General features: G+C 37.5%; 1 protein-coding gene across 1 annotated transcript; it reads right to left on the reverse strand.

Annotated features, from left to right (window-relative positions):
• Nucleotides 1-135,665: 135,665 nt before the first annotated feature.
• Nucleotides 135,666-136,376, reverse strand: LOC145669743 (tRNA (uracil-5-)-methyltransferase homolog B-like). Its single transcript, XM_081738076.1, has one exon. The coding sequence runs from the start codon at nucleotides 136,374-136,376 to the stop codon at nucleotides 135,666-135,668; it is 711 nt and encodes a 236-aa protein (XP_081594202.1).
• Nucleotides 136,377-144,179: the final 7,803 nt, after the last annotated feature.

Consider the following 144,179-nt stretch of genomic DNA (forward strand, 5'->3'; position numbering starts at 1 on the left):
CGATCTGGCACATTGTATTTACAATTGGTTGGCAACACTGACCAAATGGGTATGTCGCTGTGCAAAGCGATATTATCAAACCCTTGCCCAAGTTACGTTCTAGCATGAGCAAAACAGAACATGATGGACTCAGACGCTTACGCGTGATGCATCGTAACATTCATTTTTACTTCTGTCGTATATGCAATACATAGGGTCACAAACACCAACAAACTGGCCCCTTATAGGATCAGGTTGCGGGTTTGCCTGTGATTTGAAAACGGTTTCGTACATCTGTTGGCAAGAGCTTTCAAACGATATATAGGTTTTCTCCAGGTACTTGGTCCCGGAATGGAATCATCCTTAGTTAGTCCTGTATATGTCTACCAAGGTTTATGTTGATCCTCGCGTTCGATTCCGAAAGATGTCCCTTGTGAGTGAATCTGTTTTTTGATTCCGCCGAAGAAAAGTTGATTCATTTCAGTTAGAGATTCGTTCCCTTCATTCTGCTAAAGAATACGTTCTTTTGGAACGAATCGTTCCGGAATTCCCACTCACTATTCTAGAGAAACCTCGCGTTCTGTGCATTTCTCGCTGTGTCTTAGCTTTTTTGCTCTGGTATGTGTCAACCAGAAAGACGAATAGATAAACAGAAACGTTCTATAAGACATACATACGCAGGGCTGGATCTACCATATGTGCAACCACGTGCATTTGCACGGGGCGGTAAAATCTGACATAACTAAATTATTTAAAATAAATATATCTCGTTGCAAACAGAATTCATGATGTTGGTAGTTAAATTTATTAAGTTGACCTATTTCAGGCACGTAGCCAGGGAGGTCCGGGAGGTCCGGACCCCCTTCGAGACCAGAAACGAAAAAAAAAAAATAAGGAAGGATTCAACAAAATGAAATGAGAAAAAGAAGGATCAACGTTAAAAAAAAAAAAACTACAGGAAGCTTTTGGTTACTCTTTCTTATGAGAAGATTTGTATTATTTGCAATACATGGTGGCGAGGTAAGCGAGATATCCTGGAAGAGTCATTGAATTTGAAATTTCTAGAAAAGTTACGGAATTTTCAGAATTTCTGCTACTAGTCAGGGAGATTTCAAGCTTCCGAAAGCATAGTGCCGTTGTGTAACAGCGTGGACATTTTTTATAGTATTTTTTTGTCATCCCATCTTTGCAGTATCAAACATGTTATTTCAAAAATAATTATCTACTGCTCCTTTAACCTGTCATTTTGAACAGACAGTAGTTGACGGAATAATAATAATAATAATAAAACAAAAAACGAAAAAAATATGTGGAAAGAAAGTTCTGTTAACATTTGATTCAATAGGGAAAGGAACGCAGATATTGTAAAATAGTTTACAAGACATTATTGAGTATGTACTCTCTATAATAGTGAATATGTACTTTTTTTTTTAAATAATAGTTGAGGTCATAATGAAAGGAAATTTGTTATATTTGAATGAACTGAGGAAGGACGTAAATATTGTAAAGTCTTCTTCAATACGTGTTATTATTATTATTATTATTATTATTATTATTATTATTATTATTATTATTATTATTATTATTATTATTATTATTATTATTATTATTATTATTTTACTCGAGATTTCCTCATAGTTTGTTATTAAAATACTTGCCAACATATCTTCATTTTATTGTCCTAACAAGCCAATATATTTTGATAGCAAAGTAGTTTAGATTGACCAAACTCCTGGGCCTTCAGGATTTCATATCACGCCTCCCTCCCCCGTTACGAAATCCTGACTAAACGAACCAATATATGTTCCAGTAAAATAGTTTAGAATGATCGGGCCCCTGGTATGTTGACCATAGTATTTCATGTTACGGACCTCCCCCCCCCCCTTCACGAAATCCTGGCTACATGCCTACCTATTTGAATACTACATTTATAAATGATGTTTAAGCTCACACGGACGGTGCTAAAGCAAATGGTCAAACAAATCCCAGCATGAATTGCTTAAATGTTGTCAAATACAAGAACTCAATTTTCGAACAGTAGCGAACATCTGTTCCATTTAGTTTGTTATCACAGTTTTGATATGAAAATCAGTTTTGTCTTTGCCACAAAGAAGTTCCTTATCATTCAAGGTGGAAGCAAGTTTTTAAAATATTTTTTAAACAGATGTAGAAGGAAAATCAAGAAATAAATATAAAAGAGCTAGTTGCACTGGAATTGCAAACTGATATATTGAGATTAAAGTTCGATATTGAATTCTATAAAAAAGGATTACCATCTTCCTTCGGTATGGAGGTATGTTTGCTTTAGCCTATTTTTCATTAACATAATAGATTCTTATTTAAACAAACAAACAAACAAACAAAAGTCAATGAGATTGTAGTGTTTAAGCCTTTCTGAATGCGAATGCCCTTTCCCTCCCCTTCGTTGTTCATAATGGGATACTTAAAATCGTGACTTTTAAGATTTGCTCTTTGTGGAGAAAGGAGGCAGACAAACAATACCATTGCACTGGGAGGCAAATTGCCAAGGGCCGGCCCTGTACGTACGCATACCTTAGTTTGAAACTCGAATAACAACACAACGTGTTGGTCAACAGGATATTTTGTGATATTCGTACTACAAAGAATGCTCTAACAGAAATTAGCCTTTATTTGTTTTCTGAGAAATCAATTAGTCACTGATAAATCATTTTGTTCATCCATTTGATATTCACGCAACATTCCAACTGAATTTTAAACAATTTAGTCTATTCTCGTGAATTTTGCAGCCACAAGAGAGACAGAGAGAAAGAAAACAAAGTGAAATATTTGTGAGAAGCTCTCGTTGCAACAGCACCACATGATATTTATCAATTACGTCAGAGCAGCAGTACTTGGCTGTTTCTTCGAATTGACACGTTTATTTCGCAGAAACTGTTGCCAAGTCATGTTTCTCTTTTACCGCTCTGGCTCCTTTTTCCAACAGAAAACAGCTTGTCACTTTCCATAGTGAAAATATGCCTCTCATGTTTAAATTTCAGTTCCTGCTATTTTTTCTCTCCCTCGTCATCTTCTCAGAACTAATTTATCTTGATTATCTTCTGAGCCTTGGATTTTCCATAAGCAGAAAAAAAAAGATAGAAGAACAGGATGGATTCCTCCTGCTATTCACTATAGACTATATCCTATTTTGAAATAATTAAATTGAAAACCATGTAGTTTTTTAGTTGTAATCTGTAGTTGTATAGCTGCAAATTACTTGCACGCTAGTGACATCTGTTGGATTCAGCCAGGTAAGCAACGCACATAGAGACCTCTATAATCATGATTGTTTACTATTAGAAATCTCGTTACGCAGTGATTGGTGTGTTCTGTTACTATAAATATAATAATACGAGGGTGATTCAAAAAGTAGTGCCTCCAAGCCCACTATTATTTGGCCAATAGTACTGCAAACTGTTGTCATTAATGCACTGATGTTTAAGCTATAGACTGTCACTTGTTTCAAGCTCCTGTCTCTTGTCGTTTCAAAGTAATCGAGCAAGGCATGCAGTGGTGACGTCCGGTTGAAACAGCGGGATATCATTGAATTTCTGACTGCGAAAGGTTGTGCGCCCAAGAACAATTCATGGCTGGCGACGAGTCGTTGATACACCATTACGATCCGAAAACGATCGTCAGTTGATGGAGTACCGCCACATGTGCTCTCCTCCGTCCAAAAAAACCGTCAAAAAGTTCTCACATCTGCCGGGAGAGTGTTGTTGACATTCTGCCTCATCCTACCTATAATCCGGATCTTGCAACTTTTGGTTCTTCCCCAAACTTAAAGATCATCTTAAGGACCAACGCTACAGTTGTGACGTGGAGGTGGAAGCAGCAGTTCGGCAAAAAGTGTCTCCATCAGCCACCACAATTCTCCGACGGCATGCACAACCTTGTTTCACGTTGATAAATGATGCCATCATTTGTAGCTGACGTTGCAACCTTTTCACTGACAGCACCTTGGAGGCATTACTTTCTGAATCACCCTCGTATTATTATTATTATTATTATTATTATTATTATTATTATTATTATTATTATTATTATTATTATTAATATTACAAGAAGTATGTCAGTGTTAAAAGAACTGAAACAAAAGTAGATACAATACGTTGCTCAGCGATGCATACTTATTTCACGTAAATAAATAATATATTCTTGGGGAATAAAAAGTATCAACTGTATGAAATTGGCAACAAACACCATACTTAACGCCATACAAAATTTACTTTTCTGGATTTTCTCTAAAACTAAGCATTACAATTTACATGAGAATAAAAAGTGTCAACTATATCAAATGAGGAAGACCGTGGTATAGTAATTAGAATGTTGGACTTACGTCCGCGTGGTCCCGGGTTCGATTCTTGGCCAGTGCTTCGCGGTCCACTCAGCGTTGTGAGGGAAACTGAGGAGTCACCCTGAATAAATAAATAAATAAATAAATAAATAAATAAATAAAACGTGACGGCCTTTAGGTGTGGAAAGCTTCCGATACGCCTGTTAGTCTTAGGCTATTTGAGAAAGCGTTACCCCCAGTAGCGAACGCGGCCAAAATGGCTGTTGAGTAATTTTACTTTCACCAGAAGTGTAAATCATACTGTGAGCCAGTCAGGGTTTCCAGGTCTTTTTGCCAGGTCCAGATGTGTAATAGCAGAGTTCCAATACTCTGCACAAACCATCTTCCAAGCAGCTGTTTCTTGCTACAATCCCTTTGCTTGGCAACACGTCTTTTCTTTTTTTTCCTTCCTTTTGAAATCTTTTAAACAGCAGGCGGTCTATTATTCCGACCCGCACCAAATACGCTCGAGCTGACGTTTTCTCAGCGATTTTTATTGCTTTCGCGTTTATGATTAGCCATCTACATTTAAATACATGGTCAGCGTATTCCAAGAGTACGCATGAGCAATAAATACGCTTTGCGATCGCCTCAAATAGCCGGGTACTTAGAGACAGGGCGACGTAGTGCGTTGACCGCGTGTTCGTCGCTAGGCAAGACATGGTTCAGCCAGTCGGTAACAGATGCTAACAAACGCTTTAGAGGGTCTCAAGCCCATAAGGTCTGACATGTCAGTGGTTAAGTTTTTAACTAGGGATGGGCAAAACAGGTTTTTATAAAAATCGGAAACCTGTTGCAAGAAAAACCGAAATCCAAAAAACCGACATTTTGTTTTTCCACCAAACCGGTTCGGTTTTTCACCGAAACCGGTTTCGGTTTTCTCCAAAAACCGGTTCGGTTTTTCGCCAAAACTGGTTTCGGCTTTCTCCAAAGCCGGTTCGGTTTCTTCACCGAAACCAGTTTCAGTTTTCTCTAAAACTGGTTTTGGTGAAAACTTTTAGAAAACAAAACTATTCCTGTGTAAACGAAATCGAACACAACTCTATTCAGCTCAGAAATAGAAATAATCTTGAAAAAAAACTGGAACCGGTTTTGAAGAAAACCGAAACCGGATCCGGTGAAAATCCGAACCAGTTTTGGAGAAAGTCGATAACCGGTTTCGGTGAAGAAACCGGTTTTTTTGGAATTAAAAGAACAGTTTTGGTTTTCCTAAAAACCGAAAACCGAATATCCGATTTTTATGCTCACCACTATTTTTAACTGTATCAACTTGGCAACAATCTCCATAGTTTTTAGCGTCACAAAAATTTTTCTTTCTTACATTTTTCGAAAACCGCGCATCAGAATTTACATTTAAGAATGCCATTTTGTTCAGTTCCATCTGATTTAACAACTGACAACATGTGTTACACTTGGACAACATTTTAGTTAAATAAAAACAAAAAATTAAAAATTTAAGAGTTTATAATAATTTTAAGCTATATGGGATGACAGACGGACTATGCCCGTCCTGGAACTAATGGCCAGTAGAACGATCAACGGGATTAGATTGGCCTTTGCTTCCTTACTTTCGGGGCAGGTACTGTAGTTCAGTAGTACAGGGCGAGTCTCCCAGCTGCGTCGAATCTCTGGTTCTATTCCCGGTCAAGCAAGTTTGTGGTGGACAACATCACACCCGAGCGAAGTAGCTCAAGGTAGAGCGTTGGCTTGTCATTCGGGAGGTCGTGGGTTCGATTCCCGTTGCCGACCATTCCGACTGGGGTTTCCCAGGGTTTTCCTGTCCTACACCGAGAAAAAAAGGACTAGGATTTCCGTGTGAATACATCGTATTTACGCGGGTACGCTCCTTAAGTAATGTAATTTCATGTATAAAAGTACAGCAGGTGGGAACACCATGCCAAGTCTGGAGTTCGGCGTTGAACTAGACTCGCTGTGATTGGATAATTTTATTCACATGATTGATTTCGTGTTATAAACTATTACTCTCGTAAGGTAGGGAGTCACAGATTTAGAAAGAACCAAGAGGGGACACTCGTAGGAAGGTAGTAACAACATTACATATCTAAGTTACCACCGTCGGAATGGGTATGGCGTTAATTCTAGATTTGAAATGGTGGTCCCACAATACAAAATTTTCGCTGGACGGTGGTGTAGATCGTACTAGTGATGAAACAACATTACTTAATATGGTGACGCGCGTAACCTGGTAAAAACAGCATTTACATGCCGACTGGATTATGAATTTTTCTCCGTGTACCAGGCAAATGCCGGGATGGTACCTACTAAACAGGCCCTGGCCGATACCTTCTCAAATCCTTTCCATTGTTGTTGTTGTTGTTATATGTCCAGTATAAAATGGCATCTAAGCTGCATATGGTGATTGTTAAGTAAATAAATAAATAAATCTTGTCCGTGGGTTTTCTCGAGGTCCTCCCGCTTTCTCATTCCCCCAAATCTTGCATCATTTTTCACTTGCCTTAATCATCTGTCTCCCTTAACTTAAAGGGCATTACGTGGGACGTTAAACTGAAATATTTCATTTTTTGTTTCTTTTTTTTTTTTAATTGCAACTGAACCAGGCCCGCAACCTTCCAAGGAAATTTGGGGAGGGGTGCTGAAATAGATCAGGAGGCAAAGTTGTTAAAAATTGCAAATCTCTGTATATCAATAGTTATTCAGACCTTATATAAGTGGTAACTTCAATTCTCAATATCCTTACATTAGTGATGACCAAATGCAAGACCAAGACCAAGACTCGGGTGGTCTTGGTCTTGCACATCCAGTCTCGATCTTGCACTGGAAGCCTTGGTCTTTGTCTTGGTCTTTGGTGTTGCTTCCAAGAGTCTTGCAAGTCTCGCTTTTAAGAAATCTTATGCTTTTCATAGGTAAATTTTACTTTGGATATGAGGGATAATAAAATTCTACAACGCGGTAATAGTAACAGAAATACAATGTATGTTTCTAAATGTAAGATACCTTCGTGTAAGTATGGTAATAGTGTACAATATAGGCGATGACCTTGCCTTTTATTTCAATGTATACCCACGCTTCACAGCTTATAAGATAAATCACAATGTTTCGTAATATTTTCATATTTTTTTAAAACAGATTCAATACTCGAGCTGTTTGAAATAGCACCATATACAAATGTGCACCAATGTAAAATGCATTATTATCACTAAACATAACATTGATGTGTAGTGGTACAGTGTTGCACACTGTTGGAGCTACGTGTGCTGGAAATGTGCAATGGAGAAGTCTGATATGTGGCAATAGAGGGTAAGCATTAGAAAAGGTAAGGGATCTGCATTACACTTCCGTAGCCCCGTTGAATAAGCATACAACTCGCGAAAATAAAATGTTGCACGCAAGGGAAGAAACCCGTGTTTTCTAATTCTGTAAACTGATTTTCCAGATTATTTTATCCAGAATTGGTAGAGTACTTTCTTCGTTTATGTCTTTCGTGTTCAGTGGCATATTCTTTTACATGCTTTCCTACATCATATGAGGCGCTTAGTATCAAACAGAGATGGAGTGGGTCAGTGGGTCAAGTGGGTCAAGTTTTATGAGTGGGTCAGTGGGTTGTGGGACAACAGCATGACCCACTGTGACCCACCACCCACCGTGACCCACTCTGACCCACCACCCACCATGACCCACTGTGACCCACCACCCACCATGACCCATTGTGATCCACCACCCACTATGACCCACTGTGACCCACCACCCAGCGTGACCCACTGCGACCCACCGACTCAGTATGATCTATCGACCCTCTCTGCTCACTGCATTGTAGAGAGTATCTTCTGAAGACTGGTAAATTTGTCCCCGTTTTACTTTCAAGACCTTCATTTCCCTTCCTTTTCCACTTGTTTCTGTCTACTTACCTGAGGTGAGTGCATCTAACCAAGTGAAAAAAGAACTTCAGGCACTTTTGGATATTGATGTTTTTAATAGTAATAATAACAATAGGACTTACACTACAACTTGGCTTTCGAGACCCGTGGGTTTTTAGAGATAACCACTGGAAAAAATACATTTTTGAATCACTGTAATATATAAATTATTTATAAAAAATTGAATGTAACTATGTGTGCCTGATCATCACGGTAAAATTGCAAAGTCAAATGAAATTACTTTTGGTATATAGTTAGGCCTTAATCCAAATTGGGATGTTATATTGCTTTTATTATAATGCATAGTATCCTAAGGAGGTAGTGAGGATCCGAATTTTTGCGAAAAAAGAAATGAGTATCTCGCAAGCCGTTAAACTTACGGAGCTGAAATTCAGTGTATTAACTGTTTATTGAAAATAAACAGAATGTGTCCTAGCATTTTTAAAATTCTCCTTTATGTGTATGTGTATGTGTGTGTGTGTGGGGGGGGGGCACTTTCTATATATGGAAAATTGATAGTGAGTTGGTTTGTAAAAATGATCGAAAACGATCGATGTTATTTAAGAAAAAAAAAATCAGAAAAAAAAATACAGTGCTTGGTTCCATATATCCATTGCTTTCTGCTATAATAATTGCTGAAGCTTATGTTTATTATATGGAGCGCTCACAGCACAGGGCAATCAACCCATAAAGTTGTGAGAAAATAGGCATAAAATTTGTACTGTAAGCTTAATTACACGGAAATTTGAAGTTTGGATTGCACGCATAATTGTATGGAAAATTTTACACTTTTTTCCCTTTACGTTGGTCTACTTACTTTGATTTGGAACTTTGAAATTTCATCCTTTTTTCCACTGAAAAGTATTGATAATTCAACAAGGAAATAATTATACTATGATAATTTAATTGAAATTCATCGTAATTTGGCACATGGCAAACAGCAGTGTGGTAATTGAAGTTGAAGAAGGAGGGAAATTCCCATTCACCTCTGAATACTTTCCAGAAACCTCCTTCGCTTTCGCTTTCTAGACGGGGGAGGGAACTTGGTAATGGTATCAAACCTTCATGTGTAATTAGAAAAATTAAATGTATAAACAAATAAGAAATAATCAGTTTATCAGGCTTTAATTGATAATTTATTCACAAGATTCCCTATCAAAGGCGTGGTAGATGAAGTTTCTGTTCTACATGGGTCGACATTGCCAACTGACATGGTCGATATGGAAAAGATGTTGTATGGTGATAGAGAGATGATACTTCTTGCTGAGTATTTCAAAACTGACCAAGAAAAATCGTTATCAGACTTAAGTCTAACAAGTAGTTTGTCGATGAGAAGTTGCAGAAATCGGGTAGAAGTATTATCAATTTCCACGACAGAGTACGAACGGGGATTTCCCCTTATGAATTTACAGATGACTGATATTAGAAATAGATTAAGTGCTCAAACATTGTCTAACTTGTTGTTCATCAATGTTAATGGCCCACTGCTAGACAAGCTCAAAGTAGACGAGCTATTTATTTCTTGGCTGAAGGATGGACATCATTCCACTGTGGATGATTTACCGCCAAAAAGTTACCAACAGGAAATAAATCCGATTTCAGATTTGTTTTAAGATGGAAAATTACGAGTTACGGAAAATGTATACTTGTATTACTAATGGCTTATTTCTGTTATTCAACTTTTTACTTAATTTTTAGTAGTCTCTTCTTTGCTTTAGGTAAACTACTTTGAACAAATATTCATAATAATTGCAATTATGCATATTTGTAACTTAAATTTAACGTGGTGTTTTAGTGATTACACAAATTACAATTATGAGCATACTTTATGGAGATGCTCTCACATAGGGTACCCGAGCACCTTTATACCCTATGAACAACTGATTTTTCAAGTTTTTTGTGAGAAAAATACTGTGAACTGAGAAACCATAACCTTTTCCATATTATACAGGGGTATTTTCCTGCGAATAGAAGTTTCTTGTGGAATGCGTTCAGAAATTAACACTTGCAAGAATACTCTCTTAGTACAAGTATATTTTAGGCACACACTAATTTCCCCCCACCTCGAACTGTTTCAATTTCCTCACTGACAAACACTTTACCATTTTATATCGTAAAGATCAGATCCACCGTTATTGTAACAGAGTGGTGCTTGAGCGATTAACTAGAAATCCAAACTCCGATTAGTGACAATTTCACAATCTTGTTTAATTACAAGTGTAAACTCTTTAGTCAGTTCAGAAGAGGCCGTGGATCGTGTTCAGAGTTGATGACGATGGATTTTGGTGAGTCAGAGTAGGTCAAAGTGGATGAGAGTGGGTCGCCGTGGGTGGTGGGTCACGGTGGGTGGTGGGTCAGAGTGGGTGGTGGGTCATGGTGGGTCACCGTGTGTCGTGGGTCACGGTGGGTGGTGGGTCAGTGGGTCGTGGGTCACGTTTTCATTGACCCACGCCAACTCTGGTATCACAGGTAGCCAAATCCATTTTTTAATACCGAAATTGAGTTATATATCGTTTGTTATATGTTTGATTTAAAGGAATTGCATTGAAACAGAATTTTGTTCAAAAGCTTAATATTTCATACTAAGAAACTAATTCAAATATGGGACTTTGTACTTGTGTATATGGAGCTTCACTGCACGTTTTGCGAGATTACTCGAAACTAAGCGAAATAGATGTGGCAGATTTCGATACTAAGCGTCTCATATGATTATGTTATTGTACACTGTACTATTACCATATTCACAGAGGAAGTATAATTATTTTATTACTATCTCATTTCGTTTGTAGTCAGCCCGGATAGACGTGTGATCTAGAAGGCTAAGTCACCGACTTACTAGGGATCGCGGGTACCAATCCTGCCTCGAACATTGAGGTTTTTATTTTTATTGTACACTTTTCACCTTGCATTTCATTGTCATCTTTTGTCTTGGATCCCACTTTAAGCTGTAGGTCCTGTCTTATATAGCTTCGGTTCTGACACAGAACATAAAAATGACATCACTCAATTTTGTTTTCCTTGTGCATCAATCTTTTGTTACACTGCTGACATTTGCTATGCTATACTATCGGTGTTATTGTGCATTTGAAGTAAATTGATAATATGAGACCCGCATTCCTTTATTATCTTTTGTTGACATACCAGACTTCTCCATTGTACATTTTTAGTACACACAGCTCCAACAGTGTGCAACACTGTACCTCTAAACTTCGCTGTTATGTTTAGCGATAATAGTACATATTTAAATCTGTACACACTTGTATATAGTGTTATTTCAAACAAAATATTTTATGCTGAGTTGGTAACATTATTTCACTTATGGCAACACTGTTTGCAATTTTCGATAGAGTATGTTGTTCTCATTATACTGTGCAATTTTGGTTTTGATTGCTTTAACGGTTTTCAATATATTTACTTTAAACTTACTTAATTCCGTGATATAATTGTTTGAATATTCAAATTTTGAAGCCGCGTAGCTACTATCCTTCTGGTCCATAGCATCTTAAATTTTGCTAATTTTCATTTCTCATAATGCTTCATCAGATGTGCTATGTGACAATCAGATTTAAGCGACAACTTGTGGGACCTTCCCTTGTAAGTTGGAGCAAGTGACTTAACAATAATGGCAGAATAATTGTAATGATGACGATGATATGTTTAGCAATATTGGCCAAAAATGAGAGGGATAAAATTAAACATTTTCCAAATATTAATGTCAAAAAATCCCACAAAATGGGATTTTCCCCATGGGTTGGAATCACTGCTGTGAACATAATTCAGCTCGCTCTTCTACTAATTTTCGAAAATCTCCGCACCACGTCGCTACCTGCTCTCCCTCTTCATGACGTTGTAACAAACTAATTCAACCAGCCAAGTACCATCATTTCTGCATAATAACCACACGAGACCTTACTGTTCTTTCTCGAAAACCCTGTATTATCTTCTGACGGAAATGGACCACTGGGCCATATCTTCACTTAGTCCCCTAGTAGCAAAATCGGTTAGCCCAACGTTGGGAAAATGGTGGCGATGATACATATCAACGGTAACCCATCGTCAGGTTTGGCCACTTTGGCAACCATTTCGCACCAAAACCATTCCCCACCCATTTTCCAACCAAAATAGCGGTTCCCCAACATTTAGCCAACGCTAAAGTAACGTATTTTTTGGTTGAGAAAACAATTACTTCTAGTATCGTTGCGTGAAGGTCGGGAGAATAGTTGGTTGAGCAAGCATACATTTAACCAACGTTGGTCCAACGTACGTGTCTTTGCTATAGGATCGCACCGACTATCACCCACCGTTTTGACCAAATCCCACTCAATCCCCCACGGTGGGCCAACCAACCTTGCTAATAGGGTCGCTGCATAAAGTGCCCCTTTATTTCTCTTTGGAAAGGTGGCAATCTTACAGAAAGTGTTGAACAATATTAAAATATTTATAGAAATAGATATAATAGTTAAAAAAAAAAAAAAAAAAAAACCTAAATCAAAATACAGACAAATTAGTTTCGTATCCAGGGTAAGCTTATTAAGCTAACTCGTCCAGTATACTTTTGTTATGGAAAGAAAAGTAAAAGAAAAAGAAAGTTTTATGCTTTAAAATTAAAGTCGCTTCCTCCAGATACATCGTACTTATCCCCCCCTCAAAAAAAAATACCATCTACCTGTTAGTAGACATTCTTGGCTCGCAGCGAGTGAGTGTGAGAATACAAGTTTCATTATAAGGCGAAAGGAGGTGTTTTTCCGTCTCTAATGACAAAATCAATCTTGATATTATGAGCGTCACGGGAAAAATAGAAAGAAGGGAAAATTGGGGTATAAAAACGAGTTAGATTCTTTTCCATTCTGCCTTCTTTTTCTTCCTCGTCTCCCTCTTTCTTGCTTTGTTTGTTAGAAAATGAAGCTTATATAATTTTTCTTAGCTTGATGTTAAACCTTATTTCTTTTCGCTGCAAGATAAGTAGTTTCTTTTTCTTTTTCTTTTTTTTTGATTTTTTAAAAATAAAAATGATTTTAATATTAATTTTTCTCACGTACTTTTCTCAACTGAAGTATTCTCATTTCAATGTTTAATCAGACCTTCAGCTATTTTGCTTCTTAATTGAGTTTTTGCACTTGTATTTTTCTTTTTGCTTAAAAACAAAAGAAAAGTTTTAAAAATCATTTTTCTTTTTTCTTTTTTGTTTAAACGAATAAGCTTCAAATTCTAACGTAAGATATTTGTCATCTTGTTTATTGTATGTAAGTTAACAATAGTTGTCAAGAACAATTACGTTATTCTGGTTTAAAAAAAAAAAAACTGTTGTTGCCATAGTGAACATTAACTTAGGTTTCAAAACACAAATACGGGCCGGAAATTTAACCCGGGCCCGGCCTAGCCCGGGAATTTATAATGTGAGGCCCGACCTGAGTCCGAAATATGTTTTAGCATTTAGGTCCGAGCTCGTGTGATAATCAAATGAACCCGAAATAAGCCCGAACGCGAAACTGCATTTTTATTTAGAGTAATTACAGATTTCATTTTACAAATCTGTAATGTAAAGTTACAGGTAAGATAAGTTTTACGTCACACGGTTATGTTGGGTAGGCTAAAGGAGACGGTGATGATGAGAGATGATTGAAATGGTGGAATGAAGAAAGTGGGAGGAAACGGGAGAACCCCAAGAAAACCCACGAGCACGGTGTTTGTCTACCAGATTTCATTTTACAGTTGTGGTTTAAAAGTTCTCCAGGAAGAACAATCCGATAAATATCATTGTACAGTATATTTAAAAAGTTAGGCCCGAAAAGGTCCGGAAATATGGTTGTCTATTTAAAAATTTACGGCCCATGCCCAGCCCGAGCCCGAAGAGATCTATGCTTTGTAGGCCCGAGCCCGTGCAGACCTCTAGCAGGATAGCTCGTAAATAGATTCACAAAATGGAGTACAGTGGATCCTCGGATCTCGATTGTAATCTATTCCGTAACGCTGCTTGTAAACCGGTATAATTTTTTCCAGCATTGAAATTAATGTAAATACAATCAATCCGTTCTAGCAACAGAACCTAAGGGACTAAGGGTTAGATTTCTGGGCTTTTGGCATCCATGACCATGTTAACCGGTCACATATATGACGCATGACGTCCCTCAGCGATCACACTGTCCGGCGAATTGAAAAGGAATAAATGAATGGGGAAGGAAGGAAGGGGCCTGGAACTATTATATTAGGTACCATCCCGGCATTTGCCTGGTGTGAATCTGGAAAAACCTCACTCAGAATGGCTGGCCTAAAAAAGCTGCTACACCTTTTCGACCGAGTGTCCCCATCGGGAATCGGACCCAGGACCGCTCGCTGAGTGCATATGGGTTCGGATTGTCAGTGCTCCAGGCAAGCAAAGAGAGATTGGTGTCCCGCAAAGCTCCAGGCAAACTTGGCAGGAAGTGAACCACAAAGCTCTACGCGCAGGGTAGGTGGTGTGCAGTTAGGAACCTGTCAGAGCTTTATGCAAGCTATGAGAGAAATTGAGTTCCCACAAATCTCCTGAATGGGCTGGAGAGCTCAGAGCTCCAGGCAAGCAATGAGAGCTCAGTGTTCAACAGAACTCCAGACAAGCTAAGCGGGTACGAAAACTACAAAGCTCCACGCAAACTAAGTGGTTACAGTTAGATTTCTCTCAGAGCTCCACGCAAGCTAAGAGAGAGGGTAAGTTACCACAAAGTTGCAGGCAAGCTAGGTGGGCTGGAGACTCAGAGCTCCAGGAAAGCTAAGTGGAAGTGGTGCTCCAGGGAAGCAAAAAGAGGTTGATGTCCCGCAAAACTTCAGGTGAGCTAAGCGGGCAGGAAAACTACAAAGCTCCACGCAAACTAAGTGGTTGCAGTTAGGATTCTCTCAGAGCTCCAGGAAAGCTAAGAGAGTGGAGTTGACCAGCCGAAAGTGATGTCGATTCTGGCGATACATGGAGATTTATACTTTCTTCTGACCAGCAGTGGCGCTAGTGTTCTTCTGGTATCACATGAACAAGTGGTTACGATTATTCCTGTCGTCTGCTTCATGTAATAGCTTGTAGAAGAGGAGCATATAGATTTGTTCATAAATAAAAGCACATGTTGATGCTTACAAATGTAAACCACGTGTAGGATATTACAATATATATATACTAATTGAAACCAGCTCCATATTAACCAGCTTTGCTTATTTATCGACATAAATTTGATTAAGTACTAGCTGAACAAAACAATATTTTTTATTTAAAAACTCATAGCGTGTAACCGTTTCGGCAACTATCGACTTTGGTTTCCTCAGACACTATCAGAACATAGTGTCTGATTAAGCCAGAGAGGATGGTTGGCGAAATGATTACATATTATTAGTTTCTTTTTTTTTTAATTAGAAAAAGTATAGTTTTGCTCAGCGAGTATTAAATCAAACTTAATTGCGTTACTGAAGCAGAAACAAACGGGAAACGAAGCTTCGATGGGCCATGCTTTTAGCAGAACATGGTGGAAGATTTCAGAAATAGAGGTGGAAATAATAGAACAATCAGATTCGTATTTTGAAATGTAGATTCGGTAATGAAGAGATTGCTCTGATGTAGTATTTGGATGCTGTTCCTTATTGTATTTTTATGGAAGATAAAGGGTGAAATGTATCTCGGATACATGTTTTGAACTTCTTGTACTTATTTTGTTATGAATGAACAAACAAATCATACTGACCATGAGTCTATGAATGTACTTGAAGCCTACCAAAATAAATTCGTAAGATGAAACGGGAAAATGGGAAACGAGATTTCCCATTATGCATTACATCAAGATGGAAAGTGATAACAGGTTCTAAATCAGAATTTGGAGGTATGGTGGCTCAGTGGTAGAGCGCTTACCTCTGGTGTGTGAGGTCGCTGCTTCGATCCCCGGCCAAGTAAGTTTGTGGTGGACAACATCGTATCCGCGGGTTCTCTCGTGGTAGTCCCGTTTCCTCCCGCTTTCTCATTCCACCAATTCTTCAGTCATTCTTCACTTGCTTTATTCAACATCTTCCTTAACCGAAAGGGCATAAACGTGGGACGTTAAACTGAAATATTTCATTTCCTAATCAGAATTTCATTGCTGGTCATCGTAAGGCGAAACGGGAAAGGCTAATAGTATAGGAACCAACTAGATCCGTAGCCAGAATTATTTTATTGAAGCGGGAGGGCCTCCAAATTTATTTTCGTGGTATAGATATATATATATAAAAGAGAGAGAGAGAGAGAGAGCAGACGATCTACCGACGAACAAAGAGCGAGAATATAATGTTAACCACATTACCTTAAAGGTGTTCACTACAGCGAAATTAAACTACCGCTAATTTTAGAGTTTTTCTGCAATATCTCCAAAACAAGTAAAAATATTCGAAAAGCAGAAACGTAGTAAACTAGATAATACGATTTTGCATGTGATACCGTTATCACAACTCATCTATCTGCTTTCGATTTGCAACTGTAGATAGATTTAGCATTTTTTTTTTTTTTTTTAACGAGTTTTGTAAATAGCGGCACAGCAAAAGCAGATAGGTGAATTGTGGTAAAGGTATCAGATGCAAAATCGTATTGTTTAGTTCACTACGTTTCTGTTTTTCGAATATTTTTTATTTGTTTTGAAGATATTACAGAAAAAACTCTAAAATTAACGATAGTTTAATTTCGATGTAGTGAAAACCCTTAATGCAGGAACAAATGTGAAGTATCGCCTTGAAATTGAAATAAGAAATTGTCACTGGTCTAAACATGAATCCAAGTATCGTTTTAAGAGTGGTTATAAAATACTGTATTTTGTTTACTAATATGATCACTCCCTCCAAAATAGATTGTACATGTTGAATTAATCTAGCGACATTTAAAAAGACAGCTGAAAAAAATATACACAATGATTTAATTCAGAATAAATATTTTTCTGATTAATACCCCATGGAAATTAATTTAAAAACTTTTGTCAGACAAACCATGCCTAGTGTAAATATCAGTGATTAGTGAACAAGGCCGTAACTTGTGGAGGGTGGGCAGGAGGGACAACTGCCCCCTTTCCAGGGCAGCCCCCGGCCGTTGGAGGAGGCCCCACTTTAAGACAAAATTTTCTTACTCCATATACAATACGAACATGAAATTATAAATGAAGCATCAAACAAGTTCACTACCAGTGATGAAAATTTTCCGGAAAATTTTCCGATTCATAAAAACATTCTCCACTTATTCCTACATCGTTGTTTAGCCGTGATGTGAGGTGGAGAATTTTCTTCTATATTTTTCCGGAAAATTTTCCATTCTTAATCAATGTGTGATCAAATGACAATTCCTCAGTATTCATAAAATTGATTGAATTCATGTGTAGAAATGTTAAAAAGTGAAAGATCGTTTAAAGAATCTGAAAATTTTCATGGCTCAGACAATTTTCAGTACTATGTAGAAACAAGTGAAACATTTTTTCATGAATTGAAGTATTTTCTGTTTTCTATGGAAAAATTGAAGAACTTTTTATGAGTCGGAAAATTTTCGTCATTTTGAAGCAGAAAGTAAAACAACTTTTTATGAATCGGAAAGTTTTATTGCTCTGTAGAAATAAGTGAAAGGAATTTTCATGAATCGGAAAATTTTCATCACGCTTTAGAAACAAGTGAAAAAACTTTTCGTAATCCGGACAATTTTGGATATTATGTATAGTGATGTTTGGTGGAAAATTTTCCACTATATTTAACTGCACATTCAGCTATAAAATTCAATTCCTGTAGAGGAAAGTTAGACAGCAACAAATTATCATTTTTCGAATTAGTTTTCGGAAACCAGAAAATTTTCTAATATTTCAGGTTGGGAAGTAAAAATATACAGTGTTTCTCTCTCTCTCTCTCTCTCTCTCTCTGTGTGTGTGTGTGTGCGTGTGTAAAGTGCAGGGAACATACATCGAGTTCGTAGAGAACAAATATCCCATTCCAATATTTAAAATGTAACAAGAAATTGAAAAGAAACCTTTGTGAATTTATCAATTTCAGAAACAGAAAATTCCACTATTTCTTCACATGTAGGACTGCCTATGTAATGAAATAATTACATAAAAGTTCCTTATGAAGATTATTTTTGTAACAGAAAATAAGAAAAATGATTTTTATTGTGTTTAACACTCGTAAATCATAATTTCAATATTGGAATTTTGTATAATCAATTTTGTATACAAAACATATTTTGTATAAAGTTATATGTTTTTTATTTTGTAAATTAAAATGAAATTACTTGTTGCTTTTAGATCGCAGCGCTAATAGTTCAGCTTTTTATGTTTCTTTATTGTTTTATTGGAAGAACAACTACACAAATCAGCTTCCTTATTAGCTTTATTAGTATAAATAAATAAATATAATATATTTCACTTTCTCTTCTGAATGAATATATGAATAAATAAATGTTCACACTGTCCAAGGAAAGAGAAGGACGAAAGAGTTGGGGAAGAAAGGAAGCCTGGGACCTGTATGTTAGGTACCATTCCGGAATTTGCCTGGTGTGAATGAGGAAAACCCAGGAAAACCTCACTGAGGTTAGTTGCCCTGAAAAGCTTTTTACATTTTTTTTCGACTGAGTGCCCCCACCGGGAATCGAAACAGGCATGACTTCAGGTTTCGAGGTGGTGGAGGAGGTATTAACTTCACGAACAGAAGTTTCGTTACTGCAATTCCATTATTCGATATTGTCTCCTTATGGATACGTACCTGTCTTTACATTTATTTATTTATCTTATATCAGTAACGAATTTGAAAGAAATTCTTTATTATTATTATTATTATTATTATTATTATTATTATTATTATTATTATTATTATTATTATTATTATTATTATTATTATTATTAATCTCGGAATTGGAAGGGGGATCTTTGAGATTTTAAGCATAGGTATTATTAACACTAGCTTCTCTTTTCCTTTAGAAATTTCAGAAGGACTTCAGTCCGAAAGGTCCCTCCCCATAACCTCGACTACCTTATATAACAATAAGCTACAGTATAATTTTCAAATAAATATGAATAACTTATCTGACATTCCCATTTGAGTTGCTATTTTCTTCCATTCTCTATTTAAAACGTGCCTATTATGATGTTGTTTATGCTTCTTATCCCTTATTGCTGGAATATTCCTCACTACTTCTAGTAATATGTATTTCATAATCAAGTTTTAACAGTGTAGCAAAACCTCTCGATCATGGACACACACACAGTTCTCTGCAGACGAATTTCTACCACGAATGAAGACTTTATTCCGTTCAGCGCTTCAGGGAGAACCAATGAGAACACCAGCCACAGCGGTGTTTACGCTGAACATGGATGTCGGTTGAGGTCCTTCGTGGCAAAGCGGTTAGCGTACGCGCCTTTGGCCTTTGAGACCCGAGTTCGCATAGCGTCGCTGCTGAAAGGGACGTTAAAATCAACTCAACAAACTCGGATGTTTATCATCACGACCACTAATTCACCATCGCGGTTGACTTCTAGGTCCCGATGTAATGTATATGTCTAGTTTGCACTTATACATTTGAATCCATGGGTTTGTGCCATCATCGAGGCAGCGACCGCGAGGTATCTTCGGTATGTCTTTACCCTTAAGACTTCAAACATGTACCAAGGGTGGATGTGAAGCTTTATAAATTATAACGTGAGTAGTTAATTGTAATTGCTTCTGTGTGGTAAAAGTTATTCTACAAAATGACTAAGTTTTCTCTCTCTCTCTCTCTCTCTCTCTCTTTATCTCTATTTTCTTTCTCTATTTCTGTTCTCTCTTTCTTTTTCTTTTACAACAAAAAGTTTGCGTCGGTTTTTACTTGTAGTTAATGTGCATCAACGCTTTTTTATACTCAGTACAGGAAATGTATCTAGTTTCACGAGGAAAACTATACAAGAGGAATTGTGCACAAACGCCCCCTCCCCCACTAAATCTCTTCCCCCTTTTCCTCCCTCCGCTTTCATTTAGCTTCAGGAAAAGTTTCCAACCAGTAAAACTAAAACAACACTCGAATAATACGATATGCACACATAAACACACACACAGAGAAGATTATTACATTCAAAACTTTGCAAAACTCAAATTTAATGCTCAAAACTCAATTGTGTTGATCATATTCTCCCATAAGTAGAACGCATTATGAGATGGGAAGTAGCTGCTGAAGTGATTATATATATATATATATATATATATATATATATATATATATATATATGTGTGTGTGTGTGTGTGTGTGTGTGTGTAGTTCCTATAAATCCTGTTCTTAATAATGTATGCCCACTTTCTTCTCTTTGATATCTAACATTAATTCACTCCGGAAGTTTTAATTATTAATTTTGATCTGTTGCTAAAAACCTTCCTTTTATTTTAATTTTGATTTATGTACTTGAAGCTTTCCTGTGTTACACAAAATACGAGGTGAGACAAATTAATTCCGTGAATGTATGCAGCTTAGCAGGGCCGGCGCGAGGGGGGGTGTCGAGCCGTTCCATCGCCCAGGGCGGCACATTTGATGGGCGGCAAAGTTTCAAAAAGGACAGATTACAGGTGCGGCAAAATTTGAGAAAGAAAATAATAAAGGGGCGGCATGTGAAAGTACCGCCCAGGGCGGCAAAACTTCTAGCGCCTGCCTTGCAGTTTAGCTTTCCATACTCCAGCACGGGTTATCTATACTTCGGTGCGGATTAGCCATCAATATTTAGTGCACGGCTTTTCGATGAGTTCGCAACGCGTTTTTATGGCTCATGTATACGCTTGGAATACGCTGATCATGTACAGTATTTAAATGTGGATGGCTAATCACAATGAGCTGCAAATGCGAAAGCAATAAAAACGCACAGAATACGTTGGCTCGAGCGTATTTCGTGCGTTTCGGAACAACAGACCGCCTGCTGTTTCGGAATCAGTAAAATATGTCTAAAGGAAAAAAAAAAAGACTTGTTGCTAGGCAAGAGTATTTTAGCAAGAAACAGCTGCTTAGGAGATGCTTTGTGCAGAGTATTGGAATTCTGCTATTATGAAGTATGTGCGTGTATAACAAAAGAAAATTCACAAAAATACAAGGAAATTCCGAAAAATTAGATAAAAACAGGAAAATCTATGTAAAACAATAGGTTATTTCTCGTGAATGAGAATAAGGGTGTGGCAGTAAGGCCTGGAAACCCTGACTGGCTCACAGTATGATTTATAACTCTGGCGAAAGTAAAATTACCGAGTAGCCACCTAGGTCGCTTTCGCTGCGGGGCGTGACGCATCGGAAACGCATCTTCGACTAGCCATACACTTAGAGGCGTGGCTTAACCATCATATATGGACGTGACTTAGCTATAAATAATCGAGCGCGACTTAACCATCCCTTTTGGAGCGCTGTTTAACTATCTATAATTATAAGGGGTAATTGTGGATCCGAAAAGGTAGGGGGGATGTATGACGTCACGCCGTCTCCCGTGCCTATCTTTGCCTATTGTAATTTCTTTAGAAAGTGGAGGGACGCCATAGATATTTTTTTGGAAGCGCGGGAACGATATCAGCTTGGCCTTCCGCCACACTTTTATTCCCCTAATTATAATGCTTATCCTAAGGGGAGAAGGCATTCAAATACTTTCCAGAAATATATTTTCTGCGTTTAAAGAAGGGGCGTTACAGCTGGTAGAAAACATAAAATGAAAATATTGTTCTAAAGATTAACTTCCATAGTCAATTATTTCCTATGAAGGAAATAAATATGTTAATACAACTAATAATAACAACAATAATAAACTACTTACCACGGACAGTTTATCGCCACTGTATGATAAATTGAGCAAGTACATATATCTGTAAATTCCTCTGCTCGCCAACATCAATCTAAGAGAACTTTCTGCATCTCAGCTTTCGTAATAAATCGTTCTCGCTGGGTGGTGCAGTTGAGATCTTATACCTCTAAACGCTATTGCTGCAAAACATAAATCAAATCCGAGAATCTTGCCCGTTTCACTTTATACTACCTTCTCAATCGTTTCTGTTGGCTAGAACAGTGTTGAGATTCTATGTTTCAGAATTTTTCATCATTCAATTATTTATCTATTTATGTCCGAGAACAATATGAAAAGCTTGCGTCAACACAATAATAATTTTAAAAAAAGTATTGAAAATTTATCTTACTTTAAAACGATATATAAGGGTGAATTGGAAAGTTCGTGGCTTGACCTACAAAATTAGAAAATATTCGGGTAAGTTCTGGTTTATTTTTCCACGTAATCCCCCCTTGACCGAGATATATTTAAGCCACCTCTCCGGTAACGCCTCTATACCTCTTTTAAGAAATGATTCTCGAGCCCTACAGAATATCCCTATAAAGCACTTTTCACCTCTGCATCCGAAGAAAATCACCAATTCCCTAAAACTTTTCCAGCTTTCTAAACAAGTGAAAGTCCGAGGGGACCAGATCAGGCGAGTAGGGCGGGTGTGATAACAGTTTGAACCCACAGGAATGAATTTCTGCCATGGATGCAAGGGACGTGTGAAAGTGCGCATAGTTCTGGTGAAACATGTTTCTTCGCAGCATTCCTGGCCTTTCAATTTTGATTTCCTCACTCAAACATCTCAGAAGGGTGCAGTGGTGTTCGGAATTGACAGTCTTTTCCTTTTCCAAGAAATCAACCAGGATAATGCTCCTAGCGTCTCTCTAAAAAATGATGCCATAACTTTGCCGACAATACTTGTTTGGGTTGAGACAGGAGATCCAGGTCGTTTCCATTGCTTTGATTGTTGTTTTGATTCCGGTGTATGATGGTGTACCCATGTCTCATCCATAGTCACAAATCTGCCAAAAGAAACTCCTCCGGAATTCTTTCAACTAGTTTCAAACAATCACGGAAAAGGGTGAATTGGCTGCACTTGTGTTCAACTGAAAGGAACTTGGGTATCCATTTCGCGGAGTCCTTAGAAAACCCTTATTCGTTTACAATAATGTTTTGTGCTTGCTCATAGGAAATACCCACAGTCTCAGCTATCTCTCCGATTTTGATTCTACGATCATTCAAAATCAGGTCACAAATTTTAGTAACATTTTCTGTAGTGGCAAGGCTGTAGTCGAGGGTGCACGGCGGTACACGCCGTATACCCTCTGCTTAATCTTAGTGATGAGAGTGTATCTTCTGCTTCAAAGTATATAGTTTCGTTTATATTTATTTATTTATTTATTTAATCGGGTCATGACTCCAATGATCAAGTGACTATATCACTTTTTTTTTACTCTTATATTCTTAGCAAATGTTCAAACATAGAATCATGAAAAAAAAACCTACGCGATTTTTTAATGTTCCTTCTCGGAGTGAGTTGATTTTTTCTCCATACCTACATTCACATATATTATTAATGCTGCGATTTATGTAAGGAATGCCATCAAGAAAATACAGTAGAGCGTCGATTATCCGAAGTAATTGGGGGACATGGGTGTTCGGAAAACTGGTTTGTTCGGATAATCGAACTGTACTGTACTGGACTGTACTTCTACAGCTAGTGCCAAACCGACAGAAGTGTGCTGATTGTTGAAACACAGCGACTGGCGGCTTGGCCGGTCAGCAGCGCCTTATGAAGGCCTCATTAGAAGCAATGTTCCGCCAGCGGTGGCTCAGTGCGGCGACTACTGTGGGAAACTTGGTTTGGGAGTGAGGGGGATGATGGACGGTAGGGTGGGAGAGTAACAGGTGCGAGCGAGTACACAGTTCGGTTAAGCGGTCGTTCGGTTGACCGACGTTTGGATAATCGACGCTCTACTGTAGCATGAAATGCTCTTAGACTATAAAACAGTAACGTATTCTTTATATTGAATTAATTAATAAATCATACGATTTACGTTGTTCATTTAAAGTGCCTTCAATGTCTCTTATGACAATGATAGATGATCTCAAATCAGCGTGTACCCTCTGAAAATTTTAGGACTACAATACTGTGTAGTGGTCGACGTTGAAGACCTACCATTGCCTTGTATTCCATTCAAATAGTTTCTGCCACGCTTAAATCCAGCTATCCACTTTTTTCACCATGAAATACGAGGTCGTGGAGTCTTCTAGTGTCTCTACCATGCCCATATGAATTTACTGTGGTGATACGCCCTTTTTATGCAGGTACCGTACTTAATGACAGTTCGTTGCTCGATTTTTCTCCATGTCACAAATTTCTGTCATGTCCGCCGACTTAGCGCCTTGTAAACTCCTCACCTGAAACAATATAGAAATGAAATTTTACACAGTGACTACTAACGGATATAGCTACGCAGCTAATGCATACAAACATAAAATAATTGATTCCTTCTTACTCAGGCCACGAATTTTTCAATCCACTCTCGTATTTTACAATATTATACTGTGTAACGAAGAAAAGGTTCATAAATAAGACATGTACAGTACTATTCGATAGATTGTTATTGCTGGTGAGAAAAATAATAGAATTTAGTGGTCGGTTTTCGAGAAAGAAGATCTTTTAAAAAAAAGAAAGGGGGTAAATCTACGGTTGCCATATTTCAAAAATGAAAATCCACGACGCTACTAAATTATGAGAATCTTTGATGTTCTTAAAATGAAAAGAAGTATTACATACTAATTTAATTTCTCCCATTAGAGTTGTTCAAGTATTACGTAATCACATTTTTAGTAATTTTAGTAGACCTTCTCATCCCTAGTTAAGCAAACGTAAGCAGATTATTTATCTTCACCTCCTGGTAAGCAAAATTATTTTTCTTTAATTTCTCAGGATCTGTTATGTTTCGTGGCTTTCAGAGTCTGTTTTTAGATCATTCAAGGTATGGTAATGATGATGATGATTCCCATTGTTGTCTGTTCAGCTTTATTAATTAAAACAATTATAGGCTATTTTAGTTCTTGAATGGTCAGTGGAAAATTACCAAAAGTATCGGTCATGGATTATTGATTAAAATATTTCAGAAGCAAGATGCAGATTGAAACAGAGTACTCAAGATAACACAAAAATTGAGCAGTAAAACCTTTCGTCCCTGGCCCAATGAAACGAATGCTTCGTTCAATGTCAAAGTAGTTAAATCGTGAATTTAATTAAATCCATGTTTTATGTATTCAAGTTTTTTTTTCAACTTTTGAATTGCCATACACAGAAGTTGGAGAGAATGATAATAGACCTAATCCTGTAATAATAATAATAATAATAATAATAATAATAATAATAATAATAATCCCTTCCAAGAGCTTCCATCAGGGGGGCAAGGTGGGGGCACTCGCCCCCTAGAGGAAATTGTACTTCAGAATATCGAAAATCCAATAGAATTTTTACATTAGTTACAGCAAAATTTGAAACTATTTTTGAAACGTTGCTTATTCTTGCCCTTCCCTTTTGGAAACCACAACATGGGCGCCCTTGTTCCCTTCGTTTCTTCTTCGCTGAAATCCGGGACATTTAAGCGTCCCGAGAAATATTTTCGGGACGCAGATTTCGATTCCGTGACGATCCCGGATTTTCCGGGACGAACAGAAATCCTAAATAAATCCTAAAGCTTGATACAGTATGATAATCACGTGATCTAATAAGATGAAACTCAAGTATACCCTCATTTGGCTTCCCATTGTGACGCTAACAAGAGATATACCCCAAAATGGCATGGTTAAAGATATACCCCAAAATTATACTCTTAAAGTTTAATTATTTGTTTAATTACAGGGTTTGTACGGAAAGTAGTAGGACTGAATTTTTAAAAATAAAATTATTCATAATCTTGACACTTTGACTTACTACAATGAACATCGATTTTTTCTGCTGCATCAGATTATTTATGTATATATGTACTGCAAACGTAAGACATCCTTTCGTAATTTATACATTGTATCAATATTGTTATTGTTGTTTTCAAAATAGGCCCCTTCTGCATCAATTCAGCGTTTCCAGCGACAATGCGAATCACTGAAGGCTCGCTGGAACGCAGAAACTGGAATGCTCTTCAGTTCCCTCCTTACAGCCTCTTGAATGGCCCGGACGAGTCGTGGGGGTCGTCCTTTCATGATCTTCTTTAGTCGCGGGGGAAAAGGAGCGACATCTGGGTTGTAGGGTGGCTGGGGAAGCTGTGTGATGCCATGTTGGGTCAGGAAGTCCATGACAGCAAAGGCGGTGTGGCGCGGCGCATTGTCGTGATGAAGCTTCCATGATCCAGCGATTACTGGACGTACGCGGGCGACTCGTTTCCTGTGTCTTTCAAGTACTTCCACATATAATTCACAGTCTTATCAGGGGCGGCACAAACTCTCTGTGTACCACTCCTCTGCAGTCAAAGAAAATGATTATCAACATCCATTTCATTTTCGACTTGCTCATGCGTTTTTTTTTTTTTTTTTTTGTTTTTGTTTTTGTGCTAAGTTAGGCCGAGATGTGCCATGATCTCATGTCATGGGCCTCACTCGCAGTTTTAAACAGTTTGACACAAAACTTCAACGCGTAATGCTGCTCTAGCAAACGATTCATTGTCGAGATAATAAAGCACCTTGAAAGGGGTTCACCCTAAACTCTGTCTACACTCCGTGAAGGCTTGGAAACGACTGGCGACTGGCGCTGGTAGCTAAGACCCACTACTACCCAACCAACGCAGTAACATTCGCCCCCTTCACCACGTTTAGGCGAGAAAAAATCAGTTCTATTATTTCCCGGAAAAACTGTGTATATCATTTATTGAAAGACGAGATATACGTATCCATCAATAGATGACATTTATTTTAACAAAACGAGATGCTTGAAGGTAAATCGAGTAGAGTTGAGTTGAATTGATTTTGAATTTTTAGCGTTCCTTTCAGTAACGAGGCTATATGAGACGTGGACCTACTGATTAACGTCCGAACATGAGCTCCCGCCGGGGATTGAACCCAGGTTTTCCACGACAAAGGCGCGTACGTTAATCGCTTTGCCATGAAGGAGCTCTTGCAGGTAAATTTTGATAGGTAGTATTCGAGAAAATTATATTTTAATGGAACTAAAAACATTTATGATGTTCGCTTTTATTCTCCTACAATAAATTCTTTATTCATATATGTACTGTATACGTAAGACATTCTCTTGTAATTAATACAGGTATTAATATTGTTGTTGTTGTTGTTCTCGTAACAGTGCCATGGATACTCCATGGGCGTGCCAGTCGGGAGGATGAGGGGGACGCGTCCCCCCAGAAATTTTATAGGAAAGGATTGTCCCCTCCCAGAAAATTGTATAGCAGGAATTCTTCCCCAAATATCTCGGCAAAAATGATGAAATACTGGAATGGGAACGTTGATTGTCAATGAATAATTCCTGGAATTGAAAGGAATTACAGTTTTATTCTAGAAAATTCTGTAACAATTACCAGGGAATATAAATGAAGTATAGAATGTAGCGACACTGTATTAGCTACGTCGAAAACTACCAAAAACCGTGCACACATTCATTTGCAGCAAAAATAAAATTTCGAAATATCTATATATTAAAACGCTACGTTTATATGTTTGTGGTCAAGAAACGTTTATATGTTTGTGGCAAATTCTTTTAACGATGATATCTCGGAAACTACAAGCTCTGAAAAGATGCCGTTTTCACTGACCGATTGCAAATTTTGTGAAGATTGTTCAGTTATAATTGAATATTTTTTTAAATGGACGTTATTTCTTTATTACATTTTTTAGGAGTACGCGGAAGTATTGGAAATTTAAAAAGTAAAGCATCATATCTCAACGAGTTATACATCCCAACACCACACATTTGTATACGAGGTTAGTATATCTCTCCGGCATTTGTTTTATGGTCAAATGATGAAACATAACTATTTCTCCAGTGTAAGATGAATCTTTATTGTTTGTAGTGTTTGGCCCAATGAACACCATATAGCCTATCACTGACATTATAATTAATTGTGTGTGTGTGAGCTAGTATCTTTATGAAAATAGTAGATTCTAATTGAAAGTACGCGCAATTCTTAGTGTGTCTTTTCATTTTGAACAGCTACAGCTTTGTGAAAGATTTACAACTTGGTTCCAAGGCAAAAATATTTCGAATTTGATTTAGTACTTATCAAAAGTTTCATGCTCAGTTTCAGATATTTCTGCCTTGAGATTTTATCTTTAGTCCTCCAAGAAAGCGGTAGCGGCAAGAAAAAAATGTTGCTTTCTAAGTGTCTAAAGAGATTCCTTTCCCGCTACACTTACAGCATTACAAAGAGAAAAGAGAAAATGTGGAATGATCTTTTTTTATTTAATATACCGACTCTTGCTGTACCGGCTTCGTGTAAAAATACCACCATTATTGTGCCAACCTCGACAATCGATGGAAGACTTACAACACTGTTTAGCTTCGGAAATACAACTCAAAACCTGCCTAAAAAGATCTTTTTCTTCGTGTGCGGGTAACGTTGGTCTCTTTGCATGTTCTTTCTAATGTATTGTTCAACTTCGTCAACTGGGCTGTTCGCAAGTGCACCACTGTTTTTGAAAGGTCATGTTTTGCAGCGTGTGAAAGGACTGTTGGACAGTACCGTTATTTAGACAGCTGTGTTTATGTGTGTTACTGTGAATATAACGTTGATATGAAGTTTCTCATCTCTTGTTTGTGTTTAGTGTTGTTTTATTGTTTAAAATGGATCGATTTGTCATAATAAAAAGAAAAGAAGACAGCACGTGGGCCAAAGCAGTGCTATTGTTGAAGAAAAGAAGAGAAAAATTAATTCAAATTGTAGTTCAGCTGATGGATAACAACCTGAAACTGACAATGGAAATTCAAATCTTGTATTGGTCACCATCAGCATTAGTGTCTATAGAAAAAAAAAAACTCTCAATCTCCACGTCTAGCAAGAGGTTCAAATTCTCCCCACCCTTCGAAACTTTTAAAGCCCAATTAGATTTTAGCGTTACCTACAAATTTTCCACAACAGTCCCTGAAAGGTCGAACATTGAAATTTGTGCCAACTTGGTTCCTTCCGTGGCTGCACGTCTATCCAAAATTAACGTTATTTTCTGCTTTTACTGTATGGACATCTTGAAAAACATTAAAAAAAAAAGTTCTTTCTAAAACCATGCAAGACGATTTCTCTACTGTAGGATTTTGCAACTGGAAGAAAGCTAAAGAGAAATTAAGTATACATGAAACTTCAGAATGCCATAAACTGGCTGTACTGCGCTACGCGCAGAGAAAGAAATCCGATAGAAAACCAATTAAACAGAAAAATTTTAGATGAACAACTGAAAACCAGGAAATTACTGGAAAAATGTAATCTCAAGTATATGTTATCTTGCAAGACAAGGACTCGCATTTAGAGAACATGACTCCCGGTTCAGGAATTTATTTCAGTTGATGAGCCTTTGGTCTGAAGATTTTCCACAATTGAAGAGCCGGATAAAGGGAAACATGAAGATATGTAATTTCATGGATGTTAAAATCCAGAACGAAATCTCGAAACCATAAGCCAAGAAATTGCTTTTCATATATGTAACAAAATCAAATCTCAAAACCCTCCTCTGTTCTCTACCGCGTCTGATGGTTCCCGTGATGTGAATGGCGAAGAACAATTAAGTATTCGTACCAGGTAAGTTGATGAAAATCTATGTTCTCATGAAAGTTTTCTTGTGTTCTACAGTATATCAAAAAACTACTGGTGAGTTTATAGCTTCAGTTATTCTGGATGAGATAGTGAGACTCCAGCTTTCAATTGCTCAACTCAGTGGACAAATTTATGATGGCTCTGGAAATACGAGTGATGGCTCTGGAATTAGTGTCCCATCTATTATATGTAAACAGCAACTTCTTGCTTTGTACGTACATTGTGGAGCTCACAGTACTATTCTTGTGATTAAGGGTGTCTGTAGTGCATGAGAAGTAGTGAGAAACTCTGCAGTTCGTGCACGAACTATGAGTACTGTTTTCGCAGTAACTTTCAGCGAGGTCACGATTTTCTGCTCTAATCGAGGCTCATGCTTGTGATCTCATCTTAAACATTGTAAACATTAAATCCTTGTGTCCCACTAGGTGAATTTGTAGACTTAGTCTAATAACGGGAGTTGTTTAACATTATGAAGAAATTCTCTCTACGTTGAAAAAGATGAAGACTGACGGAATTGTCAACACATCTTCAGGATCAGCAGCTGGGGTTTTGCGGCTTTTTGAAGAAGGATCTACGTTTCTTGGGCTCATATGGCTAGAGATATTATCAGAGGTTGGAGCTTTTTAACAGGACACTTAAAGACCCAATTTCAGTGTCAAAATGGGAAACAATACAAATCATAAATGGAAACATGAACTTGAATAATATGCTTAGTCACTGATCATAAGTTCATTGTACTATTATGAAACCTACAAATTAATATCATCGCCCTGGAAATCCCATTAATTATAATAAATATTGTCAATAGTACCATCAATAGGATTGTTTGTGTCACTGGAGTAGAACCTGTTATCACCATTGATAGGATTTATCTATCCTAAATTGCAGCACTTTAATTCATGTTATGTGACATTTTGAAAATGAAGGGAGGGGTGCAATGACATCAGCCTTTCTTTAAATTTGACCCACAATATTGAGTGAAGGGTGCTGTCCCTCTAGAAAATTTTTGGTGGGCATGCCTATGGATACTCCTAAGAGTGACACACATGCACTTAACTGTGACTCGATACTCCTTATAGTAACAGAATACTCTAACAGTAGCACATAAACTTTTACCTGTGACACATCACTTCTAATCTCGTACCGTAAACGTCGCCAACAATTAGTGGCCCACTTGCCGGTAAATGTCAATCATCGATATAGCGACGCGTCGAAGGATTGCCGCTAGTGTACCACTGGCGGCAGGTTTTCGTCGAGTCGAAACAGCTATCTAGAGTCGAGGTGTTCAAGTTACCACCGCGTAGCAGCGAGGGCCTCATTTTGGTCCGCGCTTCTTCAATTCGTCGCGGAGAATCGCGAAGGGACCAAGACGATCTATCGCTAATCATGTGCATGCGGTTATTATTATATACTATTATTTTCTTCCTGACGAATTATTCCTAAAGTGAGCTCCGGGGGTCAAGAGTAATTGCTGCCTCTACATAATGAAGTTAAATATCTTGAGATGAATGCGTATAATTGTATGAATTTAGGTGGCAACTGTCGCCGATCATTTGAAAGTGAATATGGGAGAACCATTGTCATTTTGTTATAAAATTATATGGCGGGTGGATTTTATCTGATCCGAAACGGTTGTCATTGAATATACACGGTTACAGGAGCACTATGATTAGCGAAATTGAAAAGATCTCAACGATTTTTCCTCTACAAGCGACATTTTTTTATCGCCACCGTGGCCAAGTCGGAAGACCACGCGCTTAGTATTCAAAAGTTTGGTGGTTCGCGCTCACCCCTGGGTACTTTCTTTTTACTTTTTTAGCAGTGGTTTTTAGACTCACTTTAATGTAAACAAATTACACATATAGGCGATTTAACATATTTTAGGAGAGTAATTTTGTTATTCATTGGCGGTTCGTCACGTCTCTGCCGCTGATGGTATAATTTTCAAAACGGAATGGAGCCACCGCGAATCGTCGCTGCGAGACGTCACTAGTTGTCCATCGGTAGTCCACCGACGCTTACGGCATGGGGAACAATGACACAATATTCGGAACAATGACACAATATTGGGAACAGTGACAATATACTTTTAACAGTGATTAACTACTTCTTACAGTGACAGAATACTCATAACATTAATACATATGGTTCTAAGTGTGACACATTAGTCCTGACAGTGACAAACAATAAAAGTATGACATTTCTAACAGTGACACAACTATCCTAAAAGTGACATATATTTCTAACAGTGAATCAGTAGTTCTGACAAACATACTCCTGCGAGTGAAGTATATATTATTTGTACGTAATGTATATCATCAATATGTGTTTACACTTTATATGCATCAGTGTATTATGTTTTATAGTATACCATACTATAGTAGTATATATACAGTGAAACCTTTCTAAGTTGGACACCTGCGGTTCCTTCGAAAACTGTCCAAGATAAAGGGGCAGAGGTTTGTATCACGACCATGTTACGTAGAAAAGCATCCTACATTATTGCATGCATCAATATGCTATATTGTAAGCAGAACAGTACATACACATCATGTTGGTATTGTTGAATACTCTTACAGCATCTTTATGTAAAAACACATCTTGAATTGAACTGTGCAATACAATTCAGGCCACAATGCAGGTACGTACATATCTTAGTAATTCACTATGATGTTCCACTTGCAGAGATATTTTTTGCGACAAAGACGAAAAAAAAGTGATCACCATATCATTCATTTCTTCGTGTAGTGTTTCGTGTGATGTACCCATTTCCGTCGAGCGCTACAAGTTTGTTCCCAATGATTTTACAATAACCTTTTTAATTCTATTAATGTTCGATATTGTCGATTTTGAAACCCGAAATTTATCTGCTAATTTCCTACAGCTGTCACCATTCTTCAAGCAATCGATTTGCTTCTAACGTCAGTTGGTTCAACTTCCGCGTACTCATTTTTACAACTTCAAACGTCTTATGACGTCACAGATAAAACTGTAATGTTTAGTTTGTACGGAATAAAGAGTGCATTACTGGCCTCTCTACTTGTCACCCTCCATCTGTTCTCGAAATTTTATTGTTTTCTCATGAAAGTAGGTCATCTGTTCTTCTCCCTCACCCACGATCTATTCTCGAGTTCATTTTTTATTCTCCTTTACCTGTGTGGTGTATCTTTTACAAGGATGTTATAAAATAGAGGATCTGCCCATACGTATCTTCAACATATAAACTCAATGAAGCTAAACAACAACCGTGCATCGTCTGAGCCGGCACGTCTGATTGGCTACTCTCATATCCGACATGATTGTTACCTCGAAACTATGCGATCTTAGTGGTGCGGAGTGGGTGTGGCGAAGCTGTGACGTATGGCTTCACGATTTGGTAGTATGGGCAGATCCTCTATTTTATAACATCCTTGATCTTTTAGGTGTCCAACTTAGTTTCTAATGTGTGTGTCCAAGATGCAAGATAGAAGGATGTCCAGGTTATAAGGGTTTCTAATACACAGAAATCAATAGGAAGTTTTCTGGTTCCGAAGAAAAATGTCCAAGTTAGAGGGGTGTCCAAGTTGAGGGGTTCCACTGTACTATATACTATATATATTTAGTATACTATACTATATAGTGTATGATTTATAGCAGTGGTTTTCAATCTAATTCCTATCACGACCCCCATTTTATCACATCCTCTTGCTGGCGACCCCTTTATAATTTCTGGTTTATAACAAGCTTGTGTAGGATTTTTAATATACCTATTGCGAAGATCTCACGATATCCGTTTACGTATTTCTATAATAGTAGAATCCATTTCTTGTATATAGTAGATACAGCAACTTCCCTAAAAGTGAATGTATTAAAACCAAATTTGGTCAGTTCATTCATCTTCCGCTTATCTTCGCGACCCCGACGAAACCCTCTCGTGACCCCCAGGTTGAGAAACTATTTTATAGTATGATATACCTACTTAAGAAGCTAGGATACATAAGCGAGCTCGATGTTTGGATTCCTCATGAACTGGAAGCATTTCTCATGACAGTTCCAAGTTCAATAAGGAATCGAACTCAGGAATTCACATAACAAAGAAACGCAGACTATAATAATAATAATAATAATAATAATAATAATAATAATAATAATAATAATAATAATAATAATAATAATAATAATAATAATAATAATGTTCATGCAGTTAATGTAAACATTCTCAATGCTACAAATAACTTTGTTTGCACATTTCTGTCATGTATGACTTTCCTTTTTGTTGAATTAAAATTTGCTGACCTTTTAAATCTCTTTTTGTATCATTTATTGTAAAAATAGAATAACCTTTGTACATCATAAAAGTTCTTCGGTTGGTGGTGTTATAATGGCAAATTTTTGTTCTCTTATTTCTAATTGCATGAGCTGTTAAAAGAGACCACAAACTATTTTAATTGCATGTCTTTTTACGACCTGTCCTTATGTTCTGTATTAACATTCACTTGTGCATGGTTTCACACACTTGTTCATTTTGTTGCGAGAGAGGGCTTTCAAAAGGAGAATCTTGATAGGATGACAAAATTAAAATTAAATTTAGTGTGATGCTAAAAAGAAAGAAAGAAAAGAAAAACCTGCTTAAATCTGTAAAATGAAATAGGTTTGTTTTGGCTTACCGAAACAGCTTACGGAAATTATGTTTGCTGTAACAGTAAAGTAATAGTTCCGGACCTTGAATATTCAGCATCTCCCTTCGTGAACCCAGCATAATTCATGCCCCCTCGTTGTCGTGTGTTGGTTTGACGCCTTTCGTAATTGCATCATTAAATTCTCAAATTTTCAATAATAATAATAATAATAATAATAATAATAATAATAATAATAATAATAATAATAATAATAATAATAATAATAATAATAATAATAATAAACTACTTAAATCTGTAAAATGAAATAGGTTTCTTTTGGCTTAACGTAAAAGCTTACGGAAATTATCTCTGCTGTAACAGTAAAGTAATAGTTCCGGACCTTGAATATTCAGCATCTCCCTTCGTGAACCCAGCATAATTCACGCCCCCTCCTTGTCGTTTGTTGGTTTGACGCCTTTTGTAATTGCATCATTAAATTCTCAAATTTTCAATAGTAATAATAATAATAATAATAAGAAGAAGAAGAAGAAGAATAAGAAGAATAAGAATAAGAATAAGAATAAGAATAAGAATAAGAATAATAAGAATAAGAATAAACTACTTAAATCTGTAAAATGAAATAGGTTTGTTTTGGCTTAACGTAAAAGCTTACGGAAATTATCTCTGCTGTAATAGTAAAGTAATAGTTCCGGACCTTGAATATTCAGCATCTCCCTTCGTGAACCCAGCATAATTCACGCCCCCTCCTTGTCGTTTGTTGGTTTGACGCCTTTTGTAATTGCAGCATTAAATTCTCAAATTTTCAATAATAATAATAATAATAATAATAATAATAATAATAATAATAATAATAATAATAATAATTATTATTATTATTATTATTATTATTATTATTATTATTATTATTATTATTATTATTATTATTATTATTATTAGGTATTACTTTTATGCATGCAGGCAGGGCACCAAAGGTATGCAGAGTAGGCGATTGCCCACCTGGTGGATAGGGTTGCCAACTTTTGAAAAATGGGCATACCGGACACTCTCCTGGAGTACATATACTCTTAAGATTGTGACATAATTGCTCGTGAAAAATGTGAACAACTTTTTTCACGAGATTACTTCACATAAAATTGAGCGATTTGGAGTTTGAATTTGATAACGTTAGTTACTTTTGAAGTATTTTTTATAGCTTACTTATTCAAGTTTTGGTCGAGTTGGCACATGTAATGTTCGTAAAGTCTTTCTAGCCTTAGAACAAAGTAGATGTAAACAAAGTGAAATGTATTACTCCGCGGCTCACACGTACTTCGGCAGCGAGAGACGTGAACAAGATCTTCTGCTAGCTTATTGTCGTCGCATAGTTTCCAAAGTGTAAGGCTCTGTTGGTTGGTATATAATTAACGCACTGACACTGACTACTATCATGTTGGAAATACATATTTTCTTAAATCGTTATATAAACGAGATTGTTTCTGTTCCTGACGTTCTCTTTTGTGATTTATAACACGAGAGGAAGGTGGATTATTGTAACACTTTTTCGCCATGGAACTCTCTGCATTCTACAATTTCAAATGAGTGGGGTTGGCGCGCGAACGCATACGCATGCGCAGTAAGTACTATATGTCCAAGGACGGGTGAGGTTGAAATAAAGCTACGTCTGTTGTTAAATATTATATATATTACGTTTATTATCACAAAATACAGGATAAATTCGGATATTTTTATTTGAAATTATTATTTTAGTATGGATTATATTGCGGTAGGATATTAGTGCAGTGAGACCAATAACCAATCACTGGTCATCGATCCACTGCTAGCCAGGTGGGTTTGTTTACATCTACTTTTTTCTAAGGCTGGAAAGAGATTAGTTTACCATCAATAATACATTGTATTTAAAACAGAAAAGCAAATATAATTGGAAATATCTGGTGTTCTAAAAAATGGTGCCCACGGACTACAGAGCATTATTCTACTAGTCAAAATAAAGCTATATATATATATATACCTTTCGAGTTATCGTGTGGAGACACAAATTGAATTATGTGGCAACGTTGCAAATAAAGAATCATAGATTTGATTTACCAATCTATCAAATAGTTTTATCTATTCTTTCCAGATGGCAGCTAAAATCGATATTGATCGACACTAGCATCACTTATTAGTATAGCAATCGATTCAACTGCTTGTTATATTCGTAATGCTAATGACTCTAAGTTAATCTGCGATGTTGCCACATTGGGAAATTTTGACTCCCCATAGCGGTTGAAAGAGGCCCTGGAGGGATACCATCATATAACGTTTTCGTTTTATTTTGGTCTGTAGAACAGTGCTCTGTGATCTGTAAGCGTCATTTTTACAACACCCGATATACTTATGGCACGCACAAAATATAGACCCTACCAAGGGCGCCCATCAGGGGGAAAGGTGGGTCGCCTGCCCCCCTAAGAGGAAATTGTACTTGGGAATATCGAAAACCCAATAGAATTTTTACATTAGTTACAGCAAAATTTGAAACTATATTTGAAACGTTGCTTATATTTGCCCCCCTTGGAAACCACAACATGGGCGCCCTTGGACCCTACTTAAAATGTAAGTCTGACCAGCTTTGCTGGGGCTGGTAATGTCTAATAATGCCTACATAGTTTTAACGGATCTGGATGCATTCTTTAATTGGAAGATGTAGTTGAGGATGAAGCAGTGTTAGCTGCGCTCTTAAAAATGTACTTTTGTTGACCTTTAGCAGTTTGGATAACTTCAGTAAATTTTCCTATCTTCAACTCTTCAGAAAATTTCGCACACGACAGGTCGATATCAAAGCGAATTATAAGCTCTGGTTTAACCATGTTCTTCAACAAACTATCTTTTCGTCACTCCAAAATAATCTGAATAGAACAGAGAATAGGACTAGTATAAGAGGAAAAGCTACTGGACATTTAACGTCCGATTTTGAGGTAATATCGGATACCGAACAAGGAGATCAAAAACCGAACTGTCCGGTAAAATAGTTATACTACCTTACTGTGCCTATACTATACCTAAAATAGTATACTGGTGGATACCCTAGCCCACCCTAACAGAATTAGATCAATTTGTCCAATGCCCTATACTTCAAAATGATTAATTTGTAATTTCAATTGTAATGCAATTCGATGATTCTATCACTCTCTTTAAGAGGCTTCATCCCGGCGAAATTAAAACACCGCTAATTTTACAGTAATTATGTGATATCTTCAAATAGATAAAACATAATCCAAATGTGGAACAAGAGCGCCCTAGACAATATCATTTTACATGAGATATCGTTATCACGACCCACTTATCTGCTTTCGACTTCTGGCCATTTTGAAACTCGGCATTTATTTTCGCGTTTGTAAACGGCTGAAAACGGAAAGCCACTAGGTGACTTGTGATAACGGTACCTTACACAAAATAATATTGTCTAGCAAATTCTTGTTCCACATTTCAATTATCTTTTATCTATTTGAAGATATCACATAATTACTGTAAAATTAGTGGTATTTTAATTTTGCCGGGATGAGGCATCTTAACTCTTAATAACAATGTTTTTAAGTCGAATCTTTGTGCTAATGATGCGATGCGAATAATTGTAATAACAAGTGAATAAACTTTCTTTATTTTTGTTACAAAAAAGTGTTATTGGGAACTTATATGTTGCACTGAAGGAAATGATCTTACTTTCCAAGAAGCCGATTGAACAATAGACAACGACGAGAGGTATTATCTCATTTTAATAAGAGAAGGAGCGAAATAATCAGTGATGCCAACCTGTGGAGAAAATCCCGTTTCGTGGTATTTTCTGATTTTATTGATTTTAGAAAAGGGAAATAGGCAATAAATATGGGATTTTACATATATAGTGTGTTTCAAAACAACACCGACAACGTTTGGGAGGTGATTCCTAACACCAAGATAAGACAAAAAGTATAGACCAACCTGGGTGCACAAATGCTTCCTTTCGGAGTTATAGGCTGCCAAAAACATGAAAAAATAAACTTTAAAGGTCCACAGCTCCAATACTATGGGACCTACCGTAGGCAGGTCAAGACTTCACTTAGGGACTAATATGTGCGCTATCCAAAAATACATATTTCAGAATCCTATGGTACTCACATAACCAATTTTTATAGAGTGCGTTTGGCTCGAATTTCTTTTGTTCATTATTTCGAAAAGTGCATGCTAGTGCGCAAGTGATTTGTGAAGTGACTTATTAATGTGTAATACTAGAAAATCAAGAGGCAAAGAACACAAATTGAGCTCTCATTTTTGAAAGAAAAACAAAATAAATTAATAAATATATTAATTAAAGAAATAAACAAAATAAAATAGTAAACCAGAAGCAATCAACTCTTGTAATACTCCATAAGAAGTTTATGGAGAACAAACATTTTCAAGTATCGTTACGCTCATTACGTCGTATGAGAACCAGGATAACGTAACTCCATTTTCGTAGGTTTACAGGAGAGATGGGAAAAAGTTTCTTTTTTTTTCCAAACAAATGTTTTAATAAGATGGTAAACACATGTTTGCATAGCAGACAAGTCAATGACATTCAAATAACTCCAAATGGGGCTTTTGAGAACTATGTTCATAATCCAAGCAAACAAAAATTCCAAAAATTCTTAGATTTACGTTCCTTTGGTTGTCGTTATGACGATTAGAAGGTGATAGCACAAAGACGTGTTGTAGATAATGCATTTCTGACAACGTAATATGTTTGTTCTCGATTGACGAACACACTTTATACATAAACTATTTTCTAAAAATGGAAAATCACAATTTAAGGATAATTCATACAGATATTGGAGTACTTTAACTGTGTGTGTTTTTTTTTACATTTTATAATTTTTGTAATTAGTACTACGTGGGAATTTCAATAGCAAAATGGGAATTTTTGTCTCTTGAGATTAAATTTTATGATGTTTTAGGTTGGCAGCACTGAGAATAATACTCTATGTCGGCAATAGCTTTCTTGAAAAAAGGTTACACAATTGTTTACAATAAACCACCGCATGTCTTATCTGAGTAGGCAACAAATTTAACTGCAAACAAATTTGTTTGAAAAATCTTCATTGTAGCGTTGTGGAGTTGAATTTGATTTCGCTCAGGAATCTGTGTTTGAGTTCGAGGAAATATGGCGTCAGGGTATAAAGAACTGTCTCGAGCTCCTGTTTAATACAATGTTTTATTTAATGCAAGTGCTGTTTTAAGATTCTTTTATTTTGGTTACAAACTTTAAAGTGTGCGGACATCTCTGGCGTCACTGCTTTTCTTATTTACAATAATTTCACTGTATAACAACATTGTTTAACAGGGGAGAATTCTGGTTATATGCATGCACCATTTTGGTTACGGCTTCAGTCGTAACTACATCTTTTAGTCCAAACCAATTATTATTTTATACAATTTCATTACCTTACAACAATTTCTAATGCGGTATTTGACATGACTAATAGCTGCGACTTATCTTTTAAAACCACAACTGTTGTTATAAGTCAAGACAAGGCAAGTTCTGTGCAAGGAACTCTCGATTCAGCGTTCTGCTCTCATTTTTCCCAGGATACTTTGCGGTCAGTGACGTCACGTGGAAGTTTCGCCAAGGATGCTATAAAATAGAGGACCTGCCCATACTACAAAAGCGTGAACCCATACGTCACAGCCAAACGTATCCTATGATTGGTGATTTTCTTACCTGTGTAAGGTTAATTCCGGATAATTTCTTCTCTCTCCATACGTGCAGCATGTAACCATTATATAATATAAATCTGAAGTAAGGAATTTAATAAAAAATAAATAAATAAATGACAGACACACTATATGTCTACATATGATGAAGATCGCAGTGTTTTGAGCCAACATATATGGCGGAAACGAGAGTAGCCAATCAGACGTGTCAATGCTAGTTTTTTTTTAAGCTTCATTCAGTTAATAGGATAAAGGTACATATAGGCAGATCCTCTATTTTATAACATCCTTGGGCATCGCAAGGTATCGTTCAAGAGAACAATTGACATAAACAATTACGGGGCAATGTCCCTCCACATAACGTCACTCACAGGGAGCCAATCAGAACGCTAAACGCGAACTGAGGCTCCTGTTATTTTATATACCTTGTCTCTGTGCTTGTTCATCTGAAATGTGTCCAAGGGTACATATCAGTGATTTCTTTTTTGTGCCTTTCTCATGTCGAGAGAAGAACCAGTATACCCATTTGTTTTAGGCTGCAACTCATGTGAGTATGAAGACGACATTGAGGTCAATTATTGCAACAATTGCTGAGATGTGAAATGAGAATTGCAGAAGATCTGAAGCAAAACGTCTATTGAGTGAAGTGAATTTTCAGTGTCTGTACCATGTCAACTTAATTATTTGCAGTTTTTTTTGAAAAGTTGAAAAGATCTCAGATTACCTACAAAATAAAGAGAACACATTGACTGATTCTGTTTTATTTAGAAAAGATACTGAATTGTTTTGGTGATATTCAAAACACAGCTGACGGATTGCAAATAATTTGGGATAAATCTTTGACTATTGAAGAAAATAATGGAATAACTCTACGATGTAGAATGTCCCGAGCACGATCATTGCTCTATCACTTAAGTCAGCATATCATGATGGAGCAAATGTCTATTGGAGGAAGAAGACATCACATCCCAATATCTGAATATCTCACTTAAAATATTTCTTCCTGTAGTTGACAGAATTAATAGCAAAAATGAAAAAGGCGTTTTACACAGACTTGCTAGATTTCTGAAGCTCCAAATCGGGACATTATTAATGTCAATCTTTTACCAAAAATTCTCGTGATAAATTGTCAACTTAGCAAGACATGTGCATAATGAAATTCTTGGTGTTCAGCTCATCACTAAACGCAAACGATCTTTTAGGTATTGTGAACCATCTGAAACACACCTCTATTAGTAATACTCTATTACATACACTACAACATGACGACTCGATATACGACCGTAGATGACATCTAGTAGAACTTTCAGTCAAGCAGCTACTGCATCATTACTATACATCCTAGAATCATTGTTTATATCTCATTCTCTTCAGAATAAAACAACCTTCCAAACGGTACTATTCGCATGTCCGTATCATATACCTGGAAAGGAAAATTCGAGGAAAATGGAGATTTTTCTGAAAAAATCTTTTTCAAAAGTTTAAGCCCCTCTGAACCGGCCCTATGTTAACGCACAGATCTCCAAATCACTTTTAAAAAAATATAAATGGTGTACGCAATGCATGTGCAAAATATCAATTGGATATCTTGAAAACTAAGGAGGGAAAAAATATTTACCAATGTATAATGAACATCCAAAAATAACCCAGAAGTCTCCAAAAAATAGAACGTAATGTAAAAATTTCCTAACCCAAAAGTTTCCAAAAAATAGAACGTAATGTAAAAATTTCCTAACACATTACTATTTATCCTAGGATTTTGTTTCGTACTTCATTCTCTTCAAAATAAAGCAACATTCCAAACGGTACCACTCGCATGCCCGTATATCTGGAAAGGGGAATTCGAGGAAAATGAGGATTTTTTAAAATAAAAAATCCCTTTTTCAAAAGTTTAGGCTCCTCTGGACCTGCCCTGTGTTAACTTAAAGATCCCAAAATCACTTGAAAACTACTGTGTGTCATAACACGTAACCACATCTGTCTGATGGTCATGTCGGTGTTCTTGGGTCCCCAAAAACCTTTTAGACAGCACTTGGGAGATAATAAAATAAGTCTTTTGCGTTGTACTTTTGAAGGTCAAACAGATAACATCATGGCCCCCACCAACTTGACGAGCTCATTCTCAAAACACGTATGACCTGTTTCACAATGCATGCAGGACAATCAGCAAAGGCTTGTGGCCTCCTCGGTCACCAGACTTGTCCACGTGTGACTTTTACTTATGGGGACTGTTAAAGGGAAGAGTATACGAAACAAATCCACACACAATTGAAGAACTCAAGACCAGGATCCAGGATGTCACTAATAGCAATACAACACAAGAACTGACAAGGGTATATATGAATCTCCTCAATCGTGCTCACATGTGTGTTGAAGTGGGCGGAGGACACTTTCAGCACCTGCTGTGAAGGCTGCTGTGAAGGTGAGTAGTCATATTCAATACATTACATTTCATTTATGTGTTGTAGTTAATCATATTCAATATATTACATTTCATTTTATGTGTTCACTTTACGGGCCGGTTTTACGTGCCGCACCCTGTATATATCGGGTGTTCTAAAAATGGCGCACACGAACCACAGAGTACTAGTCTACAAGTCATAAGAACGCAAAAAAATATGTGTGTGCGTATACTTTTCGGGTCCTTCTTTGGAGACACGAATTGCAACGTCGCAAATAAAGAACGGTACAGTAGATCTACTAATTTATCAAATAATTGCATCAATCCTTTCCAGATAACAGCTAAAGTCGATGTAGATTGTTACTAGCATCAGTTATTAAAGTGTAGCAATCGATTTAATTGCTTGATGTGTTTCTAGAGTGATGTTAATGGCTCCAAATTAATGTGCGACGTTGCCACATTATGAAATTTTGATTCGCAATAGCGGCTGAAGGAGGCCCCGGAGAGAGAAATATTAACATTTTTTCTTTTATTACAAAAAATGGGCCGCAAATCAGAGCTGAGTGTTCAAACACGTGCTCTTATTGTTGCACTACATAAGGAAAGCTATTCGACTCGACAAATTGCGTCTAAAACTAAGGCATCTCAGACGGCTGTTGTAACAACTTTAAAATGACAGAGAGACACTGGGCAATATACAAGCTGCCAGCTATCTGGAAGACTTAGAGTAACGTCCAAATGTGAGGACAAGTTCATATATGTTGAAAGTAGGCACCAGAGGACTCGCACAGCTCCAGAAATTTGCGAGGAACTAAATGCCATTAGAGAGTAGCCTGTGTTTGTGAGTACTGTGTAACGCCCACTTCGTGAATCTGGGTTAAAAGGTCGAGTAGCTGCTAAAAAACCCCTACAAAGAAACAAAACAAAGAGAAAGTATTCCAATAAGCGAAATACACAAAAACTGGTCTCTGGAACAATAGTAAAAAGTGTTGTTCAGTGACAAGTCAAAATTTGAATTGTGGAGGAATACATTTAGGCAGTGTGTTTGTCGTTTGGTTGGTGAATGCATGGTGCCGCAATGCTTTATACCCACTGTGAAGCATGGGGTAGGTTCCGTTATGGTTTAGGGTTGTTTTGCCGGCGATACAGTTGGATATCTCGTACGAATTGAGGGAGTGATGAATAAAAAAAACGTTATCAGAGAATTTTGGAGCGTCATGCTATTAGATCGTGGCAGCAGATCGTGCATTCTGGATTTCTTATCCAGCATGATAATGATCCAAAGCATACAACAAAATTGTGTAGAATATCCATTGCGACGTAAGAAAGCGAAAAGCTATTGCAATGCATGGACTGGCTCCCTCAATCTCCTGACCTCAACCCTATCGAAATGTTATGGGATGAATTGGACCCAAATGTTCGAAAAATGCGGTGTACTAATAAGGATCAACTGTGGGAAGCTTTACAAACTCGCTGGACAAACATTGACCCAGAACTTTAAAGAACTTAATAGCAAGAACGCCAAGAATGTGTGCTGCTGGGAACCAGGCAAAAGAAGGATATTTCGAAGAATCAAAAATTGGCAATAAAAACGCATAACCTATATATGTTACATCTGTTACGGTGAAAGTGTAGTTTTCTTTTTCAATATAACTTTGTTTTAATGGTATTTGCAACATAACAATTGTGTTATTTATTCATTTGTACCAAATCCAAGAGTGAGTTTAAACTTTTGACCGGTACTATATATATATATATATGGCATATGTAGATTTTGGAATGGAGTATTTCCAGCTACCCTGTACAACATTTCAAAAACATGAATTCAACGCAAACTATGTACAAAATAAAAAGTATCAAAGTTAACTGATTTTACTGTAATTATAGCGACTAACTTTGGCCACGTTTCCCATCAAAATTCTGCAATCGTTACTCCAAAGTTTCTTTGTAATATTTCTTGTAGTACGGATTGTAGCAGTAACCTTCTACTAATTAACCTGACATTTAGACAGGTGTGATTTCTCCTTTTCTTTAGTTGACAAGAACTAATTGTGTCTGAAGACACCTGTGTACCTTTTCATTTAACTTCAATAATGGTGGGAGGAGACCAAGGAGACAAGAAGGTATGTGAATTTCTCTTCGAGTGTTAGCGGGGCGGAAGGCGGGAGAACAGGGAGAGATATTTTGTAGTCATTTGCAATGTCAGCTTTTATAGCCTAATCGATTCGGATCGTTAACAAGGACCCAGCTGCCTCTGTGATCATTGAACTTCGCTCGTTCCTTATCGAACCAGCCACAAGCATCAATGGTGGAGGAGAGAATCTCTTAAGAAAAAAAAAAAAAACGGTGACGGCACATTAAAAGCATAGCTTTTGTCGTTTATACTAGATATCTGCCCCCTCTCCAAACCTCATCTTAGCTATCCGTATTAAACAACCACCAACCAACACAATGAGGTAATGTTTTAGTCAACAACCAAGTGCTTCTTTTTCTCTTTGCCTTTGTCATAATCGAAAATTTACGAAAAGAAGCTCCTAAACCGCAACAATTAACACGTTTACCACAATAAAGTTAAATACTAACATAATGCCGCATCGGGTTAAACAGTATTTAAGTGGGCCACGTTTTTATCATATTTCAATCCTGTATAGAAGAACAAGAAATCCTACCTGTGCTTATTCAACCGAGGAGTGTTGTTGGTAGCAATCAGATAAGAAATTTGACAGATGTCCACTCAGCACAGTTCGTTATCTTTCGATCAGCGTTATTGCTTCTACTACCACTATAAACATTCTCCTTATTTGTCACGTATTAAACATATTAAACACATTAAACGTATTAAACATAATTATAAATCAGTAACTAGTTCTTTTGGATCAAAAGATCCAATATGTTTCAATCAATAACTTTCTTGTACGCTTTATATCCTTAGAACTAAATATAGTGTAGACAAACCCAAATTATCACTTAAAGAGCCTGCCTTACAAAAAAAATACGAAATTTACCATTTTTCTTTTGCTTGATTATTCATCAGTGAAAGGAGATAATGAAAAGCAAGTCACCACAATCATAGATAATCCTATTCTACAACAGAAAATATGAACCTGAAGAATGTTCAGTGTTGCAAACCACAGAAATTACAGTGTTGCCAGAAAAAAACAATTTCCCTAAAATCTAAGTATATACTTATGGTACTTTTTAATTAACATTATTATTTAGTTTTAATAACTGTATGTTAAAACTATTTTGTTTATTACAAACTAAATACAACTATTATTTAAAAAGTAGTTCACAGGAAACCAAAACAATATGATACGTAACCAAATGCAGTTGAGTTTGTTCCTCTACTCGCTGCTTTAACTTAGATTTTAGGGAAATTGTTTTTCTGGCAACACTGTAATTTTGTGGATTGCAACACTGAATATTCTTCAGGTTCATATTTTCTGTAACTCAATTTAGGTGCCGTCCAAAAATTTTGTGGCCCCTGATCCGAAAACTAATTTCTGGCCAAGGTCACAATCTTTTGATCCATTTTTTTTATCATTCCTAAAATTATTGTTTAAAAATATTGATTGCATTTCACAGGCGGCAATGTATGTATATGCCACATATTTATGCACACACACAATACTATTATTATATACATATTCAATAGTGACTTCGTTGAAGAATGTTTATTTGATGAAAAATGTTGATCCAAAGATAACGAGATGTGCTGGGTCAACGGCTGAATGAATGTCTACCATTTTTTTTTATCTGATTGCTTCGAATGACATTGCTTGGTTGAATGAGCACGGGTAAGATTACTTGGTCTCTTATTAAAGATTGAAATATATAATAAAATATGACCCACTGAATTAGCATTTAACCCAAATACTGGTAAATACCATAATGAAACAAAAGATCATAATGTCGTCATGATGCTTCCATCGTAACAATGGTATGTCACTATAATACCATAATACCGCTGTATACCATAATAATGTTTTATAAAATTTACCATAATAGTTATAATCTTAAATACCATATTCCTGATAGCACTGTACTATAATTCCATACCGGGAGTCGTGGTGACGAAATTGTAGAGCGCTCACCTATCGTGCGAGAGGACCCAGGATTGATCCCAAACCATGCGATTTGCAGTGGACACCATCGTGTCCGGAGGACACTCCGAGGGCTTGGATTTAATTTCTTCAAAATTTACCATTCTGCCCCAAATTTACCATTCTTCACCCAAGTCTATCATTCTCCCTCCAAAATATACCATTTCTCTCACCAAACTTACCGTTCTCACCCAAGGTTACCATTTTCCCCTTAATTTACAATTTTCCCCAATTTACCATTCTTACATCAAAACTTACCGTTTTCCCACAAATTACTATTCGTCCCCTCACATGCGCTATTTCTCCCAACAATTATCATTCTTCCTCCAATTTTTCCATTCTCCCCAAAATTAGCATTCTTCCCCTCAAATTTGCCATTTCCCCCACAATTACCATTCTTTCTCCAAATTTATCATTCTTTCAAGATTACCATTCTTCCCCATAATTTACCATCCTACAATACAATTATCATTTCCCCGAAAACTACCATTCTTATCTCAAATTTAATATTCTTGTGCCAAATTTACCATTCTTCCTTAAAATTACCGTCTTTCCCCCTACCATTCCCCCATATTTACCATTTTCTCAAAATACCATTCTTTCTCCAAATTTACTATTCTCTCCCACAATTATCATCCTTACCTGAAATTTACCACTCTTTCTTCAAATAACCATTTTCCTCCCAAATTTATCGTTCTTCCTCATAATTTACAATCCTACAAGATAATTATCATTTCCCCCAAAACTACCATTCTTATCTCAAATTTAATATTCTTCTGCCAAACTTACCATTCATCCTTAAAATTACCATCTTTCCCCCTACCATTCCCCCATATTTACCATTTTCTCAAAATACCATTCTTTCTCCAAATTTACTATTCTCTCCCACAATTATCATCCTTACCTGAAATTTACCATTCTTTTTTCAAATAACCTTTTTCTTCCCATATTTATCGTTCTTCCCCAAATTTACCATTCTGTCTCTGGCAATGTACCATTGTCTCCAGTTTGATTGTATTATTTTCGATGAAAAGTTATCTCCCCCAGACATCCTTATAGTCTCACCCTGCACCTTAATACCCGCCCGTGGGTATCTCCGATCATCACTGTGGGCTGCTGAGGTTCTTCCGTTTCCTCCCAATTCACACTTTATCAATTCTTTCAGAACCATTCAATAATCATGTCTCCTTTAAGCTAAAAGGCATAAGTGCTTCACACAAAACTAGGTTTTCTCATTTTATTTACTATTTTCTACAATAATACAAGATACCAAAATACCGTGAATAGCATTGCTAACACTATGTGTACTATTATAGCTGCTACAATGGATATTTGCACTAAAATTCTTTATTGCACTAAAATACTTCAGAGCTACCTGATTACGGACAACACTTCCTTTCGCTCATGCATTTATTCTAAGTAGTCGAAATTTGTGATTGAATTTTGTTTGGTCTGTTACTCGTACGCTTATAACAATGACCGCCATATTTATACGTCATCGGTCGGTTGAGTGGAAACTGTCTGCCCCGCTGCTCAATAAGGAAACGGCTTAGAGAAAGATACGATGCATGTTTTTCAAGTGTGTACGACGTTGTTAATAAAACACAGAATAAAAAAAGTAACAAAATTTAAGGTGTCTTAAATTAAATTTAAAATTTAAGGTGTCCTAACCATCTGTGTCACTAGGCTGTCTTTGTTTTCAACCATATAGCTTTCTTCAGCAACAAACCATAACAGTGATTACGAATGCAGGGACCCGATATATGACGTCAGACATCAAACAGCCTGTTTCTGTTGCCGTGATGTAAGAAGCGTATTTTTTGTATTCTTTTAAGCTTTGTATCTACACAACCAAGAAATATTTTTCTGAGATTTTTGCTACATTGAAGACTAGTTCTACATTATGGAACCATTAAATTAAAACTTTTGATCAGAAAATATCCATTAATAGTATTTAACAGCAGAATACTGATAAATAACACAACACCGTCATGACGCTACCACAATACTATAAAAATGATGTAATCATAAAACCAGGCCCGTATCCACGGGGGGGGACTAGGGTGGGCCGGCCCCCCCTAAATTTTCACTGCCCCCCCAAATCTTCACGGTAGGCTTGCAAATGAACTATAATATGGTGATGAACTATAATATTGTTGGGTCGGGCCCTCCTAACTTCTACCGGGCCCCCTCTACATTTTTTGGGCTGGCTACCGGCCTGCATAAAACCATAATTGCACTGTATACCACAATAATATTAAATACTATAATACATTTTATTTACTGGAATAATGTTAAATGCCATAAAACCACATTACTCTGAGCATTGTAGTATAACTAATTGTAAATATTAAAAATGCATATAAATATTGTCATGGTGCCACCCAACTTCTGTAATTACGGTATGCTATCATAATGGGAATTGGGAATTTCAAGGTTGCAGGACAGATCATTAATGAGATCAGGTATGCAGATGATATGGTTATTATAGCTAGAACCGAAAGACTACAGGAGATTATTGACAAAGTAATTGACGCTGGAAAACTATATGAAATGGAAATCAACATTGAAAAATCGAAAGTCATGAGAGTATCCCGTGGAAACACGCCCTTATAGATTAGAGTAGAATAGACTGAAATAGTAATGTCGTCATTTCCTCCTCGTTACCATGGTGATCGCCATGTTTTTTTCTAAACAAATGCATGAATCCAAAAGAATACTGTTAAGTCTGCTGTTAATAATGACAGACAGTTAATTAGACAATTGTATAATATTTTGAAGATAAAGTAAGGTACAGATTAAGAATATGGGGCCACTATTTAGAAAATTTACGAGTGAAATCCAGTAATTCATGAAGTAACATCTAAGGAACCTTTTTCTACAAGGACCACATCTCTACGTAAAGTGATACGATAGAAATTCCATAAGAAATGACAGCGCCATTACCATGTAATGCATAATGAACAAAAGCAATTATACGCAGTGTAAAAACTCCGGTTTGTAAAAGCAAAGATACAGACTGACGAGCTGTCGGCACAATGAAAATAGAATAAATATACTATTTATCTACAAGGAAAAATCACTGTCCAGTTTGAAAATAATGTTAATTATGTTGGCGCATTCAGATTTCTTACACCCACGCTTTCAAATATGAGTGCATAGTTACATTGGATACAAAATAAAGAAACAAACAATCAGAACAAGAAAGGGTACTAAGCTTGTAGTCATATGCGTCCTAAGAATTTTCAATCTGGACCAATTTCTGATCGGTTAAGTTTTAAACACTAATTCTGTAGGTCTACACATATGCAATGTAATGTGTGATACTGATGGTACTAAATAAAGATTTCCCAGAATTATTTAAAGTTAAAATCCAAAAATAACCAACAAATACACAAAATCTGCGATATCAGGGGAAACATTTCGGTTTCAACGCTTGTCATATTTTATCACATTATTTACCAAATTGCTTGCTTTTCCTATCTTTTTGTAGCTTCATTCATTGGATTTTTTTTACTTGTATATATGTTTCTTTTAATCTAATGTTTGTAATCTGGAAGTTAATACGTCACTGTTTTCGCTTTGTACTTAGGTTCTTAGGCCATGTTTAGAAAATAAAACTGCGACCACCATAGCAACGAGAAGGATATGACGTCACACTATTTCAGTCTATAAAGAGAACTCGAAGAGGTCGATAATTTCAAATATCTGGGAAGTATTTTGACGAGAGTCGCTTACTGCACCAAAGAGATCAGGTCAAGAATTGCCATAGCCAAAGAAGCATTCAACAAGAAAAGATTACTCCTGACTAGCAGACTTAATATTGACTAAGGAGGAACTTGGTTTGTTATATACAGATGGTGATCAGAAAAATGGAAACACCTGTAGTTGGCAACACGTCAAATGTATGGGTTGGCAGTGGTGTCGTGGAGCCCGCAGCGCCGGACCGCTGGTGGTGATGTGTTAGGTCGGTCTCCATACTACGTCAGGCGCAGTGGAACAGCAGTGTCCAGTGGCTGCAGCAGACGGAGGTAGTGTAAAATGGGAGACCTCTCAGATTTTCAAAGAGGGCAAATTGTTGGTGCGCGGTTATGTGGAGTGAATGTGACGGCAGTGGCTGCTGTGTTGGGTGTGTTGCGTGGGACAGTGTCGAAGGCGATGACGGCCTACACAACACACAGGAAAACCACATCGGGGAAGCGGAACAGTGGGCGGGAAAAAATCATGAGTGACAGGTCACGCCGGGTATTAAAGCGCATTGTCACGCAGAACGGTCGTGCCACTGCGGAGCAAGTGACGGAGGAACTCAATCAGCACCTCCCCCACCCTGTTCCGACAATCACAGTCCGCCGCGAATTACATGACATGAACTTACGGGGTCGTGTTGCACGGGCCAAACCGCTCATCAGGGGCCATAACGCTTTCGCATGCCGCAAATGGTGCCGCGACCATGCAACTTGGACCGTTGAGGACTGGAAACGTGTGATGTGGTCGGATGAGTCATCCTTCACCCTATTCCCAACCACGGGCCGTGTTTATGTGTGGAGAAAGCCCAAAGAAGCTTATGATCTGCAGTGTCTCCGCCCAACTGTGAAACATGGCGGCGGCTCGGTGATGCTGTGGGCCGCCATATCATGGTTTTCACTATTGGGTCCTGTGGTCACACTTAGCGGGCGAATCAGTGCCAACGATTATGTCGCAATTTTAGGAGACCACTTGCATCCTATGGTCCGGATGTTGTTCCCAGACAATGACGCCATTTTCCAGGATGATAATGCACCCATTCACACAACTGGCGTTGTTGCAGCGTGGTTTGAGGAACATCGGGATGAAGTTCAATACCTCCCCTAGCCCGCCCAATCCCCAGATCTCAGCATAATTGAACATCTGTGGTCCGTCTTGGAAACACGACTCCGGCGACGATTTCCACCTCCATCCTCTTTCACAGAATTGGCCGATGCCCTGCACGAGGAATGGTGTAAAATTCCACTTGCTACCATTCACGACCTCTATGCCTCCATCCCACGTCGCATCAACGCTGTTCTGAAGGCGATAGGTGGCCCGACACCATATTAATCTGGCAAGTTGCAACTTCGTTCAGGTGTTTCCATTTTTCTGATCACCATCTGTATATGGAGTATTGGACTGTGGGGTTCAGAGACTTCTACATTACGGAAATTAGAGAAGACATTTTTAGAGAACTAAGAAATGTGGTATTGGAGGAAAATGAAGAAGATAAAATGGAGAGAGAGAGAGCAACAAACCAAGATGTTTCAAAACGGATAAGATAGAAGAGGACGTTTTTAGCCATCATCATTCGTAGGAAGACCAGTTGGATTTGACATATTTTGCGAAGAAATTGTCTTCTTCATTCCGCTATTAAAGGAAAGATGGAAAGAGAGCGAGGAATAGGAAGAAGAAGAACATAACTGGTCAATCATTTGAAAAATAGAAGAAAATATTGGGAATTAAAAGAGGAGGCTGAAGATCGAGAAACGTGGAAGAAATATTTCCAGGCCCAAATCTTCAAAAGAAAAATCCTCATTAGTCTCAGAACCTGCCAAAAGGCAGTATACTTAATAATAATAATAATAATAATAATAATAATAATAATAATAATAATAATAATAATAATAATAATAATAATAATAATAATAATAATAATAATAATAATAATCCGCTGAACTTTAAAGCTATTGGGTAGATATACGCTGTTTATTCTAGTACGTGTCCCATTCCATCCATGGTCGAAGGTATCATAACTTGTTAAGTTCCCTTGCTCGTAAAAAAGAATCGATCTCTTCTAGGTGTATGACACCACTGATTTCAATCGCAGAGATGGCAACTCTGCTGAAACTTTTGGAATTTCTAATAACAAACTTCTTTCCTATATTGATGTCTGACTGTCCCCCTTATCATGTAAGAAAGACAAAACAAAAAAGAAACAACCACAATTTCCTCTCCTTTATATTGATCAAATCATTTGCTAGAGAATTGTAAATTATTAAAACTGTTGTTAACTCGGGGAGAGAATGCAGATAATGGTTCTAAATAACCTTTTAGTCTTCTGAGTTTCTATACATGGTTATAGCATATAATGTGTACTTTGGTATTCTACTTTTTGGTTTATGCTTTTAACGTGTTTTCACACCAATACTGTAATTTTATGCGACATAACAATAATGAAAAAACAGAACAACGCTTATATGCAGGAAGAAAATTTTCTCCATCATCGTAAACAGGGGAAGAAAAAAATATTCCAGCAGAACTGAACTGTAATTTCCTTTGTATCGACCAGGCAAAACGACTATTGACTCGTGGGTCGTATGTTTTAACAGTCCAGACACTTTTCTGAGTGTAATAAAAGTTATACGAGGGAACAGCACAATAGCGTTATGATGCCTTTAATATTCTACACTGTATTTTAAATTATTTTCTTCTGAAATACCACAAAAATTTAAAAAAATAATTGATAAAGATATCTCAAGTCGAGACGTGATTCAGATGTTGAGCAAGCTCAGAGCACTTCTCTTGAACCTAGGGTAAGGCTATCATCTTTCTACACTAATGTGCCCAACGTGATAGAGCCTAGAGTAGGGCTCTAACTTCCTAGATTTAAGTGCCCAATGTGATGGAGCCTAGGGTAGGGCTCTCATTTTTCTAGACTACGGTGTCCAACTTATTAGAGCCTAGGATATGGCTCTCATCTTTCCAAACTAAGGTACCTAACGTAATAGAGCCTGGGGTAGGGCTATCATCTTTCTAAATTAAGGTACCCAACGTGATACAACCTAGGCTAGGGTTCGTAGATGTCCCGATTTAACTTCAACAGTCCCAGATTTACATAATCTGTTCACCTCATTTATTAGTTATCGATAATCAACTGATGTGTATGATTTCCTCTCTCTTACTCACTTTTGGTGTGTGTTGACTTTTTATTTAACTAATTCTGTCGAGATAGCATCGGACTTACACCATCTGTCTCCCAGGAATTACTCGGAACTCGAATATTTCAGTAACAAGCAAGTGCGTAACTATGGATAGGTTGTAAATTTTCACAGGGTGTCCTAGTTTTTTAGTTTAGAAAGGTGGGAGCTCACTCTATCACGTTGAGCACCTTAGTCTAGAAAGATGGGAGTCCTAGGCTAGGCTCTACCATGTTGGGCACCTTAGTCTAGAAAGAGGGAAACCCTACTCTAGGTTCTATCACTTTGGGCATCTCACTCTAGAAAGACGAAGGCCCTACTCTAGGCTATATCACGTTTAACACCTTTCACTAGAAAGATGGGAGTCCGACCCTAATCTCTATCACTTTGGGCACCTAGTATAGAAAGATGGGAGCCCTACCCTGGGCTCTACCACGTTGGGCATCTTAGTCTAGAAAGATGGAGGCCCTACCACATTCTCTATAATGTTTGACAACTTAGTCTAGAAAGATGGAAGTCCTACTTTAGGCTCTATCATGTTAGACATCTTAGTCTAAAAAGATAGGAGCCCTACCGTAGCTTCTATCGCGTTGGAAATCTTAATCTAGAAAGATGGAAACTTTACCCTAGGCTGTATTATGTTGGGCACCTTAGTCTAGAAAGATGAGAACCCTATTCTAGGCTCTATCACGTTGGACACCTTTGTCTAGAAAGATGGCGGCACTACCACATTATCTATAATGTTCTACACCTTAGTCTAGGAAGAGTTCCTACGTGGCTAAGCGGTTAGCATACACGCCTTTGGCGTGGGAGACCCAGGTTCGATTCCCGGCAGGAGCTCATGTGGTTCGGATTCCACGTTAATCAGTAGCTCCACGTCTCATATAGCCTCGCTGCTGAATGGGACGTTAAATTCAACACCTTAGTCTAGAAAGATGAAAATCCTACCTTAGTCTCTATCATGTTGGACACCTTAGTCTAAAAAGATAGAAGCCCTACCGTAGTCTCTATCACGTTGGACATCTTAGTCTAGAAAGATGGAAACTTTACCCTAGACTGTATTAAGTTGGGCACCTTAGTCTAGAAAGATGAGAGCTCTACCTAGGTATAACGTTCGGCACCTTCGTCTAGGAAGATGGGAGTCTTCCTCTGGGCTTTATTAAGTTAGGCATCTTAGTCTAGGAAAATGAAAGCTGTACCCTAATTATATCACGTTGGGCACCTTAATCTAGAACGATGGGAGCCGTACCCGAGCTCTATCACGTTGGGCATCTTAGTCTAGAAAAATGAAAGCTGTACCCTAGCTATATCACGTTGGGTACCTTAATCTAGAACGATGGGAGTCGTACCCAAGCTGTTCTATCACGTTGGGTATCTTAGTCTAGAGAAATGAAAGCTGTACCCTTGCTATGTCACGTTGGGCACCTTAATCTAGAACGATTGAAGCCGTACCCGAGCTCTATTACGTTGGGCATCTTAATCTAGAAAAATGAAAGCTGTACCCTAGCTATATTACGTTGGGCACCTTAATGTAGAAAGAGGGGAGCCCTACCATAGTTAGCTATTTAAAAAGAACATAATTCAAAAATCGCTTCCGTTCAAGAGTTATCATGTAGTCTAACGGACGGTCGGACATGCAAGTCACCGTTATCCGTTAAGATATTAATGGATTAACTCCGTTAACGAAGCTGGTCGAAATAATCGCTCTATTTATTTATTTATTAAGGAAGAACAGAATTCAAAAATTCGCATTCGTTAAAGAAGTTGAGTAAGGGAAGTATTCTAATAACATTATAAGTCTGCCTTGGGTAACCTTCTTAATACATTGTTAAAACTTTAAGTTTGTTTGGTGGTATTTAAATTTGATACACATTTGTTCTCTTTGACGGCATTAACCTTTAAATCCGTTTATTATTATTATTTTCTTTCCGTTGTGCGTTGCTGTTAGTGATTTGGATCAAAATGTCGTTGGAATCACAGCACAGCGGCTTAATGGAAAGAGCTAAAAAGAGATTTCGTGTCCAGTCATTATGTTTGAGGTCACTGCAGCGGGAGTGAAAGGCTGATAGTTCGTTTCCCTCCTGCGGTGCCATCAAATGCACTCGAAATCAACTCAAAAGCGAACAGCAAACAAAAAGAGGATACAGGCGAATCTGGTCGGCTAAATGAAACACTGGGATTTGTTATTATTTTCTGTGTGAAAGATAGATACACAGAAATACACACACACACACACACACACACACACACACACACACACACACACACACACACACACACACACACACACACACACACACACACACACACTTACAGACCTTAAGAGTCTTCATCCCGGCGAAATTAAAATATGGCTAATTTTACAGTAATTATGTGATATTTTCAAATAGATAAAAGATAATCGAAATGTGGAACAAGAGCGCCCTAGACAATATTATTTTACATGAGAAACCGTTATCACGACTAACTTATCTGCTTTTGATTTCGAGCCATTTTGAAAATCGGCATTTATTTTCGCGTTTCTAAACAGCTGAAAACGGAAAACCACTAGGTGACCTGTGATAACGGTACCTGACGCAAAATAATATTGTCTAGGGCGCTCTTGTTCCATATTTCAATTATATTTTATCTATTTGAAGATATCACATAATGACTGTAAAATTAGCGGTATTTTAATTTCGCCGGGATGAAGACTCTTAAGGAAAGAACAGAAATGGCCTCATTCGAGTCTTGGATGCTGTCATGATTTTTACAAGGATTTAGCAAATAGTGACACGAAGGAAACAGTGCTGCTTAGGTAGTATGGATTCTTTAACCCTTTTAGGATTTCCACTTTTTGAGGTAAATTTTAGACTTTCACTTAAACAGCTACTGCTTCCTTACTATTTATAATAGGATCATGGTTCGTACCTTGTTTTTGTCAGGATAGATCATACTTTCCAACGGTACCTCTCTATTTTCTGTATTATACACCAGAAACAAGAAAATTAAAAAAAGAAGAATTCTCGAAAAATAAAAATTGTGTCACAGTGACTCGAGCCTGGATTCACGTAGGGATCCGATTTTTTTTTTTTAAATACACTGTCATGTACGCAATACGTGTGCAAAATTTCGTTCTTGTATCTTGAAAACTAAGGTCGGGAGAAATTTTTGAAAGTCTAAAGGTGACCCTTTTTTTTCATATATGCATATATATATATATATATATATATATATATATATATATATATATATATATATATATATATATATATATATATATATATAATACTTCAAAAATGTAGTGCTTCATTCCTGCTTGATCTACAGTCATGATTCAAACGCCATTTTCTTCAGTATAATAAGTCTTTTTCAACGGCATCACTCACATGACCGTATCGTACACCTGAACCGGGAAATTAGGGAAAACCCCGGAAGTATTTTTGAAAATTCACCCAAAATATTTTGCCCCTCTGGCCTAGGCCTGGGTTGACGTAAAGGCCTGAATTTTATTCTAAATATACGTTGTTATATTCATAATACGTGTAAAAAATTACAACCTGATATCTTGGAAACAAAGGGTACCAATAAAAAATGTTGAAAATCTGAATTTAGGCTTTCTCTATATATACAAACCTATATATGCATATTATAAAACTCTACTGCGTCATTACTATTTGGCCTAGAGTCATGATTCAAACGTTATTTTCTTTAGTATAACAAACCCTTTCCAACAGTATCAATTACATGTACATATCATATACCTGAACCGGAAAAATCGGGAAAAACCGGAAATTTTTCTAAAAAAAAAAATCACCTCGGAACACTTGCAATCCTCATGCCCAAAACCGGTTTCACATAGGGATCTAAGAAAAAAATTGAAAAATACCCGAAGGTACATACAATTCGTCTGCAAAGTTCCAATCTGATATCGTGAAAACTAAAGGCATGAAAATTTTTTGAAATTTGCCTTAAGAGTCTTCATCCCGGCGAAATACCGCTAATTTTACAGTAATTATGTGATATCTTCAAATAGATAAAAGGTAATTGAAATATGGAACAAGAGCGCCCTAGACAATATTATTTTGCGTGAGGTACCGTTATCACAAGTCACCTAGCGGTTTTCCGTTTTCAGCTGTTTAGAAACGCGAAAATAAATGCCGATTTTCAAAATGGCTCGAAATCGAAAGCAGATAAGTGAGTCGTGATAACGGTTTCTCATGTAAAATAATATTGTGTAGGGCGCTCTTGTTCCACATTTCGATTATCTTTTATCTATTTGAAGATATCACATAATTACTGTAAAATTAGCGGTATTTTAATTTCGCCGGGATAAGGCATCTTAAGAAAAAAGTTAAAAAAAAGTCACGCCTTTCCGTCCCCACTTGGCGCTGCCAAGTTGACCATCTGGTTCCGAAACGCATCTGGGCTATTCTTTAGTCTATCCTTAACTTGACTAATAAAAAAAAATCTTGAATACCTGTTATAGAACCTAAATAAGCGGTCAAAGACGATACTACGCCATGGTAACGTTAATTCTTTTGTCAGCTACGTTACATATTCCCTGATTCTAAATGTTTATGCAATGCACAAGATAATCTTGAATAACTCAACACAGTTATGCACTTCAACTATATATTATTATGTCTCAACTTATATCTCGTTCGCCACATTAAAATATTATACATTCAGATTACACAAGATGGTTCTTCGTTACATCTATGTTCTTTTTTAGTTACCATAGCAATGACGTCAAACAGATAAACAAATCGTCATAGCAGCGACAACAAGAAAAATCTCAATACAAAATATTTAAATTATTTCTTTATGTAACTTCTTCTTCTTGTTACCCGTAAATAAAACGATACTTAAAAGTACATAAGAAATATACATTATTGTTGTAATAATAGAAGTTACCAAAAATCCTTATAAAAGGTTAAACAAAGGGTAGCGGCCTTCTCTCTCTACTTCCCATCAATTTTCTGAATTTTAGTGAGAAATTTGACAGTAAAATTCTTAAAAAGGAGATGAACACAGGCATCAGATTTTAAAACTCAATGAGGGTGCTCTAATCCCCAAATTTGTGACATTATTCTTGGGTACTCAAATTTATGAGAGCTCACTCCAAGTGAATCTTTGTGGTGGACAAACACCGTGTGCGTAGGTTTTCTCGGAGTTCTCCCATGCAAGTGACACTTTTGGATCACTTGCTGTTTTTTATGTTTAAATAATGCTTTTAAATTTATATATTGTTTTATATCTGTATATTAGTGATGAGCAAATGCAAGACCAAAACCAAGACTGGGGTGGTCTTGGTCTTGGTCTTGGTCTTGGTCTTGCACTGGAACCTTCGGTCTTGGTCTTGGTCTTGGTCTTGCACACCCAGTCTTGGTCTTGGTCTTGGTCTTGCACACCCAGTCTTGGTCTTGCGTGCAAGAGTCTTGCAAGTATTGCTCTTAAGAAATCTTATGTTTTTCATAGGTAAATTTTATTCTGGATATAAGGGATAATAAATTCTACGCTCCAATAGTAACGGAAATACATATATGTTTCTAAATGTAACATAGTTTATCTTCGTGTAAGTATGATAATAGTGTACAACACAACATTAAGTGATGACCTTTATTTTTTTATTGGGTGCCCACGCTTCGCTACTTATAGGATAAATCACGACGTTTCGTAATCTTTTTATATTTTTTAACAGATCCAACACTCCACAGGTTCCGAAACTGGGGAGGCTACCCCTTAGACGAATGAAAGAAAATCAAAACGGTACAGATAATTGAAATACCATGAAATGCAAAATTATTTTTACACTCTAAAGGCGTCATATTTTTCTTTTCAATCACATTAGCTAATCTTTGTGTTAAACAAACTTATAATTAAATACTGAGATTTTGCTTTACTGATTCAAATGGGGCAGAAACATGGACATTACGCAAAAGCGATGGAAAAAATTACAGACTTTCGAAACCTGGGCATGGAGAAAAATGGAGTGAATTATAGTGCGTCCAGTAAGAGAACGTCTCTGACAGCTCGCAGTGACATTGCCACTACCCGCGTGTCAAGGTTTTTTTCGGTGCAACTATAGTGGCAATTTAATTAATGGTATAAGACTGAGTGATCGTGGTTGGTAACACTGGTATTAAAGTAGGGGCTGCAATGTCCCACCGCATGTGGTAAGAAACGTCAGAGACCATCTCTTGTTGGCCGTGCTATAGCTGTGTTGAACGGAAAACGAATGAGAAGGTATTAGAAATATTAGCAGTAGGAGAAAAAAGAAGAATTTTAGATATTGATAAGAGGAGAAAGAGGAACTGGTTGGGATATTGGCTGTGGAGGACGTGCTAGAGGGTATGGTGAAAGGAAAGAGAGAGAGGGAGCAAAGGAAATTGTAGTTGAAGGAAGATATTAAGAAAATTGCTACATTAAGACGAAGAGACTAGCTGAGGACCACCGTACATCGAGGTTTGATGATGATTATGATGATATGTTTAGCATATCGAAAAAAAAGAGAAAAAATAAATAATTATTATAATCAAATTTAGAATAATTTGAGTGAAAACTAAAAACGACTCATCTGTCTGTCTGTCTATGTCTTTTCTATAAACTCAATTTGTATAAATACTTTTGACCTATATTAGAAATACAAAATAACGACATCAAACTACAAGTTATTTAAAATAACTGTATAAAATCAGTCTCACTTGTGAATATGGATTACTAGCACCAATTACCCACTTCGTTGGGTTAAATTAAAAAAATAATAATAATAATAATAATATGTTTCGTTAATCAGTCATTTTTCATTATTACTAAGCGCTTTCTGATATCGGTCATTTTCGATTATTTTTATATTTGTCTCCCTTCTTCTCCCCAGGTTGCGGGGCTGAGTTTGGGTTTTAACGGCATCAGAAATGTCACTGTTCATCTTAGAGACACCGAAAACTATGGATTCGGCACTAATATCGGTCATTTTCAATAAATTTATATATCTCCTCCTCCCCCATGTTGCAAGGCACGGCATCGGAAGTGTCACTGTTAATCTCAATGACCTCGAAAACCATGAATTTGTTATTGATAATAATGGTCATTTTCAATAATTTTTATATATCTCCTCCTTCCCCCTTCCCAAGTTGCGGTGCTGAATTTGCATTTAAACGGGATCGGAAGTATCACTGTTCACTTTCGTGACCCCAAAAACTATGAATTCGACACTAATATTAATTTTCGATCATTTTTAGATATCTCTTCTTCCACCGCCAAGCTACGGGGCTAAATTTGGATTTAAACATCATCGGAAGTGTCATTGTTTATCTCAGCAACCCCCAAAACTATAAACTCCACTCTAATATCGGTCATTTTCGATCATTTTTAAATATCTTTCCTCTCGCCGGCCCCTAAGCTTCATCGTCAAAGTGATATGACAGAAACGTCAGGTCCAAACTTCATCTATGTTGAAAATGTGATCGAGATCGGTTGGGTGGTTCAAGAGTTATTAAGTTTTATTTATTTTTATATATACTTCCCCCTCCCCTCCTCCTCCCCTAGGTTCTACCATAAAAATGAAACTATAAAAAAACTTTCCAGTTCCGCATCTCATACGTGTTAAAAATTTGATTAAGGTCGGTCTGGTGGTTCAAGAATTATTAAGTCACAAACTTAGTCACTTTTATTTTTATTTATTTTGATTTTTGTATACGTCATCCTCCTCCCATATGTTGCTACTTCAAAGTGAACTGAAAAATAACATTCCAGGCCCAAACCTGATCTATATTGAAAATTTGATCGATCTCGAGCTGGTGGTTCAAGAGATTAGAAGTCACAAACATAGTCACTTTCAATTTTATAATATAGATTTACTGTTGTAGTGTAATGGTATATCACTCAATCCCCGATGTGCTGTATACCTAAGGAGGCTAAAAGTTATATGAATAAGCAATTATTCAACGTATAAGCATCCGCCCATGAATTCAAACTTGCGGTCACATGCACTAAGTTTTTGTCAATGTCATGAAAATGTTATTTCGATATTAATTTTATGAGCACACAACGGATGCTTGAGTCTCATAGCCAAGGCCATACCCATGTAGTTGACACCTATGGTGTACGGAATTACCGATGTTCAATACTACATTTCTCTTCAGTTTTGGAAGAAGACCACTAGTATGCTTTGAAATGAAATGAAGTATCTAGTTTAACGTCCCAGAGTAATGCACCAACGCTAAGGGAGATGGTGATAATGAAAAACGACTGAAATGGTGGAATGAAGAAAGTAGGAGGAAACGAAAAAACTGAGAAAACCAACGCACACGATTTTTGTCCATTAAAATAGCTTATATGGCGCAAGGTGACACCTGAGTGGCTTGAAAACGAGCAATATCTACAGAAAACGCGAACAACCAATTCAGGAAACGATATATTGTAGCTATATGCTACAGGGGCAGATCGACTCACACGAATTGCGTAACACTACTGGGAACACATTCCAGTGTCATTTTTACTGAAGTCAAAAGATTCTAGTAAAAGATGTAATGAATTTTCTCCTTTTTTACATTGTATAAAACAATTGAAGTAGTACCAGTACTTGTGCAAGACTCTTGCGCAAGAGTCTTGGTCTTGGTCTTGGTCTTGCAGGTATGGTCTTGGTCTTGGTCTTGTTCTTGCACCCCTTGGTCTTGGTCTTGGTCTTGCACCGCTATTCCTGGTCTTGGTCTTGGTCTTGGTCTTTGTCTTGCATGCAAGACTCTTGCAAAAACTGCAAGACCAAGACTCTTGCGCTCATCACTACTGTATATTGGTGTTGATTTATATATTTTAAGTTATTATTATTATTATTAGGTTAGGAAATCCAGATCTGGGTATTGGGTGATTAATTATTATTATTATTATTAATTGTATATAAATGTAATTGTTGTATTTACTATATATATTTATATTATTTCTATTTTCAGCTATTATATAAAAATACCTCTAGTAAAAAGAATAGTTAGATAGCAACTCTGTTTCAGAGAATAACAGTCAGTTTCAAAGCATTCAGAGAAAGCTTCTTTTTGATAGGTGAACACCCTCCTCCCCACCATTCGTTTTTTCTACATAGCTTTGATACGATAGCTTTCCTATATATATGCGGAAGATTTTTACAGGGAAGGGGTCAGTTGACCGTCAGTTTTGGGGAAAACTTCGAACAATCTCCAAAATGTAGTTTATTGGACGGACTCGGCTCGGTGAGCCGGGTGGGGACGTTTTTCTCCCCGATTACGGAGGTCTTGCTCAGACTCGTTAGGTTTCTCCGAGTCTTAAATAGGGCAGAAGGCATGAGCTATATTAGGTTCTACCTTCTAGTAGCTTTTTATTTTTAAGGGACTTCTTTCTTGGACTAAAATGAGGTCCTGTGAGAAGAAGGGATATAGAAAAATAATTCTTATACTAATTCAAGAAACAGAATTTTGCTAGGGAATTAGGCCCCGTAGAATAGGGACAGGATTTGATCCTTGAAATGCTACATTCCATATTTAGGTGGATATGGCATTTAGATTAACAATTCCCTGAAACTAGAATTTTTGAGTACGTGTTCAAAACTGAAGCTGTATACGGTTTTGGTCGGTTATAAGGTAATTTGTTCCTCTTGCAGGACACAATAGGTTTTTATGAACACTCTGAACACAGATTCCTGGGTTCGATCCATCGAAGTGGACTCGTAAGTGGCTGGATAGAGTTTTAGATTATTATTTTTTTTTTTAAATCACATCTCCTAATTCAGGGAGTATGGTTCTTATCTAACCTTTACCTGCCAGATCTATTTAAGGATCTTTTCGCTACTATAAGGCGAACTCATTCTCCTTACCTACCAATCCCTATAATAATTATTTAGATAGATATCCTTCTAGTGCATCTCCTATTTAAGGGAGTACACAAAATAGGGTCGTAGGCCAGGGCTTTTGATGTACTGAGTCAATGCCCTTTATAAGTTAAGGTTGACAGAGGACGCTTTTAGTGAGGGCTAATCCTTCTGTCTGCCACAGGTGCATAATTGGAGAAACCTTAGCTTAAATAAAGTTTACTAAAACTAGAGAAAAATTAAGGAATTAGAGAAGAGAATACCCAACAGGTATTTCTAATGCACTTTTAAAGAAAGATATTTCATAGAATTATCAACTTTTCTAAATAAACTTTTAATAGAGGTAACTCCTGTGTTATGATTTCATATGAAGATAAGATCCTGAGTTATAAATCTGTTTATTAAGTTAATACCCTAGACATTACTTATTTTGTTTTAAGATACGAGTCTGATATAATTTATTATATTCTTTTATTTTTTTAAAGTTTGTCGAAAATTTTGTGATAGAGACACGAATAGCTATAGTCACAGTCTGACGGATTTCAGTGTTACATATAAACGGTAACTTAATCATTTATTTAATTAATTTTTTTTCGGCAAACACCCATTTCCTCCCATTTTCTTCATTCCACCGTTCCATTCATTTCTCTTCATCACCGTCTCCTAACCGGCATAATCGTTGGACGTAAAACAAAGATTTAATTTCATTTTCAAATTTATGACTTCATAATTATCACGTACGCAAATTTATAACTAGATAATTGTCAGGTACTCAAATTTATGACAATAATTGTTCTAACTGGTATTTCGACAACGTATTTGTTGAGTACTGAAAGCTTATCATACCATAATTATCGGGCTCAAATTGCGACATCGAATTGTTGGATATTGAAATTTATGACAACACAATTTATCGGGTACATAAATATATGAAATTATAATTGCCTGGTTCTCAAATGTGTACCATAATTATTGGGTTCTCAGATTTGTGTAATTATAGCTGTCAGAAGTCTGAGCACACTATTAATTTTTCAGACTTAAAAAAAGGAAACAAAATTCATGTATCCATACAAAACCCAGTTTGTTGGACTTGTTCTGTAAAGTAAACATCATTGATCATGTAAATGAATTAAAACATATACTCCTGTTTCCCCTGAGACAAATTTATTGAATATGTATGCGTTCAATGAAATGTTGACCCTTAAGATAAGTGCTCCTAATTCCAGGTATCTGTATGATTAATTTATCCAAATTTTGTGAAGCTATGCGACTCCAGTAGCTTTGAACTGCCTTCTAGAGACCTTTGTATTTGTTGGCATCTATTTACGGACTGTCTTGTCACGTTCACCTTACAAGAGCTCGATGGATAACAAATCTGGTCACTGTGGCAACTAAGCCATTTGTTGGTGATATAGGGATCTTCTTTGCATATGTTGGGATGGAAATAATGTTATACTAAAAAGTTAGTGCTCTTAAATCCGTGTTCCTAATGGAATTATGGTTTAGTTCATTATTCCATTAATTCGAACCAAATTATCATCTTGTAGTCCGTAAAGCATCCCCAAACAGTAATGCTACCTTCTCAGTGCCTTGCTGAAGTTATTACACGATCAGGATAAAAGCACTCTTTGCGATGACGAGGCGCAAACTTCTAGCATTGGAAAGAGAAAAGTTGGAATTTAGATTCGTCTGTTCAGAGTACCTTCTTCCATTATTCATTGTTCCCAATCTTTGCTTTATTTTATTTTATTTTATTTCTGTCCCACGAGTATCTTTTTGTAATGTTTTCTACTTGAAGAAATGAATTATTTATCGTAATTGTGCCATGAAGACCATAAACCTGAAGGCGCTGGGCCACCGTCCTATTTGATACCGAGAGGAAATGGCCTCATCCATAGTTCTATTGGCACTTTCGGAGCGGTTAACATCTACTTCGTTTGCTTGTTTTTATAGTAAGTTTGTCCTGAAGAGAAGTTGTTATTTTTTGACGATTAGTGTGTTTTCGTGAAATATTTACATCATCTTGTGCCTATCTTTCAAGAGTTCTACGCAGTATTCTTCCCGATTAGCGAGCGATTTTTAACAGAGAATGACGCTTTTAGGGATGGGCACAAGTCGAGCTAAAACTCGACTCGACTTGAAACTCGAAGTGAATTCGAGTCTAGTTTCGAGTCGAGTCAAAGGTAACTTTCTCGAGTCGAATTCCGAGCCGAGTCACTGTTTTCAAGTCGAGTTTCTAGTTGAGTCGAGTTTGATAAATGGCTCCCTCGTTCAGCTCGTTTTAACTCCTTTTGAAATCATTGCCTGATTAGACTGGAAAGTGAAAGCCATGAGAAATGTAAGAAACAATGTGGACTATTTTTAGTATTGCTCAAGAGATTATATTTTTAGTGTTGCTCACATCTCGTCTCGTCTCGATTAACGAGACGACAATGTATTTTTATAACGAGACAGCCTCGAATGTCTTGAGCGCCAATACAAGTACGAGATATTCTTATCATCAAGACTGAGACTTGCATGGTCGAAATTTTGAGCCCAAGCAGAAGCCGAAACCGGGTAGTGATATCAACCGGCTCAGTTCGGTTCAACTGAGCGAACAGCTCGAGCTGGCTCGGTTAGGATGAGCCACTGACTCGGCTCGAGCCAGCTCGGTTGGGTGAGCTCTTGGCTCGGCTCCATAGTGAATGAACTGTGAGCGAAGCAGCTCAAGCCGTAGACAACCCTAAACCCTGGCCGAACAGTTTTGAACATGTTTGGTCGGCGCCCTATAACTTTTAACAATTTTTGGCTCCAGCTCGAATACATGCTCCTCCGGAACTCAAACCCAGAGAATCTCGTGAACGACGTCCTTGCCTCCTAGATTTCAGTACTACCGAGGTCAGCAGTCAACTAGTTTTTAGTATTCAGATACAAACCACCAATTTTTCATGTTTATACACAGTGTTTTTATAATAATAATAATAATAATAATAATAATAATAATAATAATAATAATAATAATAATAATAATAATAATAATAATAATAATAATAACAATGAGTAGTAGTAGTAGTAGTAGTAGTAGTATCATTGTGTCTATATAGGATACTTGAAGAAAGCAATTAGAACTACACACAGCATTTGGCTCGATTCGACTCGAAACTCGAGTCAAATTCGAATCAAGTTTCAAGTCGAGTTGGAGGAAATTTTTCGAGCCGAGTTCCCGAGTCGAGCTCAAAGATGTCTGTTCGAGTCGAGTCGAGTTTCAATCAAAACTCGCTCGAACTCACTCTTGCCCATCCCTAGACGCTGTTCTCTCAATGTAACCACATGAACCTTTGCCTCGACTCTTAGTTAACAGTTTTTCTTCCACATTTTATAATATTTGCACGCGTTTCACCAGGGTCGGATCCAGGACGGACTTTTGGGGAGGGCGGTGGGTTGTAATACTGCTACATAGAGCTACTTTTAAGAGATCCAAACTCTGGGATGAGTTTTATTTATATACAAAATGAGAAAGTTTCCTCTTCTGGAGGGGGGGGGGAGCGATCGCCGTGATCGCCCACCACTAGATCCGCCTCTGCGTTTCACACTGTTCGTGCGAATTAAAAGAGTAAGACTGAAAATTGCATAATTGCATGCAATTTTCCCCATATTACGATCTGACTGAATAGCACACTGTTCGTTGAAATAAAGAGACAGCTATTGACAAGGTTTCATGTACACATCACTAGGTGTCGTTGAAACGATGCATCATCAAACAAAGTGTGACTTTAGCTTCATTAGTTTTCTGTTTATTGCCAAGGAGCTTTTCTCAATAAATTTGTCTCGATGGCTACAAGACCATGAATTTTTGCACCCTTATGTGAACAACATATATTTTCAAAAAACGAGTCCAATAAACATGGCGTTGTATGGACACAGTGTATTTTATTTGGTGTACAATATGAAAGTATATATTTGTGTACAATATGAAAGTATATAATGACCATGCTAATAACAATGCTCATAGTAGTGGACTGTATAGCTTGATTCGTATACCACATGAATGCAACCAAATATAAATTCACTGTATTTAAATGATTACAACGTCAGTTTGCACACAAAAATAACACATGGGAATAAACATATGCAAGGTCTTTTTAGTTCTAACTGCTTGTAACAACGATGGCTAATTGTTCAAACTATATTGTATGATCTTCGACCATGACATATGGTCCACTAAAAACTGCATGTTCTTGCCTCCACACTGACACTGTTCACAAACAATAGAAAAACGTTAAGCAACTTGAACACTGTTGCCAGCTAAAGGCACGCACACTGTTAAATACACAAATAATCCCAAACATTTGGAAACTTCTGAAAAGTGGACAGTGTGCTCAAATGACTGTGTTTGTTGGATACTGAAACTTATGACATCATAATTATCGGGTACTCAAATATATGACTAGATAATTGTCAGATACCCAACTTATGAAACAATTGTTGGGTACTCAAATTTATGACCCGGCGGGAGCTCATCTGGTTCGGATTCCACGTTAATCAGTAGGTCCACGTCTCATATAGCCTCGCTGCTGAACGGGACGCTAAACTAAAATCAACTCAAATCAAATTTATGACATCGCAATTGTCGGGATCTGAAACTTATGATATAATTATAGGGTACTGAAATTTATGATGTGATAATTGTCAGATACTTAAATATATGATTTTATGATTGTTAGGTACTGAAACTTATTATGTCCTAATTGTCAGGTACTCAAATATATGACAACATAGAAATTGTGATTAAAAGTGCGGTGAATGCATTTGAACAGTGCCATCTACCAATGTTTATCCATGTCAACTAGTAACCCTGGTAGCCTAAACCTTTGGTACAGTCCTGTCGAGTTTGAACGAGTTGTGACATGTTAGTTGGCTTCCAGAGGCAGTAGAGTGAGGACGTGTTAAGAGTGTCTGTCGCTCACCAACATTAAGTTTTGTTCTAAGCTGCAAAAATAGTACCAAAGAAGCTCATGCAATGTCAAAATGAGTGTATAGCGATCAAGCGGTTGTATTGAAGACTATTTACAAGTGGTATGAGGGATTCAAAAGTTGCAAGGTGTTGGTTGAAAACGAGCAACGATCGAGACGTACTTCCATGTCAAAAACAGATGGAAACATGCAAATAGTGGCACAATGATTTGTTAAAACAGACGAATAACTATTCTAGAGCTTTCTGAAGAACTAAACATCTCGTATGGGTGCGTGAGAAGCATTTAACCGCCGATAAAATGGGCAAATGGCTCCCTTCTTTACCACGAAAACGCGCCTGCTTACACCTAGCTTTTGATCTGCGAATTTTTGGCCGTACAAATATTTCTGTCTGTTCACATTTGCTGTACTGTCCGGATATAGCACTATGCGACTTCTAGCTCTTCTGAAAAATTAAAACCGTGCTTAAAGGAAAATGTTTTGACACCATTCCTGACATTCAAAGGACCACGACAGAGAGGCTGAACGCCCATCTAAAAGAGACCTCCCAGAAATGCTTCCAATCATGGATTCAACGTTGGGATAAATCATTACTAGGCAAGGACAGTATTTTGAAGGAGATTTAATCTAAGTCAATGTAAGCATATTTCGTTGTTTCTAATAAAATTATTCACCATATTTCGTTGTTTCTAATAAAATTATTCACCATATTTCGTTGTTTCTAATAAAATTATTCACCATATTTCGTTTTCTAATAAAATAATTCACCATATTTCGTTGTTTCTAATAAAATTATTCACCATATTTTTCATCACACCTTTTAGTCGTCGGATACTGAAACTTATAACATCATAATTACCGAAAATGCAAATTTATGACATAATTATCAGGTACTCAAATATATAATATCATATTTGTCGGTATTCATATTTATCACATGAATATTGACATTTGTTGAATATTGTTGAATATTGACATTTATAACATCATAACTGTCCGAACCAAAATTTGGACAGAATATTTGTTGGGTACAAACTTATTATATAATTGTCGGGTACTAAAATGTACGGTTAGATAATTGTGAGCTACTCAAATTTTTGACATTGTAATTGTTGGGTACTCAATTTTTTAAAGCATAATTGAAGGCATGAAAATGACAACCAGATAAAGACCAATTTCTCAAAAATGAGATTTCCATATATTCGAAATCTATGTTCAGTGGTCTATCAGTGAGTGTGAAAACAAGAGTTGTATGCTTACCCATTCCCCCACCAGAGGGCTTTTAAACTTACCCGTTTTTATGTTGACAATGGCAACCAGACAAAGACCGGATGTATCTGGTTTTCGTTCTCAGTTTCTGAATAAATATGTTTTGGCTTGGTTGAAAGGCTTGCCTTATACAAAAAGGTCGGTAGCACGCCTCCGATGGATATGAGAGGGAAATCTGAGGGTTTCAGGCAGTGTTTCCTTCAGAAACAATGTTCCGGGGGGGGGCACATTTCGTATTCCGTGGGGGTCATTGCTGGTACTATTCTATTTATTATTATATTATAGACGTATTATTTTGGTCTCCTCCGGGGGGCACTCTCAGAGCTCCGGGGAGGCAGTGCCCCCCTAAAATCATGTCTGGAAGAAACACTGGTTCCAGGGTTAGTAAAAAGCCAGAGAATGTTGCGCGTCAAGTAATAGAATACATCAAATCTTTTCCTACCAGGAAATCACACTATTCTCGAAGAGATTCTTAGAGAGAATATTTACAACCGGACCTTACTGTAAAAAAAAAAAAAAAAAAAAAAAAAAAAAAAAAACGCATGAACTTTAATTGGAGAAACATGAACCAGAGGTTTTCCATAATATTTCTCAAGGGATCAAATGTAAGCCAGAAATTTCGTACGAATATTATAATAATGGTTTTAACAGCACATTCAATTTAGCTTTTGGTAAACCTCGCAGTGATGTGTGTCCTACTTGCGACGAATTAAAAGTCAAAATAGATAGAGCAATCGATGAGGATAAAATGAACTTGCAGTGTGAAAGAGAGGTGCATTTGTTAAAAGCACGAAAATTCTATGATGATTTGAAAGAAAAAAGCAAGCAAGCCCAGGAAGATCCATCAGTCGATATTTTATGTTTAGACTATCAGCAGAACTTCCCTCTCCCTGTTCTACCTATTGGAGAAATATTCTACAATAGATAAATATGGATTTATAACCAGTGCATTTATTCTGCCAAGACAGGAACATCAAAAATGTACATGTATGACGAAACAGTCACAAAAAAGGGAGCAAATGAAAGTGTGTCTTTCCTACCATTACATCGAAAATTTCGTGGACCCTAGTGTAAAAACTCTATACATTTTTACAGACAACTGTGGAGGACAAAACAAAAACGTAACTCTTGTCCAGTATTTATCCTTACTTGCTACTACTAAGAAATTTGAAAATATTGTTCATCACAATCCAGAACGAGGACACTCATTTCTCCCATGTGACAGACAGTTTGCACAGATTGAAAAACTCAGACGCCAAAAAGAGTATATAACTACTGGAGGAATGGTATTCACTTGTTTAGAGAGCATCCATAAAGTTTTGCGTCATAAAAGTTCAGCAAAACATGGTCAAGGACTTTTATAATTTCTTGGCACCTTGGTTCGTTAGGAACATAAGGAATGCGGACAAGGCGTTCAAAATCTCTACTTACAAGGTTTTCCAGTATGAAGACAAAAACATTTGCGTATCCCACGGACACTCTCCGGAAATAGAATATGATTGTTTTATCGGAGTCAAGAAGATTGCAGACATTAGTGAAGTAAATCTGAGCAATGCACCTCGAGCTTACTACAACTCCCTTCCAATTAGCGCAAAGAAGTTGCAAGATGTGCGCAAATTGTGTTCCAAATACCTCCAGACATTTATAAAGGATGGTATGTCAATCTTCACTGTGTAGAAATTGAAAATAACACGAGTGATACTGATACAGATATGAACAAGTAGCAGACATTTTTAGTGAGTGTGAAAAACAGATATCTCCATTTGCATTTTTGTATTTCTGTAATAATGTTCTGTAATAATAAAAAATAAAGATTTTTTTATTATTAACTATAAGTATCTTGTACAGTTAAGAGTTACACTTAATTCCAACCATGTTGTAGCAATTATACTGGATATACGTAAGTATTCTTTGGTCTTTACCTTGTTATCACTCTCACTCAGTTAATATTTTTATCTGGTTTTGTTTTCTACGTCTCTTGTAAAATTAGCATTTTGGTCTTTATCTGGTTGTCATTTTCATGCCTTCAATTGTCGGTCACTTAAGTTTGTGATAACGTAATTGTCGGATATGAAACTTATGATACCAATGATATCATAAACCTATGATATCATAATTATCAAGTATTGAAATTTATGCTATTATAATTGTTGAGCACTCATATTTATGATACCATCACTGACGGATACTCAAATTCCTGTGGAATATGAACGATCTTGAAAACAATACAGAACAGTAATTTATTTAGTAATAACTAGTGATCGTCTTACGGACTACTTTAAATGATCAAATGTTGTTTGTTGTCAATTGGGGTATTTAGGAAAAACAAGATTAGTTTAGTGTTTCACCTCCTGTAGCTCATTTAAGATTAATTTACCATTAGTTTCCAATTTCACCTAGTTCGTTTTCTCTATTGTTCTATATGTTAGAAGACCCGTATTCACTTTTCACCTTTCTTGTCATGTCCTCGTCTCTGCTTCATACTGGATAATACTTCAGACAAAGCATTTGGTAAGTCTTGTTCTTAAATTTTTATTCATGACTCCCCCCCCCAAAAAAAAAACATTTTCTTCATTGTCTCTGAGGATTAACCAATTATTTTCGAGCAACAATGTTTCAGAAGTATCAATTACAAACGAAAATATGCCCACGAAAGAACAATAACACGGCTGGCATAGGAATACGTAGTTCACACGCCACCCACCACATGCAAACTGACTAAAGTATGTGTTTTCTGTGCTTCTGTGGTTCCGGGTTCTATTTCCAGCCGGTGTACTAGCCTCGGATTCAAATCAAAATAATCACACAGATCGCACTTCAAGCAATAGATTCAATCATAAATGGTCTTGGTGCTGATAAGGGATATTAAACTTCAATCAACAAATTCTTGGTGCTGAAAAGTGACGTTAAACTCCAATAAATCAATCAATCATGTGATTATTGGTGCTGAAAATGGTGTTAAACTCAAATCAATCAACCAATTCTTAGTGCTGAAAAGTGGCGTTAAACTCCAACAAATCAATCAACCATGTGATTATTGGTGCTGAAAAGTGGCGTTAAATTCAAATCAATCACATAGTTATTGGTGCTGAGAAGTGGCGTTAAACTTCAATCAATCACATAGTTTGCTGAAAAGTGGCGTTAAACTCCAATTACTTATTGAATTCTTGGCACTGAAAAACGCCATAAATCTGATTTTAAACTACTTGATAAGCAAAACAATACATTTATTGTAAAATATATTAACGTGTAACAGTTTCGCCAATTATGCACTTTGGCTTCATCAGACACTATGTATAAACAGGTAGTGACAAATTTGATATATAAGAGACAGTGAAAAAAATCCCTGATTCCTGATTGGCTACCATAAGCTACCGCAGCCAATCCTCTTTCACCAGAAACCAAAATATCCCTTTTTTATACCAAATGCATTCATATGTTATAACTAGACCTAATCTAATTTATAAAATAATCTTAGAAATAACTCTTAAATATGATTACTAAATAAATAATATAAATAATACTTCGTAAATACTACAAAATAATACTAAATAAATAAATACTAAATTTAGAAAAATAAACCTGCACAATTAACTTATTTAATCTAATCTTTAAGGTTCCTTAATAATTTACCCCACTGCTCATCAATTTTACGTCCTGAATTCCAGTTCATGATCCTATCATCTTCTATTGTAATGAATCTTGCTTCTTTTCGTTTCCTAACTAATCTTCTCTTCTCTTAGCCCAGCACTTTCACTTCATTCCAATTAATTTAATGTTCCGTGTCTCTTATGTGCTTATAAACTTCATATCTGTCTCTACAACCCAACGTCGTCGTTATGTTGTTTTATTGACTCTTTTAGTCTCTTTCTCGTTTCGCCAATATAGCACATATCACATTTAATCCACTGGATCCTTCTTTCTCCATCATTCCCTCCTCCTCTTCTTCTCCCTTTTTCTTCGCTTCTCCCCTATTATCTGCAGTAACCTCTTGCTTACTTTTCTCCAATCTTCTTCAGCATTCTTTTGATGATCTCTGTCTCTTCCCCCATACTCTCTATCCCTACCACATTTTTCTTTCCTCTTTTTTCTTCTTCTCTTCCTCCTCTCCTTCTGTACCTTAGTTTTCTTTTATCATATCTGTTCCCCTCTAACTGCTCGTGGAAGGCTTCTATACTCTCCTCTGCTTTGCTTTTCTCACCGTTCGCCTACCTAATTCTTTTCTCCATATTACTAATAAAGTTCATTTTCGTCGAATAGTCCACATCACTTCTAGCATGGCAGTAGTTTCCCAATGCACAACTTTTCTGGTACCATTCCGTGTATATCTTGCCTTCCTTCTTCCTTATCTTCATGTCTAAGAACGCTAATGTCTCTTCATTTTCCACTTCCAACTCCAGTTCTATGCCTTTTTTCTTTATTTTCAATCTCTTTCACAAATCTCTCCAGTTTTCTTCATGTCCCCTTCCATATTCCTATACAATCATCGATATATCTACTAATTTTTGTCATCTTTTTTGACTTTACTTTCTTCTCCCAATCATTCATGGCAATCTCTGTCAACGCCGGACTCAACCTTGAACCTATGCTTACCTTCTCCTTAATTTTAACCAACCTGTCGCCTATTATACACTAACTGTTCTTCCACACGAGACTTCGGGGCTCTTTCAGACCCTTTCAACTCCAACCATTAATCCTACTATCTTTAATCTCTTCTGTAAACACCCTCGTTATGTTCTTTCTTCTTAAACTAGGAAACATGCCTTTCTCATCAACACTAAACATGATTTTTTTTTTAAAACCGTAATCTGTCCTACTTCCTCCAATTTTCTCTTCAGTTTTACCGAGTTCTTCACACTACTACTTTCTTATGTTCCCTTTATTACCTCTACACCTTCTTTAACTTTTCCTCCACTGGTTCAAATATATTGCCTCTGCAATCCAACACTGGTCTTACGAGAGTGATTCAGAAAGTAATGCTTCCAAGCTCACTACTTAGCCAATAGTACTGCAAACATTCTGAACTGTTTATCATTAATGCACTAATGTTTAAGTTATAGAATGTCACCTTCCTCTTGTTTCACCTTCCTCTCTCTTCTCGTTCCAGAGTAATGGAACAATCCATGGCATGCAGTGGTGACGTTTGGTTGAAACAGGAGCTGTCATTGAATTTCCGACTGCAGGCATTCAGATGTCTAACCTAACACCCTAAAGCTACTGCGGGCCAAATCTAAAGCTTAAGGATCACCTTAAGGGCAAACGCTACAGTTGTGACGCGGAGGTGGAAACAACAGTTCGGCAATGGTGTCCCCAGCAGCCACCATAATTTTTCGCCGACGGCTTGAAAAACTTTGTTTCGCGTTGGCGCAAGTGTGTTGCCCCGTAATGGAGACTATGTTGAAAAACAATGCCATTATTTGTAGCTGACATTGCAAGCTTTCTACTGATACACGTACACAGAGAAAATTCCGTTCTCCGGACAGCGGTATATTGTACAAATATACTGTATCCTCTTGCTTACTATAGAAATCAGTACGGAGCATACGTTATCCGTATGCTACATAGGCACTGCCCTTAGATGTTACATCATGCCGTTGTCTGACAGCTAGCAGTTATCCGTATATCACATACATATACTTATGTTACATTCCTCAGCTATATGTTATATACACGTCCATTTATATGTGAGACCCTGACCGTCTATATTGTTTCATACGAAAAGTACGTATAGATGGAACACTTATACAGAAAGTATTATAAAACATGCATTTTCAGTTATACATCTGCTGTACGTTAAGTCCAAAAACTATAGGAATTACGCATGTAACGTATCTTTTTAAGTACGCCACCTACAATTTTTTTCTCAGTGTATCGGTGCTATATGTCCAACACAAATAAGGGTATCATCTTTGACGCATTACTTTCTGAATCACCCTCGTAGGTTAATAATCAACGAAGTATGTTACTGAATTATTTATGTCTGTCCGTGTGTGTTTGTATTTGTGTGTGTGTGTGTGTCTATTTGTGTTTTTGCTTTTTTTTTTCAATTTTGAGCCCTCCATTCGATAGGGTCAAAAACTATCTGAGAAAGCGATGGAATTTTTCGCATCACTTTTTCTCGTTCCCGCCAAAAAAAAAAAAAAAAAAAATGGCCACTTCCGAAGATTTAAGGAGCCATATCTCGGGAACCGTAAGTTATAGGGAGATGATATTGGTGTTGATCAATACGTAAGAGAATGGTGAACATTTTAGTACTAAATAGTAACCGGTGGTCACTGTCCAACTGGCCACTGGTTTGACCAGTGGCTACTAAACGGCGTGACAAACATCTTGGCATTTGAAGGCGGCGCTCCAAGTTCCCTTTAAATGCTGCCAGTAAATGAGAGGCCAGCGGTATTGCCACGTTTATTTTGTACACATCCATGTCTATCGCGCTGTAGTTCGTCTGCTTAGCCATAGACACACCCCTTAGCACTCGGCAACGTCGCGTCAGAGCTTGCGTTTTATTCGTTTACCTGAAATGCCAAGATGTTTGTCACAGGCTTTAGTTAATATCGGTACCATGTTTACCATCCTATTAGGCATTGATTAACACCAATATCATTTCTCTGTGACTTACCGTTTTCGAGATATTGGCCAAAAAATAGTTCCGATTTCGGGAGATTTAAGGAGCCATATCTCGGGAACCGTAAGTCATAGAGAGATGATTTTTTGCAAGAAAGAGAAGTTGAGGATACAAAAATTTATTTTTACATGTAGGAACAGTAACAGTTATCCTTCCCTGTCCATCTCTCCATTCTTTGTAAGTTCGTTCTGGGGTCTGGCAATGCTCTTGGAGCATTCTCATACTTGTTTATGAATTTTCTTTATGAATATATTCCTATCACACTACTAGCAACAGCCCCGTGCTACAGCGAGTGCCTGATTGTAACCAACCCAGGCATTTGAAGTGTTTCCAGCTCCCGGAGTTCCTATTAAATTGAGAAGTATCTGTATTCCCTTGAAATTAAATGGTAAAATTAAATATCCAATGGCATAATGACTAAACCATGCCTAGTCTTCAAATAATCTATAAACATGTAGAAATGAAGGTGTTGATGTCTTTGTTTATAGAGTGTATGTATCTCCTGAAGAAAGAAGTATAATATTCTTTTAAAATGTATTTAATAAATAAATTATTTACAACTTGCTATCACTTTATTCAGCAATCCATAGTTGTGCAGCACTTTACAGGTAACAAACGGTTCCAAGAAAGAAATTCACCATTTTCAAATGAGAAGATGAGTTATTAAGAGGCATAATCACTGCGAAGTTAAAATACCGCTAATTTTACAATATTTATTTGATATCTTCAAATAGATAACATATAATTGAAATGTGGTACACGAGCGCTCTAGACAATATTATTTTGCATGAGGCACCGTTATCATGCGTCACCTAGTAGCTTTGTTTTCAACCAAAAATAAATGCCGATTTTCTAAATGGCTGGAAATCGAAAGCAGATAAGTGAGTCGTGATAACGGTATCTTATGCAAAATAATATTGTCCAGCAAGCTCTTGTTCCACTTTTCAATGATCTTTTATCTATTTGAAGATACCACTTAAGTACTGTAAAATTAGCGGTATTTTAATTTCGCTGTGATGGGACCTCTTAAGTGTATTTTAATATAATTTGTTGGTTCGTCAGAAACAATAATTAATTCCGATTCCAGACAATAGCGGTTTTTTTTTTGCGATTTTTTAAAATTCATATGTATGTATTTGGTCCTATGTAACGTAAACATTAAAAATAATTATTCTATTTTCACAGACTTAACACTGGAACTTATTTAAAGAACGCCAGAACATATTGATTGTACATTTTGATTTTTGAGTAGTTGCCCAGTTCCCTTTAATTTTTCAGAGTTCTTTTTTAAACTTACCGATGTTTCTTGAGGTAATGCTCTTTCCGTCTATCAAAGTGGAGCATGATCCTCATTTGAGCAAAGGTTCGTTTGTGTTCCTTTTTAGATTTCTAGGAAGCAACAGAAACTCTTATTTGAAAAAGAAATCTACGAGAGTATTTCCAAAAGTTTCCGGACTGACATAAATGTCATGCTACTGGTGATAAGCCGTTCGTAGCGTATAGTGGGAGAAATAAAGTATCAGTTTCAACTATCTAGCTGCGCTGGTTATAAAGGTAACCAAGAAAGTTCTGTCGCTTTTTGTGGAGGTCTATATTCAATTGGCCCTCACACCGTGAGTTGAATGCGAAAGGAGATAAGGCGAAGGTCAGTTGTTGGTATGGCTATATCCAACATACTACCTGGTTGTGGCAGTTCAGTTACACCGTGAACTTGCGTAAGGACAGACTGAACATGGGACCTCCACAACAGGGCGCAAGATATGTTAGGTCTTTGGTGAGGTGAGGGTGTCGTGACTACGCGGACAGTGCAGCGGTGGTTTAACAAGTTTAAGGACGGTGACGAAACACTCGAAGACGCACCACGTGCCGGAAGACCAACACATGTACTGAATGAAGATTTTCAGGCTGCAATTAAGGCGAACAGTGGCCAGACATGTGAGGAAGTGGGACTACAATTCAGTATGAATGGAGAAACCATTCGTCAGCACCTCCATCAACTTGGGAAGCACTACAAATTGGGTCAATGTGTCCCATATGATTTGACTTCGGGCCAGAAGGGAACGCGAGCAGATACGAGTGTTTCTTTGGTCTCGCCTGAGGAAGGAGCCATTTCTGGACATGGTGTTGATATGTGATGAGAACTGGGTCCTGTACAAAGCTCCATGGGGCCGTCATCATTGATTAGCATTCCATGAACCGGTTTCAGAACAGCCGAAACGAACACTGCACCAGAAGAAGGTCCTCCTGTGTGTGTGGTGGACTACTCGCGGCATTGTGCATGTGGAACTGCTACCACTGGTCAGAGCATGAATGCAACTATGTACGTAATTATCCCAATGAATTTTTGATTCTGAACGAAATACAAAGACTGCCGTTTTGAAACATTTAAGAAATGGCATAAGCAATAGAGAACAAAATCGACGAAAAAGAACCATAATTATTGCTGTAATTGAACCATAGACTCCCAAATTGATTTCAATTTCTTTATTTTTATAATACCTGTAGCACTAATAAACAAGCATTTGCCTAGCATTCGGTTTCTAATTATATGACTTCCACTTTTATTTCTGTTATTAAGTTAAATTTAAAGGGAAATGTGTTTAACTGCATTAAACATTCGTAGCCATAGTGCATGTCGGTTTCTATGGCACTAGACAGAAATACGCAAGAACTGGATCATAAAGGTTAGGATCTCCCGAAGTTCCGTCCTTTTTTTTTTTTTGTAAATTTAGTCCAATTTCAGGGAACATTTTTACAAATTTTATTATAATTTTTCCTCATATTGAATTTTAACTCCTCTAAAAACATTTGGAACTCCTCCGGAAATAAATTACTCTGAATGTGCCTGGCATTAGTCAACGCATTCTCGAAAAGAATGCTCCAAACCAACAAACCAGCTGCTTCGCTTGTCCTGAACAAGTAGAAGGTTGGAATTCGAATAATAAATTCTTTGAATAGTTCGTTATTCGAAAAAAAATATTCGAACTGTTATTGAGGTAACAAATAATTTTTCGAACATCTATCCTTGTAGCAAATCGTTATTCGCAAAACTATTGGGATAACCAAACATTATTCGCACAACTATTCGGGTAACAAATCACTATTCGCCCAACTATTTGTGGTAACAAATCACTATTCGCACAACTATTGGGGTAACTATTAATTATTCGAACAATTGTTGGGATAACAAATGGTTATTCACACTACTATTGGAGTAACAAATAATTATTCGAACAGTTATATGGATAACAAATCATTTTACGCACAACTACTGGGGTAAAAAGTAATTAGTCGAACCATTATTGTGACGGAAAAGTTTTGAAATTTCTAACTTACAAAGAAACTCACAGTTGATCCCATTTACGACAGCTATAACATCATCCTTGAGAACTTTCGTCTTCCAACACTACAACAAAGAGGTCATATGATTGATTTATTATTTATTCAAAAAATTAACGCAAAATATTTTGGATTGTCCCAACTTAGTTTCTCCATTGAATGTTCATGTTTCTTCATTAAAAACACATAAAAACCCTGGCCTCTATTAGTGTAAAAATCAAACACTAATATATTGATGAAATCATTAATATGGAGAACAACAAGCTTTGTATAATATAATGTGTGCAAATAACAATGAATTGGATACAGGCCCGTATCCAGGGGGGTCTAGGGGAGTGCCGGGCCCCCATAAATTTTAGCTGGCCCCCCTAAAATTTTTGCGGTAGACTGTCAAATGAACTATACTATGGTGATGAACTATAATATGGTTGCATCGGGCCCCCCTAACTTCAGCCCCCCCACATTTTTGGGCTGGCTACAGGCCTGATTGGATATATGTTTTATGTCGCCTAAGAAATTTAGAAATACCGATATGAATATGTAATTTTGTAATTCTCAACACTGTAATTTGGCTATAGCTTGTTGTGTACTATTGGCGTAAGATAATTATTTGAATAATTATTGGGATAACAAATCATTATTCGAACAATTATTGGGATAAAAAATCATTATTTGCACAATTATTGGGATAAATCATTATTTGCACAACTATTGGGGTTACTAAAACATTTTCGCACAACTATTGTGGTAACAAATCATTATTCGTACACACGGAAAAGAAAGTATTTGACAGTTGACAAATTTTCTTCTGCCAATAACTCGGGAACAAATGAATTAATTTGGATCTTTTTTGTTGTTATTCATAGGATAGTTATAATTTGATAACTTGCCAAAATCGGTACTGTAATAGGTTAGTTTATTGTTGAGTTATTAAGAAAAGAATTTTGTCAACTGAAGAATACTTTCTTTCGTGACTGTACAACTATTGGGGTAACAAATGATTATTCGAACAATTATTGGGATAACAAGTCATTATTCGCACAACTAATGGGGTAACAAATAATAATTCGAACAATTATTGGGGTAACAAATAATGATTCGAACAATTATTGAGATAACAAATCATTATTTGCATAACTATTGGGGTAACTAATAATTTTTCGCACAACTCTTGAGGTAACAAATCATTGTTCGCACAGCTATTGGGGTAACAAATAGCTATTCGAACAATTATTTAAAAAAGAGTTCTCTGGTGGCTAAGCGGTTAGTGTATGTGCCTTTAGCGAGGATTATCCGGGTTTGATTGCCAGTGGGCGTTCATGTGGTTCGGATCCAACGTTAAGCTGTAGTTCCACGTTACCGCTGCTGAAAGAGACGCTAAAATGAAAATCAACGTTAACAATTAATTAAAACAAACATTCGGACATTCAAATATTCGTATTTCAGAAGAAAATAATATTAAACATAACCGCACTAATCTGACAGGAAAGCATAAATAAAGTCGTAATCTGTTGTAGGTCCACGTCTCGTGTAGCCTGGGTGTTGAGAACGGACGTTGAACTCCTCAAATCATCGTCATCACCAGAAAACAATAATAATAGCCCCTCCTTCCTTCTAACCTTTGTTTAGAAGGAAATAACAAGAAAGCAAATGACCTTGACTGGGGAAAGAACTCGATGCTTCTAATTCATAGCCCGGCTGTTTTCGTGAATGAACTGCAAAGTCACTGGGATTCGCCCCTGCGCTCTGAGCTCGTACCTTTTTTTAGAAGGTACATCAGGGAACGTGACAGGTTGCTAATCAATAAATTGATCTCTCTTTCTCTCGGCTTTTTAGATTATGTTTACATATAAAATATATATTATAAATATACTTTAAAACAGAATTTATCTTGGCATTCTTCCTTCTTCACACAAAGGTCGCCACTATTGAATTTTAAATATATGAGCTGGGCATGTTTCGTGTACTCTCTTCTTCTGTCTATGTTCCGCCCCTGTTGAAATTTCATTGAGAATTTTGCTTCTTTATGTGAGGTGCGATTCATCTCTAGCTGAGAAAAAACCCACCCACCTTTCCTCTCACCCCTCACGTCTGCCCCTTTAAACCTCTGGAGAGACATTTGGCAAAGGCTCTTTTGAGTGGAAACCTTGGATGCAAGATCCCACCCGCTTGCTTTCCACGATACTCTTCTGTCTTCCCCTATAAGCGTCCCCGTCTCTGCTTCTCTCACTTTCTACCTCCCACCCCGACGCGCGTCACTCAGCCTGTTGCTGGTAGAGAAAGCCCCACGCAGTGGTACCATATCCTATATTATTCACATGTTTCAAAATTTTTGACATTCAGTAAATTGATTCAGCCGATCAAGTTAGCACGAGTTGGAATATGTTAGTTGTGTTCTGTTTCTTCTAGAACAGTTATATCCCATTAAATGATTATGATTGACATCGTAGGTTCCTTCTTTTAAACTCGATAAACCAGACATAAGGAATAGACGATAAATTTGGCGTTGACAAAGACAACAATGGAAGACAGATGGTTTCGCAGACTGGCAACACTTCCCTACACCTTCATCCCTCCTCTCCTACTTGGGTCTTACTGTTTTTTTTGTTTTTTTTGGAGTCGTTGGATACACCACATTGGTTTCTTTTAGTTTTCAGTTTTACATCTCACGGTTATGCCGGCTAGGCTAAAAGAGACGGTAATGATGAGAAATGAATGGAATAGGGGAGTGAATACAGTGAGAGGAAACGGGAGAATCCCGAGAAAACACGATGTTTGTCCACCACAAAATTTACTTGGCGCGAGCTTGGGCGAGCTGAATTTCGGGGTAGAATGATAAATTTGTGGTAGAATCATAGATTTGGGGGTAGAGTGGTAAATGTCCAGGAAGATGATAAATTTGGAGAGGAGGGTACATTTGGGTGAAAATGGTAAATTTTAGGGGAGGAAAGTACATTTCGGTAGAATGATAAATTTGGGACAGAATGGTAATTTTTTGGGGGAAAGAACTGTAAATTATCGTCAGAGAATATAAATGATTCTGTTCAAACTCCTTTGTATATTTACTCTGTCTGTTCATGTATCCGGTTAAAGTAAATAGCTTGTCGCTATTTATTACCGCTTTTATTCTACAGTGATGGACGTTAAAACCGGAAGTGAATGATTTCAACCACTCGTGGTTTGAATAGAGGGTTAGGAGAGAACATGACACTTGGTGTTAAACGATAAATCGATTCCAAAAACCCGCTTCTCGCCATCTCTTATCTTTCAGCTCTCTCTAAATCAACATTGAAACCGGAAGTTTTAGTAGAGCTAACGATAGAAATGAAATATACTACTGAGACGCTTAATTGATTGTTGGAAACCGTTTTCTCCTCTGTAGTGATCAACGTTGAAACCGGAAATGGTAGATTTCTGCAACTTCCGTTTTGAATATAGCCTCCATGAACGAACTTCATTTCAAATATTTGACCCCTCTACACCTTGGCTCTAATTCATGGTGGTCCAACAATTGGTTCTTGAGACTTTTGTCTCTCGAACAGACGAATACATGGACTGACAGGGTAAATATATAAAGAAGTTTGGACAGACAGAGTAAATATATAAAGGAGTTTGGACAGACAGGGTAAATATATAAAGTAGTTTGGACAGACAGGGTGAATATATAAAGGAGTTTGGACAGACAGGGTAAATATATAAAGGAGTTTGGACAGACAGGGTAAGTATATAAAGGAATTTTGACAGACAGGGTAAATATATAAAGGAGTTTGGACAGACAGGGTAAATACATAAAGGAGTTTGGACAGACAGGGTAAATATATAAAGGATTTTGGACAGACAGGATAAATATATAAAGGAGTTTGGACAGACAGGGTAAATATATAAAGGAGTTTGGATGGACACATGGACAAACAGGGAAACTAGTAAAGGAGTTTGGATGGACACATAGAGGCAGATAAATATATAAAGGAGTTTGGACGGACACATGGACAGATAGGGTAATTATATAAAGGAGTTTTGGGTAAATATATAAAGAAGTTTGTATAGACAGGGTAAATACAAAGAAGTTTGGACAGACAGATAAATATATAAAAGAGTTTGGGCGGACACGTAGACAGACAGATAAATACGTAAAGAAGTTGGACGGACACATGGACAGACAGGGTAAATCAAACTCCTTAAAAATAATAAACGAACATCCTGATTCTAGATGCTAGGGAAGAATAGAAAGATAGGTGAAAACAAAAGCGAAGTAATTGACCCAGGAAGAAGAAGAAGAAGAAGAAAGAAGAAGAAGAAGACTTGGACTCCCTTGCTCAACAGCATCTCCAATGGATGTTTACAGTATATTGAACGCGTTTTCACTAGATACGGGTATTTTAATGGAAGCCTAATGAAGATATTAGTAAAGAAGGGGTAGATATGTACTAAACGTCCACTTATGTTTCCGAATGCAATTCAGCAATAGTAAAATACATTTCATTTGTTAGTTTATATTCGTATATATGATATCAGTGTTCACTTCTCTATGTCCAACTATGAACGAATCTGATGGAAATCACATCGGTAATATACAGGGTGTTTCAAAACAACACCAACAACGTTTGGGAGGTAATTCCTGACACCAAGATAAGATGAAAAATGAAAACCAACCTGGGTGCACAAATATTTCCTTTCGGAGTTATAAACTGCCGAAAATATGGAAAAAATGAACTTAAAAGGTACATTGCTCTAATACTATGGGACCTATCGTAGTCGAGTTAAGGCTTCAGTTAGGAACTAGATGTACCCTATCCAAATATCCATGTTTCAGATTCCTGCGGTTCTTTCGCAACAATTTTTATACAGGTAGTTGATGAGTACTTCAAATTATATGGCCGTAGCAAAACTGCCTCCATAAAAATTGTTGTATGTGTACCTTAGGATTCTGAAACGTATATCTTTTGATAGCTCACGTATTAGTTCCTAACTAAAGTATTGATCCGACTACGATAGGTCCCATAGTATTGGAGCTATGAGCCTTTAAAATTAATTTTCTTGTTTTCGGCAGCCTATAATTCAGAAAGGAAGCATTTGTGCACTCAAGTCGGTCTATACTTTTCGTCTTATCTTAATGTCAGGAATCACCTCCCAAATGTTGTCGGTGTTGTTTTGAAACACCCTATATATATCGTTACAAGCTAAGATGGTTTCTCAACATGAAGGTCGGAACCCCTTAGGAGTCGCGAGAGGAGTACTTGATGGGTCGCGAACTGAGGTTAAAAAGATAAATATGAGTAGGCTATAGTATCGGAGAAATATATTTCTGAAGATTTTATTTTGAATTTATTATTTTCATGGATGTACTTTTTTTTATTTTCATACTTGCTGTAAATGCAGCAAAGTATTTTAAACAAGTAACAAATAGTTTGAAACAATTGGAATGGAAGTGGAGCGTAATTTGTGAAGAACTTAATATTGAAATACAAGACAAACACAAACACTACAATGCAAAATCATTTTTAGACATTCTTTAATAATCAATATTCTGTGCAATTTTATATTGTAATAACGCATATTAATAGTCTTAATGATATTGTATTACTTTGTTATATTGTGTTACTTTGTGTTATATTGTGTTACTTCGTTACTTTGTGTTATATTGTGCTACTTTGTGGTATATTGTGTTATATTGTGTTACTGTGTGTTATATTGTGTTACTTTGTTAATTAGATAATATCATCAATATTATTATCGTAACCTAGAATCTCTAATTGCGCAGTAGGTTGTTGTATTCTTCTTTAAATAAATATTGAAATAATGTCTAGTATCAAACCGAGGCTGGTGTGATTTCACTAGGATTCACAAGCATAAGCAGCAATAATCAAAATGAAGGCTAGTGTGAAACCTGAGATTGCTGTAATTTCACTAGACTTCACAAACGATAAGCAGCGATATTAAATTTTTTATTAAAAACCGGAAATTGCTGGCGAGAGAATGCGATAGAACTGATATCACGATACAAAATATGTTGAGAAAACCTATCATAAGGGAAGAAAACTTATATTTATCGTATACAGCAGCGTTTCCCAACCGGTGTACCGCGAATGGGCCGCTGGTGTGCCGCGAGGAAATTGAAACAAAATTATTAATTCTAGAGCAACCAAATTGCAAGACAAGAAAAATGTAAATGAAAATATAAAAAAAAACTGTAAATTTTATATTTGTATTTCACATTACTATGAATACCTAGAATGGAAAAAAATTACTGTAATTGTAATATATTATTGTACCTGCAGTACTGTGTGGCTGCTAAGGCTGTGTAGCTAATAAAAAATATTTCTTGTCATAGTTATGACCATTATTGTTTCTTTGTTGTTGCAGACTATTTCGTAACTTGAAATTTAAAAATATCATTCAAACCTTTCCACAAAGTAAACATGCATGCAAATTACCTACATTTGTGTTTTAGAAGTGCAATAGATTTGTTTGTTCGTTCGTTATTTAGTGACCTTCCTTCTTAGTAAAAGATTGAATAAAGTTTTCGAAAAAAAAAGTATATTTTTAAAAGCCTGCGTCCTATATTCCATTGTAGTTGTTTTCTAATTTTAAATTAGAATAAAAAAAATAAACATAATGATTTACCACGGGGAAAAACCGTGATTGAGCTTTCTTCTCTGTGAGGAGATCAGTAATCACAGAAAAAAATACCACGGTATTTTATATTGGAAAACTTTGTGTATTTTTGCCTCATATATAAGGAAGAGGTAGAGCTGTTAATAAAAAGAGCGTCCGGAATCGAACTCCCACTACCAGTTTTATTATAAAATCCACTATAAAGTATTTGTACAAAAATACTATACAATCTGATGTCTATTTCAAAAGGTAAGTAAAAGGTAGTCTTTGACCAAGTGGTCGCAGACAGGATCTTCAACAGAGTCCCGTAGCAGGCTAAGAGGAGTGGAGTTAAGGAACCAATGCTCCGTAGCAAGCAGAGGCAGGTTAGGTTGCCAACAGAGCCCCGTAGCAGGCTAAGCGGCTGAGGTTGGGATTCCCAGACAGAGCCCCGTAGCAGGCTAAGCCAGGAGATAGGATAAGCGTAGTCCCGTAGCAGACTAGAGGCCTGGGGTTAGGTTACTCCAAGAGTCCCGTAGCAGACTAGAGGAGGGTCACCAGAGAACTGGTACTGAGCTGGATTCTTCTGTCCAATTTATAGCGTCCCTTGGGTGGCGGTGGCGCTTCTGCTTCGATTTCGTCTTCTGCTCCGTGGGAGGGACTAAACGTCGTCTGCAGGTAATAGCAGGTCCCCCTGGTGGAAGTTCCTCTTGATGAAGCACGTGGTGGTGTTTATAAACACTTGATGCGTGGATTTGTTTGTAAACAACTTCACATGGGATATTACAATATATACAAATTATAATATCTATGAGTGTGCCGCGAGAATTCAAGTTACACCCGTAGTGTGCCGCAATTTGAAAAATATTGGGTAACGCTGGTATACAGCATCTGAAGCTGTGTGAAGCTTTCTTCCCTTAGACCTTAGGTTTTCAGTACAAGCTAATGAAAGGAAGCTTAACTAATGTATAAAGATAACCAAGAAAGTTCTGTTCCTTTTTCACCCACCACCTTCGAACATCGATATCTCACCTAAGACGTACCTGGAAGATCAAAAATAGTTCCCATCAGTATCGACGACTTCTACCAACGTTCTGGAAGGCCATGGATTCCATAGCGGTAGAACTTAATAGACCATGGAGCGAAAAAAGGTATCAAGTGCATTATGCACCTCTATTAGGGATTTGAACTGGCGTCCTCTAAGGTGATTGTCCAAGGAATGCAACATGTGATAATCGGACGGTGTAATGTTCTGGAAGTATGGCGGATGCAATAGCGTTTTCCATCCAAGGCGTAGAATGGTGACCCGGGTCATCCTAGCTACGTAGGGCTTAGCGTTGTTCTGCAACAGGAGGACCCTTTTGTGATTCAAAAGTGCAACTCCATAGTTTTGAGTTTTTCTTGAACACGGGTCAACTGTTGACAGTAGACAGTTGCAATGATGCTCTGACCAGCTGGTAGCAGTTCCCTATGCACGATGCCGCCAGCAGTCCACCAAACACACAGAAGGACATTCTTCTGGTGCAGTGCTGGTTCCCGCTGTTTTGGAACCGGTTCATGAGATGCTAACTAATGATGACGGCATTGTGGAGCTTCGTACAGGACCCACTTCTCATTACATGTCAACACCCTGTCCAGAAATGGCTCCTTCCCCAGACGAAACAGCAAAGAAACACAGGTGTCTGCTCGCCTAGCCTTCTGGCCCGGAGACAAATCATCATGTGTGACCCATCGACCCAACTTGTAGTGCTTCCCAAGTTGATGGAGGTGCTTCCGAATGGTTTCTCCACTCACACTGAATTTTTGTCCTAGTTCCTCACATGTCTAGCAACTGTTCGCCTCAATTGTTACCTGAAGATCTTCATTTTGTACATGTATTGGTCTTCCGGGACGTAGTGCGTCTTCGAGTGTTTCGTCACCCTCTTAAACTTGTTAAACCACCGCTGTACTGACTGCGTAGTCACTACTCCCTCACCAAAGACCTGGCATATCTTCAGCCCCGCTGCAGCGGCGTTTGACCCCAGTTTGAATTCGTACAGCACACACGCTCTTTTGACGCTCTGTGGAGGTCCTATGTTCAGTCTGCCCTTACGCAAGTTGACAGTGTAACTGAACTGTCACAACCAGGTAGTATGTTGGATATACGCACACCAACAACTGACCTTCGCCTTATCTCTATTCGCATTCAACGCACGGTGTGAGGGCCAATTGAACACAGACCTTCACAGAAAGCGACAAAACTTTCTTGGTTACCTTTATACTAATTCTTGTATAGCCTTTAGGAGGTATATGAAGCTTTGTTTTCTTTATATATTTTTACTGAAGGGACGTCCCTGATAAACAGCACTCTTCCATAATAAATAGCCAAACCAGTGCTGTACATCAGATACTCAAATACGCACAAACATGAAATAGACGTGCTAGACAATTTATCAAGAAAGAACTTCAAACTTCACACTAAAAAAATCTAATGATTATTTAATTTTATTTACTTCTCCTAGTGTTATCCCTATTATGTGAACTGGTAACACTGCGCGTAATGCTTTTCTGGCGCCCCATTCAACTCTGGAGCTGCAGTCGCACACAGAGAGAGAACCCTCGCTGAATGAATTCGTATACGGTGAAAGAGTGGTAGGGGAGAGAACCGACCCCCGGACCCTGCATGCTAGGCTCCATCGATCGGCGTCCAAAATAGCCCCACCGCAGTGCTGCCACCTATCCGGGCGGGCTTTCCATCCGCCCCAGGAGATTGGTTGAATCGAGAATGTGGAAGTGTGTTTGTGTATGTATTGGACCAAAAGGTAAAAGACCTGTAGGCTGCTGCTTGGGATTACAGGATTTTTGTTTTTTTTTTTTTGCTCTTATTGTTTCATCTTTTGTTTCTCATGGTTTTGTTGTTGTTCTTGTTTTTGTTGCTGCTGCTGTTACTATTTTTTTTCGAAAGTTTTGGTTTTTGGATTTTACAGATCACTAAACAAAAATAATAACAATAATAAAAAAGATTGTCTTTTGTAAGTACACAGAACAGAAGTTTCAAACAAAGGGCGCCAAATTATAACAGAACAAAGGTACAATTTTTTCGGTTTTATTCTTTGAAATAAAAGGAAATATTTTGGCTTCTATTTTGACGAAGTGTTCTATGTTCACATCAGCAAATTTTCATACTGTCTCGCTTAATTTTCTCTCTTTTTGATTTGTTTTTGTATAGACATATTATGTTCTCAATTCGTTCTCTGATGATTTTATATATTTTAAAAAAATACTATTAAGACAATATCAGTTATTGTTTTCATTCACAAAGAGATCAAATGACTGACAAAACGAAACGCAAAATAACAAAGAAGAATGACAAGCATTAAAAAATGAGGAGCAAGCCAAAGATGCCCGAGCTTATATGATCAGCGCTTACGATTATTGGATTCGAATTTAACGTCTCGTTTCAGCAACGAGGATATGTAAGATGTGGACCTACAATTTAACGTGGGATGTAGGCTAAATGAACTTTTACCGGGTCTCTCTTATCAAAGACGTGTACGCTAACCTTGTACCCACGAGGGAGTTCTCGGCGCTCAGAAGTTCTAAAGTATCACGCTTATCCGACTTCAAAGTCACGAAGTGAGCATGATGTCGAAGTGGCGTGAGTGTGAGCTCGACTGATCATGATGTCGGAAGGATGTTGTGAGATTGACGGCTAGTAAAAGTGATATCGAAAGAATGTTGTAAGAGTGACGTCTAGTAAGCGTGATGTCGAAAGGATGTGAGAATGACGTCTAGTACGCGTGATGTCGAACCTATGTTGCGAAAGTGACATCTAGTAAGCGTGATGTCAAAATAATGAGAATAACGTCTAGTAAGCGTGATGTAGAAAGGATGTGAGAATGACGTGTAGTAAGCGTGATGTCGAAGCTATGTTGCGAGAGTGACGTCTATTAAGTGTGATGTCAAAAGGATGAGAATAACGTCTAGTAAGCGTGATGTCGAAAGGATGTTCTGAAAGTGACGTCTAGTAAGCATGATGTCGAAAGGATGTGAGAATGACGTCTAGTAAGCGTGATGTCGAAAAGATGTTGCGAGAATGACGTCTAGTAAGCGTGATGTCGAAAGGATGTTGCGAGAGTGACGTCTAGTAAGCGTGATGTCAAAAGGATGAGAATAACGTCTATTAAGCGTGATACCGAAAGGACGTTCTGAACATATTGCGAGACTGGAGGTGTAAGGGCGAGGCCAAATGAGCGTGACGTCGAATTCATGGAGCGGATCTTCCCGTTTCGACTATACCCGTCTCGCCTACTGATGTAACTACTGACCTACTCTATCTCATCTTACTGAGAGGTACTTGAACCTGAACTCACAAAGTGGGGGTGATGTATATATTTCCTGAAAGCTTGGGTCAAGGTAAGATCCAAACCGGTTACCAAAGTTGGGGAGATCTCATGCATTCTGCTTGGGGGCAGCACTTTACTATTTTTTTTTTAAATTAAAATCTTTAAGCGTGTCCATAAAGTCCGTTGCAACCCCGAAAAATCTGAAACAGATATGAAAACAGAAAAACATGTCTTTCATTATTTCAAAAGTACAACGTATCAAAGTAAAATAAATTGTCCCATGGTTCCCCGAAGGGTCCCAGACGGGGTCCAACTCAAAATTTTTAAGTAGAAAGAGGTTGTCAACTTGCATATCGTATGAAAGTTGGTGTTAAATGAAAGAAGATGAATCAAGTCTCGACTCTCTACGATAAGCCTGTGCAAAATAGCGGTGGGTCAAAATATCAATATAACCTTCATTGCAAAGTCTATAGCCCCTCGTATGAATCCGAAACGGTGGGATATGTGTAGAATCAAAAACACGGATATATCATTATTTCAAAAGTATAATGATTCAAAGTAAAAAAAAAATGTTCCAGAGTCCCTCCCAGTGTCCCAGACGGGATCCAACTCAAAATTTTGAAATGGGAAAGGGGTTCAAGTTGAGTATAATTTCTAGAATGTCGGTCGCAGCGACCTCAACAGGTACCGTATTAGTTGGGGCAGGAAATGGAACTTCTTATGTTTAGCAGGGAAAAGTCTGAGTGATTTCTTCCCAATTTCTCAGGCGTTTCCAATTAGCAGAGTCACGACTTTTCAATAAGTTTTGTCTTTCCAATTTTTACATAAACAACATCAAGCCGGGGCCTTTTCTCTCTCATAACCCAAGGCTTGTCATGGCGAGAGGACGTAAACCTTTCTGGGAGTTTCTAATCAGTAGTTGTTCATGCAATGACTATATGGTTGACATGTTAACAAGATAGCTATTCAAGTTCAGTCCCTTGGCATTCGAAATTTTTGAGTTGGATCCCGTCTGAGCCCCTGCGAGGGATCCTGGAACATTTTTTTTTACTTTGAATCATTATACTTTTGAAATAATGACATATCCGTGTTTTTGTTTTTACACCTATCCCACCGTTTCAGATTCATACGAGTGGCCATAGACTTTGCAATGAAGATTGTATTGATATTTTGACCCACCGCTATTTTACACAGGCTTATCGTAGAGAGTCGAGACTTAATTCATCTTCTTTCATTTAACACCAACTTTCATACGATATGCAAGTTGACCTTCCTTTCCACTTAAAAATTTTGATTTGGATCCCGTCTGGGACCCTGCTTAGGAACATGGGACAATTTATTTTATTTTGATACGTTGTACTTTTGAAATGATGAAAGACATGTTTTTCTGCTCTCATATCTGTTTTTTGGGGTTGCAACGGACTTTATGGACACGCTTAAATATTTCAATTTAAAAAATAGTAAAGTGCTGCCCCCAAGCGGAATGCATGAGACCTCCCCAATTTTGGTAACCGGTTTTGATCTTACCTTGACCCAAGCTTTCAGGAAATATACACATCACCCCCACTTTGTGGGTTCAGGTTCAAGTACATCCCTAGTTATATGTGAGCGAATCAAGTAGTCCCATTATGCCTATTCCCGTTTGGCCTATCCTCACTTGACTTGAGCAATTTTCTTACAAAGATTCATTTCTCAACGTAAGTATTAACCCATTTTCAATCATATTATTTGGTATCAGCAGTGGCGTATTTAGGGGGGGCTTCCGGGCTTAAGCCCCCCCCGAAATCGTACTTATTATAGTAAAGTATATGAAATATCTTGCAGAATTTTCACATTTCCAGACAAAGCCCCCCCTCCCCTCCGAAACAAAATCGTAAATACGCCACTAGGTATCAAGCTCCTATATATTCATTTTAAAAATTAATTTGTACTACCTCGATATCTTCACTGATTTTTAAGCCGTAAAGTTAGCGGGAAAGTGCTACTTATTGAAATAATTATAAAATTTGCAGTTTTGTTTGCTTTTGGTTTAATTTTCCTTTACTTTTCGTGACAATACTACAAAAAAACTTTGATTCTAATCATTTTACACTTAATGCGATACCAATATGAGTATTTTATGGGAAGCATATAAAATAATAATTAGTTATGTTATAAAACATAACTTTCTAATTACAGCAAAATATGTATTTAACACAACAGGAATTTACATTTTAGCAAGCAAATGCAAAATTGATTCATTTTATAACTTCTGAAATGCCTCTGAATATTTTGTATGCAATGGCACAGCACAAGTGAGGAAAAAAAATAAAGCCTGAAAATATGGCATTCTCCACACCTACGTCACTGACTGTTTTCAAATTTTCTCAGATGATGAACCTGTTGAGTTGTGTTTCTAACAGCTGTCTGAATGTCAAATCTACTTGGACATCCTGTAGGTCCATCACTGTGCCGTCCAGAAGTCTCAAGAGCAATGTTCAGAGATCGCTCGTAATTTCCCTGCGAAGTTAGAGAAGTGATTATCTTCGGGATGTACACTCCGCATCAAAAGAATTGCGACAGCTAACGCCGTGCAGTTGGGCCACCCAATATACACCTTATTATCCCATAATCGTGCCAGGTAAAGAGACCCCCTCTCTCTCCTCCTTTCTTCTCTCCTATACTAAAATTAGCTAACAACATGAGCGCAATTCTAATTTCAAACTACGCATGTATTAGTTTCGACAAAATGAAATAACAAAACCGAGACGAAACAAGATTCATAGGTTGATGTAGGGAGAAACTGAAACACACACAATGAAAAATTGAAACCAATGGATATCTATTACACAGAGATTCAGAAATGAGGCAGAGAGAGAGAGAGAGAGAGAGAGAGAGAGAGAGAGAGAGAGAGAAGAGTAGAAGAAAAAGAAAAGGGAGAATTGTGGAATTCAAACGAGATATGAAGTAAGGACAATCTAGGACATCTTTATTTCATGTGAAAATTCAACCAGTCATAAATGGAAGCCAACCAGCTTTCAAGGGTTCACTGCCTGATGTTATTAACACCAACATTCTGTTGTACGTCGCTTGCTGACTTTACATCGAAAGATTAATTAACTATTGCTTTGCTGTTATTGAGGAAGTCTTTGTACTTGTAATTTGTAATAAACAGTGGTAGCGACCTTTAGAACTTTCACCCTTTAACAGTCTCACACGCGACGTTTTAATTTCCTTTGTTGGACCAATTGCTTTTCTCAATTGGTTGGACCTCATTGGCCCCTCATAGTCAGGCTACTACAAGACATTGTCCGTTTCGTTCGTTTACCCACGACACGATGTTACAACAAGGAAGTAATGAATATAGGAGTAAGTACTTTGACTCAGGTGAGTCTCTTTTTGGTTCGTTTACCTGACAACGTTAGCAATCTCAGGAGCAAGTTTGAGAACCTTGTGTTTAGACGACATGTAGAAACATGGACTTGGTCAATGTCAATTTTGGGTAATCGACCACGCTCAGGAAACTGTGGTGTCACCGTCATCTCATTCTGACGTCAGAGGGACAGTCAGGTCAAAAGCAATTGAGAGAGCACGATCTGGGTCTTTGTATCTCAATCACGACGGGAGACACATCGGAGTCTCCCTGCCTTTGGGACCGGCATTCAATGCCATGGTTGTTTGTCGGACAAGTTTTCATCATGGACTTCATCAAGACAACCCAACCTGCAAGTCACTGGAACTTCGAGAACAGCGACTAAACATCACCTATGAGTAAGAGGGAGGAGATTGGAATTACTTCGAATTAGGGTGAGTCTGTTCAAAATTAGTTGCTATTCCTTTGCTCTACCATCTATTCCTTAACGCCCTTATTGCTACTAATTCTCAATGAAAAAAATTTGGTATTGTTATCCCGCACCTTTTAGGTGCCTCTCATTTCTATCCCGACAGTTAAGTGGCGCAACAGTAGTAAGAAAAGAACCTAACATTATAAAGTTCCATTTTCAGAAATCCAACAGTAATATAGAAATAACGTTTGTTTCTATATATTTTTCAGAACTATTTGAATATATAGATGATGCTTTAAACTTTCATAATGGATAGCACATTCAATTTCAAGTAGAACTGTAGATCTCCGAGACACATCTAGGATAATGTCAAAACTTTAACACATGCTTTGATTCCGCGTGGTTCGATTGCAAATTCGGTAGAGTTTCATTGGACGTACTGTTTCAAAATACATTCTAATAAACCCAGTAGATAGCGTTGGCTATATCCTCCATTTCAGACTACTAATGCAGACTGAACAAAAAAGCAAAAACAAAAAAGAAAAGACAAGAGAAGGAAAGAAAGAGAAAATAGAAGAGTTCTATTTTACTGCCAAATATCTATCAGAAATGCCCTATATTAAAAGTCCAAAGTGTATCGTAATGAAAAGTTACAAATATTGGGAAAAAAGTTTATGTTCCTCATAGATGTAGCATGTTTCAAATTTCAACGTGAAAAAAAAACACACATTGAAATATAGGATGGGAACAAATTTTGTATCGAACTTGTATAAATAAAATTTTGTTTTCAGATAACCAAAGAGGTTACCATTTTCTAGTCTTTTCAGAAGATTTATCTGTTCCGAACATACAGCATTGATTTCATCTCTTCCGGATTTAACGTAATTTGCACAGATAGAATGAAAACGCTAAGAGCTCAAACGGATCATCGTGTCAGTCGGTTATAGACCACCACTGGGTCGAGGATTCAAATCCGTAATGACCCGGTAATTCGACTGAGACTCGGTAACACAGAGGATAAAAAAGAGATTTTACTTATTCCCTTACGTTTAAACAGTATTTCTATCGGAGATGACCAGAACTGGAGACGTTATCCCCAGAGCACGAAAAACACGACGCCGAAGTTAACAGTTAATTAGATTCTCCAGACCAGGTATATCGGGCTCTTGCTCCGTTTTAACTTTGGAACATGAAGTGCGTATGCGTGAGAGAGAGGGAGAAAGGGGGAGAAGTGAAAGATTCAAAGACAGGATACGGAAAGGTCAAGAAAGAGAGAAGGGGGACGAATATAAATATAAAACATACTTATCATTGCAGTGTATGTGTAGAACGCACACACTGTTTACTCGAACTATCGCCAGTGATGCGTTGTAAGTTCTCCATCAGAAGATAAATCCCTTCAGCCATTATTTTATCTGAAAAAATCATACTACCTGATGGGAAATCGAACCAAGATTTTCCATTTGGAAGTCTGACACGTTACCACTACACTACCGATTGCTCTAGCCAAACTTTGTTTAACAAATGGTGTGGTGTTTCTTTCTGAGAACGATAACACAAAAAGTGCATACTGCAGATCAATGATGTCTTTGGAATGTCCTGGTAATTCCCTTGCTCTTTCCCAACCAGCATTCGTAAATCGTCTCTATCATGATACAGGTGTTTGCTTCCACATTCTTGTGTATTGCTTGTCCAGTATGATAAGTCGATTCTTGACAATCACCTTGTAAAAAATAACTTTGTCGTGAACAGGATTTAAACCTACGTTCGATAGCTGTATTATTCATAAGGTCATTACGTTACCAATACACTACCATGCCATCTACTAAGTGCAGGTTCTTTTTTATACAGCGTGAGCACAGAAACAGTATCTGATTTTAAAGTGCCATATAATTAACATTTAATTGAATATTTACATGAAATTTTGTACAGAGCTCAGTAAACCAAAGTATTTTCCCTTCTATGTTTCAAAATCCTAATTCTGACCAGGGTAGCTAGAGGGCAGTAACATTGAAAATGGCGTTCACCCCACAGCAACGAAGCTGGTGCGTTTTACAATTTGCAAAAACAAGTAGTTTTGTGAGAGTGCAGCGTGGTTTCAAACGACAATTTAATACTGATCCACCCACACACAAATCCATTGTGAAGTAGCATAGAACGTTTATTGAGTTGGGGTGCATTTGTGATCAAAGAAAAGGACATTCAGGGTGACGTCCAGTCTCCGAGGAAACTGTGGAGCGCGTAAGAGCGGCCTTCGTACACAGCCCACAGAAGTCTACACGTAAAGCTAGCAGAGAGTTGCAGATGCCACAATCAACAGTAAGCAAGATCTTACGCAAGCGTTTGTGGTGTTACCTACACCGACTGCAGTTGGTTCAGAAGTTATACCCACAAGACAAGGTAAAGCGCCGTGAGTTCTGTGAGACTATGCAAAATTTCATGGAGGACGACGAAAACTTTCTGACGATCATTTTCAGCGATGAGGCGACATTTCACTTAAGTGGAAAGGTGAATAGACACAATGTAAGGATATGGGGAACACATAATCCTCATGCAACTGTAAACGTGGAGCGTGACTCACCGAAAATCAATGTTTTTTGTGCAGTATCAGAGTGTCGGGTGCCCGGTCCGTTCTTCTTTCAGGAACAAACAATTACAGGTGAAAGTTACTTAGCAATAATACGTAACTGGTTGATTCAGCAACTTAGTAATGCAGAGATAGACGACTTCATTTTACAACAAAATGGAGCGCCGCCATACTGGCATCGTGCTGTGCGCAGGTTTCTAAACGAGAACCTTCCAAACCGATGGATAGGGCGCTCTGGAGTCAATGATCAAGTTCTTTGCAAGTTGCCTCCAAGATCACCTGACCTCACTGTTTGTGACTTCTTTCTGTGGGGATTTGTGAAGGACAAAGTGTATGCACCTCCACTACCCGCAACTCTGAACGATCTCCAAGAACGCATCAGTGATGCTGTGAACTCCATCACACCGGATATGCTTCACAACGTGTGGTTGGAGCTAGAATACCGCCTCGATATTTGCCGCGTTACAGGTGGCGCGCACATCGAGTGTTTGTGATTTCAATTATTGCTACAAAAAACTTTTTGAGTTTATGTATCGCTGTTCAAAATTTCAGCAAAATATTCCTTCGTATATTAAATTTACACTAATTTGAAACCTGGGACTGTTTCTGTGCTCACTTTGTATTTCTAAATGTGTTCCTACTCAAAGTTTGTCGTACAAGAGGAACCGATACATCATTATAGAAGGGCCAGTGCATTTCTTCTCGTGGAAAGTGAGTGGTACCCAGTAAGTAGAATAAAACCAATGAAACCCTTCATCATCCCTTCGGTTGCTCTAAATTCATGTCAATTTTTTTTTGTGTTGCATATAAATGGCTTTGTTCTACTAAAAGGTCATACATTTCTTTATAAAAAAAGGTGAAAAGTTCAAGGCTACTCGTGTCAATTAGTTGTTCTTGAATTTTTGAGACACACTGCTGCTGTCGATTTACAGGATGAGTCGAATAATGAGCATCATTTTTCACCCACTTGAAAACTGGTGCTGACGAGTTGTTCTCTTCATGTTACCACAAGATGAATGAACTTTGGAGTTATCATTTGACGTGGAAGGTCGAGGTTCATCCATGTCGTCTGCAACTCGGTGAATCTCAAGCTCACCTGACACGTCACGCGGCATCGTTGATGCCATAATCGTCCCCTTCTTCTTCATTGCTTACTTCTGTAAGTTCAGGAGGTAATATTATAATTTCTCCTTCATCATTATCTCAGTCTGAGAAAAGATAACGAACTGCTTGCTCGGGTGTTAGCAGAGTATGACGTTGACCATTGTCACAGTTTGCTTGAACCAGCACAATAAGGCAGGCAGGGACGTAAATAAGGGCCCCGCAGACCTCGCATTGCGGGAGGGCCCCAAACTATCAGAGGCCCCGCAGACCTCGCATTGCGGGAGGGTCCCAAGCTATCAGAGGCCCCAAAATCATGAAATGAGACGTAGAGAAGGGGCCCCAGCCCTCGCTGTCTGCGGGAAGGCTTCAAGCTTTTAGTTACATTACTGAAGGCAGGTAAATAAACAATTGCAAACCGAAATCCATAAATATAAAAATGTCAGTGATAGTCGCTTTTATGTGCTTCAGTACTCCTTTTTCGCTGACGTTGCGGAAACGCAACACTAAACAATCCATGGACGTAAATACTCAAGAAACAATGGAAAGTAAACTTTGTGCACATGCTGCTTTCTAGTAACTCCTTAGTGATACTCAGACACCGGAGTAGGTCAAGACGTCCGATGCAGTGTTGCCAGATCAACAAATAAATTCAATTCTCTTGTCAGGCTTCAAAATTACGCATTTAGAGAAAACTGAAACTGTGCTATCAAACATAAATTTATATAAACTAACAATCAAAAATTAATAATTATATCTTTCAGTTTGCGAAAAATATTTAAGTACCTTGTTTGTTATGAATACATTGCACATACAAAGGGAAAACAAAGTGTTGTGAAAACGCAACCCGTCAGCAGAAAATGGGTTAACAGCCTCTCTGTAAGAACAGACGTGAAATGAAATGAAATCTTTGAGTTTTACGTGCCACGATTATGCCGGTTACGCTAAAGGAGACGGTGATGATGAGTTATGAATCAAATGGTGGAATGAAGAAAGTGGGAGGAAACGGGAGAACCCCGAGAAAACCCACGCACACGGTTTTTGTCCAACACAAAGTTCACTTGGCGGGTGCTGGGATCGAACCCGGGACCCCTATCACCAGAGGTGAGCGCTCTACCACGGAGCCGTTACTATATATATAGTAACAAGGAATTAACAAATCAACACATGATGGGAAACATTACAAACTATGCGAAATCGGCATTCTTTTCAGGATCTGTATTATGAGGCTATTTTAAAGAACTACTCTATTTTCTATGCTTCTTTAGCAAGAATGTACTATAGTGGTCCGATACGTCCGAACCATCAAGGCATTTGGCTGGTGTAAATGAGGAAAACTCAAGAAAAATCTTACTCAGGATGACTGGCTTGAAAAGATGTTACACCTCTTCGACCGAGTGTCCTCATCGGGAGGCGATCCCAGGACCGCTCGCACTAAAAGCGAGGGCGCTGGCGATTATACTCTACATGGGGCTACTAGTAGCTAAAAGAGTAGCTTCGTTTGGTAGGTAAAAGCAATAACTTCCCATCTGACCAAGTTATAAGAATATACAGGGTGGTAGGAAACTCCACCGAAAAACTTTTGGAGGCGGTTCCTTATACGAAATGAAAGAAAAAAGTTCTAATAAACATGGGTCGAAAAACGTCTCCTTTCAAAGTTATGAACTACCGAAAATTCGAAATATCACGTTTCAAAACATCCTGGCTTAGAAACTATAGAGTCTATCCCAATCGGTTTAAGGAATTACACAGGAACCGGTATACGCTCTATCTAAATATCCATGTTTCAGAATTCACCGGTACCAGCGAAACGAACGCACCATTAGTACTTAAAGGAGTATCCCTATACTTCAACTTCGTTTTCACAGTTCCTTTCACCGATAACGGAAGATGGTAAAACATGGATATTTAGATAGAGAACATACTAGTTCCTGTGTAATTCCTTAAATCGCTTGGGTCCTATAGTTTCTAAGTTAGGGAGTTTAGAAAATGATTTTTCGAATTTTCAATGGATCATAACTTTGAAAGGAGGCATTTTTCGGCCCGTGTTTATTAGAACTTTTTTCTTTCATTTCGTATAAGGAATCGCCTCCCAAAGTTTGTCGGTGGAGTTACCTACCATCCTGTATAATAAGGATAACCTGTTTTTCCCAACAGGTTGTTGCATAGATTCAAGGGAATGTGACGGCGGTACTCGACACTCAGTACTCTAGTGGACGACTTTCCTAGGATGTTCCAAGTCTCTACGACCGGTCCGCAAGTGTGTGCTGCGGGAAGGAAGGAAATTAATGTGGAAATAAATTGTTCTGGCATCGTTCAGTATATTATTTCGAGGTAGTCCCGCAATTTTTTGAACAGACTGTATATATTTATGCTTGGACATAAATGAAAATTTAAATATTTCAGTTTAACGTCCCACGCGTATGCTCTTTAGGCTAAGGGAGACGGATGATTAAGACAAGTGAATGATGATGGAAGAATTGGTGGAATGTGAAAGTGGGAGGAAACGGGAGTACCTGGAGAAAACCAAGGACACGATTTTGTCTACGACACTTACTTGACCGGGAATCGAACCAGGGACCCTACGCACAAGAGGTAAGCAGTTTATCACTGAGCCATCGTGCCCCCTGTAAACTAAAGGGTTTGAGATAGTTCGAATTTTAGTAGAACCACCTATACAATAATTTTAGTTTGCACAGGTTTCAATATTTCTCTTCAATACGGCATGTCAAGAACTTAAAAACAAGGAGGAATTGTTATTAGTATGGCATAGGTAACTTAAATATGTGTGAAAAAACGAAATTTAATTTTAAGTTTAACGTCCGACGCATATGCTCTTTAGGCTAAGGGAGACGAACAAATACTGAAACTGAATGATTGGAAACAATTTTTTTGGTGCTCTTCCACCGAGAATCGAAACTCGGGACCACAAACACCAAAGGCACACGTGCCAGAAAACGCACTAGAAGAGCGAAGAGGGCTCCGACATTTTGTGAATAGCCAGGTACATTGTAATAAAGAAATGACTGCGAAGAAAGTTGAGTTGATTATTAGTTTAAAGTCCCGTTCATCAGGGAGGCAATATAAGACTTGGATTTACTGATTAACGTGAAATCCGAAGCACATGAGCTCCTGCCGAGAATCGAACCCAAAAATCGGAGCCAAAGGTATGTATGCTAACCGCTTAGCCACAAAGGAGCTCTGACTGCAGAGAGAAGTTCAGCTGCGACTATAAAGGATAACCCGATAAAAACCTCCCACATTTTAGAGGCTAATAAAACAAACAGTATTACAGATAGAAAGCTATTGAATCATAAATATAAAATAATATTGAGAACAGCTTATAATTGGGTTACGAGCAAATTAATAGTGAACATTTTGTTTCTTTACACAACCATTTAAGTGGAAATGTGCTTTTTTCACCGCACAAAAGAACAGCATCTTCTTGGGCATTTTGCATGATGTTCTTACATGACTGTTGACGTCTTTAAAAAAAATCCATTGGTGTAGGTCCTCTTACACTCTCCCAAGGAAGTTCAACAGCTGCAGCACGCTTCCTTAAAGTACATTTTGGGGCCTGCCAAACAGACTGTCTCACAGCATCAATAATCTTCAGCCTACGAGCACTCTTTGGATGGCCAGATGATTTTTCTTTTCAACGCTGGGGTGTAAGGGGCGCTTCCTTGTGAGTGCTCAACTGCCAACTTCACTTCCTTGTAAGCGCACTCTGGAAACTGCATTCATTGTACTACAGGCTAACGAGGCTCTGGCGACTGGTGACACCAGGATAAACAAGTTGTAATGAGATAGGTTGTGAGTGATGTTTTTTTTGTGTGTGTGTGTGAGTGTGTGTGGTAGTTCGTATTTGTGGAGCAGTGTGCGGTAGTTTATTGTGACGGGGACCAGTGACCTCCATGCCGCCGTCCCAATTAAAATTTAGTAAAAGTGCACCAAAAGTAAATAACAGTAAACGAATATGATTTTTTATTCTGACTTCTTGCTTTTCAGGGCAGCGGCGGCTCAGTGGTAGAGCATTCACCTCTGGTGCATTGGGTCCTGTATTCGACCCTAGTCAAGTGAATTTTGTGGTGGACAAACGCCGTGTGCGTGCGTTTACTCGGGTTCTCCTATTTACTCCCACTTTTTTCATTCCAGCACTTCATTCATTCTTATCATCACCGTCTTCTTTAGCCTAGCCGGCATAACCGTGGGACGTTATTCTCTTCTATTTTTTATTGTCTTTTTTCCATTTCGCAGAAGTTCGTGTTTGGAGGAATCGAGTTAATCGGGACGGGGACAAATAGCCTCAATGCTGACGTCCTCATTAAACCTCAAATAAACTATTACTGTTATCTATTCTCATTATGATCGTGACGGAGACAAATAGCTTCAATGCTGATGTCCCCATTAAACATCAATCAATCAATCAATTACTGTTATCTATTTTCGTTATGATTGTGACGAAAACAAATAGTCTCAATGCTGACGTTCCCATTAACCTCAATCAATCTATTACCGTTATCTATTCTCATTATGATCGTGACGGGGACAAATAGACTCGATGTCCCCATTAAACCTCAATCAACCAATCTGTTAATGTTATCTATTTTCGTTATGATTGTAACGAAAACAAATAGTCTCAATGCTGACGTTCCCATTAACCTCAATCAATCTATTACCGTTATCTATTCTCATTATGATCGTGACGGGGACAAATAGACTCGATGTCCCCATTAAACCTCAATCAACCAATCTGTTAATGTTATCTATTCTCGTTATGATCGTGACGGGAACAAATGGTTTCGATGTTGACGTCCTGATTAAACCTCAATCAATCAATCTATTACCGTTATCTATTCTCATTATTATCGTGACGGGGACAAATAGACTCAATGCTGACATCCCCATTAAAACCTCTATCAATCAATATATTAGTGTTATCTATTCTTATTATGATCGTGACGGGGACAAATAGCATCGATGCTGGCGTTCACATTAAACCTCAACCAATCTATCTATTAGTGTTATCTTTTATCGTTATGATCGTGATGGGGCATGTAGCCTCGATGCTGACGTTTGCATTAAATCTTACTCACTCAATCAATCAACATTTTCAACGCTGAACTTATTGTTCGGATATTCTGAACCCATTGCCAGATGGTCTTCCGGTAAGGGACATTTTCATTCCGTGGAATAGTTATATTTAAGCTAAAAGTTCCGTGGATTGTAGTCGCAGAACTGCTGCTTTTGGAAAACATTTCAACTGCGTACGCGCGATGAGCTACTGACCAAACCGGAATAACACACTGAAAACGGCAGGAAAATAGTGAGCGGAAACGACATCCCCCAACCCTATTGCCCCTCCACTGAAAGCGCTACAGCCGCTCAAAATGTGGGAGATTTTATTGGGGCACCCTGTATTGGATGCTATTCAACGTATGCCACAGTCAGGGATGGACTGGATCTATGAAAAGGGTGTTGCTGCGGGTATTGGGGGGCGTTATATCAATAGGTTTAGATGGAAGTACTATGTATTTATTGATGTTTGTTGCGATAGACATCTCATATTATTGTCAAACTCAGATCATTAACTTATAAATGTAATGCAAAAAATAATGTAAATATTTGAGAGAAAATTTATTCATTTTAGTTTCGTTATTGAATAGCGATTGCATAGCGAGTAGGTCCATCTTTGTCTGTAGATGCTACAAAATCATTTAAAGTCAAATAAGAGACCTCAATGACTAGATAAATGATCTGAATGACGGATTTCAGCAATTGAAGAAATATTTGCAAAATGCAGGTCTGATAGGTCTGTTTAAAGTTTTAAACACTATAAATTATCCAAACTACTTATAGCATCGTGCAAGAAAATAGACATTGATAAGGTTGCCAACTCTGGGCAATGAAATTTCCGGCATTCCCTCACAAACTGCCTGTGATATATGCTTGCCTTAATCAAACTAGCAGCCGTATCTTTGACTGTACTGATAAAATACTGATCAATTGGCAACCTTAGACCAGTATAGAAAATTGTGGAGTGGGGCATGTCTCACCCGTCCTCTCTCTAACAATGCATGTGCACGTAACCCAATTGTTTGAAATGTTACAAAGAACAGATACAGTATGAATAATGTACTATGAATGTGTTCCGAAACGTTGCAGTGCAACCCCTTTGTTGTTATGCAACCATAATTACGCTAAAAATATATATGGTTGTCTAAAAGCGCGTTACTTTTCCGTAATTAGCCCAGCTTCCGTTGAGGTGTTTCATAGTCTAGCTGCAAATATTATGATCTGACCCTTTACGAATTTATATGGAACCACCGGGAAGGTATACTCTTTCAAACAAGAAATGAATAATCAAAATCAGTGCACGTATATCGAAATTATGCGTGAACATGCACGAATATACAGAGTGTTAATGAACTATACCGACAAACTATAAGAGATGATTCCTTACATCAAAATAAGAGAAAAGAGTTCATATGGACCTGTGGGGAAAAGTGCATAGTTTCAGAGCTAGGGCTGTCAAAAATCGCGAAAAAGCCAAATTTCAACAGGCCCTATTTCGAATTCCAGAAACTGTGCATGGTGGTCCTTAACAGCGCAAAGGGAGTCACGCATACTCAATCCAAAAATGCATATTTCATTAATTTTCAGTTGGTGTACTGAGTATTCCATACAGACTGAAATTCCCAGACATGCCATCAAGCGAATTTTGAGATATGCTCTGACTTAATGATTGGTCGAAAGTAGGCAAACGATAAACCTTGATAGCAGTGAACACAAAAACCTTTGGCGCGATGTCGGAAGGGTTAAGGATCGTCAGCAGCACGGTCTCTTGTGCTCGGGAAAACGCGTGCTGCAATGTTTTCTTTCAAGTGAAGAAAACATGACGAAATACATCGCATCACACATTATTCCGAACACAAAAAACATGGATTTGCCGGTTCCTAACACTTCCTGCTTCCCTCCGAAGGATTGGATGTCCATTGTTGTTAAAGCTTACCTCTTGCCTACTTTGGACTCTCCTTGAAATTAAGATATATCTGAAAACTCTATTGAAACCATATGTTAGAATTACACCCTGTAGGGAATACCCTGTTTACCTATTGAAAATTGACGAAATATGCACTTTTGGATTGTGTATACGTGGCTTCCTTTACGCTGATAAGGACCACCATCCACAGTTTCTGGAATTCGAAATAGGGCCTATTGAAATTTGGCGTTTTCGCGATTTTGGACAACCCTAGCTTTGAAACTATGCCCTTTTCGCCATTAATCCATATAAACTTTCTTACTTACTTTGATGTAAGGAATCACCTATTACAGTTTGTCGGTATAGTTCATTAACACCTTATACATAAAAACGAGTTAAATTAAGAACCTCTTCCTTCTCTTTTTTTTTATTCGGTAAGAAAGCTAGATATTTTAAAAAATCTTATCGTTAATTATGATTTTACAATTGAAGTTAACTATGGGTAGTATCTTCCGTACATTCCAGGTTTTGACGGGAACAGTCCCGATATGAAGGCTCTTATCTCGGTGCCTCGTCGAATTACATTTTGTCCTGATTTTTAGAGGGGACAGTTTTTTTTTTTACTTTCTTCTTGTTTGTCACTGACACACAATCATAGTCATACGTCTTGCAAATAAAATCAGAAAAATAAACACACTGCTGAACAAGACTGCACTTATTTAATATAAAAACACATTTACACGTGACGTTTCGATCTTCTAGCCAAGATCCTCATCAGACGTACACTGAATAACACAAAAAATTACTCAATACACAATTCATCTCCCTGTCTGCTATCTCATTGGCCCGTTCAAACAGCCAATCAGAATCGTGGAAATCTATCTGAACTGACCAATGGGAAAACATAACATTCTACCAGAAAGAAACAACAAGGAGCAAGCAACCAATGAATATACTAATTCACATACATTTTTCTGTATTTATCAATAATATTTCTCCATTCTTTATTAATGCTGATACCTTAGGTCCAATTCATTAAGTTTACATCCCCTTCATTTTCTATCCACCAGGCCTCTTTCCACTTTCTCGGCCACAACCTTTCTTTTCCGTTCAGGCACAATAACATCTTCCCAGTTCACATCATGTCCTTTTTCTTTTACGTGTTTAAAGATTGCGTTAGTTTCTCTGCCATATTTCACATTACTTTTATGTTGTTTAATTCTTTCTTTCAATAATTTCCCCGTCTCACCAATATATTTCCACGATCACGGTGCTTGTCCACTACAAAGTCCACACGGCGCGAGCTGGGATCGAACCAGGGACCCCAAGCACCAGAGATGAACGCTCTACCACTGAGCCACCGCGCCGCCCATACTTGTCATGGAGTCTTCCAAACTAAGAATGTTAGAATATCACAAATATCCAAATTGTGATGACCTCTAGTATAGTAATAATGCAAATTAGACAGACGAATGCACATCCAAAATGCTTTGTGCCTAATACTATGATCATGATATAGTATTAGGATGAATAATGAATGAATTCGAATTAAAATTTTACTTTTTTTCAAAAGCATTTATTTCGAAAAAAAAACTAATTGGATAAGTACCTCGTCCAGTTGCATAAATAGTTCTGAATAGGAGTGGAAATCACAATGTCGTTCTGGTATTCATAATTCAGCTATTAGTAAAGACTTATATAAACATAAACATAAATATTTGTGTTTGAAACCTCTTTCAAAATATTGAAATAATGTTTAGAAAACATATTGATGATTTTAGGGATAGCTGTTGTATGCAACTCAATTATTTATAGCAAACTTCCGCTAATGAACACAATATTCGTGTGCCTGTGACTGCTTTTAAATGTATGATATTCTGTAATTAATTTGCTCGTTTCTGACGTAGGTAAATAAATAATAGATTTGTAATACATTATTCATTAGCTTGGTAAACGACCTGATGTGTTGTTTGTTGTCAAAAGTACTGTATTGTCTGATGAAAATGTCAAAGTTATAACTATATTGTAAGAATACTTCATGTTCTATAGAAACTACTGGACATTTTGTGATGGTTTCAATAAGTGTAGGAGCTCTCTTATGACTAAGCGGTTGGCGTACGCACCTTTGGCGTGGGAGATCAGGATTCGATGCTCGGCGGGAGCTCATGTGGTTTGAATCTCACTTTAACCTATAGGTCACTGTCTCATACAGCCTTGCTGCTGAAAGAGACGCTAAACTGAAAACCAATCCAATCCAATCAGCGACAATGTTTCATGGTACAATGTTGAAGTAAGTTTAGGCTCATCGGCAGAATGAATGTTGTAAAAAATAATCATCTGTGCTTTGTTTCACGCAATATGGGATTCTTATTCTTAACAATCTAAAATCCAGTTCTATTTATGAAAGGATATGAAATATTAAATGAAATGAAATCTTTAAGTTTTACGTCACACAGACATGCCGGTTAGGCTTAAAGGAGACGTTGATGATTAGAAATGAAAGAAATGGTTGAATGAAGAAAGTGGGAGGAAACGGAAGAAACCAACGCCCACGGTGTTTGTCCGCCACTTGTCGCAACGTGGGATCAAAGCAAGAACAGCAAGCAGCAGAGGTGAACCCTCAACCACTGAGCCACCAAGGCCCAGGATATGAACAAGTGTCACGTGTACACCTCGTCAAGTAGTTTGGTTCGTATTGCGTAATATTTTCAGAATTAATATTGAAACCGGAAGTAGCAGCAGATTTCTATCACATTCGGTTTCAGTAGAAATATTAGAATGAAGATGGGATGTTTTCTTTGGAGGCTTAATTGATTAATGAAATCTGCTTCTCGCTATCTATTATCGTTTTAAATCTTTTGCGATTAACGTCAAAAGCGGAAGTTGATGATTTATGACATTTCCGGTTTGAATACAGGGTTAAGAGAGAAGATGGTACCTATTTTTAGAACGCTTCTTGCTACCTTCCATCGTTTTTCGCTCTATTAGATTATCATTAAACCTATTTAGTGCGTTTAGGACATTTCCAGTTTTAATAACGGGGCACGTCTGGTGCGTGAATTCTCTGGTTCGATCCCAACTCACACCAAGTGGGCTTTGTGGTAGACAAACACCGTGTTCATGGGTTTTCTCAGGGTTCTCTCGTTTCCCCTCACTTTCTTGTTTCCACCATTGCATTCATTTCTCATCATCACCGTCTCCTTTAGCTTAACAGGCATAATCGTGGGACGTAAAACAAAGATTTCATTTTATTTTATAGTTTTAATAGAGAGTTAAGAATGGGTACAAAATGTTTTCTTCGGGACGCTTAATCTATTGCAGAAAACCGCTTCTCGCTATCTATTACCGTTTTTTGTTTCATAGTGATTAACGTTAAAACCGGAAATGATTGACTTTTTTCACTTTCGGTTTCAAATACCATTTCCATGAATGAATTCTTTGTCTTTCAGTTTAACGTCTCACGATAATTTCCTTTAGGCTAATGGAAACGATAATTAAGGCAAGTGAATGATGGTGGAAGAAATTGGCGGAATGATAATGTAAGAAGAAAAGGGAGTACCCCAAAGAAACCACGGCTGTCCACTACAAACTTACTTTTAACGAACCAGGGTTCCCACGCATCACAGGTAAGCGCTCTATCTCTGAACCACAGTGCCCCCTGGTATCAACGAATTCTATTTCAATGTTTGACCCTCCACGTGTCTTTCGCCAAAATTGATAGTTGTCCATGAAGCACTTCTTGAGATTTATTTGTCTCCCTGAGAGTCGAATACACGGGTAAATGCGACGGTAAAAATATAGAATTATTTTGGTTGGTAAATCAAACTTCAGAGGCGGATCTAGGAGGTAAAAACTGGGGGCGAGGCAGCCAGAACCCAGATTATAATAGATATATCATAACTTTACTGCAAACTTTCAAAAATAAATAAATAATAGCTTAAATTATTTTTGTCACTTAAAAACTGGGGTGGCCTAGGCCCCCGGCCCCGACCTAGATCCGTCACTGTCAAAGTCCTCAAAAAGTGAACTTACATTTGTAGTTTTACATCTCAGATATGCCCTTAGGCAAAACAATAAGGATAGTTAGCGAAAGTAAATGATTATGATGGAATGTATGAGAAAATGGGAGAACCTCGACAGAATCCATGGACAAGAACCAGGGAGCCCTAGCACCAGAGATAAGCACCCAATCACTGAGTCACTGTATCACCATGAAAAAATATGAATTACTTTTTGATCTGTCCTCGTATTTTACTCAAACTATCTACGTGTTACGAGATATCAGTACATAGGATTTTTTTTCTGTCGCTAAATAAATGCATAATTTGACGTGGTTAGATACATGATTATACAGCTATTGCAGTAAATGCAAAATAGATATTGTGAGCAAATAGGTTGTAGCTTTGCATCCCATCCTTCACCTTCCCCCCTCACCCTGACCTATTCCCTTGAATTCTATCTCATTTTCCAAACCACTTGTATCAATCGAATATCAAATCCATGTCACGTTCCCAACTGTTTGATTGGTTCCCAGCCACCCCGACACTAGAATCGGTAGCTTCCACCACGTCGATTCATGGTGAAGGTCGAGCTCGCCTGACGCTGCTCACTTTGACTGGGGGAAGGGAATAAAGGGGTCGAAGAGGTGGGGGGTTGGAGAGCTGAACAGAGTCTGTAATGTATTGACAATTCACTCAGTTCATTCGCTGGGAAACAAAATTGAAAATGGAGAGAAAAAAGAAAGAAAGAAAGAAATGTAAAGAAACTCTCTCTGTTACATTGTACACAAAATCTCAACCAAAGGTCTTTCAGTGTCTTTACTTAAATTGCTAAGACAGTTGTAACTACTAAAAGCGTCTTTGTTCAATTTATAGCCAATGATACTTTCCAGAGAGAATTGCTCCAGAGAAAGGTCAGGTTTTGACTCAGAGTTTAACATTAGTATGGAAAGTCCTTTTCGCTAGAACTATTCTGTCCGTTCGTGGAACTATGCCTATGCTTTGGCGTGTGAGAGTCGGGTTCAATTTCCGGTGGGAACTTATGTGGTTCGGATTCCACGTTAATCAGTAGGTCTCGTCTCATATAGGGATGTTAAAATCAACTCAACTATGCATAAGCATGGAAAGTCTTTTTGGATCAAAAATCCAAGATATTTCAATCAAAAATTTTCTTGTACGCCTTATATCTGGAGAACTATATATAATGTAGCCAAATTCAAACTATCACTTAACTCAGTATGATGTGCTTATTCCGTTCCGTAAAAACGCGATTTAGGGGCCATTCAAAAATTTTATGGACCCTGATCTAAAAACTATTTATTGACGAAAATCGCAATCTTTTGATGCATTTTTTGATCATTCTTAAATTCTTGGCCAAGAAGGCATTTTGATGCATTTTTGATCATTCCTAAAATTCTCGGTCAAGATCGCAGTCTTTTAGTGCACTTTTGATCATTCCTAAAATTCTTGTTCCATATAACTTCTCTGCCTGTCCGTAGAGCTATGCATGAAAGTTGAAAGTCTTTCTTAAGTTGAACTATTTGTGCGTCCGTAGATCTATGCATAAGTAGCGAATAGGTGAACTATTCTGTCCATCCGTAGAGCTACACATAACTATGGAGTTCTTTGGGGGGGGGGGGCGGTGGCTCAGTGGTAGAGCGTTCACCTCCGGTGCTTGGGATCCCTGGTTCGATCCCAGCTCGCGCCGTGTGGACTTTGTGGTAGACAAACACCGTGCTCGTGGGTTTTCTCGGGGTTCTCCCGTTTCCTCCCACTTTCTTCATTCCACCATTTCATTCATCTCTCATCATCACCGTCTCTTTTAGCCTAACCGGCATCGTGGGACGTAAAACTTAGATTTCATTTCATTTCTTTTCTTTTTCTTTCTTTCTTTCTTTCTTTTTGATAGAACTGCATCATTCGTCCGTAGATATACGCAAAAGCATGGAAAATCTTTTTCCTTAGAACTACATTGCCTGTCCGTAGAGCTGTGCACAAGTGTGGGTCTATATATAACTTCTTTGCCTGTCCGTAGAGCTATGCATGCAAATGAAAAGCCTTTTTTCCGTAGAACTATTCGTACGTCCGTAGATCTATGCGTAAGTAGCGATTTGGTGAACTACTCTGTCCATCCATAAATCTCAGCATAAGTATGGAAAGTATTTTTTTTGACAGAACTGTTTTGCCCGTCCGTAGATCTATACATCACCATGGAAAGTCGTTTTCCTTAGAACGACTCTGTCTGTCCGTAGAACTATGCATGAAAATGGGAAGTCTTTTTTTCTTTTCTTAGATTGGACTATTCGTACATCCGTACTTCTATGCATAAGTAGCGATTCGGTGAGCTATTCTGTCCATCCGTACAGCTATGCATAAGTATGGAAAGTCTTTTTCATAAAAGTGCTTCGTCCATTCATAAATCTACTCTGCCTGTCTGTAGAGCTGAGCACAAGTACGGAAAGTCCTTTCTCCGTAGAACTGCTCCGTCCGTTTCTAGACTTATGTATAAGTCTCTTCGTTCAAGAGCTATACATAGGATGGAAAGTCTTTCTCATACAACTAGTGTGCTGTGCGTAGAGCTTTGCTTAATTATGGGAAGACTTTTTTTGTTGGTAAAACTGCTTTATCCGTAGAAAATTCTTGTCCACGAGCTTACACGTCGAGAATGGCCTGAAACAAGGCGATTCTTTGTCGCCATTATTATTAAACTTTGTCCTGGAATACGCTATAAGGAAAATCAAAGATAGCAACCAGGGCCTAGAGTTGAATGGGGTTCATCAGGTTATGGCATATGCTGATGATGTAAATTTAGTAGGCGATGATAGGAGAACAATAGAAAGAAATGCAGAGATCTTATTAAAAGCTTGCAGGGACCGGTTTTAGAAATAAATGCAGAGAAAACTAAATACATGGAAGTTCGTCACGATCGTAATACGACAAATTATGGATGCCTTAAAATATCGAATATTTCTAATAATTTTCATAAGTGGATACGTTCAAATATCTAGGATCAATATTAACAGACGAAAACCATATTCACGAAGAAATGAAATGTAGACTAAAAGCAGGGAATTCGTGTTATTATTCAGTTCAAAATATCTTGTCGTCGCGAATTCTGTCGAAAAATTTGAAGCTTAAAATATATAATACGATAATCATGCCTGTTGTTCTATATGGTTGCGAAACATGGTCGCTTACTCTGAGGGAAGAACATAGATTGAAAGTATTTGAGAACAAGATCCTGAGACTAATATTCGGACCCAAGAGAGACGGGAATAGGGAATGGCGGGAACTTCATAACGAGGAACTGCATAACTTTTGCGGTTTACCCAACATTGATAAAGTTATCAAATCTAGGAGGCTCAGGTGGGCAGGTCATGTAGCTAGGATGGAAGAAAGTAGAAACGCTTTCAAAGTCTTAACTGGAAGACCAACCGGAAAACGACCATTAGGAAGACCTAAGTGCAGATGGGAGAACAATATTAAGATGGATCTTGCAGAGATAGGAATACAAAGTAGAAACTGGATGCAGTTAGCTAAGGATAGAAGTCAGTGGAGAGCTTTTGTGAACGCGGCATTGAACCTCCGGGTTCCATAGACCATAGAGTTAGTTAGAACTATGCACAAGCATGGTAAGTCTTTTTCCTTAGAACTATTCTGCCTGTTCGTAGAGCTGTGCACAAATATGGAAAGTGTTTTTCAATAGAACTGCTCTGTTCGTGGCTAAAGTTAAGCACAAATGTGGAAAGTCTTTTTTAATAGAACGGATTTATCCTTCTGTATAACTATGCATAAGCATGGAAAGTTTTTGACAGAACTGCTCTGGCCATCCATAGAGCTATGTATTTGGTCTAGGAATTAATTCGTGCGGTTGGTACGCACACATTGAAGCTGTAGTACAAACACAAAATACATAAATACCTTAAGAAAAATATTGTCCATCGCTAGCCACCACTTTCGCCCATCTGTCAGGCAATGTACGGATTCCGTGGCGAAAGAAGTCCTCATCCTTGGAAGTGATCCAGTCAGAGACCCATGTTTCGATATCTTCTGAAGAAGTAAACCGCTGTCCAATCAAATCGTTGTTCATGCAATCGAACAAGTAGTAGTCCGAAGGAGCAACGTCTGGTGAATACGGCGGGTGGGGTAAAACTTCCCATCCGACATTTTCTAAATAGGTTTTGACCGGTTTTGCGACATGTGGGCGAGCGTTATCATGTTGAACAATAAGTTTATCATGTCTCTTCTCCCATTCTGGTTGTGTTCTGGCCAGAGCTTGCTTCAAACGCATTAATTGTCGTCGATAACGTTCTCCATTCATAGTTTCACCCGGTTGCAGCAGCTCATAGTACACCACACCTTTCATATCCCACCATATGCACAGCATAACCTTTGCACAGTGAATATCTCGTTTTGGTTGTGATGGACCTGGTTCACCTGGTTTCACCCAGGCCTTTTTTCGTTTAGGGTTCTCGTAATGGATCCACTTCTCATCACCCGTAATAATTCGATGCAGAAATCCCTTTCTGCTCTGTCGTTGAAGCAGCAATTCGCAAATGGTTTTTCGTCTTTCAACGTCTCTGTCTTTCAATTCATGTGGAACCCAATGTGACATCTTTTGAATCATTCCCATGACTTTCAAGCGTTTGGAGACTGTTGTTTGATCAACGCCTAATGCTGCTGCAAGTTGTTCCTGCGTTTGACACGAATCCTGCTCGAGCAATGCTGTCAATTCTTCGTCTTGAAATTTTTTTGGCTGTCCAGCTCGCTCTTGGTCTGCCAAGCCGAAATCACCACTTCTAAACCGTGCAAACCACTTCTGACACGTTCGCTCAGCTAGAGCATGGTCACCATACACTTCCACCAAAATACGATGACTTTCAGTCGCACTTTTCTGCATGTTAAAGTAATGCAGCAGGACACCCCGCAAAAACACTTTATCAGGCACAAATTGCGCCATGTTCACTTAACTACAAACTGGTGTTGTTGACGCTTTAATCCACTGCCCTATACTACGAACGATACGCGATGACAGGGGTTTGCAACACATGTGTGGATACACGGAACTGTGGGACGCTCCGTTCGTTGCGCCATCTCTTGTCCTCCCGCACGAATTAATTCCTAGACCAAATATAAGTATGGAAAGTCTTTTTTTTTTTTAATAGAACTGCTTTATCCATCTGTACAACTATGCATAAACATGGAAAGTTTTTGACAGAACTACTCTGGCCATCCATAGAGCTATGTATAAGTATGGAAAGTCTTTTTTAATAGAACGGCTTTATCCGTCTGTATAACTATGCATAAGCATGGAAAGTTTTTAACAGAACTACTCTGGCCATCCATAGAGCTATGTATAAGTATGGAAATTTTTTTGATAGAACGGCTTTATCCATCTGTATAACTATGCATAAGCATGGAAAGTTTTTAACAGAACTACTCTGGCCATCCATAGAGCTATGTATAAGTATGGAAAGTCTTTTTTAATAGAACGGCTTTATCCGTCTGTATAACTATGCATAATTATGGAAAGTTTTTGACAGAACTGCTCTGGCCATCCATAGAGCTATGTATAAGTATGGAAAGTCTTTTTTAATAGAACGGCTTTATCCGTCTGTATAACTATGCATAATTATGGAAAGTTTTTGACAGAACTGCTCTGGCCATCCATAGAGCTATGTATAAGTATGGAATTTTTTTTTGATAGAACGGCTTTATCCATCTGTATAACTATGCATAAGCATGGAAAGTTTTTAACAGAACTACTCTGGCCATCCATAGAGCTATGTATAAGTATGGAAAGTCTTTTTCGATAAAACTACTCTCACTGTCATAGGGCTATACACGAGCATGGAAAATCTTTATCTGTGGAACTACTCTGTCCACCCAAAAGAACTATGGAAAGTCTGTCGTAGAATACTTAGTCTATTCACAGAGCTATGCATAAGTATGGAAAGTCCTTTCCGTAAAACGACTCTTTCCGTCTGTAGATAGATATTAGTTCTTAAAGGCTAATATATATCGAAAAAGTTTTTTTTAAACGTATGAATTCAGCGTTACAAGAATATGGCGCATTCAGTGCACAAGGAAATCAAGTCCACTTTATGGTCATTTTGAGCATCGATCTAAGAATTCCATGTAATTAAACGTACTGTATAAACTCTTCTTGTTTTTAAACGTCTCTTTCTCCCGGTTTTGTCAATTGGACTTGATTCCCTTGTGCTCTGAACGCCCCATATATAATCCATCTCCAATCTTATCCCTCTACTAAAACCGAAAGTGTTAGAGACCTATCATTTCCGGTTTCAATACTAGATCATCAGATCGCAAAAACCATCGGAGCAAGAATCCAACGTTGCAAGTAGAGTCTATCTTCACTATCTCTCCCTATTGCAACAGGAAGTGATATAAATTTACTACTTCCGGTGCAAATACTGGATCCCCATACAGCTAAAACAACAAGAAAGCAGGAAATTGGTTTTGATATGGCTTCAATGTTCCGAACAGTAAGTTTCATCTTTGTCCTTATTCCTTCATTGAAACCGGAAATGGTTGACCGATCTTTTTTGGTTTCAGTATCGGAGTATTAATTTGGAGGTGTACCATAGTTTCACGATTTGAAACGGTTCTCACTTCCTTTAAGTAACAATAAAGCCAAGATAACTCCCTGGAAGTGATATGGTTAGCATTCACGATTTCAACTTGGGAGACCAGGGTTTGACTCCTCGATGTGGCTTTTATATCATGTTACGTTCTAGGTCCACGTCTAATATAGCGTCGGTGCTGTTGAGGTATTTTAACTCCAGATGAACCACCCCAATAATCAAATCATATTATATGCTTATACATCACGGTACCAATTAGCACTCTTAAAGCTAGAGGGCATTTGCCTTCGACGGGCGTGATTCGAGTTAGGTTTTTATCGGGGGCACATAAATTTTTCGGCGTTGAAGAGAGTCCATTAATCGATTGAGAAGATAAATCTAATCTAATATAAATAAAATAAAGAGGTTGTTTGTCTGTCTGTCTGTGTGCGGTCTGAGGACCAAACGAACGGACTGAGAGTTACCAAATTTGGGTCACGGGTACTTTGGTCCAGGTCCCAAACGAAGACGAAGCGCTTTTTTCAAATTTCGAACCAGGGGGGCGTTTACCGGGACATGTAAAAGTAGTAGAAAATGACCGATATTAGTGTCAAATGCGTAGTTTTCGCGGTCGCTGAGATGAATGGTGATACTCCCACAGGCGTTGACTTCCCAATGCAGCCCCCTTGCGAAGAATGGGTATTTCAGTTAATATATATATATATATATATATATATATATATATATATATATATATATATATATATATATATATATATATATATATGTATGTATGTATGTATTGCAAGGATCTCCACATCACAACAGACGCACGTGTCAGCTCAACACGTGCTAATGATTATAAACAACCTAGCAGACAAGCCGACACGGAAGACACCGAGGAACACCGAAAGCAGACGGACCTCACGGAAGGACCCGAGGAGGACAAATAAAAGGAGGACCACCGAGGGACCCAGCATCAGTCGACCAACTGATCGCCTAACTTTTACCTTCCTATGTCGCTGTGGACTAGGAGCACCTCTTCCTTACCCTATATGTCGCACTGGGATAGGGATCCCATCTTAAACTTATAATCCAAGTCTAACCAACAACCTGCCAAAGTGTTCTGGACACTGCCATGAGTGGAAGGGGCACCCGGCAAAACATTTAGTATTCCTTCACTTGGTCATTGAGGAAGAGACATTGAATTAGAGACACTTGTATTTATTATATTATATTTTGTAATAAAACTTGGTGAAAGGGAAAAGACTCCCGGTCTATCATTTTACTCTACCAAAACATTACAATATACAGGGTGGTCCATAAGTCTTAGTACAGTGGATTATTTTGGAAACAAACATTATTAAAGCAAATGTGACTAGCAGAGGGCGGACTTTGGTAAAGGAGCTACCGATTCATGTATGCGTGGTGGATGGAGGTCATCAAGATGGCCGCCATCTTGGATCCAGGTTATTTTTTTCAAATGGGAAGGTGTGAATGTGACACATCAATTAACACTGCTTTTTGCAGGGGAATGCGGTCCCGCAAGCAGAAATGCGTTATCGTGTCCCGTTCCAAAGTTATGACGCCCCAAAGTCCCTCCTACAGAATGTGCTCCACACGTTGCCTGTCCATCGTTACACACAACCCGAGTCTCTTAATCCAGTCATCCTGAACCCGTAACAACGCAGCGGGGATGATGCTATCACAGGCGTCCTGAATTCGTCCCTGTAGCTGTGCAACATCCTGAATCTTAGTGTCCCCATAAAAAAAATCCAAGAGAGTGAGGTCCGGCGACCGGGCTGGCCACTCCACAGGGCTTCGGTGACCGATCCAACGTCCAGGAAAATGCAGATCCAAGCATTCCCACACAGGCAGCACATAGTGCGGCGGGGCACACTCTTGCTGAAAATATCGCGGTAAGGTGGCATCAGGGCGGAGAAGGAACGGAAACACCAACTCCTGTAACATGTCCAGATATCGGACACCATTTATTGTACCAGGAATGAATAAGGGTCCTATGATCGACGTATTCCATATGCCACACCACACCATGATATAAGCAGGGGTAACCCTCTTGCAGGGATTGATCGCATGTGGGTTTGAATCCGACCAATATCGCATGTTCTGGCGATTCACTTCCCCATCCAAATAAAAGTTTGCCTCGTCTGTGAAGAGAACGCTGGCTGGGAAATGCGAATCTCGGTCATATTGTGACAAAGCCCAATTGGCGAATTCCATGCACCGTTCTGGATCATCCTCTGAAAGGTTATGGACAAGCTGCAGCTGGAAGGGATGCTACTTGTTCGTATGGAGAATACTCCTCACGGAAGCACGTGGTACGCCTGTTATCGCTGATAGTTTCCTTGTGCTGCGCTTCGGACTTTTCACACTCGGAGTGAGCACCATTGTGGATATCTCCTCATCTGTTGCGGTTCGTGGGGGATCTGACCGTGGTCTGTCGGCAACATTACCAGTTACACTGATTTTGCTAATGAGGTAGCTAACGGTGTCGTGTCTTATTGTAGGTCTTTCGTGGTGGCGCGCGTTGAAGTCCTGGGCAATCACATTACTGCTGCTTCTTTCCCCAGATATTAGGATGATCTCAATTCTTTCCTGCTTCGTCAGTGCCATCTCGCTCTATCTGCAACGAAAAGAAAACCTGTCAAATTTGGGGCGTCACGTCTTTCTTGTAGCGTTAGTGCCATGTCGCTCTCCCTGCAAGGAAACATAAAACCGTCGACTTTGGGGCATCATAACTTTGGAACGGGACATGATAACGCATTTCTGCTTGCGGGAATGCACTCCGCTGAAAAAAAACAGTGTTAATTGATGTGTTACATGCCTACTTTGCTATTTGAAAAAAATAACCTGGATCCAAGATGGCGGCCATCAAGATGGGCGCCATTCACTATGCATGCATCAATTGGTAGCTCCTTTACCCAAGTCCACCCTCTGCTAGTCAGATTTGCTTTAATCATGTTTGTTTCCAAAATAATCCACTGTACTAAGACTTATGGACCACCCTGTACATACATACACCCCCATATATATATATATATATATATATATATATATATATATATATATATATATATATATATATATATATATATATATACTCTTTTTTTTTGAGAACAGACAATGAGTTTACGTAGCAGGAAATGATAATGTACTACAACATATCATTCAGATTGTAGAACATGAGGGCTTTATTTTGAATGCTGACCTGGTTTCATTGTACTGTAATCAATACAGGTACATTGTGTACCAGAATATTGCAAGACTTATGAACCTTTCTTGTAGAAAAAACACCACATCATATAAACTAAGTTCATTTAAAGGGTGTACACGTGGTCGGTTTTAACTTGCAAAAGGACAGTAATGTAAGACCACATAACTAAAATTCTCAGTTTATTAGGATTAAGAACGAGAGAGATAACATTACATTATATTGAGTATCAGAGATAGAGGGAAAAGTAAAATACAATCTGTACCAGCTATAAATTTTATCCCAATAAACTAGGGAAATAGAGCTTATCTAATATTCTAATTCATGTATAGAACTTTCAGAAGCTTTCTTCCGTAAGCCGTCCTTGAATAACCGCCACTGGTCTGTAGAGAAAAAAAGTTAAGGACGAGAACGAAAGGTAAATATTATATAGCTATATAGGATGGGAAATTCCAGTTGTTGTAGCAGATAACACTATCTGAAGTCGAAACTTTATCCTAAAACTATGTTATATGTGGATCCTAAATATGGTTATTTACGATAACAGCAAGGAATCCCAACCAAACTGTTCAATGAAAAAATAAAAGTCATACAGATTATTATCATAAATAAGTAAATTTCGTTCACAAAATTACGCATCTTGGATCCAGGTTATTTTTTTCAAATAGCAAAGTAGGCATGTAACACATCAATTTATTTTCAAATACCGCAAACTGGTGTTACTGGGAAAAGCTGAGGCTTCTTGCAAAACTGACATTTTTTGTGTTATATATGGCATAATAATGAAAGAACTATGACAGATACATCGTTTTCTTCCGGACCAACGAAAAGTAGGCAGCTAAAAGAAACTATAAGGATGGTCATAAATGCTGTGTCTTATTTACAGACTGTTCTAAAAATTCTCACAGCAATTGATACTTTTTTTGTGTGTTTTTTTGAATTTTCTGTAAATTGTCCCTGTGTTTCCGTAATGAAAAGTGATTTTTTACCTGGTTGGGCTAGATATCATTGCTTTCAGAAGTGTCCTAATGAGATGAATTAGTTTTACATTTCCACTTCCTTTCTGGAACAATTTGTGGTCATTTTTTTTTTTTAAATTCCTTCCGTTTTTCTACTAAAAAATGATATTGATCTGGGGATAGACAACGGTGACGTTATTGAAATTTTGCCTAAACCTACCTACAACCGTAGAGAACAAGTTGTTTTTCCATATGATTTTGCAGCAAAGAATTTCAATATGTGAATTTTTGTCCTTATCATACTGTTTCATCATTATTATTATTATTATTATAACAGTACCATTGTAATAATAGTACTGTTACAGTACCATATTATATAACCAGTACCATAGTTAGTAACAGTACCTACACTTGTAAAAATCGTAGCAGATAATTTTGTAAACTAACGTAAGGCAATTACTGATCTGATACAAAATACATCAGATCTGATACAAAATTTCATAATATTATGTAAGGCATGTTTTAGTGTCTTAAAGAACTCTCAAGAGCTTATCCATGTATTGGCATTTGCCAAAATTTCCCTTGCATTGTTTGAAAAACTACCGTTTATAAAACCATATTGCAAAAACAATATTTTTTACTGATTCTGTAGCCCTTCAGGAAGACAAGCTTACCACTGCAGTTAGTTTAGATTGGTTCAATAATTTACTGTGTTTAACTAAAAGGTTGTTCAAAAAGAACTTCTTTTTTATTATTTAAAACAGCTGAGGAACACATTATTATGAAAGAAACATAGGCATGTTGCATATCAATCTTCTCAGGAAAGTGTGATCTTGGAAGTGGTTCTTTCCAAGTAGTCCCATCTTTCACGCAGCTCTTACTACTATGAGAACACATATATTTTCCAAGTAGCCCCAAAAGTGGAGCTACTAGAAAACAGCACATTCTGGCCCCTGGGAGGCTTCAGTCTTAGTAAAATTTTGTTATGACTGCAGGAAAAGGTAACATGGACTAAGCTCTAGAAATATCGCAAGAAGAAGAAAAATTAATTGCAATAAATAACAAGGGTGTACAACGATATTGTATATCTATGCAAAAAATTACTTCCATTTTCGTGTCTTGATTTTGGGCAACGGTGCACAGTCTGTTGAGTACAAGAAGAAGAAGAAAGGAGATAATATGTTGTTGATTCTAAAATATAAAGAAATAATCAACGATCAATCTATATTAATCAACGATCTTATAAAGTAGAGGATCTGCCCTTACAACAAAATCTTGAAGCCATACGTCACAGTTTCGCCACCCCTACTCTGCCCACTTCGCCCAATAGGATCGTAATGTTTTGAGCCAATAATCATGGCGAAAACGAAAGTAGCCAATCAGGCAATGGCATAAACGAGAGTAGCCAATCAGACGTGCCGATTCTCGGTTGTTTTTTTGGCTTCATTGATTTAATAGGATGAAGATATATATGGGCAGATCGTCTATTTTATAAGATCCTTGGATTTAATCGTAGTAGCTGAAAATCTATGTTTGTTTTAAATGTATAAACTGTACTCTTAGTTACCGTAACAGTAAATAGTTGTTTAAAAGTTGCTATGACGACCGAAAAAAAGATTATTATTAATGGAGTTGCGAAAAGAATAATAAAAAGGTAATAGAGATATAAGTGACGTGTCTGATTTAGAGTAATTTAATCGTGTTGACATATTTTAAAATCTACACGAACTGTGGGCTAAATATGACGTGTAAGAATAATAAGGTAAAAAACGTTACATTTTAGATGGTGGTTTACCGACCAGGACCTTGAGATTAGTTTTGAAGTATAGTAAAACAGTCTCAGCATAGTATTCAACACAGAGTATGCTCAGAAGTGGGAAAAGAATTTATAGAAACATAAAAATAAGTGTTTCTGGAAATGACAATATAAATGAAGAAGGTGGTGATATAGAGCAAACAAGTATGAACTTTTCAACGAACGTGGCTAATCTTATAAGACAGCTTGGCCAGCAAATATCTCAGCAACAGCAATAAATGGATACTCAGCTACAGCAAATTTTCCACCAAATAACTCAATCCATAACACATCAACTAACACAACAGGTGGATGCTAAATTTGAGCAAATAAATCAACAAATACATTCCAAATTAGGACAAACAGATCATAAGATGGAACAGATTTTACATCGATTTGCTGATGTACAAAGTTCGGTGGAAGTTGGGGAAATTGTAGTTAATGAGAATACCAACCAGATCCGGGAATTGCAAGAAGTAAATGCGATCAAAGATAAATTTAATGCTCCAAATAGTGATCGAGTTCCGACTATCAACGGTGAACCTATTCCATATGAATCTAGAGCAGTAGTGGAAGATAATAATTCATCGGAAGGATATTCAGAATAAGACGATAGTGAAGCTACTATAGAGAGAAATGAGAGAAGAAATAATCCATTTCAGCGCCGGAAACACATTCCCGTAAATCCCATGCATTGTAAGCATTATAGTACAGGTAATCATTTTCGATTCAGTGAAATTAGATCTCACTGAAACACTTGAAACAAAATTTAGTGGAAAGAGATTACATCCCGGCCAGCACATTCCTAGAAAATTTCGAGGAGGAATGTGAATTAATTGGAGTAAACCGATGTAAATTTCTGAAATTTCTGCCTCATGTTATATTACCAACGTGTTCCGTATGGTTTAAAGCAATCAGAAGTAATTTACATAATTATTTAGATTTTAAAAATGCCTTACTTTCCAATTTTGAAAATGATTTCATGTTGGCCAATAGAGACGCCTTAGTTCGAAATAGACATTATAACCCCAAATTGGATAAGAGTCTCACTGATTTTGTAATATCCGTACATAATGAATTGAAGTTAATTAATCCATACCAACAGTAATCAAGAGTAATAGTATCAATCCGAATCTTATTACCTTTTCAGTTGCAACAAATGTTGATTTCTGCAAAATGCGTTAATTTCAATCACCTTATTATGACAGTGCAAAATTTTGAGTCATGTAAGCTAAGAGTAATCGAAAGCAAGCCTATGCTAATCGTAATCAAGTTAGTTATGTATCTGTTCGCAACATCAATGTCAGAGAAGAATGTGTTCTAAATGCGAGAAATAATAATAGATTCTATTGTAATGAGAATAGAACTGAACCCAATGTTACCGGTAATAGAACCGAATCTAATTTTAAAAGAAACTGGAACAATAATCGTAATACATTTAGGAATCAAGCGAACAATAAGTTTAGCTTTCCACGAAATGGATTTCATAATAGATTCATAGGTGGCAGAAATTCTCAAAATAGAAATTGGAATACTGTTGAAGCAAATAAAGGCAGAACTGTAATCAAGATTGTGCTATTCAATGCAACTTAACCGAACCCTTTGGCAATGTAACTTAAGCTAAAGTTGTGGCGTCCGTCAAGGCATATTTAATTAATTTTTGTTTTATTTCATTTTAAATGTAATTATTTCATTTGTCATTCGTACTTTGTTTGAATTCTATACAGACAATATAAATAATGTTCTTAATGTAAATTAATACGAATATTGCCTATCAAAGTTATCATAACTATGTCTTAATAAATAAAAAAATGTTATATTGTATCCTAACTCACACCAACTTTACCGATTCTTAATATAATAATTTCTTTATTTGTATTATCGCGTTATATTATTCAAGTCTTATTTTGTTTCATTTTGCGTATTGTTATAATTTCTTTGTAATTCGTAATTCTTCTGAATTCTATGCTATTTACATCTATGCATCGATACAAACATTGTTCATCAAAGCTACGTTAATTATGCTCAAATGGAAGAAATAAGTTATATAGTATGTCAGAATATACTGAGGATTCGTCAATGAGCTCCCATAATATTGATTTAAAGAATCTATTTTAGGACCGAAATAATTAATAAATTTATCATATTTTTTGAATTAGTCCTCTTTGTCGATAATTTTATACAATTAAAATGCAATCAATTGTTAAATAAATATGAGTGAGATGAAATTAATATATATGTATTGTTATATATATATATATATATATATATATATATATATATATATATATATATATATATATATATATATATATATATATATATATATATATATACGAGGGCTATTCGAAAAGTAATCATGTATATAAAATTATGTAACGGTCCAGGATTCTTTCTTAAATTGTAACCAATTCAACAAGTCATCGTCGGGAGCCATATATACAACGATATTGTATATCTATGCTATAAATTACTTCCATTTTCGCCAACGGTGCGTAAAAGTACGCAATCTGTTGAGTACAACAACAAGAAGAAAACAGACAATATGTTGTTATTTCTAAAATATAAAGAAATAAGATATAATCGTAGTAGCTGAAAATCTATGTTTATTTTAAATGTATAAACTGTACTCCTAGTTACCGTAACAGCAAATAGTTGTTTAAAGGTTGCTATGACGACCGAAAATATTATTATTATTAATGGAGTTGCGAAAAGAATAATAAAAAGGTAATAGAGATATAAGTGACGTGTCTGATTTAGAGTAATTTAATCGTGTCGACGTATTTTAAAATCTACAGGAACTGTGGGCTAAATGTAACGTGTAGGAATAATAAGTTAGTAATCGTTACAGGTGTAGTATGAAAAAGAAAAAAATAACTTTCCCAATAACCCCAGTTAACGGTATACACAAAGCTACAAGTTTTTTAAAAATGAGTTTATTTTGAATAAGAAGTAAATAAGTACCACATCCTATCATTCAGATCGTTTTCCATAGAAATTTGGCTAATAATGCCGTTTCCAACAATTTGATGCCTCAAACCATTTCGGTGATATGAAAAAAAAATCGTGGAAGATTACTTGTTCTTGTTCTTAAGTTGAACCCGTATATGAGTTTATAAATAGCATGAGGCAGCTGTAGTAGCCATGTCCTCTATTACACCGAAAAATTGTAAGATGAGTAAATTGTATTAAACATTGAAATTGTTTGCACTACTAAGAACGTGGTCAAGGCACGTCATAACCAAAATGGCGCAGGTGGAAACCCGAATTCGCCCGTGTTAATCGAAATTATTATAAAATAAAACTGTTGTAGAAAAAACAGGGATATCTATGCACTAAAAATAAAAATTAAAACCAAGTAAAATAAACCAAAGAATAACACTTGTATTAAACGAAATAAAATGCAGAAAACTGGAACTCAAGAAATTCTGTCCGACCCCGACGCCATAGGACCTAGAACTCCTGAAGATTACTTACTATATTGCTTAAAATGACTTATTTGTGGAAATTGTTTAAAATATTGTTGCTTGTTTTGCTTCTGTAACATTACAACAATATTTTTTTGATAGTTAAAATTAAAATAAAATCTCCAAATTATATCAGATACAAATACATGTTGCTGCAAAAAGACATTGATTGAATGTATCATATTATTTGAAGAGTCCAGAAAAAAAGAGGGGATGTCCATTTTTACTAATTTACAGGAAACGATTTTTAAAGTTCAAAACATTTTACACTAGACTCTCGCTAATCCGGCCATTCCTGGCACATATGGGTGCCAAATTAGCGGAAGTACCAGATTATTGAGTGTCTGACATTTATTTGATTTATTTCTTTATCTTGTTTTCTATTTATTTTGAAAACATAGGGGATATAAAGTACTATACTTTATTAAAACGAAGGATATAATTTTAAAACATATACTTTATTAAATCCAAATATACATTAATTTTCAAAGAAAACTTAAGTCCTTGAGTAGTATCACTCACTATGAAACATGTCCCTAATTTTTAACTGTCGCAATTCGTACAGTATATAAAGCATTGTTTAACTAAACATTGTTGCACATGCGCACGATAATTCATTGTGCACGTGTTTTTGGTTGGATGTGCGTCGGATTACTGAGGGCTGGATTAGCGAGAGTCTAGTGTATTTCCTAAACTAATCGTGGAAAATGCTTCAAATTTGGTTTACAAGTTCGTTATTATATTGGAAACTAGCTTGCAAAATCTTATGCTCGACGTATATTATGGCAAGTAAAAGAATACAAGAAAACTGATAAGAATTGGTTTGTACCGAGAAAAAACAGGTCTATTGCAGGCAAAACAATGAAAAAAATAAGTGATTGTTTTTCAAATTATAAACAATATTATTAAAAATAGATTGTTTTGTTCCTTTGTCATTTTTGCTCTTCTTTACTCCGCTAATTACTTCTTTAGGAGTTACATATAGAAGGTTTCAGCATCTGGACTGTAAAAGACCTTCAAAGCTTGCATATTCTGCCATTTTTCTTCCGAGATAGGCAACTTCTCTTTAAAAAAGAGGAAGACATCTTGTAAATCACACCAATAATTATCGTGTTGATCATAGCATCCTATTCAAACTGTTCCCAACCGATTAACCTTAGTATTTTATTGTACAACAAAAAATCTGGAAATGTACTTTTATCCTTGAATCAGTATCAACTATGGGAGAGTGGGGCAAAGAGAACAAGTGGGGTACAAAGGTTCACTGACTTTGTTGATATGATCGTCAACATCGTATAAACGACTATTTGACGTTGCTTACGGAAAGGTGAAGTTACTTAAACAAGTTTGACGACATTGGAATATTAAAAATCAAGATCTAGGGTAAGAGTGATATATTTTTAGCTCATTTAGTATATAATAATTCATTGAATATACCTGTATTGCACGCATGTCCGTGACAGATCAATATATCATGAAAATCTAAAATTTGCCCAAAAGTGGACATACCCCTTTTTCCACTGTAAATGATAACGATACCCCATTCTCCCATTTTACAAGGATTTTTTAAACGGATATAGCGGGCTAATCGTAAACCTTTTTTTTTTCCCTTTTGGATATATTGAATGAAGCTACTCAGCGTGCTCTACAAGATGGCACAAAAATCTAAATTTTGCACAAAAGTGTACATCCCTCTTTTTTCCCTGGACTCTTTATTTTTGCGTGTGAGAAGGTTGTTAAAGCCAGGTCATATATTTTGGGAAAAATGTATAAGCATCTGGGATATGGTCATTCTTCACTCTTTAGCTCGTAGATAGGTATGAGGGTAACTCCTTCGCTCGCAGCAGCTTCGGGATATACTTAAAGGAGTTCTCCGTAGCTCGTTGCAGCCCCGGGAGAAGATGATTAAAGGATATCTCCTTTGCTCATAGCATCCTCAGGAGAGAGTTTTAAGGGAATTCTCCATAGCTCATGGTGGCCTCAGGAAAAGATATTGATGGACGAGTGTTAAGCAATAAACTGATAGTTTCCTCTTCTTGAGGTTTTCTTTTATAGACATCTTCTTGGAGGGAGGATCCATGAGGGGAAGTCGGCCTTCTTCGTGGTTTTTCCGAATCCTCTTCTTGTCTTCCTGGTGGTCTCCGAAATATATTATTACCGAAATATATTGTGAAATTACTTTCGTATTTTTGAAACATCTATAGATGTTCTTCATTATGTTCATATGATTACTTTATCAATTTATAGTTTTTATAATACGAGGGTTAATTCGTAAGTCATGGCAACTAATTTTTTCTTTTGAATGGTGCATAACAGGATAAATAGAAGATACACGTTGGAAAGCTTATGGCATGGTCCGTCGAATGGCCTTACCAGAGAATAACTGGATGAAAGAGGAGACCCCCTTGGGAAACAAGCAAAAGCACAGGCAATCGGATAACATTGGTTTATAATCGTATGACCAACGGTTATACAAAAATAGTTACTGTATACGAACTTCACAATCGTGCACAGTTTTTCAAGTTTCTCTCGATGTTTAGCAACCTTCGAAGTAACGTTCCGTTGCTAGCGACGAAGGTGGCGTTTAATAACACCATCTGCTTTACGTGAGTCATCTCTCGTAGAAATGCTGTTAGAATGTTTGATTTGTTAGCAAAACGTTTCCTACGCAATGGCTATTTCACTTTGGGAATCAGATCATAATCGCATGGACTAAAATCAAGAGAATATGGCGGATGTGGAAGAACTTCTCCAGTGCCTATCATCGTCTAAGCACTGTTCAAGCACCATTACCCGTTCATCCTTGTTCGCTTATACAAGACGCCCCCTGCGCAGCAGATCGACAGTAGACACTCTACCCCGTTTGGAAGGCGCTATCCACCTCGTCACTGTTCGATAGGATAGAGCACGCGTCCCTAGCGCTTGGCGTAACTCTTTGTGGCATTGCCGTGCATTCCTGCCGCGGAGAAAGGCTACTTTCACATATGTTCATTCTTTGTGATCTCCATTCCACAGCTCCTTCGTGGCTAAGCGGTTAATGTACGCGCCTTTGGCATGGGGGACTCAGGTTCGTTTCTCGGCGGGAGCTAATGTGGTTCGGATTCCACGTTTATCAGTAGGTCCACGCCTCGATGCTGAACGCAATGTTAAACTCAATTCCATTCCAGACCATTGTAGCTCATCTAATGAACTTCGTTGCGTGCGCAGACATGCTGCTTTACTCACATACACCATCTGGTGGGACCACTCGACATTACATGCCATAAGGTTTCCATTACGTGTATCTTCGATCTGTGCTATTATGCCCCATTCGAAAGAAAAAAAAAATAGTTGTCATGACATATGACTTAACTCTCGTATAAATCATGTAACACTAAAATCTAGTGTTTGAAATCTAAAGTTTGAGTGGACTAGTGTTGCTTACGAAAGTCATGAATTTCTCGTCTCGAATTAAAAAAAAATGTCTCGTCTCATTGACAACATTACTTCGGACAGGAAACGCGCTCACTTGATCGGTTGATGTCGAGTTTAGCGTCTTTTTTTTTTCAAGACCGAGGCTAAATGAGACTTAGATCTACACCTTAACTTGAAATCCGAACCACATGAGCTCGAACCAGAAATGGAACCCAGGTCTCTTACACCGAAGTGGCGTATGGTAACCATATTACCATGATGGAGTTCTGGGAAAGAGAGTTTTTTCTCGTGAGAACACAGAACACGGATCCGCTACTGATACTTATAGTCATTATATGGTGGTTCAGGTATTCTTAATGTGAACAGACTGTTGTTTAAAAAGCATGCCCTACATCGCAGTTTTTCAACCTGGAGGTCAGGACCTCTAGGGGTCCGCGAGAGTAGGACATACAGATCGGAAAGGAAGTAGAAAAGATAAATTATATTAAGATCTCGCGACGGAAAATATATTTCTAAAGATTATTTGAATCTCTCATCTTGATAGAGATATTTTTTATTTCCATATCAATTATCAAAATGTTATTCTTATTTCTATATGATTTACGTACATATTTTATTTTATTTAACAATCACCAGATACAGCTCAGAGGTCATTTTATTCTGGATATCCAACAACAACAACAACAACAACAACAGGAATGGAAGGATTTGGGAAGGTATCGGCCAGGGCCTGTTTTAGTAGGTACCATCCCGGCATTTGCCTGGTAGGGCCGAAAGAAACTCTAGAAAACCACAGTCAGGATGATCGGCAGTGGGATTTGAACCCACGACCTCCCGAGTTTGAAGCCAACGCTCTACCACTTGAGCTACTTCGCTCGGTAAACATATATACATATATACAACTGTAAGCGATAAGCAGGAATAGTCGAAAAGCTATTACAAACCGGAAATTATTTTGGAGGGTTGCTGGCAAGATGTATGTGATAAAAAGCGGCCGAGGGATGATAGGAAAGTAAGGTTTCTGGAGTTTCGTCTGCTATAGAGGAAAGAGGAATGTGCGGTAATCCACCTGCTGCCTAAGGCGCTAGTTGTAGGTAAACACAAATGGCGACTCGGTTGGAAAACTTGGTCTCGCGAAGGAGTCCGCTCAGTTACTCGATTTCTGTGGGTGAAACATATAACCGCGGCTGAAATTCACCGGAAGCTGGTAGAGGTTTATGAAGAGATTGTAATGACTCGTGAGCATGTCGCAGAATGGTGTTGAAAGTTGTCTTTCACGACAACGCGCGCTTGTATACAGCCCAGAAGACCACCACGCTGTTGAAGCCGTTTGGCTGCGACAGCATCAATCAGCCTCCCTACAGCCTGGACCTCGCTCCAAGCAACTTTCACCTGTTCCTGCACTTGAAGGAGCACCTAGAAGGCCGTCACTTCTCTTCAGACGAGGAGGTGAAACATTTCGTGACAACCTGGTTGAACACGAAAGGAAAGGATTTTTTTTTTTACCAGGAGGTAATCTTGGTAGTTGCGACCCATGATACGACAAGTGTAAGTGTTTCAACCGATATCGAGATATGTCGAAAAGTAGCCTAATGTATGTTCTATCTGTTGACTGTATTGTTTGTATTAAATAATTTATATACACGGTACTCTGTGCAGGCTTTGTAACCTTACTTTCTGAATACATCTCGTACTGGCCTTCGATTAACTGGAGAACTTCTGTGGATATTTTAGTATAATAATTCCCGCTCTTATTTCTCCTCTTCCTCGCCCGATTAAAAAAAAATCATTCGTTAGTGGTGCTTACGTCATAAATCGTATGCACGGTCAAAAGTTGAAGTTTCTGGCATAAGCCGTTTTTCCGATTATGTACGTATTCACGCAGTTTCAATTCATTAAATTATTTAAGATTAAATTCAAGTCTTTAATCAAATTACTGAATCAATTAAAAATACAATCAATTAAAAATACAATAATAACATTTAATTTATGTTAAACTGTTTTGGTATCAGAAATTAAAATTTGTCTAGTTATCTGTTTCCTGGAAACGAAACTTTATCAAACACATACACACACACACTCAGGTGTCATTGATCTGTTAATATTCTGAATGTTATAACAAGGAGAACAAAAAATCTATTCCGCAAATATGAACATTTATGTATCTTTAATTTTCCTACCTGTCTTTGCCAGACTATGGTGCCTGCCCCCTCCAACTGTCCCGCTTTCCTAAGTAATTACATATGAAGCAATAGCAAGCGAGGAAATTAATTAATTTCTTCTCTGATCATTCTGAACACGCAACCTACTACTTTCGTGTTCTCTCCTCCCCTCTTCGCCCTGCCCGTAACCAAACTACTTTTAATAACCAACAAACAAAAAAAAAAAGGAACAAAGCACTATCTATATCTATGCTCGTGACTCGATAGTTTAGGATGTGGAAAATTGGTTATTGCATTAAGTTCTACATCAAACAAGGAACATTTGTTTGATTGATTAATCCCTGGGGTTTGTGATTTCTTTATTACAAAGAAATCAAACTCAGCTGTTACGTTAATAGCACCTGAGGTATTTTTCATTTATTTTCATTTCGGGTATTTTTCATTTATTTTCCCCTATTAAATGAAATTAAGCGTGGATTTTAAGGTGAAAATCGTTGGTTATTACGTAGAATAATAGAGTGAGATCAATATATGGCGTCTATTACTTCTCTACAGATAGATGACTGTACTATCTTCCTTAATTTAATTCCATTATCATCTATTACTATCAATTCTGTCTAGCCTAGTGGCTACAGTGCGTTTTTTTTACACACAAGATCCCGGGCAACTGTTAACCCCTTCGTTCCAGGTGTCCTTTTGCTATGTGCGTGTTGTAGCCCCACGTAACGTAGTCGCTAACGATCTCGCCTTTGGTGCGAGCGGTCCCGGGTTCGATTCCGGGTGGGGCCACTTTGGACGAAGAAGTGTCAAAAGCTTTATCAGGGCAGCCATCCTCAATGAGGTTTTCCTAGATTTTTCTAATTCTCACCAGGCTAATACCGGGGTGGTGCCTACTTTATAGGTCCCAGGCCGGTTCCTTCCTCCCCCAATCCTTTCTTCCTTTCCTTTCACCGATAGTGTGCTCGCCGAGGGACGTCATCCCTCATGTATGACGGGCTAACATGGTCATAAATACCGAAAGCCTAGAAATCCTAAATCCTATGTGCGTGCTGTAGTACCAGGTTTTCATTTACTGTTAAAAGACCATTATATAAAGCATAGTTATTGTACAAGCGCGATGATAGAATTCACATTGCTTACTAAAAAAAAATGCATAGTGGTATATTTGGGCTGAAAAAGCGAAATTTCTAAAGGGATTTTATATTGTTTCGGGTTGGCAACACTGACCAGAGATCAAAAACAAAGTTTTTTTTCCAGTCTCGAAATACAATATCAAAGTTGCCAGTATCGTCTAAACAAACACGTGGCTCCCTTAGGCCTGCCATCTACTGAGACAAAACATTGTTTTTATTTTCTGTCAGTAAGGTGCTGTCACCTAAGGAGAAATAGTAGAACTAAGTCTTGCCTTGCATCCACTAACAAATTTCATCACCTCCAGGATTAATACGACCTTTAATCCACTAACAAATTTCATCACCTTCAGGATTAATACGGCCTTTAATCCACTGACAAATTTCATCACCTCCAGGATTAAACGACATTTAATCCACTAACAAATTTCATCACCTCCAGCATTAATACGACCTTTAATCCACTAACAAATTTCATCACCTCCAGCATTAATACGACCTTTAATCCACTAACAAATTTCATCACCTTCAGGATTAATACGACCTTTAATCCACTAACAAATTTCATCATCTTCAGGATTAATACGACCTTTAATCCACTAACAAATTTCATCATCTCCAGGATTAATACGACCTTTAATCCACTAACAAATTTCATCACCTCCAGGATTAACACGACCTTTAATCCACTAACAAATTTCATCACCTCCAGGATTAACACGACCTTTAATCCACTAACAAATTTCATCACTTCCAGGATTAATACGACCTTTAATCCACTAACAAATTTCATCATCTCCAGGATTAATACGACCTTTAATCCACTAACAAATTTCATCATCTCCAGGATTAATACGACCTTTAATCCACTAACAAATTTCATCACCTTCAGGATTAATACGACCTTTAATTCACTAACAAATTTCATCACCTCCAGGATTAATACGACCTTTAATTCACTAACAAATTTCATCATCTCCAGGATTAATACGACCTTTAATTCACTAACAAATTTCATCATCTCCAGCATTAATACGACCTTTAATTCACTAACAAATTTCATCACCTCCAGCATTAATACGACCTTTAATCCACTAACAAATTTCATCACCTCCAGGATTAATATGACCTTTAATCCACTAACAAATTTCATCATCTCCAGGATTAATACGACCTTTAATCCACTAACAAATTTCATCACCTCCAGGATTAATACGACCTTTAATTCACTAACAAATTTCATCACCTCCAGGATTAATACGACCTTTAATTCACTAACAAATTTCATCATCTCCAGGATTAATACGACCTTTAATTCACTAACAAATTTCATCACCTCCAGCATTAATACGACCTTTAATTCACTAACAAATTTCATCACCTCCAGCATTAATACGACCTTTAATTCACTAACAAATTTCATCACCTCCAGGATTAATATGACCTTTAATTCACTAACAAATTTCATCATCTCCAGGATTAATACGACCTTTAATTCACTAACAAATTTCATCACCTCCAGCATTAATACGACCTTTAATTCACTAACAAATTTCATCACCTCCAGCATTAATATGACCTTTAATCCACTAACAAATTTCATCATCTCCAGGATTAATACGACCTTTAACCCACTAACAAATTTCATCACCTCCAGGATTAATACGACCTTTAATTCACTAACAAATTTCATCACCTCCAGGATTAATACGACCTTTAATTCACTAACAAATTTCATCACCTCCAGGATTAATACGACCTTTAATTCACTAACAAATTTCATCACCTCCAGCATTAATACGACCTTTAATTCACTAACAAATTTCATCACCTCCAGCATTAATACGACCTTTAATTCACTAACAAATTTCATCACCTCCAGCATTAATACGACCTTTAATTCACTAACAAATTTCATCACCTCCAGGATTAATACGACCTTTAATAAGGGATGTTTTCATGACATCTCCATGGATGTGATTGGTATTTGGATCGAAGTATTTTATGACATTCCACATGGATGTCATTGGAACGCAAGAGGTTAAAGAACGTGAATACAGGTGTTTCAGTGAGAATCACATTTTGTATAGGCCTATAGGCAATAGGTGTATTATTGGAATGAATAACAATGTATTAACATAACCAAGTGTAAATGGAAGGTTATCTCTGAGAAAATAATTTACAGTTACAAGATATGATGTAAGTGCCCTTTCCCGTCTTGTCCATGCCCATTTCACAGTGTACTCAGAAACATGAATTAACATGTTTACATCAATGTCGTTTATCTTGACCATAATATTTGTCCGGAGGCATGGTACAGGTAGATCGACGGAAAATAAGCTATTCATGTTAGTGTCACCGTCGCATTTGTGTTCGAGCAAATGAGATTTGCCCTTTATTTCGGTTGCGCATATGACGCGTGAAGTGATCAAAGTGGTTTCGTTTATGGAATTAATAATCAAAATTTGAAAAAAAGTTTCATATATTTGGAAAAACTGATATACAGATAACACTGTTGTTCAGACTGTACAGTTAAGAAAAAAAAGGCTAGATACTCAACTTAACGTCCAGTACACCAACCGTACTTCTCTCTTGTGGTCTGCGTCACTGTAACACTGAACAAAAGTTTTAATGCACTATAGTTCTGCCAAAATGTCTTGATCCTTGGCAAACATGCGAACTAAAACTCACACACGCGCGCGTTGAGCCAATAAGGGTTCATCTGTTGCTAAGCGACAGAAAGCGAATGGAATTCCTTCAGACGACAGCAGCACTTGGAATGGAAGACTAGGTGTCAAGTCAATGTGGTATATCTATTGTAGTTTTGTAACGAGAATATTACAAATCTATATATCTATATCTGTATTATTAAATAATAATAGCAGCAACAGCACTTTTATACGATATTAACAGCTTACGTTTCTTTTTATTTCCAAAAGATGACTCCTTGAAACCATTACATTACAAATACATTCCAAATATCCTTCTTAGTGAATTCAACTACATCTACATAACAACCATATCAACAAAATCTATCGACAAAACCTTTTCTTTTTCAAAATGCATATTTCTGCTCAATTATTGCGCCTCTGATCATTACATAAAACAGGTACAGATTGATAATATTATTTTACATCGTTATATAATTTGTCGCTCGAACGGGAATTACGTAACAGTAATACTGTGAAGGAAAGAACCCTGGATAAAAAAAAGTTTCCAAATATTGATATTTTGAATAGCCCTCGTATGAATTTAAAAATTGCATTAATACAATTATTTTTCTTCTCTTATCCTTATATATTCATATTACAATATTATATTCTTTTATATATAGTATTAATTATATCATCATATATCTATATATTAATAACGTCGATTCAAAATAAAAAAAAATATATCGTCAATGGGACTATTCAAAAAGAAAGGGTACTATTTACATATTCCTTCCCGTATTAAATAATGTGACATTTTTATCTATTTAAATATATTAAACATAGTCATCCATGTTCTAGCAACATTATTTATAAATAACGACTATCGTCCTATTAGATGTTAACAAAATCAGAAGGCAATATAATATGCAAAAATCTTAGCAATCACAATACATAAAACAGGTACAGATTGTATGATAGCGAATTATGATCTGCAATTAATATAAAATTGAAACAAATATTTAATTAAGATAAGACAAATAGAATTCGTGAACGTTTCCTTTTGCCATTTTTATATGTTATTATAACTTATGAAATTAACAAAACAACAACAAAAGAAAATAATTGTACTATCTACACAAAACAAATAAAAATAGATTTTGATTTAAGATTAATGTCATGAACTTCAACTAAACCTAATTGGCCCTCTTTTGGAGCAAACAAATAAATGAAGATAAACATACGGCTTTAGAATTATCATAAAGACATATAAATGAACAACAAAAAAATATTTAAGACAATAGATATACTACATAAGTATTTCATGATGAATCAATCATAGATGAGCTATTAAAGAAACAAGTAAATTATTTATAATTGTTACCCAACGTCACGTAACATGCTCCTCCTGGCCTGCTTCTTAATGGACAATGGAATGGGGTTCTTTGCCTTTGGTAGTGTTTCAGGATCTACTCTTTCGAATAAGATAATCAGCTGACAGTGTGTAAGTTCAGTAATCAACTTCTGATGAAGCCCAGCTCTAGGTGGATCTACAATAACAATTATCTTCTTTTCAGCTACTTTCTCCACTACGGTGAGCAAAATATCTTCAGCCCGTCCAACAAAATATTCGCTGTTTGTGATGTCGTCCTTTACAGCATTGGCTCTTGCATCTTCAATTGCATGGTTCGAGATTTCTATGCCAAGAATTTGAGCACATTTCTTAGCAAGAGTAAATCCAATTCCTCTAGTGGTACAACACACATCTATCAAGGAAGTTTCTTCATCAACCTCAACCATTTCCGCGATCGAAGTATAAAGCTGCTCGGCTCCCGAAGGAAATATATTCACTTGAAAATAAGAATCTGGAGATACTCGGAAATTCATGTCACATATAGTTTCTTCCACGTATTCTTTTCCGAACAATAGCTGCAGTGGTGAGGGTCTCTCACCTTCTTCCTTTTCAGTGAAGATCTGGAAATAGAACGATGTTATTATATTCAAGCTGTTTCCTTCTCTGTTTTGGAAGTAATCTTTCAAATCATCCTTAATCTTCCCTATTTCCTCCTCATTCAGGGTTTGTGGATGCATAACTGCCAACAGTATCAAATCGCCAATAGTCGATATTCGGATAGTCAATTGTCTCCAGTAGTAAATAATATTATCAATCTGTACCTGTTTTAGGTATAGGATCAGAGGCGCAATAATTGAACAGAAATAGGTATATTGAAAAAGAAAAAAAGATTTGTTGATTAATTATTTGGTGTGGTTGTCAAGATATGGTTGCTATGTAAAAAATAGTTGATGGAACTAAGATATATTTGTTCGACATATATTTTGTGATATAGTGAGTACGTGTAATCATCTTTCAGAATAAAAAAGAAGTGTAAGCTGTTAGTAGCCATATAATAGTCTTTGCTGCAAATATTATTTAATAATATTGATTTGTATTATATTATCTCGTTATAGTTTCCGTCACTACGTTCTGGGAGTGTAGCCTCTGCTGATCCTAGCTCCATCAGGTCTTCAGTGCTGCCGCTGCTCCTGTACACGAGGTTGCCGGAAACACTAGAAGGAAGCTCTCACTGTCTCTTGCAATTATATAGCCTCTTGGCCGGTTTCTGTGCTGCCACCTGCCAGGAAGGCTGAGGAACATTCCAAAGATATTCAAGAAGAGACGATGCTATGTGCTGGCTCTGTCTACTACATTAGTTCTGGTGACCTTGGAGGCCAGAAATTTTTAGATAACGCGACAACAAAGAAAAATCATCAATATGCGGGAGAACTAAAGATCGAAATTAAAATTGCTTATTTCGTGTATATCATTTCAATTTACATGTCAATTACTTTGACTTGATTTGCTAGACGTGGGTTCCGAATCACATGAACTCCGTCGGGAATCGAATCCTGGTTCTCCCATGCCAAAGGCGTATATGCTAACCGCTTAGCCAGGAGGGAATTCCTATGTAAATATCACGTTTGAACAAATTTTTATTCCGTTAAATAGTAATAATAGTATATTATTTACGTAGGTACCAAATCTGTAATGGACGTTGAAATAACATTAAGAATTGTGCATTACAGTATAATTTAGTGGTTAGAGGCATTCAATTCTTGTGCGTGAGGTCTCTGGTTTTATCCTATCTCATGCGAGTTTGTGACATACAACATTGTTTGTATGTGGGTGGGTCTTCTCGGAGTTTTCCAGTTTCCTCCTAAATTATTATTCCACGAATTCTTTCAGAATCATTTACCTTCAGTAGTCACCTGGCTGCTTTAGCCTACTGAGCGTAATAAGCATGGTACACTAAATTAAATATTTAATTTAGTTCCATATTGCTTTTTTCATTATTAAGTTCAATGCTTTTTTCTTCCACCGAAGGAGCATACAAATGAAAAAAAAGTAAAATACTGTACATCCTAACTATATATAAAACTACATGAGCTGACATAAATTATTGAGCACTTCCTGTAGGGCTACGATAATTAAATTTGGGATGATTGTAGCTTTCCGGAACTAATCCACAGGAAAATTGCCAAATGTGAATATTTTTAATTTTCAGGGAGTCTAATGAGGGGATGAAGAACTTCGCTATTTTATTTAAATGGACCTTTTTTTTTATCTATAATCTCATGTTTTAGGTACTTAGAATTGGAATAAAAACTTGAAATTCTGTATGCTTGTACGTTTTCGTTAGCGTTACCTAAGTGAATCATCAGAAATAAAAATTCCAACTGTAGAGTGGTTTTATGGTGAACTGAAAAATCTTTCCCATGTTATTTATATGGGACATCTTCTACACCCCAAAATGTTTAGGCACTTCCGGCATGATTAGAATGATGAAATTTAGCATGATTGTAATCTTCCAGGACTAACCGACAGGAAAATTGCCAAAAGTGAATATTTTTAATTTTTAAGGGGTCTAAAGGGGATGAAAAAAAATTCCCATGTTATTTAAATGGGCATTTTCTTGGGATACAAAAGCTTATTTTTTGTAGATAGTTGAAATAGGAAAAGAAACGATAGAACTGTGGGTTCAAGAGGTGCGAGGCCGTAGGCCAAGCAAAGAAAGTGTGTGGGGCGAAGCCCCCGTATGGGCAAATTCAGGAAATATGAAGAGCAAATTCGCGAAATTCGCTGTTGATGCAAAGGCTGATAGATAAGAAATGTGAGGCCATAGCCCGAGCAAACTCGGGGGTCTCGGGGCGGAGCCCCCAGCTAGCCAACGGCTAGTTTACCTATAAAGTTCAATATCTTTTCATTCTGAAATGAATTATTTACGTACGTAATTCAATAGAGTTTATTTTACCTCATTTTAAGTACAATATGTGGAATGATAAACTAGTCTCGTTCAGATTAGTACGCAATGTGTACAGAACTTGCAAATAACAATAAAACGTACTTACCCTTTAGAATATGTGCTGAAATTAGTCATCATAGACCTGAAGACACATTTGCCGTACGGATTAACATATTTTACCAGTAGCGTAGCGTGGTATTCCGAAATGGGGATGCCAAAGTTAGTCACTTGTCTGATATAATACAATACAATGCAATGCATGTTCAATGTGTATTTTCCTTAACAAGTGAAAAGATTCACTATGCAGCAAATATTGTTTCGATGACTCATGTTTTAGAGCTTTCTTCATGAAATTGCCCAAATCAGAAATACCGTTTGAACACCACTCCGACTCCTTTGCCCCAAACATAATGCAGACGAAACATAACATTTTGTTCCTTACAGAACACCCAGAAAGCCAAGAAAACCTATCATCATACCACGAAGACTGAAATATTTGTGACTGATTGCTAGTTGTCGTTTTTATGGAAAGCTTTGGGGTAGGTCGTATCCCTTTCAGAGAGCAGCGCTGCTCGTAAGTCAACCGAGATATGGTAGTTGTTAACAAAAAAATAAATTAAATTTGTGTCTGGTACTGTTATTGTAGTCATCATTTGCTAAAGGTTAGTAAGGTACTATACCTTGTAGCAGCCGAACACTTTCCACAGCTTTGTCTCTTAGTTATAAATGTAATTTTCTTCATACTACAGTAAAAAAATAAAACAAATATTCATTTCAAATCACAACGCCCCCCCAAAAAAAAATATATATATATATACCGCCAATTTTCCTTGACCACCAACGATCAATGTTGCTAATCAAAAGCATAAATCTAGTACAGAACGCAAGGGCATAGCCAGGGAGAGGTGAGCCAATAATTTATCACAAGAAAGGAGTGTAAAGCCATGTTCATTAAACAACTTGCAGAAGGTTTATATTTAGCACGGCATAATTTGCAACCATCCCATACGAATACACAACACAAATAGAAGATTAACAGGCTGAGTCTGCTCATTAAGGCCCGCAACCAGCCATTAAAGTTTAGGAGAGAGGCACAAATATGCTAGGGGGTCCAATCGTCACAATTCTGGATCTCTTTTATCAATAACTACTCTTAATAATTAGGAGGCCAAAACATTTAGGGGCCCAGGCTCCCCTAATTGCACGCCTGGTGGGGCATACAGTAGCAAATGCGTAGATTACGTTAGACGCCAATAAGCAATTGTCTCAGCTCCTTTTCTGCCACTAGCATTGTGACGAGAAAAACCGACTCCACTTTTGTATAAATATTGTTTTCAGTATAATTCCCTTTATTTCTTTCTCGTGGGCAGCTTCTTTCTCCGCATACCATACTTCAATCTCGTTTTTTTTTTTAAAAAAAAATGCCACCCCTAGAAATTTGTCATCTTGGGTCCGGACCTCAGGTGCCCGTTCGTGAATATGGGCCTGAGTGTTTATATCATTTGAAGATACAAATAGAAAGCACTTAAAGCAACTATGGGGGCCTATTTCTGTGTATCTACTTCATTGTCAGATATTCAGATACGGAAGAGCACAAGTAAACTTTGTGAAGGGCAGAGGGTGGCCTACCGGATCGGTGACCGTGATTCTTCAGAATGCATTATAGTTATGCTTGTGTATGTGAGTCCTCTCAAAGAATGCCTGGCTACATTCTGGGACATGATATGTATTAATATTTATGATGTAGATTATTAGTTTGCCTTTAATTACTATTACAATTACGATGCATTTAATTACGATTAAAGCATAACTATTTTTATACTATTACTTACATAAGCGACATGCTTCATAATTGCGTTGAACTAACTATTTATGTTTTGTTCTATTTCCTTGACAGCGGTCGTACGTTCTATACAGAAACCATAGCTTAGTTCAAAATATATAGAGTTGGCAGTACTTGAGCATACGCCAGCTTATATCTAAAGCAAATGTTGGGTTGCAAAGGGATGGCGGGGAGTAGTTGGGCATGCGCATTCGACAGAAAGCAGACGAAAACCCCGATGCTTGCAGTAGGCCTGGATGCCCGAGGAACATAGCATACAACAAGAGGAAGGACAGAAAATGTGCATCTGAGTGATGCGCATGCGTAGGTTCCGCTTGCCAAAGTAAAGCGAGAGAGCGCATCCACAAGATTGCAGTGGAAATAATTGTGATAATTATAAGCAAACAAATTATAAATACAATGAAATACGTGCTTTTTTCTTATTAACAGGGGATGCCGGGCATACAGGCGTTCCCTTACGCTACGCCGCTGTATTTTACATGACAGTTTGCAGTTCCATATCATAAATGCTACACACTGTATGAGTGATATCAACCTTTAGTTGGTGCAAGTGCAGGAATTGTTTGCGTACATGTTCCCTAGCAGGTTTTTCCCAAAGTTAAAATCGCGTGTGGATATATATCTGGAGACCGAGACGGCTATATGTCCTTGCTGGTCGTCTGGAAACATGCACCGATCAGCACTATGTGCAACGCGGTGTGGTACTAGGGTGGTCTTAATTTTTCAATTTCTGAGGGTTTTTTTTTTTTTTTTTTTTTTTAGTCCTATTCCTGAAAATGGTTCCATATCAGATCGCAGTAACCCATGTAACAGTCCCATTGATGTCATTTTCGAATGTCACGCACACAAGTAGTTCTAACTACAGTCGCTGACGCTGACACCACTCAACGTCCAGACACAACTACTCACTAATTTTCACCCGCTAGTAGCTACAAGATCACAGGGTTGCAAACTGTTTATTTATTTCTGGATCTCCAAACTCGTAAGAAAAATTGTGAGAGAGGGATTCCAATCCTGAATCTTTACACCCATGAGGAAAAAAAAAAGCTCAATTGATTAATATTAAATGGTGACGCAAGCGGCCTCAAGTTTGCAATGCATTTACAGGATACAATGTGAGTCAAATGTACCATGTGAGTTTGGAAAGACAATTTTAAGTTAAAAAGATATTATGAAGGTAAAAACTATTACAGTATTAGAGATACGTCGAAAATAACGTCAAGTATTTACTTATGGTCAAAAACTACCCCAAAACGATATACACATGACACCCTTTCTATTTTTAAAAAAGGACCTGAATCCAAGATTTCGGGTTTCAAGATGGCAATTATGATGCTATTATACAGGAATAAATGGGGTTCTATTTGCGTTATCTCTAGCCAAAATATGCGGTTACTTCCTCTTCCGATCCAAACTTCAAGTTACTTTTCCCTCATGTTGTATTCTATAAAAGCATTCAAAACTTGAGGCCATTTCGGGCAGCATTTGATATTATTCATTCGAACTAATTTTTGTCATGGGTTACTTTGGTTTGATATGGAATCTTTTTTAGGGGTGGAGACTTAAAAAAAAACTCAGAAGTAGAAAAATAAGGACGACCCTAGTATAGCACAGTCAAGCCCAGAAATTTTTGTTGGCAGGGATCCAAGGTTTAGGGGGAGCGTCCAATAACACAGAACACTATGTTTATGTGGTGTCAAGCGGATGTTATTCTACAGCCGAAAAAAAAAAGAAAAGCAATCTTTAAGTACTAACACCTATAGTTTCACGAAAAATGATAAAACTACAGTCAATTTCATACAACTTGTCCCTTCTGACAGTTGTTTTCCTCTTTTTTCCCTTTCTGCACGTAGTCAATAACAATCAGGTAAGAAGAACTGTTTCTATGGCAACAGCACGTTCAGCCAATCGTAGTGGCTCATTTCTCTCGTTCTGTAATGGTAAACATTCTACCCTTTCCGCACGTTGCCAATTTGAATATTGTAATATCCCATGTGAAGTTGTTTACAAACAAATCCACGCATCAAGTATTTATAAACAACACCTCATGCTTCATCAAGAGGAACTTTCACCAGGGGGACCTGCAATCACCTGCAGATGACGTTTAGCCCCTCGGAGCAGAAAACGAAATTGACCAAGGGACCAAGGGACGCTATAAATTGGACAGAAGAATCCAGCTCAGTACCAGTTTTCTGGTGACCCTCCTTTAGTCTGCTACGGGACTCTTGGAGTAACCTAACCCCAGGCCTCTCTGCTACAGGACTACGCCTATCCTATCTCCTGGCTTAGCCTGCTACGGGGCTCTGTCTGGGAATCCTAACCTCAGCCGCTTAGCCTGCTATGGGGCTCTGTTGGCGACTTAACCCGCCTCTGCTTGCTACGGAGCATTGGTTCCTTAATTCCACTCCTCTTAGCCTGCTACGGGGCTCTGTTGGCGACTTAACCCGCCTCTGCTTGCTACGGAGCATTGGTTCCTTAATTCCACTCCTCTTAGCCTGCTACGGGGCTCTGTTGGCCACTTAACCCGCCTCTGCTTGCTACGGAGCATTGGTTCCTTAATTCCACTCCTCTTAGCCTGCTACGGGGCTCTGTTGGCCACTTAACCCGCCTCTGCTTGCTACGGAGCATTGGTTCCTTAATTCCACTCCTCTTAGCCTGCTACGGGGCTCTGTTGGCCACTTAACCCGCCTCTGCTTGCTACGGAGCATTGGTTCCTTAATTCCACTCCTCTTAGCCTGCTACGGGGCTCTGTTGGCGACTTAACCCGCCTCTGCTTGCTACGGAGCATTGGTTCCTTAATTCCACTCCTCTTAGCCTGCTACGGGGCTCTGTTGGCCACTTAACCCGCCTCTGCTTGCTACGGAGCATTGGTTCCTTAATTCCACTCCTCTTAGCCTGCTACGGGGCTCTGTTGGCCACTTAACCCGCCTCTGCTTGCTACGGAGCATTGGTTCCTTAATTCCACTCCTCTTAGCCTGCTACGGGGCTCTGTTGGCCACTTAACCCGCCTCTGCTTGCTACGGAGCATTGGTTCCTTAATTCCACTCCTCTTAGCCTGCTACGGGGCTCTGTTGGCGACTTAACCCGCCTCTGCTTGCTACGGAGCATTGGTTCCTTAATTCCACTCCTCTTAGCCTGCTACGGGGCTCTGTTGGCCACTTAACCCGCCTCTGCTTGCTACGGAGCATTGGTTCCTTAATTCCACTCCTCTTAGCCTGCTACGGGGCTCTGTTGGCCACTTAACCCGCCTCTGCTTGCTACGGAGCATTGGTTCCTTAATTCCACTCCTCTTAGCCTGCTACGGGGCTCTGTTGGCCACTTAACCCGCCTCTGCTTGCTACGGAGCATTGGTTCCTTAATTCCACTCCTCTTAGCCTGCTACGGGGCTCTGTTGGCGACTTAACCCGCCTCTGCTTGCTACGGAGCATTGGTTCCTTAATTCCACTCCTCTTAGCCTGCTACGGGGCTCTGTTGGCAACTTAACCTGCCTCTGCTTGCTACGGAGCATTGGTTCCTTAACTCCACTCCTCTTAGCCTGCTACAGGGCTCTGTTGGAGATCCTGTCTGCGACCACTCGGTCAAAGACTACCTATATTCACCCTGATTATAGAGAAATCAATTTGTATAGTATTTTGTAAAATACTTTTATAAAGGAGCTTTTTATAATAAAATACTGGTAGTGGGAGTCGATTCCGGACGCTCTTTTTATTAACAGCTCTACCTCTTCCTTATATGAGACAAAAATACACA

The sequence above is a fragment of the Thermobia domestica genome, chromosome 14 (genome assembly GCF_964235325.1).
Source record: "Thermobia domestica chromosome 14, izTheDome1.hap1.1, whole genome shotgun sequence".
NCBI lineage: Eukaryota > Metazoa > Arthropoda > Insecta > Zygentoma > Lepismatidae > Thermobia > Thermobia domestica.

Excerpts from the sequence above, each read along its gene's own strand:
- LOC145669743 (XM_081738076.1), bottom strand. The coding sequence starts at position 136,376 with ATGCATCCACAAACCCTGAATGAGGAGGAAATAGGGAAGATTAAGGAT.